At 49.9% G+C, this 144,179-nt stretch overlaps 2 protein-coding genes and 1 pseudogene across 2 annotated transcripts; 1 reads left to right on the plus strand and 2 right to left on the minus strand.

The window, feature by feature from the left end:
* Positions 1–12,374: 12,374 nt before the first annotated feature.
* On the minus strand, positions 12,375–17,960 carry LOC149335518 (uncharacterized). The gene is made up of 3 exons (XM_089553952.1): positions 17,867–17,960; positions 16,923–17,213; positions 12,375–12,961 (listed from the first exon to the last, which is right to left on the minus strand). Exons 1-3 carry the CDS (start codon positions 17,958–17,960, stop codon positions 12,375–12,377), a joined length of 972 nt encoding a protein of 323 aa, XP_089410078.1.
* Positions 17,961–19,042: 1,082 nt separating this feature from the next.
* LOC149335519 (calcium-activated chloride channel regulator 1-like) lies at positions 19,043–81,424 on the minus strand. Its single transcript, XM_089553953.1, has 10 exons — positions 81,275–81,424; positions 73,724–74,021; positions 71,615–71,721; positions 62,067–62,240; positions 57,523–57,650; positions 38,525–38,639; positions 36,114–36,332; positions 30,791–31,067; positions 29,984–30,157; positions 19,043–19,074 (listed from the first exon to the last, which is right to left on the minus strand). Exons 1-10 carry the CDS (start codon positions 81,419–81,421, stop codon positions 19,043–19,045), a joined length of 1,671 nt encoding a protein of 556 aa, XP_089410079.1. The 5' UTR covers positions 81,422–81,424.
* A 34,234-nt stretch (positions 81,425–115,658) lies between these two features.
* LOC149335520 (uncharacterized) lies at positions 115,659–116,608 on the plus strand (annotated as a pseudogene).
* The last annotated feature ends 27,571 nt before the right edge of the window (positions 116,609–144,179 follow it).

The raw sequence follows: 144,179 nt of genomic DNA on the forward strand, positions 1-144,179 counted from the left end.
GCGAGTTCTGGGTCCCTAGACGCGAATCAGCATTAATTAATTCAGTATGTGCACAGAAAGACTAATTTCTCTGTAAGACTTACGTAAGACCAATTTCGGAGTTCGGTTGTGTTCTGTTCGCCGGTTGTCCGAGATAGGTTGTGCATCGTTTTCTTCTGTACTTCTCGTGCTTGTGAACGCGTCCTTTCTGATGGTTTTCCACTCATCATGCACCAACTGACCCAACAAGCTACGGTTCTTCAATATTAAACCACTAGTTCGTTTGGAGAAGCGCGCTCGACGGCTTTGCCTGGGTTTTCCAAAACAGTGGCAAATTGTGTCCGCTTTCTGGAAGCTCGCTTACTCCACTTGAACTCTCGCTTCCAGCTTCTAACAGTGCGCACCTTCATACGGGGACTTGAGGATCTGCCTGGAGTGCCTCCTCCAACTTTTGTTTACTAACGCAGCTTTGTTTCTAGATAAACATTGGCCGCTCTATAAACTGCCTCAATTTGAGTTTACAGAGCACCTGTTGTCTAGAATTGCAGTGTCGCTTAGGTCCATGCAATGCTTTACGAAAGTGCAGGCTGCAGTAGCGTTTTGCTTCGACCATACGCTACCGCTATATGCAAAGCACTTATCTGCCCCCGTGCTAAACGGTCACCTCGAGGAATATCTGTTCCAGTATGCGAGCCATGCTGTTATTTTCTGAGATGCCTGTCAAGAAGGCGAGAAAGCAGCAGGAGGTGTTTATTCCCACACACTAGATTGGTGTTTTTCTATCCCGGTCCCTGATTACGACCAATTATCGGTGCTGAATTTCTCGCTGTTGGTTTGGCCCTTCAAATGTTCGCTGAAGTATTTCTCAAGTAGTCACTCTATCGGACTGCCTCTCAGTTTTGGTCGTGCTCGAATGTTCGGGAACGGGTCTCTTGAGCCAATCCCTAGTGTACTTTGTGCCACTTGATTTGCAAGAGGTGCGTTTTTAGTGGATCCCAGGGCACTGTGGCATCACTTCAAATTCTATTGCCCATTTCTTAGCGAAATCAGCCATCAATCAACCTGTTGCCCATGTCGTTCCGAACCTCACCTGCTGACCACGACCCGTTATGTATGTTACGAAATACACCAGTACCGGAGCCATGATGCCATCCTTGTTACAGCGCGATTCGAACGCTTAAATTTCCTATGGAACACGCGTTCTTGCGCATCAGGGCAATGTGAGTTTTCTATGACGCTGTTCCGGAGTAGGATTCCTCGCCTTAATCTATATTTATGGCGTTCTGGGTCCACGCCCTTGAATCTATATACGTCATGCGAGGACGTTGAAATGGTAGACCATTGCATCCTCTACTGCCGGCAGCTTGCGCGGCATTGAATTCATCATCATCATGATCAACAACCTGATTACGCCCACTGCAGGCAAAGGCCTCTCCTATGTCTCTCCAATTAACCCTGTCCTTCGGCAGTAGCGGCCACCGTATTCCCGCAAATTTCTTAATCTAATCCGCCCACCTAACCTTCTTCCGCCACCTCCTACACCTGCCCTCTCTTGTAAACCACTTCGTTACCCTTAAGGACCAGCGGGTATCTTGCCTTCGCATTGCATGTTCTGCCCAAACCCACCTCTTCCTCTCGATTTCGACTAGGATGTCGTTAAATCGGGTTTGTATCCTCACCTACTCTGCGCGCTTGCGATGTCTTCACGTTACACTTATGATTTTTCTTTCCATGGCTCGCTGGATTATCCCTAACTTAAGCTGAACCCTCTTTGCTAGCCTCCATTTTTCTGCCACATCCTCTCGCTCAATTAGGGCTGCCGTTTACTCTTCCCGTCCTCCTCGCCTTCGCCGATACCGTCAAAGGGCATGCCCGTATGCTGCTGTGTCACCTTCTTCACAACTATATTATTTCAACCGGTAGATTTTTGTGTTAACTTCTGGAAGTCTTTACCTTTCTCTAAAAATTATTTTATTTCTGACTATTGCTTTAAATTTTAGTTATTCAACCGGCACCGTTTCGTTTTCTCGATTTTCGTTCTGATGTCCTGAAGATCTTTCAAAATTCGTGATTTTCTTTTAACAGATTCTTCTGTTTATATTTATCATCCGACTGAGATAAACCACGATGAGCTCTTTCCTGTTTCGATCTGCACCAAACTCTAGCTAATACACCCCCCTCTCCCCCTTCGGGAATATGTGCCATATTTTTTACGCAACAACAACAATCTCTAACAACTTTGATGAAATCATGAAACGTCTGGATAATGAAGACAAAGAGATCGTGCACCTGCAGAAAAGAATGGCACAGGTAGAAAATACGCGCTGCGAAGAACAACTCTCCCAGCCGTACCCTGATTTCGACAAGCTGGAATTCTGAGGACGGAAAAAAGAGGATAGAAATTCATGGTGTTTCTTGAAGTCAGCTTGAGATTACCGCAGCGCAAGTTTACGATGCGGCTAAACAGAATAATGTCGCAGGTATTAGAGCGACACTGTCGCCTGCTACCGACTTCCTGCAAAAGGCAAATATATAAGCCGTTATTTACAAGCTCAAAGAAACCAATAGCTTCAAATCAAGAGATCTTCGGTAGAGAAAGGAAACATGTGTAAAGGTGTGAAAACCTTGCCAGAACAACAAAATCCATACTTCTGCAAACTAAAGATTGGGCTAGTAGAATAAAATTTCCTTCCACATCTCATGTATCAATTTTTCGTTTGTGGTAAAAATAAATTTAAATCTTCAAACTTCAAATTAACAGTGCTTTAGCGTTGGTTAAACCCAGTGAGAAGCTGTAGCTTCACGATGGTTTAGCCTGGTAAAGTGTTGGTATGCTGTTTGTGTAGCGTTGCTTTGGTATTTTCCAGGCTAAACCATCGTGAAGCTGCCGCTTCTCAATTAGTTTATCCAAAGCTAACACACCGTTAATTTTTTTTTGCGCTCTTTGGAGCGCCTGACGTCACGGCCTGGCACATAGACACCACATGTGGACTTCGTGCGTAGCCGCGCCGCTGTTTTAGACTCTGACATCATGGCCTGGCACGCGAAGACCACGTTTGCATTAACTGCCGGGCGCACCGGTGCTACTTCCTTTATGTACCCTCTTTGTCAAAAGTAACCGAGCAGCAGGTTTTTGCTTCTCGACCGTATAACGGGGCCTTTAAGGCAACCCTCAGGACCGAAGAGTGTCAGAACTTGAGGCCAAGGGCTCACCTTACTCTGTACAGATTCATAGCTTAAGAGCTGAAATAAGTGCTTCGCTACGCGGCTAAGAAACAAAGCACCTGTGCCCGCGGGTACTCGGTTTAGGAGGCCGTGACGGCATGGTCTGGCGCGGAAACACCGCATGTCGACTTATTCCTAGGCGCGCCGGCGCTCTTACCGTCATGCACTCGGTTAAAGATGGCCTCACGTCGCTTCGCATCCCGTAAATTCCGCGTTTAGGCTCTTCGGCGAGCCCAAAGGCTATCACGTGACAAAATTGTTGGTTCACCTTGACTTGACCTGTAATATAATTGGCGTCCCCGGCTAAACTTTTGTTTCTTTTTCAAATGACCTTGACCCTTGACCTGTCGAATTGCTTGACGATTGGTCTTTCTACTGACCATCCACCGGTTCTCCAAACATATAAACTGATGGTTTGACCCTGGCTGAGCGTTGAAGTCATCGGCAACTCTGGGCGATCTTGTCCCGAGTCTTCTTGTAGTGAAGCTACTGCTTCAAAAATACCCTGTTGGTTGGGCGCTCTAGAGGCAAGGTGCCTGTTCGCGGAAGGGAAGGTTACACGGCTCAAATAATTCCATATCAATGTGACGTTGCGGACTTGTAATGACATGCATGTATAGTTTGGGACCACTGCACGAAAAGACACAACAGTGTGATGGCTCCGAACACATATCCTCTCGCATGCGAAATTCGTAAAACTGTGCGCTTTCAAACAGAAAGCCCGTCAGTACTGAAGCGTTTTCATCTAAATGTTAGATCAGTCCGAAATCAACGCAATTAATTCTCTCGATTGTCAAGCAGCCTTGGTTTTCTTTGATGCAGTTATGATTTCGGAAGTCTGACAGCGATAACTATGGATGGCCCTCGTTTTCAATATTTTCTTTAAATCGGACAAACTCTCGTGGAGGTGTGGCATTCATGCATACTGGTGCACGTTTTTCGTGCGAAATGTTTACCGAATTGTGTTATATGCAGGATGGTGTTCAACTTCTTTAAGTTACATCAAGAAACGCTTTAATGTCTCTTGTTTACAGGCCACCGTCTGGTAATGTGAGCTCTTTTTTTTGAACCAATGTAATTGTTTAAAGTTTTGCAATCATGTATTCGCTGATGGGGAGTTGAATATAGATATGTTCAAGGATAAGCAGTGCAGTTTTTATTTTATACTGTGATGTTTTTGTGTTACAAATATGATTTGCAATGCAACGCATGCAACCACTGCCTCTCAAAACTGCACTAATCTCTTCTTAACTAACATTGACCCTTCACTCATTCACTCAGGAGTTGCTTGTTGCGACATCAGTGATCATATTGGTGTTTATTTGGCATGCAGTATGTTCCAGAGCGTCACCATCGTGAGTATGTTATATTGTAATATTTAACAGAAGGTTTTCTAAAAAGATTTCTTTCAAATGTTCTAGATGTTGACTGGTCAGAAATGTGTAGGGAAAGATGTGTGCAGAGCGCTTATGACTTATTTCCTGGCAAGTTCATCCATATATATAACATGCGCTTTGCTCCAAATTAAAGAAGGTATCAGACACCAAAAGCAAGCCGTAGATATCGCTTGAATTTTGCTTGCATATTGAAGGAAAGCTCAAATTAGATAAGCTATTTATTTGCACCAGAAATGTTCTCGCTTTTCAGAGCTCCAAGGGTTATAGGAATAAACTGAATTCCGACATGCGACAGGTGAAGGAGAGGTATTATGAAGCATACTTTGAAACTTCATCGAATCGCCCTTATAATCTCTGGCGTGTGCTTCGTTCACTCGACTCTGGCGTCTCGCAGTTTAGAAGCCCCAGCGAGATAACTAACAGTGGCATATAATATTCTGGAAATCGTTTCGCAAAAGAATTTAAAGAGCTTATACCTACTCATCGAATTACTCGGGCCATTCATCTCACCCAGAAATTGATAGATGCCCGTCGTCCTTGTTCCTATAACCAGTTTCCATGCATGAAATTTTGTAGACGCTTAGACACCTGAAGAACAGTATCTCGTGGGATACGGATATTATACATAGACGTCCAGTTAAGCACGTCAGCTGCATTACTTCCAACCATTAGAGCGCACATATATCTTATAATGTATGGAAGCAGCCACTTTCCCTTTGAAAATGCTTGTTGCTAGTATTGCAGTCATATATACAAGAAAGGAACACCTCCGTAAGGAAGTACAACAGACGGCGACACACGTGCAAAACACCTCGTATCCGCTGCTGGTCGATCGGCACCTTTTCCAAATGTGGGAAGTGAGGCGTGCCGTGAAACGGCGCTGGAAATGCTAGGGTTTGAACCATAAACTTCACCTACTGATCTCTGCAATGTCTCTAAGAGCGACTGCCTAAGCCGCGCAGTTGACCAAGTCCAACAGGTGAAGCATGTGCAAATGTTTGCGCGGAACGTTCTGGACCAAGCGCATTTGGAACCATCTCAGGACACTGCTGGGCCCCACCGCCAGTAAAACGCACTTACAAGGAAACACACATCGTCTTATTCACATCCAGACGCTTGTGGGTACACAAATCTCATACAACCTTAAACAGCGATACGTACCAGCTCCCGTTTTTCTAGATCCTAGCAACCGCGCCCGAGGCCCCGGGCTTCAAACGCGGCAGACGCGGACATAACGCCCGTGCTATGTCGACAGGCCCTTTCTCACCTACGGGGAGACACGGCGCCGGGGGCCGAACAGATTGGTTTGAAGATGCTTTGACACCTGGATGATATGCTTTCAAACCTGGATGATGTACCGCTCGTTGAGCTGACAGGCCTTTTCAATGAAGACTGGGGGACAGTTACGCTTCCCGCTGCTTGGAAACACGCGCAAGTTGATTTAATCCCAAAGCTGGGCAAAGCACCGAAACTCATTAACCTCACGCCCACCTCGAATAGGAGCTGCGTGGGTAAATTCCTTGAAAACGTTTTGCTCCACAGCCTGCAAACGCACATCGAATCTGCGGGGTTCTTTACCACGACCCAATATGGCTTTGGCCGAACCGTCCGTGCAGGACATCTTGCTGGAGTTGAAAGAAACTTTTCGCCAAACGCGCGAATTCATGTGCAATACACCAGACACATTGGCATTAAATGTGCACAAGGCCTTCGACAACGCCTGGCACGAGCACATCCTCCGCAGAGTAGCCGCAACCAGATATGGCATGCTAATCTGCAAATACATCATTACTTTTAGTACACACCACACGGCACAATTTAGCGTCGCAGCGGTGTTGAGCCCAACGTTTTACCTCCCAAACCAAGGCACTCTAAAAGAAGCTGTAATTTATCCTTTGCTTTTTAATGTTGCCATGGTGCCACTCGCGAGTATACTGGCCGAGATTCCAGACGTGCATGAGTAACTCTCCGCGGACATCACCCTCTGGATCACAAGAGGGTCGATCGGGGCGGCACAGGACACCCTTGAAATTGCAGGGGAGATGGGTATGGCAGTGCACGTTAAAGACCCCCAGGTGGTTGAAATTATTCCGGAGACCTCCACTACGGCACCTCTTTATCTTTTTCTTCTTTCACTCCTACCTTCCTCCCTTCCCTTACGGGTGGGTTAAGGTGTCCGCCGAGATAAGTGAGACAGATACTGCGCCATTTCCTTTCCTCAAAAACCAATTTACCAATTTATTAGGTCACCCCACCAAGTAGAACTACCGTATTTTCCGGTGTACAAGACGCACCCTTGTATAAGACGCACCCGCCATATATGCTGGCTGTCATTGAAAAAATTGGTATATAAGACGCACCCGTGTATAAGACGCACCCCAATTTACCCATTTATGCCAGTGAGGCTTAATTAAACATGCTTATTCGACCAGCTCAAAATGCACCGTACGTGTGAGAAGTTCTTAAGCAACGCTAAGTGATCGAAAAAGGCAGCACTCACGCCATACCTGCCCACGTTTTAGCACAAAAGAAAAAAAGCGAAAGAACTCTCTTTATGTCCATAACAATTTATTTTTTCATAAAACCTACAAAGTCTTCATCTGCGGATGGGCTATCGAAAAGACAATGCGGCTGAAGCATTCTCTTTGCACTACGTACTTGCAAAGGGTGACTAAAAAAAAATCGGCTTCTCTTGGCTTGTCTTGACAATGGCCAGAAGCGCGACTGTCACCGTCTTTTGGCATTTCACATTACCTTTGCTTGGGGCCTCCGAAACGGCCGCGTGTTTAAGATCCCGGAAGTGGTCAACCCCGCTGTTTCATGATAAAGTTCACCTAAAAAAGTTCCGCACGGCGGTCCCCTTATTGAAGTTGTAGTGAATTACAATTAACGCGCCTGAACTATTATGAATGCGCCTCAGGTTGCCTCGATGGCAGACGAAGAAGTTGACGACGAAGTGTGCCGGCGCGCGCGGCTCCAGCTCTCTGGCTGTGTAGACTGACTGTGATTTTGCTGCCGTCAGCTCAGCTGTTTGGTGAACTGTATAGCTGAGGTCACTAGTACGCGAACCCCCTTTCAAAGTATTAACCATGTTACAACCGCATTATTGGTAGTAATATTTTTTCGGTGAAGAAAGCTTGAACATGAACCTGAGTAATTTCTGAACTCGCAAAAAAACAGTAAAATTTGCATATAAGACGCACCCTTGTATAGGACGCACCAGCAAGATTTTTGAAAAAAACCCGCGTCTTATACACCGGAAAATACGGTGCTTGTGATCCAGTAGCAACCACGTGGTCCCCGTATAGAAGTCGCCATCAGCTGCCAACCCGTTCCTACGGTACAGCTGCTACGCGTACTCAGATTACACTTGTAAGAAAAGGCGGACGCCGTATATATCTAACACCTCCTGGAAAAGCAGATAGCATAAACAGCCAACCTCATCAGCGTGTGGCAAATCGCAATTGCCGGCTTGGGGAGCGGGACACGCTGCTCATGGTGAACGCATTTGTTGTCGGCCTCTTCGCATATACCTCCTTCCCTACCACAGCCTGCCACTAAAGTAGTCAGAAGAAGCCAACATGATCCTACGGAGGCCAGTAAGGACGGCATTGCGCATACCCTGGTTCGCCTCCAATGGAAATGTTTTCCAACTCACAGTCCACACAAACTTTTAGAGGCCCATCAGTCGAAGCATCACAAGCGTCTGCGCGCCCCACCCGACCGCCCCAGACTCCTACGACAGCTCGGATAACACATCCCGTGGAGACTCCGGACGTTGCAACGAGACCCATTCCCACTCTTACAACTGGACAACTGCGACTCCAACCCTTGCCACGCAACATGAATCCGGATCTGCACCCGGGCAGTAGACGAGCCCCGCCCAACACCTCACTCGCCATATGGGAATCGCCAGGATGTTCCGTACGCGGACTGCGGCGTTCCAACCAGACAAGCCCCGAAGCACTCACTAACCAGTGACTTCACCTTACACAAAATGCAACGGGACCCCAACACACCCGACCATCAAGTGTGTGGCTCCATAACCACACTTTTCCACACGTACTGGAACTGCCAAGGATCCAACACGTGGCGCACAGCCTCGTTACATACCCACGTGGGAGGCCTGTGCTGCCCACCTCGGGAAAACGGCCTCTTATTTGGCGCAACCTCCTGCAGCACCTGTTCACTGTCTTGGGCGAGGAACCTTAACTCCCGCTCCCACAAGAACACGGATTCGGAGGTAAGGGTCATAAAAAATATTTTTTTCTCTCTATCGATAGTAGGATTGCCGCCGGTTGCTTCAGCCTCTTCAGACTGACGACACACGCTACCGTTTCGGCTTAGTGCACTCGGGACCCAGGGTAAATAGAATGCGTCGTCCTAGCCCTACCTGTCGACCATGCTGCCCTAAACACCGACAATCTGCACCGATTCACGAACCGCATGCAGGCGCTTTTTCCGTGGCAACATCCCTCGGAAGCGCGCACGGGTGCTTGAACACTCAAGGGTATGTTCGGTAATGTGCGCGTTCATGGGCACGCACAAGAAATCTCATTTTGAGCGCGGATAGAACCCTCTCTCGAACCCCGTGGCAGAGAAGGCTTACTAGAGAGTTTTACTTACTTACTCGAGGGCTTTAGAACAGGGTCCCTAAGGCTTGGGGGCCTCGAAGCAATTACAGGCTCCAACAATACGGACGCGCATGCGTCATTGACATTTAAAGTAGGCATTTTCTCTGCGCAGTTGTGCTAGGTTTCGCTTCCTTGACTGCTGCACCATTGCGACATATAAGTGCAATATTCTCAAATAAAGATAAACAAATGAAGTTGTTTTTGTTCCATAGTTACGGTTACTTTTCTGGAGCACAAAATTGCCATAAAATAACTGAAACAAACAGTAAAAACATCGGCCGCGTTGGGCGTTTTTTTACCGTATGCCAGGTGTAGAGCCATATCGGGCGTAAGACGCATTGGTAAAGATCACAAATGTAATTTTGTTCATTTTTTTGACATGCGCGAAAATAAAAATATTCTGACGATTACGTCACCTCCTAAAGCGAAATTAGAGCGCAGCTCATCAGCTGTTTAATCTTTTCGATAGACTGAGGCCAAGAATTAGAGCAAGACATATATGTACAACTACAGACGACTTATTTTTCACACATATTTCTTCTTCAATAAACGCTCCACAAAGAGTTCCTTATTTTTAAGAAGGAAGCTTTGTGGTCGGAGAAATGGGTATATGCTCAACTTGCTGCACCAATGCCTGGCTCTCAAAGACGAGGTCTATGCAAGTATTTCGCGAGGTTGTCACGATGGGCTTCCACCAGTTGTCTTGCTCATTGGTTGAGAAAAAAACTCACAGAGATTAAACTATTTATATCGGCAGGTGGTTCGCAGTGGCGAATGGCTGCGGCTACGCGTTTCAGCTCGGGCGATGCAGATATCGAGATCCGACCCTCCGGTTTCCGCCGCACAGGGGTGGAATTCGAGGAGGAGAGAAGAGAGCAATTAAGTTATTGGGAGGTCGCGGGAGGCAGCGCGTGGGCGCATAGGAACGTTGCGCGGCGAAGAGCGAGCAGCGACTGTCTGATGCCGCTGACACTGCTAGTGAGTCAAGTGAATATGGCTCTGACTTTCGGCTTGGGATACACGCACCGTGATCTGCTGGAGCCGGCGCTTCGGCAAGCGGAGAACAGCGCCCTATCTCGCGGCCGCCGCCACAGAGGAAGAAGGCAAGGGGGGGGGGGGGGGGGGGGGGGTTGCACGCAGTAGCAAACGGCGGACCTATGCGTTTCTGCTTGGGCCTGCGGAGGATAGCGCCAGGAGCGCGCGCGAATACCGCAGTGCGCTGCCTCGGCTGCGGGGCTGGTAACGCGCGACAGCGGCGACGCCGCGCAACGCAGGAACGGGCGCCAAGGAGCTGCGCTACAGAATTGCTCCATAAATTTGGAAACGGCGCGTTAACGGAATGCGAATTCTATGTGACCCCTTTCTGCACGAAACTAGTTGACATGCCGCGGTGACCCAGCGGATAGTGCGCTCGGCTAGGGAGTCTGATAACCCGGGTTCGAACCCGACCGCGGCGGCAGCGTTTCGATGAAGACGAAGTGCAAAAAGCTCCTGTGCGCTGTGTGATGTCAGTGCACGTCAAAGATCCCCACGTTGTCGAAATTATTCTGTAGATGCCAACAACGGGGCCTCCTTCAATCCCTACCTTAACCGTTCATCTCGGTGCGGGTCGGGTGTACACAGGGATATGCGAGACATTTACTGCGTCATTTATATTTCCTCAAAACTAAACCGAACCCCAAGAGCTTAGAGCCACCTGCTCTAAATCTAAAGGCTCCCGCGAGAGTGGGCGCCCTAATCCACCGCCAGACCACTTCAACACACGTGAGAGCGGAGTCTGGAGGCAGCGCCGGACGTCTCGCCGCTAATGGTGAACCGCATGCACCCAGCCTGATACCGCTGCTGGTGGTATCACCACCGGCGCTGCCCCCAGACCGCGCTCTCACGTGTGTTCAGGAAGTGGTGTGGCGGTAGATTAGGGCGCCCACTCTCGCGGGAGCCGTTAGATTTAGAGCAGGTGGCTCTAAGCTCTTGGGGTTTGGTTTCGTTTTGAGGAAATATAAATGACGCAGTAAATCTCTCGCATATCCCGGTGTACATCCGAACCGCACCGAGAGTAACGGTTAAGGTAGGGAATGAAAGAGACCCCGTAGTTCCGATCTACAGAATAATTTCGACAACGTGGGGATCTTTGACGTGCACTGACAACACACAGCGCACAGGCGCTTTTGCACTTCGTCTTCATCGAAACGCTGCCGCCGCGGTCGGGTTCGAACCCGGGTTATCAGACTCCCTATCCGAGCGCACTATCCACCACTGCTGCTGGTGGTGGTGGAAAACATTTATTTAGGCTATTTACACGAGAGAGTGGGGACTGGCTTTAAGGACCAGCCCCTTACGAAGCGCGAGGAAGGCTCTTTGGCTCTCTAACGTAGAGAAGCCGAGCAGGCAAGCTTCCCAGCTCACTCAGGCCGGTGGCGAGTAAGGGGGGTAAGCAGGGTTCAAGGGGCACGCCCACGCCATGTGGTGCACGTACGAGAACGCGTATCCACATGGTGGGCACTCCCCATTAAAGGTTTGGTTTATTGGTTTGGTTTACTGGGGTTTAACGTCCGAAAGCAACTCAGGCTATGAAAGACGCCGTAGTGAAAGGCTCCGGAAATTTCGAACGTGCACTGACATCGCACAGCACAAGGGCGTCTAGAATTTAGCCTCCATCGAAATTCACCCGCCGCGGCCAGGATCGAACTCGCGTCTTTCGGGTCAGCAGCCGAGCGTCGTAACCACTGGGTCACCGCGGCGAGGCACTCCCCATTAAAAGCCGAATTATAATATTGCAGCTCTGCCGGGCACAGTACAGTGTTGGTATATAAGCGACGGAGCCAACGCTCTTCTCTTTTGGTTAGCCCTTTCGCAGAGGGGTGAAAGCGGCTATGCAGCGTTTGATACAAGTGACTAACTCTTCCACCTTTCAGGCCCCAGCGGCCGACCTCTAACATTCCGTGGGCGTGCCTGAAGCCAGCGGCCGTGGGGCGCGTCCTGAACCCATCTCGCTCTTCCTGGTAGTCGCTCTGCTTGCTCCGGAGGTGATGAACAAGCGCAGACTGCTCAATACGGCGACGCGTGAGGTGGAGGCCAGAGGGCTCCTGGAGATTTAGGAGCCCTCCCACTGTGGAAGAACCGCGTTTTTTATTTTTCCTTAGTTTTGTGAAGTAGAGCTTGTCCCCTGTCCTTCCATGCGGTTTGTCTCCTCCTCCTCCTTGCGGTTCAGCATCATCGATACCGCGACCACGATGGCAATCACGATCAGCGCTGCTATGCAGGAAAGTGGAACCCAGAATAAGGGCGACGCAATGAAAGGCGACTCCTCACTGGATTCTTTTGGTGCATCCATAGCTTGTGTTGTCGTGACCTTTTTGTCCGGGGCCCTTGTCGTCGTGCTTTGCATCGTCGTGGCCTTTGTCGCTGGGGCTTTCGCGGTGGTAGCCACTGTTGGTTTAACAGCCGAAGGGGTGTAATACACGGAAACAACGTTCGAAACTGTGGACTTCAGCCCATCACTGTTCGCCACTCGGGCTGCCAGGTGAGCGTCACAGGTCCAGGCGCCATCTTGCCCAAGCGAGGAGAAGGAGCGCGGAAGTGAAAAAGTGAAGGCATGCCGGCTACCAGATGGTAGCGGGTCGAGGTTGCCTTCGACGACGTCGGCTTCCTTGATCTCAGCCTGGTTATCGAAGTCTTTGTCTAGGTCGTTGTATTTTTGTCCGACTCGAATATCCACGGAGGAAGCTGCGAAAAGCAACGTCTGTGAAGCTGAAACCGGACATCATCAAGTGTGACGCCATCATATTATGTGCAAGCATGGCGGGAAAAAAAACTAAGGAGGGAGCATGTCGTCATGCGGCCAGCGTTCGCAAGCCGAGTGTTTATGAAATCCGTTTTCTCCCTCAGTATCTCGCTTTTCTAGTCAGTCCTTTATGTTTTGATTTCGGTATTTTTCAGTGCGCGTGCAAGCGCGACCCGCGGCGCGGGCGTCTACAGCAAGGAGGTTGGTCTACAGTCAGTTTGCCGCGCTAATTCGCACATGCGCGTGCGCAGCGGGGCTAGACTTAAACGCACCCTATCACGTGGCGTGATCACGCTGGGACGAACTCTTTTTTTCACTATCTTTACTTGTTAAGACTAGGGTTCCAGGTTGTCACCGGACGCTCCCTTCTCAGTTTTTTTTTCCTCCAAGTGTGCCACAGACTGAGATATGTGCTTTGCTTTCGTTTCCCGCGCCATATTTTCACAGACGTCATGTGACCGTTCTGGCTGTGTATATTTCACGACGTAACTTTAAAAAGACTCATTCTTCGTCATGATGCCACGAGCGTCTGGCTGTCCTCTGACATCAATTAGTCGTGACGGGTTAAAACATGAACTAGCGTTTTCTAAATAGCCTAACGTCCATTACATACTAATGACGATGAAATACTGTGCTTGATAACATGCCGAACAATGAAATATTAGCATTGTCACCTTTGTGAAGTGGTCAAGTCATTCGTAGAATTGTCGCATGTCGAAACAACTCTATCTCAGACGCACGACATGGTCCTCAATTGCACAGTCGTTTAAGCTGGCCCTTTTTCCAAAGATACATCCCTTCTGACGAAGCGCAAATATTTACGAAGTTATATTTCTCTCCGCTGTGCTAGCGGTTTCCCGCACCATGTCTCTCTTAGTCTAAAGGTTTGTTCCAATTCAAGTCACTGAATTTGCAACACGTATATACAAATAAAAATTTCAATTCCCGGGCACCTTTCCGTTATCCCTGGATATTCGTTGTGCCTTTTACGGAAGATAGGATTCGTATAAAAACTGCCTGCGAAATTAAGTACAAATGATGAAACGTTCCAGGTTACTGCGGTGACCCGGATTGGAATAATGTGAAAGCACTGACGCCTCCTCGGCACTCCACGCGCAATTGATCACCGCGTCACGCAGCAAACGATCACGACAGGCGCGCGCCAACAGGGAGAGAACGACTGCTGGTGGTGGTGGTAGCGGGTACTATGAATTATTCATGGGTGGGGATACTGGTCCCGACGTATGTAGGCCTGTCAGTGGCATCACTCTTGGGGACCAGGGGAAACGGGAGGGGAAGGAGGGGGAAAAGGAGGGGGGAAGAGAACGGCCGGCGTAGGAGCGGCTTGCCGAAGCGGAAGGGGCCTTATAATCATTTCAAGTTGCTTTTTGTTGCGCCGTCGCTCTACGCCTCTGACGTCACAGTGACAGCGAGAAGCTACGGCGGGCGCTCGCCTCTGCAGCCCCGGTGACGTCACAGCGAAACTTACTATGACAACATGACTTGACGCCATGGGTTGCCATAGTAACCGCACCTATAATTCACCACCACCACACATTACTTGCCATAATTGCAAGACGGTAATGAAGCCACCACTTTTTCACCCATAATTCCCCTTAATTCACCCTAATTCGTCCTTAATTCCCCTTTGTCCATCACTTGTTTCATTTCTGTCCTTAATTCATAAACTAACTCATTAAGACCGCGATTTTCCCAACTTTACATTGTGCGCACCCGTTTTGGAATTTCAAATTTGGCGCTAGGTGTTGGCTCCGCCTGCAGGTCCGGTCACCTGCTCCCACACTTCTGGTGTTTTCAAATTTGGCGCCACACTCTGCTCTAGCTCTGCCCACATTGTGGGCATATTTGGCTGTAATGCGCACAATTTAACCAGCACCTATATATAGCGTTCATTGATTACGAGAACGCATTGGACTCAGTAGAAACCTCAGCAGTCATGCAGGCATTGCGGAATCAGGGTGTGGAAGAGTGTTATGTGAAAATGTTGGAACATATTTATAACGACTGCGCAGCTACTGTAGCTCTCCATAAAGTCAGCAATAAAATTCCAATAAGGAAAGCTGTCAGAAAGGGAGACATGACCTCGCCTATGCTATTCACTGCCTGTTTACGGGGGGTAATCCGAGGCTTGAAATGGAAACAGTAAAGGAGAAGAGTTAATGTAGAATACCTAAGTAATTGGTGATTCGCTGATGACATTGCCTTGCTAAGTCACTCAGGACATGAGCTGCAAAACATGATCAATAAATTACACAGGCAGAGCCGAACAGTGGGGCTAAAAATTAGCATGCAGAAAACCAAAGTAATATTCAACAGTCTAGCAAGAGAACAGCAGTTCGCACTTGATGGCGCGGTGCTGGAAGTAGTAAGAGCATATGTCCATTTTGGGGCAGGTAGTGACAGCTGATCCGGATCCTGAGTGGGAAAAAACTAGAAGAATAAGAATGGGGTGGAGCGCATATGGCAGGTTCTCTGTGATCATTAATAGCTGTTTACCAATATCCCTCAATAGAAAAGTATACAAAAGCTGTATATTACCGGTACTCACCTATGGGGCAGAAACGTGGAAGCTAACAAAGAGGGTTCAGCTTAAGTTAAGGACAACGCAGTGAGCTATGGATAGAAAAATAATAGTTGTAACGTTAAGAGATCGGAAGCGGGCTGAGTGGGTGAGAGAACAATCGCGTGTTAACGATATTCTAGTTGAAATCAAGAGGAAGAAGTGGGCTTGGGCAGGGCATGTAATGCGAAGGCCAGATAACTGCTGGTCCTTAAGGGTAACGGAGTGGGTTCCAAGAGAAGGCAAGCGTAGCAGGGGCGGCAGAAAGTTGGGTGGGCGGATGAGATTAAGAAATCTGCGAGAATACGGTGGCCGCAACTGGCGAAGGACAGGGTTAATTGGAGAGATATAGGAGAGGCCTTTGCCTTGCAGTGGGCGCACTCAAACGGATGGTGATGAGGATGATGAATTAACTACTCAGCCGATTTTGAAAATTCTTTCATTACGTAGCATCCTCACATTCTCTTTTGATTGCAACCACTCGTTTCACTTTGTCTCTTTAAAGTACCCCCCCAACTACTGCCAAGTTTTGATGACACGCTTTAGTGGCACGACCCAGCGAATAAAGCCTAGTAATGTTTTCGCAATAATATACCCCTGCAGTAATACTATGCAGCTGTCGGGGCCAGTTGGTATCTTCGTTATGATGTCTAAAAAACAAGCCGCAGTACATCACCAGCCAGTTCTGACATCCTGTCACTGCAGACGTATGCGCATCTTTGGTGAGGCTGCTGGCCAACACAATGGGAACTTGTCCTCTTTGTTGAACTACTCGCGAATATTTTTATTCACTGTGATATTCGATTTACAGTGAGTATGGGGATATGAGACGTTTACCTGACGAGCCCGAAAGACAACCGTCCATTCTATTAGCTTCTTTAAATGTTCCTATTCTTCTCCACAGCGCTACGGGATTATAGTACCGTGGAGATTGCGGATACAAACACTGCGCACAAGGCGGTGTATATTTTCCCCTCAGTGATGTAAAACGAAGTGTTTTATTCATCTAAAAGGTTAAAATAGTATTTAGGGAACGTACTTTGCGGTGGATATCAAAATAATGGAGCACGCGTGAGAACAAGCCCGGTTTTTGTGGAGTATTCATGAATGTATACGGCAACATAGCGCGAGCAGTGTCAGAACAATAGCAAAAAATCTTTAAAATACTCCCCTCCCTCCCTGATCTGCTGTCATGCCTTCGATGAGACTGTCCCATGATTCGATGCCATTTTGCCCAGTTTTCTATCCAGGAATATGGCACATAATAAGTGAATTAAGTGCCTGTGAGCTCCGCAGCACACGTCTCTGCTTAAAGTGCTTACCCTTTCCAAACGTCAGGTGAGCTCCTGGCCACGTCCAAGTTACCCTCACCAGGAGAGTGTTGCTCTTTCCCGGCCACACGTGTTCCACGGCCAGGTCCCTGATGGAATCTGGAGGCACTTGCGCTTCCACAATATCTGTCGTGACATCGAAGGAACCACCGGACACCACCCTCTGGAAATCTTCCACTGTCTCACCGTCTGGGCCGTTGGTATCTTTGGTATCGGTGTCGTCGAAAACGTCGAACCAATCCATCGGCCACGCGTCCCGGTAGTGGCTTTCGTTGTATTCATCTGTGTGGGCCACAACCGGCAAAGGTACATAAGGAGAACGGGGACAAGAATTCAGGCCACCAGTGTAGTTTTAAAGCTCAGGAAAAAAATATATACGGACGGTTACGATAGTCCTAACTGCTAAATTTGAGTTTCAGCTCTGTAGGTATTTTGGTTTCCGATATATTCAGGCAAAGAATTTCATGTCTCTTTATTTTCCACACACACACTACCTTCACGTACCACTCCTCTAAAAGTCTTTGAATGTAATGAAGGTGACTTTGCGGTCAGATAAATGGATGAAGATCAGTCTGCTCGAGCAATGAGATTCATAAGAAGACGGTTTACATGTCACTGCATGTTAAACTATCCCAGCTGGTATAAATTTCTGGAGCCCTTCACTACGGCGTTGATCATAGCCTGAGTCACTTTCGGACTTTAAACCCCAGTGAACCATAAACTAGGAATACAAAGCTGTGTTGTGGTGCCTGACGCGGACAGTTTTTCGCGTGCAGCACATTTCCCAGCACCTCCGGTCAACGCAGTAAAGTGCGGTGCCACGGCCATGTTGCAGCGCGTGGGTGTGCACAGCGCTAAAGCCACTCCTCTACGCACCGCCGCAGACACCCCCCCCCCTCCCCCCTAACATCTCCCTCAACCACCCTACTCCACACGTGTAGTAGCCATGGGCGACGGATGCCCATGAGGGGTGCGCACCACATTGGCGCTACCTGTGGGCGAGCGGCGGCAGTTTCCTTCGCTCGGCATGGCTGGTCTCATAGAGTGTGATTATCAGCTAGAGGGAAAGCTGGCGGCGCTGCACCTGCGCCACCATGAACGCTCAAAGCATCATGAGCCGGTGAGCTACTTGGTGCGGGATAGTCAGATTTTTTCCGGAACACGGAGTGGCACTACTAATTTGTTTTAAAACGCAGTTGTCCGTGTGAGAGAAGAGCGAGAAGAGCCGTCAAATGGTGCGCTCCGCGCGTCGACGACTTTGGCGCGAACGTAGTCTGGAATCGCCATAGTAGCGAAAACGCAACAGCACAAACGTCAATGAAAGGTTTCTCTGTTTCGAAATGCCATTAAAAAACACCTTACAGTGTTTAAGCAGCAAGATTTTTTTAAACATATTTGTTTGTTTTTTAAGTCCGCTTGTTAAGCACCGAATATTCGTTTTTGTAGTGTTCAATATTTAGCCAATAGGAGAGCTAGCCATTTCTTATTCTGGCAGACTTTGCATTTACATGCTTAACTGCTCGTTTGTTGCAATTTAAAAAAAAGGATGTAAAATGTTAGGGCATTCTAGATTATCGAACAGCGTTTATTTTTGCATTACTTTTTGGTCAGAAGTTGTGGTTCTGCAGTCGGCAGCTCACCGGCCTATGATGCTTTGAACGCCCATGGTGGCTGAAGTGGACTTGAGGGATCTCCATGCAGACTCCCATAGAGGGGCGCCAGCTTTCCCTTTAGGTAATAGTAAGAAACTCTATGGCTGGAAGAAGAGGAAGCGTGCTAGACCTCGCCTCGCTCCCCTTGAGCTCGGTTACTCCTTCGACGGCGTATCCCAAGAACGGGTGCTTAAGAGCTGCGCTCTGAAAAGTGTTGTAAATATAAGGAGTGAAAACCAGGCTGCCGGAACAGAGTCCTTTATACGACATATTATCGCAAAAAACCTGAGCATTGCGTGGAGTACCGCGTCTACCCCGCACCGCTATCCCCGGTGATAACGTGCTCACGCAGATGGCTCCGACAAGCTATAGGTGCAGGCCAGCACAATGCGCACCTGCTCTCTTGGGACGATCTGCGCATGGCCAATGCCGGTGCGTGGTCGAGGTATGCGGACTTCGCTACACGTATCTAATGCCGCTCTCAAAGACTCCTGAAAGAGCACCACTGGCACAGAAATGCCATATTGCACTACGTTTTTGTTCGAGTTTACAGGCCCGCATAGAAGTTGCTCGATTAAAAAAATCTTGTTTTTCGGTGGCAGTGGCAAGAGATGGACGCACCCTTGCACGGCTTGCACGTTCTTTCGCTGTTTTTCCCGGTTGGTGCATTCTTTTTTGTTGTTTTAGTTTCCGTGTATTGCCACTGCTGCTGCCAAACCTGTCGTAACGTGGTTTGTGTACGAAATGCACACGAAATGTATGACATGCGTACAAATTCGTTTTCGGTGCCTGCAACAGAACCATTCACACTCCTCAGGACCTAATCATATTGTAAGACAGGCCTTCGGCTCCCGAACCTTGGGCGGCTGGCGTGAGGAAGAAATGGACGAAGACAGCGGCGCCGGTGCTCGTGCGTGTGCGCTGATCGCTGCCTCTGGACCGAACCGAGACGCACCGCAAGCCGTTCGCGACGCAGCGCCTTCGAAGACGTCCTACACTACACTTGGTGGAGGTGCTGTCTGCTCTCACCATCTAGATACGCCACGATGCCCAGGCTTCCAGGCTCTAACATAGTGCCCGACCCCCCGGCCCAACCTGTCCAGCCTGCTGGCTCTGCTGTCATTTGTTCTGGTGCCGTCCGTCAGCGCGACCCCACGATCTTCAGCGGCACGGATGACACCGATGTGGAGGATTGGTTGGCCTCCTGTGAACGCGTAAGCGCGTATAACAAGTGGAACGACAGCGTCAAGCTTACCAACGTTATATTTTATTTAAGCGACGTTGCCTGTCTATGGTTCCGCAACCACGAAGCGGACATCTCCAGCTGGGCGGCTCTTAAAACCAGCCTCACGGAGGTCTTCGGCCGTCCCGCTGTGCGTAAGCTTCGTGCCGAGCAACGCTTGCGCAGTCGGGCACAACAAAGCGGTGAAAACTTTACCAGCTACATCGAAGATGTAGTCGATCTCTGCAAACGCATCAACGCTTCCATGAGCGAGGCCGACAAGATCCGAAATATTCTGAAAGGCATTGATGATGACGCCTTTCAGATGCTCGTCGCGAAGAATCCCCAGTCTGTCTCCGACGTGATAAGCCACTGCCAAAGCTTCTATGAGCTGCGCAAAGAGCGCCTTTCCACCCGCCGAGCCGGCTTTCAAGAGGCAAATATTTCCAGCTTGGCTTTTCCCCGGGACGGTGCTCTGGACCACCAGTCGCTCCTCCAGCGCATTCAGCAGTTCGTCCGTGAGTAAGTCGCGCGCCAGCTGTACTTGTCGACCAGCCCACCTACACTTGCGCCGCCGCTCACTCCCAACATCCAGCGTGTCATACAGGAGCTGGTCGCCGAAGTACTGCCCTCTCTTCCTCCACCTCCTCAGCAGCCACTGCTCACGGCTCCTTTAACGTACGCGGATGCTGTGGCGCGACCGCGGCCTTCGCCTGCTGCTCCTGTCCACGGGCCTCCCCATCACCTGTTAGAACCCCAGCGACCTGCACCAACCACTTATCGTCCGGTTGCCCGCCCAAGAGCGCAGCCGCAGCCTCTCAACCCCTGGCGTACGCAAGACAATCGCCCTGTTTGCTACGCCTGCGGAGTCGCTGGCCACGTGGCTCTGTTGTGCCGCAGTCGCGACTATCGTCCATATATTTATAGGCGTGAGCCGACTTACGATCTACCCCCGACCTCCTCGCTGGTGTCACATGAGCCTCCTCGCGATCCGTCTTCTAGCTCCCGTCTCCGCTCTCACCGCTCGCCGTTTCTTGGCCGACGTTCCCGCTCTCCGATGCTCCGCCGCCCACCCGCCCCGCAAGCGGAAAACTAACGGCCGCAGTTCCGGAGGCAAGAACTGCGCCGCCAGCGACTCGCTCAAGCTCTGTATCCGTGCCAGCCAACATTATCACCGTTTTCGTTGAGGGAGTCGCCGTCGAAGCACTTGTTGAAACGGGCGCAGCCGTTTCTGATCTTAGCCACACACTCTGTCGCAGACTCAAAAAAGTGACGACGCCTCTTACCGCCGTTTCTCTCCGAACCGCCAGCGCTCGGGACATTCGACCATTAGCCGCCTGCACCGCCCGCTTGCTTATCGAGAACGTCCCCTTACACAATAGAGTTCATCGTCCTCGTCCGCTCATCTCACGACGTCATCCTTGGTTGGGACTTCCTTTCCACTCATCACGCTGTTATTGACTGCGCCCGTGCTCAGCTTGAGTTATCGCACTTCAGTGACGCTCCCTTGGACGTACTCGACGCTGCCGCTACTGTGATCGTCTCACAGGACACTGACGTTCCGCCCTTTTCTTCAGTGCTCGTGCCTCTTTCTTGTGCTGCTCTCCCCGACGCAACTGTCACATATACGCCCTCTTTACGATGCGCTGACCAGAAATCTGTTTTGCTGCCTCATGCCGTGCTGACTATTATTCGTGGCTCCAGCGCTATTTGTGTCTCTGATGCCCGTTTCACATGATGCGATTCTTGCCACAGCGCACTGCGATTTCCGCCGCACTGCGACAGAAGGGCACGCCGCTCCCGTCGCAGAGTGGCTGCGGCAGGCTTTCCAACCAGTTGGTCGCACGCCGCACAGTAGCAGCGATCGTTGCGAACGAAGTGGCCGTCAGCCAATAGAATTCAGAGGTGTGAAATCACAGGAAACGACGTAGCGGAAGCCGTCGAAACTGCACCAGAGGTATTTTCACTTTAGCGCTGCCGGGTCGGTTGATTTCTTAACATGTCACGTGCATTATTTAACGAGCTGCTCATCGTAGTTGCGTGCAAAAGCAAAAACTTAAGAATACCTTCTTTGCATAAAGTACTTGATATTTTAATAAAAATACATTATTTCAATAAAAAAAGTAAAACTTAAGCGTGTTCTACGTTTATTATTGGTAAATTATGCCGGTGCCGCTCGTGCCGCACCAACAGAAATCGCAGGCGCCGCAAGCATGTGAAAGGGCTGTCGCGACTAGCTGCGCTGCGACACTGCGACTGGCCCGAAGTTTTTCGCGCGCGCCGCATCATGTGAAACGGCCATAACCCGTTCTCCTGCATTACCACATTGCTCCGTGGCCAATCGCTTGGTAGTGCTGCCGTGCTAGATCCCTCCTCAGCATACCCCCTCGTCGATAGCTCGGCCGACCTTCACGTCAGCGCCATTACGCTTGTTTCCATCGCCAATCCGTCTCTTCTCAATGTTTTTCACCGTTCCGTCGACGCCGCCCTGGCGCCTACTCAACGGGCCGAACTTGTCGCCGTCCTGCACCATAGCGCAGCTTCGTTTGACTACCAGCGAACTTCATTGGGCCGCGCAACCACCATTATCCACTGTATTGATACTGGCACACATGCCCCTTAGCGCCAACGTCCGTACCGTGTGTCAACCGCTGAGCGCCGCATCACTGACGAACAGGTTACCGACATGCTCAGGCGCCACGTGATACAGCCGTCGCAAAGCCCGTGGGCATCGCTGGTGGTCCTTGTCAAGAAAAAAGACGGTTCCATCCGGTTCTGCGTTGACTACCGTCGAATGAACAATATTACACGCAAGGACGTTTACCCTCTTCCTCGTATCGACGACGCCCTCGACTGCCTGCAGGGCGCTGAGTTCTTCTCTTCATTGGACTTGCGCTCTGGTTACTGGCAGGTGCCGATGACAGAGGCCGATCGCCCAAAAATTGCATTCGTCACACCCGACGGGCTATATGAATTTAATGTAATGCCCTTCGGCCTCTGCAATGCCCCCGCCACATTCGAGCGCATGATGGACAACCTACTCCGCGGGCTTAAGTGGCACATATGCCTTTGTTACTTAGATGACGTTGTCATAATTTCGCCTGATTTTTTGTCTCACCTTCAGCGCCTTGAGACTGTTCTTCGCTGCCTGGCCGACGCTGGCCTCCAACTCAATTTAAAAAAGTGCCGCTTCGGAGCTCGGCAGCTCACCATTCTCGGACATGTCGTGTCCAAGGATGGCGTTCTCCCGGGCCCGGCAAAGTTGCGAGCTGTAGCAGAATTTCCGAAACCGACTTCTGTAAAAGACCTCCGCACCTTCGTGGGCCTCTGCTCCTATTTCCGCCGCTTTGTCCGCAACCTCGACCCTATCATCGACCCTCTGACCAAGCTCCTTTCCGGCCACGACCTTTCGGCCTGGTCGCCAGCCTGTGATGAAGCCTTTACGACACTCCGTCGCCTCTTGACCACTCCGCCAGTTCCGCGTCATTACGACCCTCGTTCTCCGACGCAACTCCACACCGATGCCAGAGGCGTCGGCCTCGGTGCAGTCCTCGCGCAGCGCAAGCCTGGCTTTGACAAATATGTTGTCGCTTACGCCAGCCGGACACTCACAAAAGCTGAAGCGAACTATTCTGTCATTGAGAAGGAGTGTTTAGCCATCCTGTGGGCGATAGTCAAATTCCGCCCTTACTTGTACGGGTGCCCTTTTGACGTTGTCACCGATAACCACGCCCTCTGCTGGTTGTCGTCTTTGAAAGATCCTTCTGGTCGGCTGGCGCGCTGGGCTCTGCGGCTTCAAAAGTACGACATCCGCGTGGTCTATCGTTCCGGCCGTAAACATGCGGATGGTGATGCCCTCTCACGTTCCCCTCTGCCGTCTGAGGCAGCGTCTTCTATCTGCGCCCTGTATTCTTTGACGTTTGAGCCCGTTGATATGGCTTCCGAGCAACGCAAAGAGCCATGGATCGCTTGCCTCTTGGATTTCTTATCTGGCCAATCGCCTCGACCTCCTTCCCGTGCTCTGCGTCGTCAGTCCCACCATTTCGCTATCAGAGACGAGCTTCTTTACCGTCGGAACTACCTTCCGGATGGTCGCAAGTGGCTGCTTGTCATTCCGACCCATCTGCGCTCCTTCATTTGCTCTTCCTACCACGATGATCCCCAGTCTGCACATGCCGGGTTCTTGAAGACCTTCACCCGCCTACGACATCGGTACTACTGGCGTGGGATGTACCGTTATGTGCGCAAGTTCGTTCAGTCGTGTCCCGCATGCCAGCGCCGAAAAAACCCACCTCGCCAACCCGCCGCTCCTTTGCAACCGCTTCCTTGCCCAGCGCAGCCCTTCGAGCGTGTTGGCATCGACCTCTACGGCCCTCTTCCCAGCACATCAGCCGGTAACCGCTGGATCATCGTCGCCATCGATCATCTTACCCGGTACGCCGAAACGTCGCCTTTGCCATCTGGTACAGCCCACGACATTGCATCCTTGATCCTCCATCACATCGTTCTTCGCCATGGTGTTCCCAAAGAGTTGCTCAGTGATAGAGGTCCGGCCTTTCTATCTGAAGTTGTAGAAGCTCTCCTGCAGGAATGCAACATCGTCCATCGCACCACCTCCGCCAACCATCCGCAGACAAATGGTACGGTTGAGCGTTTTAACCGCACCCTTGGTGACATGCCGGCCATGTATGTAGCTTCCGATCGCTGCAACTGGGACCGCGTTCTATCTTTCGTCACCTATGCTTATAACTCCGCTACTCAAGCACACCACCGATTCTCTCCATACTTTCTCCTCTACGGCCGTGAGCCTTCTTGCACAATGGACACCATTCTCCCTTACCGCCCTGATGCTTCTGAATTTACGACTCTTTCTCAAGCCGCCACTTATGCCGAAGAATGCCGCCAGCTTGCCCGGTCTTTCACTTCACACTCCCAGCAGCAGCAGAAAAGCACCCGTGGTCCCTCTGCACTTCTTCCCACTTATCTTCCTGACTCTTTGGTCTGGCTCTGGGTTCCTTTCTCAAGTCCCGGCCTCTCCTCCAAACTTCTCAGCAAGAACCAGAGACCCTACCGCATTCTTAAGCAGACATCCCCCGTCAATTACCTCATCGAATCCCTTACACCATCTACTGATCATCGTCGCCCAGGCCGTGAAATTGTCCACACCGACCGCCTCAAACCATACTACGACACCGCCGTCGTCACATCTCCCTAGGCCGCCAGGATGGCGCCTTTTCGCCCGGGGGCAACTGTAAGACAGGCCTTCGGCTCCCGACCCTTGGGCGGCTGGCGTAAGGAAGAAGAGGACGACGACAGCGGCGCCGGTGCCCGTGCGTGTGCGCTGATCGCTGCCGCTGCAACTGATCGCTGCCTCTGGACTGAACCGAGACGTACCGCTAGCCGTTCGCGACGCAGGCCTTCGAAGACGTCTTACACTACAATATGTAAAGAATGTGGCTACCCATATGCTGTAAAAGGCTCTTCATGGATTCGTCAGTAGGGCAAACCATTCAGTTTTCGTTCTCGCCGGCATTCCACCGTCCAACGCGCAAAACAGAATCATCTCCCAGCGGAAATGTGCCCCCCACGGCCGAGCCTCCTGATTCTGATATCACCGCTGCTTTTTTTGAGCTCAATCAAAAACAACAGTTTAATGCCACTGGAAGAAAGAGTTGATAAGCTGAGTAGTTCGTTCAGACAAAGTCTGACAACTTTGCTGGAATCACGAAATGTATGGATAATGAAGACAAAGAAATCATGCACCTGCGGAAAAGAACTGCACGGGTAGAAATACGCGCTGCGAAGAACAACCCTCTCAGCCGAACCTTGATTTGGAGGAGCTGGAATTGAGAAGCACGAAAAAAGAACTTAAAAATTCATGGTGTTTCTGAAAGTTAGCTTGAGAATTTCCGAGCCAAAGTGAACGAAGTGGCTAAAAAAATTAATGTTGGAGATATTAGAGCGACATTGAGGCTTGCGACCGTCTTCCTGCAAAAGAGAAGAACATCAGCGCTTTCAGCGACAAGGTGAAAGAAACCAATAGCTTCGCCGCGGTGGCTCAGTCGTTATGGTGCTCGGCTGCTCTCCCGAATGATTCGGGTTCGATCCCGGCCTTGTCGATTGAATTTCGATGGAGGCGAAATACTAGAGGCCTGTGTGCTGCGCGAAGCCAGTGCACACTAATCAACCACAGTTGGTCGATATTTCCGGAGCCCTTCACTACGGCGTCTCACATAGCCTGAGTCACATTGGGACGTTATAAACCCAAAAACGAAAGCCAAACCAATCAAAACAAGAGTTCTTGGGCAGAGAAGGGCAAACGTCTGTACTTGTGTGAAAACATTACCAGAAGAACGAAATCCTTAGTTCTGCAAACTAAAGATTGAGCTTGGAAAAACAAAATTAGCGGTGCTCTAGCTTTGTTTAAGCTGAGTGAGAAACGGTGGCGTCACGTTGGTTTAGCCTTGTACAGTCTTGTTATGCGGTTCGTTAAGCGTTTCTTAGGTATTTTCCTGTCTAATCCAGCGTGGAGCTACCACTTCTCAATCTTAACCAAAGCTAAAGCAAAGTTAATTTTTCATGCTCTCCTGAACGCGTGATCTTAAGGCCTAGCACGTGAACACCACATGTGTGACTTAGTGCGTAGGCGCGCCGCTGCTGCGGACCCCGACGTCACGGCCTAGCACGTGCTCACTATGTGTGCACTTCGTGGCTGGCGCGCCGGTGCTGCTTCCGTTATGTATTCGGTTTAGGAGGCCATGACGTGACGGCCTAGCACGTGTGCACGGACTTATTCCTAGGCACGCCGCTGCTCCTACCGTGATGTACTCAGTTAAAGATGGCGGGACGCCACGCCGTATCAAGTAAATGTCGCGTTTAGACTGTTCTGCGAGCCCATGTTGGATCATGGGATCTAATTTTGGTTGACCTTGACGTCCCCGGCTCGACCTTGACTTGACCGTGAAATCACCATGACAGCCCTGCCTTGACCCTCACTTGACCTTGACATGTCCAATTGCTCGACCATTGATATGATCATTGACCATCCACCCGTTCTACAAACATTTAAACTGAACGATTGACCTTGGCTGAGCATTGAAGGTCATCAGCAACGCACGACAGTCTCATCTCGAGACCTCTAGAAGTGAAGCTACCGCTTTAAAAATATCAGGTTTATTTGGTGCTCTGGTGGCAAGGTGCCTGTTCGCGGAAGGGAAGGTGACACTGCCCAAATCATTCGATATTAAAGTGACTTTGTGGACCTTTAATGCTAAGCATGTATCGTTTGCGAGGATACATCCTTACCACGATACATGAGAAGGTGATTTGCGGTAGATGGTAATCTCCAACTTCATGTAGGATGTGTTTCTGGAAACGCAAGTTAATGGCGCGTTCATGAATGCGATGGAAGCTGCGCCGGATCGGGTATTTACCTCGTTGGTATTGCGTAACGGTGGTGGCACAACAACCTCTGCCCGCATTCTAATACCAGAGGCCCGTGTACTGTGCGATGTCAGTGCACGTTAAAGAACCCCAGGTGGTCGAAATTTCCGGAGCCCTCCACTACGGCGTCTCTCATAGCCTTAGTCGCTTTGGGACGTTAAACCCCATAAACCAACCAACCAACCATATAGCGTCTTCACATCTGTTTTTTATCTTTACTTTTGTTTGGAACAGACCACTGCGAGGCGGTTACACCGACTTTCGAGCCATCGGGGACACTACATTCTCTCTGCATTCGATTCCAACCGGAATATCCGTTCGCCACTGTCGCATATAGCGCGTACTACTCGGCCTGCTTGGCGTTGCATACAGTCCGCTCAACAGTTGGTGTAATCGGCTATTTGAGGTGCGTTCGAGGACTGGCAACCCATGTTAGACTAAACCAGCGCATTAGCGCAGTGTGAGATATCTGCACCTTTTTATTCTAACTAAAATGACCGGAGCATTTATTTTGGCCAGGCCGATTTTCACATGAGAACAAATAAGATGAAACTTTCATGCACAAGCTGGGGCATATGACCATGCGACGGAAGCTTCAGATGCGTAGGCAAGTAGGCAGGAATTTAACAGAATAATTATTGTAGGAGTGCGGTGTTTTACCACCAGTGGGACACACGGTTTAAATTGGCGAAGCCGTAGAGGATCGCAACCTAACATTTTATACCACGTGGGGGTTTCTGACGTGCCCTCACACCGCAGAGTATCCAATTTTTTTGGAATTCTGCCTCCATTCAAATGCTGCCTGCGGCCGAGTCCCGATTTGGTCATCTCGAGATAAGTAGCCCAACGCAGAAACCTCGTAGCCTCCGCCTTGAGTCCAACCATATGAAGGAATCTAACTCAAATTACCTGTTACTAAAGTTGTACCTTCAAAAGCAAAGAACGAAAATCTCAACAGTGGCATTAGACGCCCACCTGGCAGTTGGCGAAATGTCAGTAGCAGTACTCCGCCTAGCTTTTACATATGTATGAGTGCGTTACGTCTTAGCGACACACGCGCCCAATATAGCCGCGCACTCGAGCGCACACACCTATTCGGCTGTGAAATGCGACTGGCGGCATATATGCCACAGAAAGGCTGCACTATCGTAAGTGTTGGAGGGAATCAAGCGCTGTCATTGAACTGATTTCTATTTATGGAATTCATTTAGAAGGTAAAGGAAGCGGAACAAGCTTCTACACCGGTCGCCGCTGGAGACCCCCGTTATTCTCCAGGCTGTTAAGAACGGCGTCAGCAGGAAGCAGCCATGTTTCTCCTTTATGGTTCCGAGAAACCCCTGTCCACTCGACGACGTTTGCCTCAAGGCGTGTCGGATTGACCGTGAAGCGAGGGTAAGGCACTTTGTTACGTCTCCGTGCAGTACCCAAAAGAACAACTGAACACAAAAGCGCCCAATTCTCCGGGGTCGGAACACGTGCGGGGAGACGTCAGGCCGGTGGACGTTACCTCATTTCGGTGGCTCTTCTGCGTACCGAGCACCGCGGCGGGCTGGCGGGGGACTTCCGCAACTTACGTGAACGCCCCGAAGGACAAAGGACTACTTCGGAAGCCTCTTCCCGACCTCGCATTGCCCCCCTTTCGCGACGGATTTCTCCTGACGGACACTTCGCGGCAGCTCGAGGAACCCATCGGCGGGTCAGAGAACGTAGCATTCCGCAGTCTTCTTTACCTCGAAGGGATTCTCCTCTCCCACGCTCAACACCTGACGGGGCGTGTCCACAAGACCGGGGCTGCGTGTTTGTGCTCACGAGTGAAAGTTTCTGGCCACTCCCACCCTGACGACGGCGTGATCAACCTAGAGAAGTTAGGGAAGAAGCACGCTATAAAAGTCGGTGTCGAATGCGGTCGAGGACCAAATTTCGTATCCGGACCCTTGTAAAAATGTGAATATATTCAGTCTTCTTTCGCCCCCTTCTAACTCCTTCGCTCAGCGGCGCTCCTGTACTGATTGTGGGAACGGGCGTCATGTGGACCGTGGTTCTGCCTAGCCGCAACCCCTAAACCTGGCCCACAACAAGGCCTAATGATGAAGACATGGCCTTGATAACGTGACCAACTTATTCCATATCTACTCTGGTTCGTTGGTTTATGGGGTTTAACGTCCCAAAGCGACTTAGGGTATGAGAGACGCCGTAGTGGAGGGCTCCGGAAATTTCGACCACCTGGGGTTCTTTAACGTGCACTGACATCGCACAGTACACGAGCCTCTAGAATTTCTCCTCCAAAGAAATTCAACCGCCGCGGCCGGGTCGAACCCGCGTCTTTCGGGTCAGCAGCCGAGCACCATAACCACTGAGCCACCGCGGCGGCCATATCTACTCTATTCAGATCGTTCTCGCCATTTATGATTAGCTCAAGCAGCGACACTCTACTGCTATTAAAATCGCCAGCCTTTCGTAGAGGCTTGGGAATAAAGATCCGATATATTCGAAAAAAAAAGTCGGCGTTACATTACGCCACCTTTGGTGTCTTAATTTCCAACGCACCTCTACATTTGAGTGTCAGCAATGTCGGCATTCGCTCAATGTTGCATTGTGCTCGAATAACGGTACATCTCCTGTTCCTGGGGGGCAGCCCGCGTGATTACACCTAGGACAGGAGTTGACTCGTTAGTACGAGTGGAGGCTATGCGAGCGTCAGAGCGGGCAGATGTGCCTAGTACATGGCAACTCACCCGACTCGGGATCAATGACTTTTATTTTGGGACGGGAGTCCGAGTACTTCGACCGGTACGGCACACGAGTCGTATTCTGGTTTGTGACCTCTGCCTTGACTGTGTATCGTCCTCTGCCTATGAACTGGCAGAAGTAGCCGCTGTAGACTCCGTCATATTCGTTAATGTCGGGGACTGGGAAGAAGTAAGAAAAGGCACGTGATGACCGAAAGCCAGCGAGTGGAAGGAAGAAGGATGTTATGAAAGCGAGAGAGTGCAATGCAAGAAGGATGGAAAGAAAGCGACAATCTGGAAGAAATAAAGAGAGAGAAAGAGCAAGAAGATGAGAAAGAGAAAGAGGGACAAGGACAGACAGAAAAGAAAGGCAGGAAGACGGGAACACAGGAACCTCCAACGTAACAGACATCACAATGCATTTCTGATAGATCACGATATTCAGTGACTGGTGACGAGAAATGATCCGAATCACGTGCCTCCGGCTTTCAGGAATCAATTATTAGACATTTAACGAAAACCACTGAGATATAAAAAAATTCCATAGTCTCGCATTCTCTCTTTATCGCACTTTTTGATCTTTCATTAACATTATAACCCCTTCAAGCCTTGATATAGGGTAGTTTAAGGTGTTTGGTAATCCCTTCGACTTTCTTGTGTGGCTCAACACAAACAAGGGAGACAAAAACACGCAGGACAAGGTCCGAACACAGCCCTTGTTTTATGAGGCAAGTCCAGCTTTTTAGCCAATGTTACAGTTACACTGTGGAGTAGGGTCTAATGTTTCTTACCATACCTAGCAATTGCTCTTACATAGTCCGTCGTCATGAAGTCGGATCTTTATCGCGTGCGGATCGTTGTTCGGGCGCTTTACTGTGGCGACGACCACGGCGTCTATAACCGCCTTCTTGCCCTTGGTGACCTTCACATAGACGACCGCATCGTCGAACCTGTTCACCTCTTGTACCGCCATCTCGCAGTGGACTCGTAACGGCTCGTCGTCGTAGTTCCTTGGTTCCGTCTCGACCCCGACGTTGACCTTCACTGGGGCCGGGGAGGGACTTGTCACGTGCAGTGTCCAGGTTCCAACCTTGTAGGCGAAAAAAAAGTGTGAGTAAGCCTTTGTAATGCTGGTTGCTTTGTCATGCTTTGTAATGCTGGGGAGATTTTTTTCTTAGAGGGCGCTTTTACGTCGGACATTTCATCCGGGGACCTTTTCTAAGCGGAGTTTATGTGCATGCGTTCCATATGAAGTGCACATCTCGACAGAGTTGACGAAGAAAACTCCACATTATCGTTACGTATGAACACCCTTCAAAGAAATCTAGGCGTAGAAATTGGAGAAAAAATGGCGGACACTGTCATTGGAAACTCCTATGGCGGAAATTCCCGCGCGAGTCCCGTGGATGCTGCCTGCACTTGCGTGGGCAGTGAACGCAGAGTAGGCCAAGCAGGCTTGGACAGGGACAGGAATTCACAGGTGGCAGCTAGGAAGTCTGGAGGATATGGAGAGGAAAGGAACAAGGCAAAAATCAAGCAAGAGGTCGCAGCGAGAGCCAAAAGATGGACCGAAAGGAAGTGCCTGAGTGACAGCAGGAGGCAGAAACCTGAAATTAGGAGCGAGGGAGGGAGAGCACCCAGGTGCATACAGCTGGTGGCTCAAACATGAGGACGTGCGCAGGACATACACGGCGTTTTACCTAAGACTTGACACAATTTTAAAATTAGGCTTTTTGAGCTTAAAGAGTGATTTGTTCACCGTAGCATTGCCGGCGGTATAGTAGTTTAGTATACAGCAAACACCTGGTTTAACTAATGTTTAATAGTTCTCTGTAAATATTATTGTTAGGCTGATTAATTTTGACAGACGCGTAGTGCACCCCAAGTAATATGCATACGTGTTTTTAGAATTTCGAAAAAGCGGTTACCATTGGCGCTGTGGCTGAACAAATTTTGGCTGCATCGGGTCAAAAAAGATGCGGTTTTGAGAAGCTTGCAGGCAAAGCGACCTCTGCACTTGAGGAAACTGGTGGAAAGAGCCAAAATTTGATGAGCCGCAGAACAGAGATTAGCTGCGTTTTCTATTTTGTTAAAAGTCGTATGGATATTACTTACCGTGGGGTACACGGATTTATAAAGTAAGAAGTCTAACAATATTAGTTAAAAGGTTCACTACTGAATATTTGTTAGCTAGCTATCTGACAAGCACGTTTTAGATGACAAAGGTATGCGAAAAAAAACGCTCTCCTAACTCAAAACGCCTATTTATAAACCTTGCGTAAAGTCTTAGTTGAAACACCCTGTATATACCTTACAACCATCATCTGTGCGTGCGTGTACGTGCGTGTGTGTGTGTGTATGTGTGCGTGCGGGCGTGTTAAACGGCCTGAACATTAATAAAGCCCCCTTAACCAGTAACCGAATTAGACTCCTATAACTGTAAAAATTACCCAGCGCACTGATTTAACTAGTATACTTACCTATCCAGTTCATTCGATTTCCAAATTTAATTGCACATTCATGCCACTTCACTTTCATTCTTAAACTAAAACGCCATGTATCTTAAACCATCCAACAAATGACAATGAGCACAATACCCAACACTGTGATTCAGCTTAGTTAAGCCCGGAAATTGCGAAAGCAACTTCATCCGTTTCTTCAGCCCGCATCCGCCGTGTCTACCGCCGCTCTGCGCCGACGGTTGGTTGGTTGCGACTGAGAGAAGGATGAAAACGAAAGTGCACGGGCTTGCCGACTGGCTCCAGCCGAGCCACCACCGCTGCCACATGCAGATAGAAGAGAGTTGAAAGATATGATTAAAGTTAAACACCACTCATTAAACTTCACCCTGCACTTGTAGATTTACCCGCATCAAGCGATGTTGACCTGCGTGCTCGCCAGGCTGCTGCATACGCACGTTGTTTAGCTAGCCGTTCTTCCCGTTAGTCGTCTGTTTCTTCGGCGCGCCGCCGTCGCTTGGCCGCAGCAGGTCGTTCCAGCCTCGCCTTGCACACCTCATCCGACATAGCGCACTGAGAGGAGCGTAGCTGCAGCCCCCCCCCCCCCCCCCCGTTTTATCCCGCTCTAGCGAGCACCCTCTCTAGGCACCGGCGCAGCTAGCATGTAATGATGTACAGGCGCGGCCATAAGTAAACGGAGCACGCTATTGCGTTCGAAGCGAAATCACGCTTTACCCCCTGGAAATGAAGAAGCGTTGTTTGTCTACAAGAAAGCCCACCAACCTCCTCTACCAGCATGCGCGTACCACTGCTGGAAATTTAAATTAGGGGAGGCGTGAAAAATATTCGAAGACAGTTGCGTGCTCCGTTTACTTTCGTCCGCGCCTGTACCTCCACGGTGGATGGCGCGGGCTGGTGCACCGACTCTCGGTCTGTCGTGACGTCACATGGTCACGTGACGCGCCGGTGTGTAAGGAGGCGCCACGAACATCGATAGCAGAAAAGTGCAAGCAGTATTGCTTTCGCAATAAAATACGCTCCTTTTCAAAACACACAGAACACTAGACAATTACCACATTTTCCAACAGAAACCACGTCCAAACTCTTAGACCACCGTGGGATAAACCTTGTATATAATAACCATAGCTTCAAACCTTTCGCAAAACTACAAGGAGCCATGTAGACAGTCAGTGACGCAACAAAGCTTACAGCCACACAATTCCTGGCCAAAACATAGCATTCATAGCACCAATTGTTACACCTGCTGGGCGGGGGGGGGGGGTCTTATTGTTTTTTATTAAATTTACCTTTTCAAATCAACCTCCAGTCATATATCTCCAATGACGCAAGAGCAAAGATACTCAGCTACAATATTCCCTCCATTTTCTTGAAATTCTTCGACATCCGCCCACAAGTAGCCAACCTACCGAAGCCCGGCCTTCTCATCATGCTTATTGCATCTCCTAATTTACATTAGCTAAGCCACCCCAGCAAAAAAAGTCATTATTTGCGTTCATTTGTGGGAATCCTGGCTTTCCGCCGTCGCCTTTGCGCGGCTGTGCCGGCCGCCCGCGTTGTTTCTCCTCTTTCCCTTGCTCCCGCCTCAGGCGGTGGAGAGGCGGCTTTGTGACTAATCACTGTCATTTAGCCACAGCTCCGCCCCGGCTCCCCAAGGGCCTTTGCCATTGGCGCCTTTTGGCGGGAATTCGGGACCCCGCTTTGGGCGGCCGCGCGCCGCGCGACCGTCCGAGCGGGGCCCGGAGAGAGAGATCCCTCCGAGACAGCAAACGGTGCGTACGTTACTGTTTGTCCCTGCCGGCCTTTGCCGCTCGGACCAGTGCTTACTCGAGCTCGCCCGCACGTGTCCTCTGACCTGCAGCGGCTCGAGCCTGTCCAGCGGGGTCCAGCGACCTCAGACAGGCGTACCTTGCGTTGATTGCCCACTCTCTCTCGCAACCGGCCCAACGGTCGACACGAGAGAGAGATCACAGCACTGCCGCGGGGACATTCTCCTGCAGCGGCGTGCTAGCGGCGCATATTGCTCGAGTCGCTTCGTGCGCGCAGCGGAGCCTTGCTCCTCGCGCGCCCCCGGGACGGGGTGACGATTGAGTGTGTGTGTACTGCTGAAGGACGACGTGAATAAACGTCTCCTTTGTGAACTTGGAGGCCTATTTCTTTGCGGCGAATCGCTCTCCTCCCAGCGGAGGTTGAGTGCGCTGCAGCGGTGTCCCAGTGTGTGTGTGGTGACGGCTGATCGGGGCCCTTGGCTCGCGCGAAGCTCGAACCCGCGGTGGGTGGTGGCCTGTGCCCACGTAGAAACCCACACATTACACACACCATAGTATTACACCGTAGTCACACCATAGTATTTGGATTAGTCGGTAGAGCACCGTACGCGACATGCGGAGGAAATGCGGTGCCAATCCCACCGGCAACATGTGGTTGTCTTTCTTCTGCTTTATTGTGCATCTAAAAATATTGATTTTGCTCCCAAAAATAAACCAATACGTAACAAGAAAAAGAAATGGCCGTAGCTTAACTCAGTTACGCCTAGATGTGCGTAGCGAGAGGTACGGTTAATCTTATCGTTTAGCTTGGTTATCTCCAAGGTTACAACTTTATCGTTTAGCTTGGAACGTCTCAATGTTTAGGTTTTGTTGTTACCTATCGTTAAGTTATGGTTACATTAAATACTAGACATTTGTAAAGTGTAACGCATTTATTTTCAAAGTCTTTATCTTGTTGTATTTCAATTTCCACAAAAACGGCCCGATGGTTGGTGAAGTAGCAAGCAGCCGTCTCAACGGCTCCTACGCTGTACTTTGAGGCCAAGGTTTGTCTCTGGTAAACCAGGGCGATCGTGGTTCCCCAAAGTGTACTCTGCATGTTGGGGTCACTGGCCAGAACCAGGTTGAGCTTATCTTTAAATGGAACGTTAATCGAGTCCGGCGTCCTGTTAAAGTCTCGTGCCACGACACGCAGTTCCACGGCAATTCGACGTTTGGGGATGAAGGTTGCCAATACTTCAGTGGTTTTCCGGATAGAGTTGCTTGGTGACACGTACATTGCTTCAACGGCCAGACCACTTTCTACCAGCCGGACGGCACACGATTCACCGTTGGGAACTGCTACTGCGGGCAACGGATTGGCGGCGATTCCTTTCTTAAGGTAGGCGCAGACTCCGGCGTTCTTTATCTGAATCCACTCGCCTGGCCGCGTCGAACTTACGACGCTTCTCGAGGCGTGCGGCTCGTTCATCCTCCGTCTCCTCGGCTCGCTGCTTGCTCTTGGTTTCGTACCGACGACGAAGCCTGGCTTCTTTCAGTCTCTCCGAGTCTCCATATATGCCGACGAATCCTACCAAGCCGCCCTTTCTATGTATGCGATGCAACGCTGGCTCCTGCTCTGCTGTTGCCACGCGGTTTCACCACGTTGGTTTCACCGGCTCCTACTCTGACGTCATGCAAGTAGGCGCGGCGGACGCCATCTGGCGAGCGGCGCTCCCAGCTCCGGCGGTTGCTAGGCGGCGGCTCAGCTCGCGATGTGGCCACTGTATACCGATGTGGCACCGATGTGGCACGTATACGCAGCACTGATGGGCAACTTGCTCCAAATAAGGGCGCATTATACCAAATGTCAAACTGGTCAAGAGCGTACAGATTTAAGCGGCCACTTACCATTGCCAAACTCGATATGGCGATGGCTACTTCGTCTCTGTTCGCCGTTTCATGGCAACCTTGGCACGGCTTCCCGCTGGGGTCAATGAGGCTGGCGTGGATACGCATGTTGCCAGGGCTTCTTCGCTTAACGTACACCACCGTCGAGTTTCCGACAGCGGCGTCCACTTGGAACTTCCTCTCAAGCGAACTCGTGAACTCTTCGTCGGCATCCACCAACTATTGGGGGAAGAGATCGTCGCAAAGAATTAACTGAAAGCAGTCAGTCTCGGAAGTGGAAGTAGACGTCACGCATTAATGAAGAAAAAAGGAGGAAGGAAAAAAAGGCGCAGCGAAGGTTGGCGTGTATTCTGTACAGGTGGACACGAGAAAACCATCTGTTAGAAGCCGACGGCAAATTTATTCGCGGCGCCCATCGATAGAACCAAGAACTTTTAAACGCTCGGCTTCATCTTTATCAGCAGCCTAGATCTTTCCTACTTTGTAACCAGCCAATTTGTTAAAGGTCTTAGACGTGTATATCTGCAAAAGACATATGTTAAATAACAAGGAACAGGCGTCTCCTAAAGAGTGAGGGCGGTACAGGCCTTTACGAAGAAACTCGATTTCTCAAGCGTTTACAAATGTAGAATTTGTGTGAAAGATAAATTTGATGTAGGAGAACAAAAAAAAAGAATTCGTCTTTACATAAAGTAGTTTACCATATTCCTTGGTCCATTAAATGAAAAGACAAAACTAATGAAGCTGAATAAGATGGTAAAGTACGATCATAATACTTTACGATGAAAGCTGAATAAGATGATAAGCTTCCGAGCGAAAAAAAAGATGCCCAGGCTTAGCTTGGTTAAGCCAAGAATGCGTTGCATATTGCGCGCTCTTTTTGCGCGAGGTATTGCTTGGCGGCACTCGATTTTCTCAGCAGCTTTTCCTCCGTGACGTATGGATGGATGGATGGATGGATAGGAGCGCCACCTTTGAAACGGGGCGGTGGCATCCGCCACCATGCTCAGCCGTCCTTTTTTTCTTTTTTCCCCTTTCTTTCCTTTTCTTGTTTTCTTTTTTCTTTTTTTCCTTTTTTTATGTGGTTTGGTGACGTCACGTAACCACGTGACGTGATGTCACCAAACCACGTGACGTCACATCACATGGTTTGGTGGCTGCCCGGCCGCGCCCAAAGTCTGAACTGAGTGATTGCAATATGCTACGCATAAAAATTAAAGAGGCACTTTGCCCGTCTAAAGGGCGTAGGAGCGAAAGCGTTTTCCGCACCACTTTGACTGCCTCTTTGGCACTTGTGTCGTCACCACTGCATGACGTCACACATAATTACTGACTAATTACTAAGTAATCACAAATTACTAAACAATTGTTAATGTTGATTACTGACTAAGTACGAATTAACTGTTAATTAATGACGCGTGAACTTCGCCTTTGGGGACGGAACGCGACAGCGTGCTGTAGCGCTGCCAGGTTGTCCACCGAACGCCATGACCCGTTAGGCGCGATGCTTTGCCGTTTGAACGCAACGGTTTTTGAGGAAAGTAAATGGCGCAGTAATTCTCTGTCATGTGGGTGGACACCTGAACCGCACCGTACAGGAAGGGGTGAAGTGGAGTGAAAGAATAAAGAGAAAGAAGAGTGAAAAATGAAGAAAAGGAAAACTGTATTTTGGGAAAGGAAATTAAGCAGTAACTCCCTCACATGTCTCGGTGGACACCCGTCAGGAGCATGACACCTCTGCTGACAAGCGTCTGCTGTCAGCCTTCTGTCAACAATGATGAGGCACTAAAGGCTTTCTTCTTAAAAGGGGAAATATTCCAGTTGTTGTCATGCGCCCTTCGTCTAGTCTAGTTCCTGGCGCCAAAAGTACAAAGAAACTTCAGCGCGTCAGTCTACGACCGTCCTGGCTGCAGCGCTACGGCCCTTGGAGGCGTACAGCTGCTTTGCTACAGTAACTAGATGACCCTAATTATAGTATAGAGAGCGCTGCCACTGCTACCGCACGACGTCAGTGCCAGTGCCCACGCATCGATAGCGCAGGGTGACCGCGCATGCGTACTGGAGACTGACAGTACGGGGCAGGGGTGGCGCCCTCTGCGGTTCGTTGCTCGCTGTCAGAATAAGCTAAAGACATTGGCAAACGTCGGGCAGCATGCGGAATTCCGCTGCCGGTGTCAGCAGCCGAACTTTGACAACGACGTCAGAAGTCGAGCTGACGTTAAGTGACGCGTTCAAGAGCTCCTCCATATAATCGCCATCCTGTCCCAGCAGCCGGATTGAAAGCGAGTGAACGGACAGCTATTAGAGAGTTTTTTACACACGCACAAATAAGCTTTGCGCGCGTATTATCCTTACAGGGCGCCATGTATCTCTTCAAACACAAGGAAATGACCGCCAAAGTCAGTGGTCACCTTCATGCTTTTTGAAACGTCCAGCGCCAGCGCAACGGGCTCGGTGAGGTTGTCGTCCGGCTGTACTTCATCGAAGGTCACCTTGATTCGCTTGGACATGTCCGGCCTTGGGAGGCTGGAACAGAAAAGAATTCTCATTCATTCTTTCGTTCCTCAGCGTGCTCAGTAGTGCGTTCAAAAATTTGTGACAATTGCAAAGAATTGTAAGAGCCACAACAATCCGGCAAGCATCTTTAAGAAATAGTTTGTCATGTCCATGGAACTCTGATCCTGTTTGGCACGTTCGCATTGCAGCCTTTTTTTAAATTTCCTCTGATATCATTGACAAGTCTAAAGGTACAAGCAATATGCTGGAAAACAGGCCGCGCTAAATAACGAAACTTGTTTTCACATCGGCCCCGAATTCCTAAAATACCTAAACGTTCCCACGCGCCTCTCGATTGCTTAGTTGGGATACAATAGCTGACTGCTTGATCATAAAGTTGTGTCTTTTAATGTGAAGCGTTTTAATCCTTTTGCTACCTCTCTCAGATTTCGCGTTGTATCCAGACTCGTTATGACACTCGGAACGTCGCGCGCACCGCACATGCGCACATGTGGCCGGTCAAATGCTCAGCTTGCAAGAGCTGGCTCGACGAGCGAGTTTCCATTGGGCAGCGCTGCTATACCAAAATTGAATAAAACGTCGAGTCACAAGAGATGCGCTCTCGCTGGCTACCATGAACCACAGAAGAGGAGCACCTTTACAAAAAAATTCAGGGGACACTTTGTTAACCTAAAGTGCGTTGAGGCGAAAGCCTTAAGCGTGGTGTCGCTGCTTGTGTCACTGATGTGTGGTTAAGATTTTAAGCTTCGCCTCTAATTACAATCTAGGCCACGGAGGGGAGCCTTGAGGACATTGAGGACCGCATTCAGCAGGCCGCTTCCATAGTCGATGCGTAGGCTACTGACTGGGCTCCAATGTGCTCCTGCAAAATAAGAGCGTCTGCATGCCAGAGGGTTTGTTACTAAAAAGATTCATTGTATTAGTGTTCTGTTTGTATAATTTTAATAATGCAGTAATCTTCGTTCTTTGCCGCGCTGCCATTCTTTTGATTCTTTTGCTTACTTATGTGTCATGCAAAGTGTCTTATTTGTGCTTTTGATTGATTCTTTTGCTTACTTATTTCATCCAGTGTGTCTTATTTGTGCTTTTGTTGTTTGTTTCATATTTGTGGTTTTTTTTTATTCTGTTCAATTGCCTGTGCCCCCCCCCCCCTATGTAATACCCTCTCGAGGGCCTTTAGGGGTATTCTGTATAAATAAATAAATAAATAAAGTATAAATAACCCAAAGGATAGGACAGCAATCCATATCTCCCCCTCATGAGGTCCTGTTAGACAGATGGAGGAGCTCCGGATTCTGGGCCTGTTCATTCCTCGCAGACTTGTACCTGATTCCACAATTGCTGAAACTCAACAGAGTAGGCGAACAGGTAGGGCGCATGATCCGCCGCGTTTCCAACAAGCGGGGCGATCTGCGGGGCAAGGACACGCTTCGGCTCGTCTATGCCTTCGTGACAAGCCTGATACTCTACGCCATGCCGTACCTTCGCACTGCTAAGAAAGACTACGCACGAGTAGACACGATCATCCGCAGGGCAACTAAGTGAGCTCTGGATCTCCCGGTGGCTACATCTGATGCCAAACTCAAGGCACTGTGGGTGCTAAACTCCTACCAGTAGCTGCGGGAGGCTCACCTCGTAGACCAATACACACGGCTCATGCAGATGGCCCCCGGGTGCCGCCTGCTTAACCGCTGACACATCCAACACGATTGCACTCCAGAGGAGGCGGAGCGTATCCCAGGACAGTGGAGCCACATGCTCTGCGTCTGCCCGCTCCTCCGTAACAAGGACACCGACATGCACGAAAACAGACGACAAGCGCGGGCTCGGGCTCTTAGCGACAACACGGCTCCCGAGGAGCGCTTAACCTCTAAATTGCGATCTACGTGCGAGACCGCCATGGACCAGATCTTGAACAAGGTCAAATCCGCCGTACCCGCTGTGGTCTCAAAACACATCTCGGACAACCCGCGCCTCTTCCGTCGGACGGGGCCCATTAGGAACACTGTCTCGTCCTTCAAAATTCAACCGTCTAGTTATTTATTCGGACAATGAGGACAGCTGCCCCGCTCCTTCCGTCATCAACCCCTTGATGGCGCAACTAGGTGGCTCTGGGGCAGCCAGTCCCTCCTCCCCACCCCTCAAGATTTTAAATCATGAAGAGACACCTTAATCAAAGGAGTTCCGCCATCTCCAATTCGGCCATGTAAACTTAAATAATACATTGGAACTGTAGAGGCTTTAAAGACCGCGCTAAGCGGGCCAATTTCCGCTTCTAACTTGAAACTTTAGAGTCCCTACCAGCCGCGGTTCTACTCCAGGAGGGAGGCCTGGGCGCCACCCTTTCAAATTACACGACGTTCCAACAGGATCCCTCGTCTTGACTTCTTGTTCACAAAGCCTGCACAGCCAAGTTAGTGGATCTCGACCTCCAGCTAGAGTATTTCTATGTAATGGTGACTATCCTGCCACTGCGCCGCAGGGACCCGTCGTTGCATATACTAAACCTGTGCTGCTCTCCCAAACTCAAGCGAGAGACTTGCGGAGCTCTTTAGCCGCGCGCTAAGAAAGCGGGTCGTGATGCGCTTCTGATTGTGGGCGACTTTAACGCTCCAGTCAGCTGTGGGGGTATCGCAAGGAGGGGTCGCGCGCGACTTAAGCTGGTAGAACTTGCGTCTACGTTGGGCCTCACCCTCCACATGGACCCCGTCCACTCAACACGCCTAGGAAACTCCGTGACACGGGATACGCGTCCGGACTTAACCTTCACTCGCAACACACGACACGCAGACTAGCTCAACACTGAGGAGACCCTCGGTAGCGACCACTGCATCCTCTAAGCCAATCGCAGCCTCGTCCGCCGTTGGCAACGCCAGAAACACAATAGAAAGCTTAAAGCTAGAATTGGCGAGCTTAGCCAGAAAGCGGCAGAGTACGCGGCCCAACTCGCCGACTCCAACTGGATGGATAGATGCAACATGGCTGCGCGACAAATGTCCAGCCGCAACACGTGGCGTCTCTTTCGAGCCCTAATCGACCCAACTTAAACACGAACCGAAACACAAAAACATTTGCAGCGAGCCATGCGCGCTTTCCCTGGCCTCACAACTCAACTGGCACAGAAACTTCGGGACCGGTATTTGTGCACAGCCCAAGACCGCCGTGGATCTGGGTACTCTTACGCAGGCAAAGAGAACACGGAGCTGAATCAACCTTTCCATCGGGCCACTGCGCCAGGAAGCGATAAGGTCAACGGCAAGCTTTTGACGAACCTGCCCGACTCGGCATATTGGTCCCTCCTCGACTACATCAATGCAATTTGGCGCGGGGACACCACCCTGCCAATCGAGTGGAAAACGGCTCTTGTCACTTTTATTCCTAAAGCAAGCGAACTAGTTGACACAGATAACCCTCGCCCCATCTCTCTCACCTTTTGTGTGGGCAAACTAATGAAGATGATGGTGCAGGATCGGTTATCTGCATTTCTTGAACAGAAACATTTCTTTGCGAGCATCATGTTCGCATTCCGCCCACACAGATCCGCTCAAGATATTCGCCTGCAACTCCATAGGGAAGTCCTTGACTCACGCGGACTACGAACATGATATCCTCCTGCAACTCAATAGGGAAGTCCTTAACCCCCCTCGAATGATCCCATAATGACCGGGTAGTACCCGCCTTGGATCTTAAAGGGGCATTTGACAATGTAACACACGAGATCATACTAACCTAAGCCATACCCACTGTGGCCTCAACGCATTCCAATACATATGCGAATTTCTAATCGGTCGTCAATCCTACATCGAAATCCAAGCTAGAGAGCATGGTACTTACCTACACGGCATGCAGGGAACCCACAAGGCACGGTACCTTCCCCGCTGCTCTTCAATCTGGCTATGATGTACCTACCGGCCCAGCTGGGTGGTGTCGCCGGCGTACAGCACGCCCTGTACGCCGATGACATCACCCTATCGGCCACGCAGGGCAGCACCGGGGACATTGAAACCAGCCTGAAAAGAGCGGCGACGATAGTAGACGGCTACGCCCGCCGCTGCGGTCTTCAATGTTCCCCCCAAAAATCGTAATTTTTCCACCTCCGCCCCTCACAAAAGTGCACAACTAAAAAATCTTTGTCCTGAGAGTGGTCCCATACGCGAAACTGACGAGATACGGGTACTCGGACTCTACATCGACAAACACAGACGACCAGACACTGCATTATCCAAACTCCGTAAGATGGAGGACCAGGTGGGCCGCGTGGTCCGCCGGGGTTCCAACAATCGTGGGGGTTACGAAGTAAGGATGCCTTTCGGCTGGCAAACGCCTTCGTAACCAGTAAGATTATCTATTCCACTCCTTATCTCCACCTACGAAAACAACAGGATGATGCGCTTGAAGATCATCCTTCTCAAAACTTTTAAGCGTGCCCTTGACCTCCCCATCACTACCTCAAACAGCCTGCTTATGGACCGTAGGGTGGTGAATACTTTCCGGGAGCTCCTGGAGGCTTACCTTACAAACGAGTACACGCGCTTGTCGCTAACAGAGTCGGGTCACCGCCTTCTTGCTCGTTTCCCTATCCAACACACCCCTCCCATGGAAGACAGGTTTCGCATCCCAGAACTGTGGAGACGTGCTCTTCACGTGCGGCCTCTTCTAGCCAACATGTCACACGAAGACCATAATGGTCGGCGCCTGGCACAAGCGAAACCCTAGCCCGACATTATGGCGACAAGACAAGTGTAATCGACGATGATGCCTCCGGTCCTCACCACGGGGGATGGTACACGATGGCGGTAGCTCACAACAGCAACACAGTTAACGGCCTCACCTTCAGAGCCTGCAGTGCAACAGAAGCCGAAGAGGTCGCGATTGCTCTCGCGGCCTGACATTCCAATTCAAGATACATAATCGCCGACTCGCGAGGAGCTTGTCGGAACGTCGAACGAGGCTATATTCCCTTCCTATCCTATTCAATCTACCAGAATTGCATACGGCATACAGACCCCCCACACCGTTACCGTATGGGCCCCTGCTCGTCAGGGGTTGGCAGGAAACGAGGCAGCTGACGACGCCGCCCGCGCGCTCTGCCACCGGGCTGTTTTCTCCCCACACGATCAGGAACCCGATCCTAATCCGATCTATACCTTCAAAGATGTTACAAGCTACTTTCAAGACAGTCATCGCCTTTAGCCTAGCCGTAAGGTGGGGGACCAGGTTTGCCGCATGGTCGGCCGGGTTTCCAACAAACGCGGGAGGTTACAAAGTAAGGATGTCTTGCGGCTGGCAATCCAGTAAATTGCTGTGCCCGGCAGCACTAAAACAGTTTGACCTGTCCTTTAACGGCAGCTGCCTGCACTGCAGAGCGGTGTCTTCTGACACCTATCACATGGTGTGGGCCTGCCCCTCCAACCCGGGTATTCCCCCATCCCCAACACAACCCGGGGGGACTGGGAGGCGACCTTGCTCGGCTGCCACGAATTAGAGGCCCAATACGCCTTAGTCGGGCGCGCCCGGGTGGCGGCCACCGCCACTGGGGTTCCATACTAGGGACCTCCACCCAGTGCTTTTAAGGATCAGTGCCTGAGGGACTGATCCAAACATACCTCCTGTGCCGTCTTAATAAATGTTTTCACCACCACCACCACCACCACCACCACCCGGTGTTTACTGTGTAGACGTAGCAGGGCCATCGCCCACGGGATTTTACACGCCTGCTGTCGTTCACCAGGAAATGCACGTTGATGGACTCTCCTTTCGAGCCCCCACCGAATCCGCGCACCGAATCCGCCCACCGAATCCGCCCTACAGCGGCAGGTAGAGGAGCTCAGGCGCCAAAATCAAATTCTCGCCTGTAAAATTCTAGAATTTGAAGCTAAGCAGGCTGGGCAGTCCGAGCCCATGCAGAACGCTGAGCCCGAGGATAGCGATGACGGATGCTCTGTATCATCTTGCCTAACTAGCGTCTCGCGGCAAACCGCGGACACGGTGGTCGATTCGGCCGCCGCGGACGCTAGCCGCTTCGAGGCCCTTGGAGCAGTTGGAGGAGCGGGTGGCAGCGCTCCCGAACGAAATTATGATTGCGGTCCGCGAGTCCTTTCAGGACATGTTCCGGTCGGCATTTGCTGCAATGCTTCCCCACAGTGCGGCCCAGGTGATGACTCTGTCCTTAAGGCGGTGCAGCCCTGGGTTAGCTCCCAAATAAAAAATACTCTCTCCTGTGACTTCCTGCAGCTAAAACGTAAATATAGCTCTTCGACAGGCAGCGGAAGAAAGCGGTTCCAGCCCGTTAGCCGCGGCGTTGATGCAGCCCCTGCCTGGGGCTGCGCCGGCCCCCGAACCGAGTGCCTACCCAGCACCGGAAAATAAAAATATCAATATGGCTGGCAAACCTTCTCAGAAAGCTAAAAAATTGGCTGAGGCTTAACTTGGTTAACCCTGGTCAGATGCGAAGCATATTGATGGCTAGGCTTGGTAATACATGGCTTTCCTTGGTTGAATACTTGGTCATTTTAATACAACCACTAGAAGCCTTCGTCGTGGGGGAAGACAACGGCATGGCTACAGCGGAACGCCGACTAACCCCGAGACGCGCGTTGGGTGGGCGCCTGGATTGCCACGGAAGCCGCGTCCGCCTGCCCGGTGGAGCGAGCGTTTCACCTACACCGAGGGTGAACGCGCGTTCGAAATGCGCGGGAATGCCGCTCGAGGACGTTCCGGTGTCTGTGCGATGGCATCGTTCTCCCTCTCCCAGCGCGTGACGGCGATCTGTCGTGACGTCATGTGTCACGTGGTATGTCACGTGGTGTGCCGTCACTGAACCACGTGGTCTGCACGGCGTGCAACCACAGCGACGGCGCGAGGTGGACCCTCATCTTCCTCTGTCGTGACGTCATGTGTCACGTGGTGTGACGTCACTGTACCATGTGGTGTGCACGGCGTGTAACCACGGCGAAGGGCTGTAGTGTACCTCCGTCTTCCTCTGTCGTGACGTAATGTGTCACGTGGGATGTCACGTGGTGTGACGTCACTGTACCACGTGGTGTGCACGGCGTGTAACCACGGCGAAGGGCTGCAGTGTACCTCAGTCTTCCTCTGTCGTGACGTCATGTGTCACGTGGTATGTCACGTGGTGTGACGTCACTGTACCACGTGGTGTGCACGGCGCATAACCACGGCGAAGGGCTGTAGTGTACCTCCGTCTTCCTCTGTCGTGACGTCATGTGTCACGTGGTATGTCACGTGGTGTGACGTCACTGTACCACGTGGTGTGCACGGCGCATAACCAGACGAAGGGCTGTAGTGTACCTCCGTCTTCCTCTGTCGTGACGTCATGTGTCACGTGGTATGTCACGTGGTGTGACGTCACTGTACCACGTGGCGTGCACGGCGCGTAACCACGGCGAAGGGCTGGAGTGTACCTCTAGTAATATGCTTCGCATAAAAATTAGCCCAATTCGAAATCATTCAATAGAACTGCAGGGGTTTCAGAGCCTGCAAAAAAGGTCACATCTCCAGCTCTACCTGCAGTGCCTCGGTGACATGCCGGCGCTTCTTGCTTTGCAAAAGCCCGGCAATGATGCTAAACTCTCTGGGTAGAGCTCGTTTCAGGGGGGCCCCTCGACCTGCATCCTGGTGCATAAAGCATACACCGCGATGCAGGTCGATCTTGATCTGTAGACTGAGCAGGAATACACAATGGTGAGGGTTCTGCTTCTCAGGCGCCGCGACCATCAATACATTTACTTAATGTGTATTGCCCCCCGCATAAGCCGCGTGTTACTTTCAGCGAAATTTTCTATCGCGCGGCCGCATCAGCACCCGCCGCAGAGGTATGAAGGAGGATGACCTCTGTCGGCTCACGCAAGCTTTCCTCATTAGCAGGATAGTCTACTCCTACCCCTACTATCACCTCCGCCGGAAGGACGAGGAAGCTGTCAACAGCATTATACGTTCAGCGTACAAAGCGGCACTGGGGCTACCTCAGTACGCCAGCACACAGCACCTCCTCCAACTCGGCATCTACAACACGCTCACAGAACTCATAGAGGCACACAAGACCGCCCAAATCCACCGCCTCTCACGCACTAAACACGGGCGGCTCATACTTGACCGTCTCAACATCAACCCCATAGGCGACGTCCACCCCACGACGCCCATTCCGATAGGGGTGTATAGCCGCCTAGTTATAAAACCAATCCCCAAAAACATGCTACCTGGCCGCCATGATACGCGCCGTCAGCTGAAAGCCCAAGCACTAGATGCCACATACCTTGCCGATGAACACGCAATATACGTAGATGCTGCACGCCAAAGTGCAAACACATACGTGGCTTGTGCAACCACGCCACAATCTACTATCGTCACCGCCGCCACAGTAGTAGCTCACTCTCCGACAGCGGCAGAAGAAACCGCCATCGCGCTGGCCGTCGCTGACCCACGTACGCGCACAGTCCTCAGTGACTCCAAAAGAGCGATACAAAATTACTCGGCAGGTTTTATCTGCCACCCCGCTGCACGCATCCTTCGCGGCTGCACTCCCGACCATAAGATCAATCTGGTCTGGGTACCCGCCCACGCGGGAAACTCTGGAAACGAAGGGGTCGACCGACTAGCCCGAGGACTAACCAACCGGGCGGCCGGCCCCACGGACCCAGACACTCTTGCCGAGGCTCCCCAGACCTTTGCCGAAATTACCAACCTCTACAGAGAGATGAGACGCCAGTTCCCGCCTCCACACCCCGACTTGAATCGAGCGCAAGCCACCTTGCTCCGCAGGTTGCAGACACACTCCATCCTTAGCCATTCTAGACTTTCACTCATCACAGACGGGGAATACGACCCCGTCTGCCAAAATTGTTACCAGGGAGAAATCGCCACCCAGGCTCACATCCTCTGGGGTTGCGCGGGAAATCCGCCCCCTCGAACCTTACTGCCAGCTCCCTCCGAAGACGGATGGAACCAACTCCTCAGAAGGCCAGAGAAGAGCATCCAACTGGCACTCATTTCGTGGGCCCAGGAAGTCACCCCCACCTGGGGGCCACACCAAGCCCACCTGCCCTAAATCCCGCCAATGTATGGCAATAAAGTTGTTTCTCTCTCTCTCTCTCTCTCTCTATCGCGCTCTCAAATTGGCTGACAATGAACCCCTGGTGATCATTGGGGATGTCAACGCACCCAGTCTACACTGGGGCTATCACTTCGAGAAAGCCAGTGGACGTAAGCTGGCGGAGCTCATCTCCACCCTTCGTCTTACTGTTCACACGGATCCGTCTTGCCCCACACGTTTGGGCAACCCAGTCACCCCTGACACGTGTCCTGACTTATCTCTGGTTGGGAACACTACAAACGACACATGGGAGAACCTGGGGGATACTCTGGGCAGCGACCACAGCCTTCTCCGCATCACGCTTTTGGAGAAGGCAGCCCCTAAAAAATGGGGACAGGCTAAAATAAGCAATTGGCAGCAATTTCGAACTCAGGACATCCCTCCCGCTCTATTCTCCGACGGCTATGATGAGTTGGGGAGGAGGAATAACCGCAAACTTGACAGGACTGAAGATCGAGAAGAGGACAGGACGACTTCAGTCCTGTCAAGTTTGCGGTTATTCCTCCTCCCCAACATGTCTGACCAACTGGCCCAAAGCTTCCCCTTGTTGAACGCTATGATGAGTGGGCAACGCAGGTCACCAACATACAGAAACAACATACGCAAACACTTCACACTACCGACGAGATCCCCGCAGTGGACAATCACCTCCTGCATCTGTGGGAGGCGCGCCGGAGCTTAACAAAACGATGGAAGAAACACAAGACGAATCGCAAGCTTAGAGCTCGCATTGCACAACTTACGGAGCAGACTGCGGCATATGCCGCCCAGCTCACAGACACCAACTGGATAGAACGCTGCAACTCGGCAGCGCGTCATGATGAGCTCGAAGGGGTCTTGGCGTCTCTTACGCAGCCTCATCGACCCTTCTCAAACGAAAGGAGAGACGCAAAAACAGCTCCGGCGGGCTCTGCACGGGTACCAAGGTACGACGGCGCAACTTGCGGACACTTTGTGCGACAGGTATCTCTGCCGCACAAATGACCCGGTTGGGCCCGAGTACACGTACTCCGGCAAGCCAAATCAGGATTTAGACGCCCCTTTTGAGTTGCATGACCTTAAGGCGGCCCTGGCTGAAATGCGCCGAGGTGGGGCACAGGGTCGGGATCGCATAACAGTGAAACTGTGGGCGAACCTCTCCGACTCTGCATACCTCCATTTGCTACAATACATAAATCAGAACAGAATGTAAAGTGAACAATCGCGTAGCAGAATGCAGCACTCAGGCTTTCGCCTTTCACCACTTTAGCCGCTAAAGTTCCTCGTAATTTTATTACTGCCTCTAGGGCACTGGTGACGTCACCACTGGATGACATCACACATAATTTGACTAATTGATCACTAAGTAATGGCAAATAACTGACAGGTGACTAAATAAATAATTAATGACGCTTAAGCTTCGCATTTAGGAGTGGGATGGAAAAAGCGTGTTGTAGCGCTGCTTGGGAGTCCAAGGAACGCCAACACCTGTTCAGCGCGATGCCTTGCCCTTTGAACGCAACGGTTTTTTGGAAAGGAAATGGCACAGTAATTCTATGTCATCTCGGTGGGCACCTGACCCGCACCGTACAGGAAGGGAGGAAGTGGGAGCGAAAGAAGAAAGAGGTGCTGTAATGAAGAAAATGAAAATTGTAAGGGAGGAAAGGAAATTACGCAGTAACTGTCTCACATATCTCGATGGACGCCCGTCATGCATTTGATGACGTCACCTTTTGGCAGCTGCGCTCGTTGCTGAGTCACCCACCCCAGGCCCTGGATGTAACGCCGAGCGGACGGGAGACTGAGCTATTAAAGGCTATCGCCTTAAAAATCGACGCGCAGGCGTCAAGTGCCGCCGATACTTAGCGAAGCAGGTCGATGCGAATCAACAGCGCCCACAGCAGGTTCAGAGAGTTGCCGGCACCGGTGCGCGGCGAAGGCTGAGTATGGTTTGGTTTGGTTTATGGGGTTTAACGTCCCAAAGCGACTAAGGCTATGAGAGACGCCGTAGTGGAGGGCTCCGGAAATTTCGACCACCTGGGGTTCTTGTAGGGCGCTAAGAGCAGATGCGGGAAGACCCTCGATTATGGCGCACCCGCGAAACCACCGATGAACACGGGGAAGGGCTTTTTTTTTTTGCCATTCCTTTTCTTTCATCTAGCTGTTATATTTTTCATGTTTTAATTGTTATTTTTTAATTTCGCTTGTTCTATTTGTTTGTTTATTTTACCTGCCTTTTGTCATTTACTTCATCCTCTTTTCTATGTCCCCTTTTTTATGTACCCCTTTTGCTTTCTTAAGCCCAGTATCTCCTGTTTGTTCTTTTTTTTCCTCTCCTCGCTTTCTTTTCCTGTCTCTTCTTCCTTCTTACAGATCCCGCACCTTCCCTCCTCCTGGCCGCCTGCGAGCCTGTGAGAAGAAACTAGGCACGCTGGACCCATCCCTGTTTCATGTTCATTTCGTCCTTCGTAATCCTTCAGGGGCGTCTTGCCTTAAAAATCACTTTTCCCCCGACCATCATTTGTGCCTTTTTTTTCCTCTCTTGTAATTGGTTTTTCTTAAAGTTTCCCTTAGGCGTTGGCCCCTTTTCTTTTATGTTTAATTGGATCGCCTGCGATAACCTCTGGTTGGGTGCGGGCTTCCTCTCCATTTTTTTTTGTTTCTTTTATTTCATTTCTTGAGAGCTTACAATAAAAGGAGAAGGGCTCGAAGAAGGAGTATCTGTCCTCGCTTCGGCGAGCGCGGCTTCGGCCGCTTATCTGATTTTTTCAGCAGCGTCCGCTCTGGCGGACGCAGTTGTTGCTGCGACGCGCGTCTTTTCTTTCCTTTTTCTCTTTCCTCTGATCTCTTAACTATCCTCTATCTGCACGTGGCAGGGGTGGTGGCTTGGTTCGAGCCAGTAGCAGGCCCGTGCAATTTCCTTTTCATCCTTCTCTCATGGTGTCTTCGGCTGACATGCACGGTCTCCGTGCCGGTGCGCAGGACGTGACGTCAAATACTACACGAGTGGCACGTCTCCTTGCACATCAGCCGAACGTGCGAAACACTCGCAGAGTGCCGTTGCTTTTTCTACCGCCTGTTAACCGAAGCCTCCGAGACTCTCGATGATCTCCGAGGCTATTCCTACGAGCGGCCGACGCCAACGAGCGCAGTCAAGTTTGTACAATTAGCAACAGCCTCTTCAGAACAGTGCAGTACTGCGCTTGTAACAGGCGTTGATAGAATCAGCGGGAAAAGCGGGACCCACGAGCCTGCTCGTGAGATACTGCGATTAATTATGGGGGCGCAGGTTTGTAAGAAGCCACACCAAGGCGCTATGCTTACCGGTTGCGATGCATACGCCTTTAGAGCTTCAGCTAGAGTAACTTCCGAAAATATCAGCAAGTGAGTCTCAATCCACTAAGCGCCCCACATTGTCGCTTTATTGATATCCTTTAACCTGCGCATACGTTGGCAAAAAGTACGATGTTATAAAGTGCACGCATGCCGGATGAACAGCATATGCCGTTCGCTGCAAGAGGTAAGGCAGAACTTGCAAGACTAAAAATATTGACAAACCTTTAAAATTTCCTCATAACGGAAGGCACATGGCTCGCCGGCCGGTGGCTGCGTGATTGCAGCGCGAATAAATGCATTGCAGCTGCTATGATTTTAACATTTCTTTAAAATGTGCCCACTTGTAACGTTTCGTCCGTTTTTCCTCTTCGTCGATGCGGCGTCAACCAACGAGCGTGAACAGCGTCGTCTGCTAGCGCGCGCTGCACGACGGGATTGCGCCACGCTCCACCGTCGGTCTCCACGGTGGCACGGTGGCGCGCACGCGTGTCGTGCTCGTCCCACCCGAATGTACGGCACTGCACGAGTGGCATCCAGCCGAACGTGAGGCACCGCACGAGTGCGTAGAAAACTCCACGAGTGCCGTCAGCCGAAGACACCATCAGTCACAACAACAACAACAGAGAGGCATGGGTTGGGCGCCGGCGTGTGGTGGTGGTTTCAACTAGCAATAGTCGCCCTGCAGTTTGCACTTCACTGGGTACGACACCGCCAGAACAATCACTACTGCGTGGTAGATGCCTGTTTTGTGCGGCACATTATGCAAATCGAGTCCGGAGTTAAAAGTCGCGGGTGCGCAATACTGTCGTTTATGTCGGCCCTCACGTGCGTTCCAGAACGGCGGCAAGAGGCACACTAATTATACCGCGTTCGCAGTGAGCTGTGTCATAAGGTCATTACGAAAGCTCTCACGCTTCATAGAAAAGCAGCGTAGTGGTTTGTGCAAAATTTTAATGTTGCTTCGCCTTCTGCCTCCAACCAGCGTGCCCACCAGAAGTCAAGGACAGTTTCGACCTTCTCTAGCGAAATGAAAGAGAACACCGAGTTTGTGTGAACCTTGGCCCTGAAGGTGACCTTGGCCAAACCTAGCATAACAGCCCATGCCGAAATAAGAAAAAATAATGGCGCGACAGGGTTTCGAACCAACGGAGACGCGAACTGAACAGCTTCGCCAGCAACTGCACTAGAGCACTGTGCTATACCCGCAGCAGATCGCGCTTCGTGTTTAACTGCAACACACAATCGCGCCGTGCATTGCACATCGTCTTCTTGGTCAACTTCCATCTGCGGTGCGAGCAGATAAGATCAGCTTATCCCCAATCAGAGCTTAACCTGAATCTAATATCGTCGTCAGACTTGCGGACGACCCTGCAAAGCAAAGCCATGAGCCAAGCAGGCTAAACACAAACTTTCGCACTTCTACTCTACTACTGCTCCTGTACTACTCTGCTACTCTGCTACTCCCCTACTCTGCTACTCCCCTACTCTGCTACTCCCCTACTCTGCTACTCCCCTACTCAACTACTCCCCTACTCTGCTACTCCCCTACTCTGCTACTCCCCTACTCTGCTACTCCCCTACTCTGCTACTCCCCTACTCAACTACTCCCCTACTCAACTACTCTACCACTCTACCACTCTACTACTCTAGTAGACACTTCTGCTCTACTACCACCGGCCATATTCACAAGTAAACTGCGGTTTGTCGACATACGTCTTATGGTTGTGGATACCACTTGGCTAAGCTACACCGTGATTCACTTATTCACTTCAAATAGACCTCAAAACGGTGGTAATTGAATTCATTGCGGCGCAGACGTCATAGACGGGAAATTTTTCAAGGAATTTTCGTAGCGATATAAAATCGCTTTTCGCAAAGAGACATATATCAAAGTGGCAGAAAAGAGGCATTAGAATCCAATTTTACTAAACATAAACCTGGATAAGGGTACTAAATTTCTTTTAGTGCCCTTTCAAGGTTCCTAATGAGAGTGTTAAATTTTTCCTGTGATGTCGCTGGCTTCACCTAAATATCCCCAGACGAGAACCCCTGGTATAGGCACAAAATTAATAGCGCAAGTCGATTGTTTGTTTGAGTTAGTTACACACTAGGAGTGCAATTTATCAATCTTGTCTCCCGTGGAGACTTTTGTTCTACACCTTCGTTTCGTGAATCAGCATGCTACTTGCTCATTCTCAACACGAGGTGAACTTGCGCTGTTTCGGTCAAGAGTCCTTGTATGTCTTCCCTCAATTCTTTCTCTTCCGAATCACCATGAAGGACAGAGAGAGTGCTTTAGAAATAACCGTACTTTACCTACAAGGTATTTACGATGCTTTGTCTCTCTGCTAGTTGTTTCTTTCTGCACACCGCAGCATGTGCGTATTTCGGGACCGCAAACTACTCAGTCCCGCAGACAAAAAATACTCCAGTCATTGCGTCGAAGAAAGTTAGAAACTAAAGAACATTCTTGGATAATAAAACTAATAACCGGCAACGTCAGCTCAATCGGTCCCTGAGGAAGGCATGCGGCAGAGAGAGCGTTCTGAGTGGCAGACTCTGATGAAGAAAGTGGACGATCTTGAAAATCGATCTCGACGGTGCAATCTGCTCTTTTATGGAATTAAGGACGAGGATGAACGCGAGTCACAACCAATTTCTGAAAAACTTGTCCTAGATTTGTGTAGATCTACTCTGGGAATAGACCCCAGAATCGAAAGAGCCCATCGCCTCGGACGGTTCCGTTCAGAAGGAACTCGCCCAATAATTGTTAATTTTAGTTCATTCAAAGAGAAAGAGGCTGTTCTGTCAAATGCGAAGAAATTGAAAGGAAGTTCTACTAGCATTTCAGAGGACTTCTCTGAACCAGTACGAAACAAGAGGAAAATGCTATGGGACTACGCCAAACCTCGCAAGGGACCGAATGGCAAAGCACATCTGAAATACGATGTCCTTTACTTGAATAATGTCAAGTACATTTACGACGAATCTCAGGGGCAGGTAGTTCGAGCCTCTTGACAAGTTAAGCCGGATCACTCTGTTTTGTCGATTCTAGTACTAAACTGCAGAAGTATTAAGAATAAAGTGGACAAGCTACATGGTCTAATTGACATGGCGAGACCTTCCGTTGTGATCGGATGTGAATCATGGCTGGATGGGGATGTTAGCGATAGCGAAGTTTTTCCGAGTAACTATATCAGCTATCGAAAAGATCGAGACAGGCACGGAGGAGGCGTATTTATACTGGTGGACGTCTTAGTTAGTTCTCGTAAGATGGAAATTGATGTTGGGACATTTGAGGCAGTATGGGCTCAAATTAGACTTTTAAATGGCAAATTACTATCAGTTTGCTCGTTTTACAGGCCACCTGGAAATCAGCTTGAACCCATCAGCGACCTAAGTGGTATGATTGAAACGGTTAAAACTGACTGTTTAGTTGTTGGAGGTGACTTTAACATTCCTGAATTAGACTGGAGCTCAGGATGTCTTCCGTCTAGAGCAAATTCCGCAGTAGGCAAAGAATTGTTAAATCTGTGCAATTCATTCAGCTTATCCCAATTAGTGCTGCAGCCAACCCGTGGCAACAATGTTTTGGATTTATTATTCACTAACCAACCATCGGCAGCTTGTTCTACCCTTGTAGTGCCCGGTATCAGTGATCACAGTTGTGTTTTAGTGGAAATGAACTTTCAGTATGTTAAACTTGAAGACTGTGGCTATCGGCGCATTTACAGTTACCGAAAGGCAAATTTCCCCGAGATAGCCTGGGCACTTGAATCCTATGTCGATGTGTACGAAACATTGTCTGATTCACTCAGCGTTGATGAGCTGTGGCGCACACTGACAGCCAAACTTTTTGATTTGCGTGAGCAGCATGTGCCGTCATGGGTGATGACGAAACGTCGCAGCAAAAGCAAGCCATGGTTCACAAAAGCGCTGCGCAGAGTCGTTGAAAAGAGGCAACAACTATATGCGCGCTTCAAAAGAAATCCGTCGGAAGATAACATGGATCAGTTAAAAAAGATTACAAAGGATATGAATGCTTCGGTCAAAGAGGCTAAATTTACCTACTTTAGTCTTTCGACATGCGTATCCAGGATCGCCCTAAAGAATTTTGGCAGTACATAAAAAAAAACAGAAAGGATGAATTGTCTATCCCGCCACTCGATCACAACGGAAGTATCGTTCATGATAATCTGGAGAAAGCCAAGTGCTTTAACACGTTTTTCAGCTCAGTTTTTTCTGCTGAGGACAGCAACAGCCCTGCCGATTTTCGCCTTGCCTTGAACTGTACGGAACCCATGGAGAACATTGAATTTGATCAGCGAGGAATTGTGTCGCTCTTAGAACGCTTAAAAGATAACAGTGCCACCGGTCCGGACGGCTTACCCACGATCCTGCTCTCTTCTTGTGCTTTTGCGTTGTCAAGGTACCTTCAAATTCTTTTCACAAAGTCATTACAGGAAGGCTCCTTGCCTGATGAATGGAAGCTTGCTAATGTTGTACCTATACATAAATCGGGACCTAGGAATGTTGTTTCAAATTATCGACCAGTGTCCTTGACCAGTGTATTATGCAAAGTTTTCGAGCATGTGTTTTATACTAGTATTATGAATCATCTTAGTATACATTCATTATTAAATACTAATCAACATGGCTTTCGCAGTGGTTACTCGTGTGTCACCCAGCTTACCGAATTTGTACATGACCTGTCAAGTGCTTTAGATAAGGGATATTCTGTTGACTGTATTTTTCTAGATTTTAGGAAGGCCTTTGACGTTGTATCACATGCCTTATTAATACAAAAATTATACTGGTACAACATAAATGAGAACGTTATTAGGTGGATAAAGGAATATTTGAGCGTTAGGCGTCAATGTGTTGTTGTCAACGGGAAACAATCGCATGAGGTGGCTGTAACATCAGGGGTGCCTCAGGGATCCGTCTTGGGCCCATTACTGTTCATAATTTACATGAATGACATCTTTTCAGGTATTTCTTCATACATGCGTCTTTTTGCGGACGATTGTGTATTGTATAGAATTATTAACGATCAAAGTGACTGCGATGCATTACAACAGGATTTGTGTAAAGTGGCCCAGTGGTGTGAGAACTGGGGAATGCATATTAACTTACAAAAATCTGTACATATGTGTTTCACTAAAAAGAAGGTTCCCCATATTTTCACTTATAACATAAATAATAGCAGACTGCTTTCAGTGTTGGAATTTAAATATCTTGGTGTATATTTAACAAGTTCAATGTCTTGGCATCGTCACGTGCATTTCGTTACTGCCAAAGCCTGTCGTGTTTTAGGTTTCCTGCGACGTAACGCTAAACTTTTCCCTTTAAAGACTAAAGAACTGCTGTATAATACAAACGTTAGAAGCATACTTGAGTATGCTTGCACAGTCTGGGATCCGAAAACCTTGCTTGACGTTCAAAAGCTAGAAAGAGTTCAGAATTTGGCTGTTCGTTTTGTTTTCAATAACTATGGGCGATATTTTAGTGTAACGAGCGCGAAAAAATCTTTGGGTTGGGACTCACTTCAAAAACGTAGGAAAGTACTGCGTTTAAAATTATTTCATAATATATTTCATTCTAGAACCGGAATAGACAGAACCAAATATATAGCCAACCCTGATTACGTGTCTTTACGTAGAGATCATTCACTTAAAGTTAAAGAATACAGGTGCCGGACTGACGTTTTTAAAATGTCTTTTTTCCCCAAAACGGTTTCGGAATGGAACAAGCTGCCTGAGGAAGTAGTGTCCATATTATCAAATGATTCATTTTCTTCCATGCTGTGACATTTTTTTTTGTGTATAATAATTCCGTGTTCTTTCTATCTCATTGTTATCTTTTTTTTTGTAACCACCTGCACGCGGTGGCATTTGTGTACTTTTTCTTCTACCCCCCCACTGTAATGCCAGCCAATGGCGCTGTGGGTATGATGATAAACAAATAAATAAAATAAATATAGTGGAAGATTTTATGTGGAAACTCTTTTTTTGTCCTTTAGTTGATGTTGTTACTTAAGCATAACTGATTTTTTAACATAATTGAAACGTAGTTGAATTTTTTATAGCTCTGCAACATGTGTTTGATTAAGTTTTCATACAAGGATCAGTTAGCTTGTTAAAAAATTTTTTAACCCAACAAACAATATATTCATGATGAAAAGTTCTCCTTTTTTCTGGGACTAACAGTACTCAAAGGAAACGATGCATGATCATTAATACCGAGGTTTGTACAAATGTCACGACATTTATATGTTTTGAAAGTAGCCTGGTCAGCTTCTAGAATAGCTGTACAAAAGAGAACAAGGCTTGTGCAGATACATCACGACTTTTTCAGAATCACTAAGGGAATCTTGGAAGCAGTTGTGAATATTATTACTGGTATTCTGGTGGTTAACTACTGCTACAATCCCCAGTGACCGGCAGCGTCTAGGACCCCCCAACTCACTTCCTGAAGTCCTCGTGTTTGCTGATGACGTCCCAAGAGGACCGTTGATTGCAGAGGTAGTTCTGCTTGTTCGGGGCGAACGGGAAGTGGCGTCGGGGCCCGTCCTTGCTGTCACAGAAATGGCTGACCTGTAACGGGGGAGAGTGGGTCGACGCACATCAGCGTCCGGGGCGATGTTCGAGAGAAGAAGACGACGAGGAGGTAAAAACGTTATGATCCGGAGGTCTGAGGTAGTGGAAGCGAAGCTCATGTCTCTCAGATGGGAGCGATAATCACTGAGAGAGAGTGAAATCAGTACAGAAAAGTAGGCAGGTTATGAAGGAGGGTGCTCTCATTGGCTAACCTGCATTGTCAGATAGAGAGAGAACGGCATGTAAAAGCGCAAGAAGAAAAATGAATGTGGGGTGAGCAGCCATGGCGTTAGGAAAGGATGTGCGTGCAGCAAAGTCACAATTTTTCAGGCTATTTTCAATCCCTCAAAAATAGAAACAGTCCTGTCTATCACTGGCTCGCAATGGATACAAAAATTAAAAGGGACACCCAATCCATTATGCGTTGGCAATCAGATAGCATAAGCAGCTCTTAGTTCATTTACCGAAAGTAGCGCCATTTTCGTTCTCCTGCCGTCACTTCGCGTCTGGTAACATCGATATTTTATGCATAGCATATTGCAATCACTCAGTTCAGCCCTTGGGCGCGGCCGTGCAGCCACGAAACCACGTGACGTGACGTCACGACAGCCGGATGAAAAACCGTAGGTAAAGATGATGGCGATTCTTGGTGAGAATTGTAAACACAGTAAAAAAAAGAAAGAAAGGAAAAGAAAAAGAAAAAGAGAAAAAAAAACGCCTGAGCATGGTGGTGGTTGCCACCGCCCTGTTTCAAAGGGGGCGCTCCCATCCATCCATCCATCCATCCATCCATCCATCCATCCATCCATCCATCCATCCATCCATCCATCCATCCATCCATCCATCCATCCATCCATCCATCCATCCATCCATCCATCCATCCATCCATCCATCCATCCATCCATCCATCCATCCATCCATCCATCCATCCATCCATCCATCCATCCATCCATCCATCCATCCATCCATCCATCCATCCATCCATCCATCCATCCATCCATCCATCCATCCATCCATCCATCCATCCATCCATCCATCCATCCATCCATCCATCCATCCATCCATCCATCCATCCATCCATCCATCCATCCATCCATCCATCCATCCATCCATCCATCCATCCATCCATCCATCCATCCATCCATCCATCCATCCATCCATCCATCCATCCATCCATCCATCCATCCATCCATCCATCCATCCATCCATCCATCCATCCATCCATCCATCCATCCATCCATCCATCCATCCATCCATCCATCCATCCATCCATCCATCCATCCATCCATCCATCCATCCATCCATCCATCCATCCATCCATCCATCCATCCATCCATCCATCCATCCATCCATCCATCCATCCATCCATCCATCCATCCATCCATCCATCCATCCATCCATCCATCCATCCATCCATCCATCCATCCATCCATCCATCCATCCATCCATCCATCCATCCATCCATCCATCCATCCATCCATCCATCCATCCATCCATCCATCCATCCATCCATCCATCCATCCATCCATCCATCCATCCATCCATCCATCCATCCATCCATCCATCCATCCATCCATCCATCCATCCATCCATCCATCCATCCATCCATCCATCCATCCATCCATCCATCCATCCATCCATCCATCCATCCATCCATCCATCCATCCATCCATCCATCCATCCATCCATCCATCCATCCATCCATCCATCCATCCATCCATCCATCCATCCATCCATCCATCCATCCATCCATCCATCCATCCATCCATCCATCCATCCATCCATCCATCCATCCATCCATCCATCCATCCATCCATCCATCCATCCATCCATCCATCCATCCATCCATCCATCCATCCATCCATCCATCCATCCATCCATCCATCCATCCATCCATCCATCCATCCATCCATCCATCCATCCATCCATCCATCCATCCATCCATCCATCCATCCATCCATCCATCCATCCATCCATCCATCCATCCATCCATCCATCCATCCATCCATCCATCCATCCATCCATCCATCCATCCATCCATCCATCCATCCATCCATCCATCCATCCATCCATCCATCCATCCATCCATCCATCCATCCATCCATCCATCCATCCATCCATCCATCCATCCATCCATCCATCCATCCATCCATCCATCCATCCATCCATCCATCCATCCATCCATCCATCCATCCATCCATCCATCCATCCATCCATCCATCCATCCATCCATCCATCCATCCATCCATCCATCCATCCATCCATCCATCCATCCATCCATCCATCCATCCATCCATCCATCCATCCATCCATCCATCCATCCATCCATCCATCCATCCATCCATCCATCCATCCATCCATCCATCCATCCATCCATCCATCCATCCATCCATCCATCCATCCATCCATCCATCCATCCATCCATCCATCCATCCATCCATCCATCCATCCATCCATCCATCCATCCATCCATCCATCCATCCATCCATCCATCCATCCATCCATCCATCCATCCATCCATCCATCCATCCATCCATCCATCCATCCATCCATCCATCCATCCATCCATCCATCCATCCATCCATCCATCCATCCATCCATCCATCCATCCATCCATCCATCCATCCATCCATCCATCCATCCATCCATCCATCCATCCATCCATCCATCCATCCATCCATCCATCCATCCATCCATCCATCCATCCATCCATCCATCCATCCATCCATCCATCCATCCATCCATCCATCCATCCATCCATCCATCCATCCATCCATCCATCCATCCATCCATCCATCCATCCATCCATCCATCCATCCATCCATCCATCCATCCATCCATCCATCCATCCATCCATCCATCCATCCATCCATCCATCCATCCATCCATCCATCCATCCATCCATCCATCCATCCATCCATCCATCCATCCATCCATCCATCCATCCATCCATCCATCCATCCATCCATCCATCCATCCATCCATCCATCCATCCATCCATCCATCCATCCATCCATCCATCCATCCATCCATCCATCCATCCATCCATCCATCCATCCATCCATCCATCCATCCATCCATCCATCCATCCATCCATCCATCCATCCATCCATCCATCCATCCATCCATCCATCCATCCATCCATCCATCCATCCATCCATCCATCCATCCATCCATCCATCCATCCATCCATCCATCCATCCATCCATCCATCCATCCATCCATCCATCCATCCATCCATCCATCCATCCATCCATCCATCCATCCATCCATCCATCCATCCATCCATCCATCCATCCATCCATCCATCCATCCATCCATCCATCCATCCATCCATCCATCCATCCATCCATCCATCCATCCATCCATCCATCCATCCATCCATCCATCCATCCATCCATCCATCCATCCATCCATCCATCCATCCATCCATCCATCCATCCATCCATCCATCCATCCATCCATCCATCCATCCATCCATCCATCCATCCATCCATCCATCCATCCATCCATCCATCCATCCATCCATCCATCCATCCATCCATCCATCCATCCATCCATCCATCCATCCATCCATCCATCCATCCATCCATCCATCCATCCATCCATCCATCCATCCATCCATCCATCCATCCATCCATCCATCCATCCATCCATCCATCCATCCATCCATCCATCCATCCATCCATCCATCCATCCATCCATCCATCCATCCATCCATCCGTCCATCCGTCCATCCGTCCATCCGTCCATCCGTCCATCCGTCCGTCCGTCCGTCCGTCCGTCCGTCCGTCCGTCCGTCCGTCCGTCCGTCCGTCCGTCCATCCATCCATCCATCCATCCATCCATCCATCCATCCATCCATACGTCACGGAGGAAAAGCTGCTGAGAAAATCGATTGCCGCCAAGCAATACCTCGCGCAAAAAGAGCCCGCAATATGCAACGCATTCTTGGCTTAACCAAGTTAAGCCTGGGCATTTTTTTTTTGTCCTCATCTGCAGCGCTTTTTTTTTTATGGTGAAATATCTTCATTGCAGCTAGTGGGAATGATGCAGTGTGGTGAAGCCTCTGCAGTACAGAAAATAGGCGAATTTTATGACTGATGATAGATTTGGACCCCACGGGCTTAATCAATAATATATGAATTCGGGCGACATTTCTGCCAACTACCTTAAATGTAGCTTATCTGACACAAACTGCAGCTCCATCTCAATAGGCTGCAAGGAAGAGGGAAGACTATTGCCTGGTACTACCCTTATCTGATGTCATCATGATCACCTGGTAGGCCGCTTAGCCGCCGCCCCCTTGCTTGCTCTACACCAGACACTAACCAGCTTTTGCAAACTCTAGGCCCCTTCAAACAGAGCGGGTGATGCCGCACTCCGCCACCAGTGTAAGCGACCACTTCTTACATTGGCTACGTAGGGCATGAACATGATGGACGACTCCACGGGGTCAGATTTCGGCTGGCGGATGGTCAACACGCAGTCGTCCAGAAAGCGGCACTTTTCGTCGATCGGGCACCTTTCTCCTTCTGCCGTTGTCGGGATGAAGACGATTCTGTCCGAGCAGGCATTCAGCCGTGCCTGACGAAACAATTCGCACGCGCATTTACGAAGTGGTGAGCGGATCTGATAGGTGAACAAGGCAATGCAAATAAAAAATTGTTCTGCATTTTTTCCTCTCCTCATTTTTAGCCATCGCTAAATAATGAAGAGCTCAGCAGTTACTTATTTGGCTAAAAGGGGTTCGTGCCCAAAGAGAGAGCAAAGCTGATTTGACTGTTTGATGTGTTTATCTGTCTTAAATGCTAATTAACCCAAACCGCTGATATGTTTTGTTTGCTATTTAAGCCATATAGCTTTTACTGGGTTGACTGACTTCCAAAAACGACTGATCTCGTTCGTGACTGCGACAAAACATTCGTGAACTGTATTCTGGTCGTTCTCATGGACCGAACAGATTGTATACGCCAAGTGCTGCTGCTGGTGATAAAGCTAGGAGGGATTAGAAATTATTTTTTTTATATCTAAACAATACAGTTATATTGCAGAGGAAAGGTTTGAACGCCCTTTTTCAAGGCAGTATGCGCTGTTTCATGTAACAAGGATTTTCCCTAGGGCCCGCCTCTTCGTAAAAACTAGCAGGAAACTGGCGAAATGCATTTTTCATTCACCAATGCTGCGAAAAGAAACTAGAAGCATTTAAACTAAGTCATTCGTTGGCGCTATTGACGCACAAATACTAGCTCCTTGCGTGGCAGCCTGGAGCGATGACGTGCCGGAGCTCTTGGATGTCCTGCTAGGCTCTTCGTCCGCTTATAAAGGACTGGTGTTTTTGTATATTGCCGCGAATCTTTGTAGCGTTTCTTTGTTGTGTTCATTTGTTCATGCTTCAAGGCTGCCCGCACGCCGCTTTATCGCTTCGTTTGTGACGCAAGACGCGCCTAGAATTATCTCGACTGATCGCATCCGGACGGAGCCGATTCTAGTTTGCGCCAGAATGTTCTAGTACCTTCTAAAGTTTTGTGTCGAAGGTTCGCTATCAGCTTTAAAAAGAGCACGGCCGACAGCGGCGGTCATTCTGTTCGACGACCGGCGAGCACGCTTGTTGCTACGCCGCTACGCTTGTTGCTACGCTTGTTGCTACGTCCAAACTCTTTCCGCGAATGCCGCATCATACTCATTCCGAAAGCGGGCGGTGACCCCTCCGACCCGCAAGCATGGCGGCCCATAAGCCTCTTAAACACAGACTACAAAATAGTCGCATCTTTACTAAACGGAAGAATGCGGTCGATCCTGCCTCACCTAATCCACCGTGCTCAAACCAGCAGCGTGCCTGACCGCTCTGTTTTCTGCATTAGCACTCACTAGAGACCTGTTCACATTTCCCAGCAGGACGGGCTTCACCGGTTGTTTTGTTTCACTCGATCAGGCGAAAGCATTCGATCGGGTGGAACACTCGTATTTGTTCGGAGTCCTCGAAGCCTTCGGATTCCCGCCGCAAATTGTCAGCAGGCTGCGCCTACTTTACGCAGACCTGAACGCTCATCTCTCCGTAAACGGCCACCAGAGTGCTCCCTTCTCAGTCACCCGGGGCATAAGGCAAGGATGCCCTCTCTCCCCAACATTCTTCGTGTTATGCCTGGATCCACTCATCCGGCGCATTAACGACAATCCATCCATACGCGGCTTCCCTCTGCCTGGCCAGGGCCAAATCAAAGTTTCGGCCTACGCCGACGACGTGTCGCTTTTCCTCAAGGACGAGGATAGCTACGCCGCTTTTTCGGGGCTGTTTCTCGAGTACAGCGAGATATCAGGGGCCCTACTGAACAGGGGAAAAAGCAAGGCACTAAGGTTTGGCACCTTCACACCGAACCTTGCGGGCGAGGTGGAGTGGGTGCAGGGAGTGAAAGTCCTGGGAGTAGTATTCCTCGCCAGCGGAGAAGTAGCCCGCGAAACCTGGACTAACCTCCGCACGAACGCTGAGAAACGCCTCTCGGTGGCGTCAACGTTCCGCTTTTCAATGGCAGAGCGCTGCTATTTAGTTAAGTCCACAATCCTAGCCGCATGTTTTTTTGTCGCCCGCGTCGCAAACCCACCGCGGACGTTTGCTCGCAGGCTAACCTCGGCCTGTGGCTCTTTCGTTTGGGCGGGCAAAACCGAACTTGTGTCACGAATGTTCATGCGCCTTCCATCGTACATGCGTGGGTTTGGTATACCTTGTATCCGCACTATGTGCAATGTGCTCGCCTTGCGAGGAGTACGAGATCTTGTACGCAGCCCAGACTATCCCGGGAGAACACTCCTCACATACTTTCTGGGTACAGCGCGTAACGTGTTTTTTACACAACGCGTGGTTGGCCCTACAGCCGAGCGGCCGCCGGTATTTTTCGTTAACGTGCGTCGCACACTGGCGTCGTCTGCCAGCGTGCCCGATCTGGATGTTGATGAAACCCCGCCCTCCAGGATGTGTGAAGCACTAACGGTAGCTGAGCTGACACGCGAACAACTCCAGAAAACGAGACGGGCACGCTGGCGCCAACTGACCTCAGCTGCGCTTCCTGCAGATGTCAGGGACTTCGGCTGGCTGCGAGGCTGGCGGGTCCTGCCCACAAGAGACGGCCTTGCGGCGTGGGGCGTGGCGCCCTCCGCCCGATGCCCGCAGTGCGGTCTCTTAGAAACATTGCGGCACGCAATGGTCGACTGTGTAGTGGCGCGCACCTTTTGGGTACTAGTGTCACGAATGTTCGTAACCCGCCTCGAAGCGCGCACTAGTTCACGCGAACTGTTTACAAATATGCTCTTGTGCGTCGGCATGTTCGTTTTGTGGCGGCAGCGTGGAGCGGCTTCCTTAAATGGGCGTCCGCAAAGAGCAATGTTTCCAATGTTGCAGCGCCTCCGCACGCGTCTCTTTGAGCAAGCATGCGTGGACGCACTGACAATGAGCGAGGCTGAGTTCTTGCGCAAATGGTCGACATACTTTATCGTCCTGCGCGGCGGTCGAGTGTCGGCTTTCATACTGCCATACTGACGTGCTCAGTGCTGCGTCACTGCGCATGTGCTTGAAAGATCAGACTTCAGTTCAGCAGTTTTTCATTGTATTTTTGTTCACATTAGAAAAAAATAAACTTCTCTTTCTACGCCGCCGCCGAGTGATTCAGTTCTTTGCGGGCGCAAGTCAGCCCGAATAAAGATTTTCGTTTCGAAGACATTCCCGCTGTGTACCTGTTCGCCGGACTGCAGTCACCACTACGTGACATCTGGTGGAGGTGCTGGCCTGCTATGCCCCTCAAGATGGAACCTGGTGCACAGCCAACGCCCGTCGTGCTTCACCAGCCCCGTGAGCCACCGACTTTTCGTGGAGAACCACACGAAGATGGGGACGACTGGCTGGACATGTACAACCGTGTAGCAGCGCTGAACGCCTGGGACGACAGCGCTAAGGTTCGTAACGTTTCTTTTGCATTGGACGGCTCCGCCAGAACGTGGTTTGAAAACCACGAATCTTCCCTCACGACCTGGGCGACCTTCAAGAAGCAACTACTGGCTACCTTCATTAGCGTCGTACTCAAGGAAAGAGCGGAGATCCTGCTGCAGTCGCGATTTCAACGCCCAAACGAGGCCGTGACTGCGTATGTGGAAGATATGAAACGCCTTTTCAAGCGCGCCAACCCTGACATGAACGAAGAACAGAAACTCTCCTTCCTAATGCCAGGCTTGAAAGAGCAACTCTTCGCTGGACTGATCCGGGATCCTCCAACAACCGTCGCGGAGTTTGTAGCTGAAGCTTCAACAACAAAAAGACCCTTGACGCCCGTACCCGTCAATACAACAGACCACTTGAAGTGCTGTCGGCAAGCACCCCAGAAGATACCCCTTCAAGTGGAGATAACCTTCGTGATCTAATACGCGAAATTGTTTGCGAAGAACTTCGCCGACTGCTGCCATCCCCAACACAGCCGACGCAGGAGACTCAAGTGGCGTCGCTCACGGACATCATCCGTGAAGAAGTGCATCATGCACTTGGCTCCCCGTCACCAACGACACCGAAGGAAGCTACAGCCATGACCTACGCTGCAGCACTGCGCAGACCCCCGCCTCGACGAGACCCCCCAACCCCTTTTCGACGCGCACCGGCTCTAGAAGAACGACGGCCCCAAACTCCCGCGCGCCCATATTACGAGCGACGCAACAGCTTTAGGAAATGCGATGAGTGGCGGACTCCCGACAACCGCCCACTGTGTTTCCATTGTGGCCATGCCGGACACATACTTCGCCACTGCCCGTACACACGAATCGGCCTGCGAGATTTCGCCATCGACGCCCCACGACCGCTCCCCGGCCAGCGACCACAGAAAACCGACGACTACCTGCACAGAGGGGAGTAAGTGTCGTCAAGCCGTTTTTCCCGCTCGCCGTCACCGTCCACTGCACGTTTTGCATCACCGGGCCGCAGCTACGCCGCGGCTGTCCGAGGAAGGTCCCCTAGCCCCCGTAGAGGAAACTAAACAAAGCAACCTGTGGAGGTCAGGTTGCTTGCCGAGAAAACGACGAAGATCCTCCAGCGACCACGCCGTATGAAGACGCCGCACCTACTATGCCGACGACGCATACAACAACCTCGACCACGACGCGAACCGCCTTCAAAACTACGCCGTCATCAAGAAAAGCTCCGACCACACGCCCCACCCACGATTCACATACCCGACGAAGCCGTAACCCGACGCCGAGGACGGCGTGCAACTCCAGAGCCAGGACATCCGATTTAGAAGTGGTTATCGATGGCCGGAAAGTCACCGCTCTAGTCGACACAGGAGCCGATTATTCGGTGATGAGCGGACCATTCGCTGCGCAGCTGGGGAGAGTAACGACCGCTTGGGACGGCCCACAAATTCGCACCGCAGGCGGCCACCTCATTACGCCATCAGGACGATGCACAGCGCGAGTGACTCTCAAGCGACATACCTATCCCGCGATCCTATAGCAAAACGGGCGAGTTGGTGGTACATATTGAATGCCAACAGCGCAAACGACGCAGACAAAGTAGAAGAACTATCCCGCGACAGTGCTACGGCAGTGTTCCCGCGAAGTGATCTTGGGCATAGAATTCCTTAATGAGCATCAGGCGATCATCGACCTGCGATCCAAGATGATCACACTTTCCACGGACGAGGCCATCCCATCGATGAGAACTCCGGAACATCACGTTGCGCCTAGTGTCCTGAAGGAACAAGTGATTGTCCCACCCCGCTCAAGCGTTATCATCACCGTAGGCGCGACGGAAGCGAATAACACTGAAGCCATTATCGAGGGGAACATGCAGTTGCTTCTCGACCGAGGAATCAGCATCGCAAGAGGCATCGCACATTTCCGCAAAGGACAAGCCGAAGTACTGCTGACTAACTTCAGCCAAGAATACCGGCACGTTAACAGAGGAACGACGATTGCATTCCTCGACGAAATATCCGACGTACAAGACTTCTTCGCGCTCTCCAACCCATCCGTACAAGATTCGCCTGACCAAGAGAACTCGCCCACTTTCGACATAAACCCAACCCTGCCCCGGAACAGACAAGACCAGATCCGCACTCTCCTTCGAAGCTACAGCGAGTGCTTCTCGTCACCGCCGAAGGTCCGACAAACGCCGATTGCCAAGCATCGCATTATAACCGACCAGCACGCCCGACCTCTCCGCCAGAGCCCCTACCGGGTGTCGCCGCAAGAACGACAAGCCATCCGGAACCAAGTGGAAGAAATGCTGCGCGACGACGTTATTCAGCCTTAAAAGAGCCCCTGGGCGGCACCTGTTGTTTCAGTGAGAAAGAAAGACGGTGCACTTCGATTCTGCGTTGATTACCGGCGCTTGAACAACATCACAAAGAAGGACGTCAACCCCCTCCCTCGCATAGACGACACACTGGACCGGCTCTGCAACGCCAGATATTTCTCATCGATGGACCTCAAGAGCGGCTACTGGGAAATTGAGGTCGATGAAAGAGATCGCGAGAAGACCGCATTCATCACTCCAGATGGCCTCTTCGAGTTCAAGGTGATGCCGTTTGGTCTCTGTTCCGCACCAGCGAAATTTCAACGAGTAACGGATACAGTGCTGGCGGACCTGAAGTGGCAGATTTGTCTGGTATATTTAGATGACGTCGTTGTCTTCGCATCGAGGTTTGAGGAGCACCTGAAAAGGCTTCGAACAGTACTAGACGCAATCAAATCGTCCGGGCTAACCTTGAAAGCAGAGAAGTGCCACTTTGCCTATGAAGAGTTGCTGTTTCTAGGCCACATTGTTAGCAAGGAGGGAGTACGCCCAGACCCACAGAAAACAGCTGCTATCGCAATGTTTCTGCCACCGGCCGAGAAGATAGCTGTGCGCAGATTCCTCGGACTGTGCGCGTATTACCGACGTTTCGTCAAAACATTTTCGCGCATCGCCGAGCGACTGACCCACCTGACAAAGACAGATGCGCCATTTAAATGGGAAGCGCCGCAAATAGAAGCCTTCAAGTAACTTCAGCGTCGTCTACAGACCCCACCGATCCTCGCGCACTTTGATGAAAACGCCGAGACTGAAAACGCCGAGTGTGGGCCTAGGCTCTATCCTCGTTCAGAAAATTGAGGGAGTGGAGAAGGTGATCGCGTACGCTAGCCGTTCCCTGTCCAAAGCCGAAGCTAATTATTCGACAACTGAGAAGGAGTGCCTCGCCATCATCTGGGCTACGTCGAAATTCCGCCCCTACCTGTACGGACGACCGTGCAAGGTGGTCAGCGACCACCACGCACTGTCCTGGCTCGCCAGTTTGAAGGACCCCTCCGGCCGCCTCGCTCGATGGAGCCTGCGGGTCCAGGAGTTTGATGTAACCGTCGTTTACAAGTCCGGACGCACGCACTCTGACGCCGACTGCCTGTCACGAGCCCCTGTAGATGCACCGCCGCCGGACGACGATGAGGAAGCCTTTCTGGGACCCATCAGCTCCAGCTCTTTTGTACAACAGCAACGCGCGGACCCCGACATAAAATGCCTAATTGAATACTTGGAAGGCAAGGTTTCTTCACCCCTGCCTCGTTCAAGCGAGGATTGTCCTCGTTCTGTTTACAGAACGATGTCCTCGTGAAGAACTTTGCAGCGAACAAGACAGCCTACCTCCTTGTTGTACCTGCAAGTCTGCGCGGAGAAGTTCTTTAGGCCTCACACGACGAGCCGACAGCTGGACATCTCGGGTTTTCTCGCACCCTCCGCCGCATTCAAGACAGGTATTACTGGCCCGACTGTCTGCCGATGTCGCACATTATGTGAAAACCTGCCGAGATTGTCAGCGACGAAAGACCCCTCCAACCCGATCACCAGGATTTCTGAACCCCGTTGAACACCCCTCAAGGCTCTTTCAGCAGATTGGCATGGACTTGCTTGACCCGTTCCCGAAATCAACATCTGGAAATAAGTGGATCATTATAGCGACCGACTACCTGACCCGCTACGCCGAGGCAAAAGCCCTGCCGAACGGAACAGCAGCAGAAGTCGCAAAATTTTTCGTGGACAACATTCTTCTGCGACACGGAGCCCCAGATGTGCTCATCACTGACAGAGGAACAGCATTCACGGCGGAACTGACGCAAGCCATCGTCCATTACAGCCAAACCAGCCACCGGAAAACAACCCCCCGCAGACCAACGGAGTGACCGAGCGCCTAAACAAAACCATCGCCGATATGCTCGCCATGTATGTCGATGCCGAACACAAAACCTGGGACGTCATCTTGCCTTACGTAGTCTTCGCCTACAACACCGCAGTACAGGAGACCATCCAGATGACGCCTTTTAGGCATGTCCATGGCAGAGAGGCCACAACCACGCTGGACGCCATGCTGCCCAGCGTTACCGAAGAAGATAACGTCGACGTCGCCGCCTACCTACAACGCGCAGAAGAAGCCCGAAGACTTGCCCGATTAAGGATCCAAGACCAGCAGCGGACCGACGCCACACGCTACAACCTACGAAGACGCAACGCGGAATACAAGCCAGGAGACCGCGTCTGGGTTTGGACGCCCATTCGCCGCCGAGGATTGAGCGAAAAGCTTTTGCGACGCTATTTCGGCCCGTACAAGGTTCTTCGTCGGCTAAATGAATTGGACTATGAAGTCGTCCCTGATCAAATGACTGCTTCCCAGCGACGCCGCGTACAACCCGAAGTAGTCCATGTCGTACGCCTAAAGCCCTATCATGCACGCTAAAGGACGCCGTGTTTCCACATTAGTGTTTATTTTTGCACAATCCGTTTGTGAAGCCGCATTATTTTCTAAATCATCGAGTCGATGCTTCTTTGAGAGGGGAGAAATGCCGGGAATCTTTGTAGTGTTTCTTAGTTGTGTTTATTTGTTCATGCTTCAAGGCTGTCGGCACGCCGCTTTATCGCTTCGTTTGTGACGCAAGACGCGCCTAGAATTATCTCGATTGATCGCATCCGGACGGAGCCGATTCTAGTTTGCGCCAGAATGTTCTAGTAACTTCTAAAGTTTTATGTCGAAGGTTCGCTATCAGCTTTAAAGAGACCACGGCCGACAGCGGCGGTCATTCTGTTCGACGACCGCCGAGCACGCTTGCTGCTACGCCGCCGCCGAGTGATTCAGTTCTTTACGGGCGCAAGTCAGCCCGAATAAAGAGTTTCGTTTCGAAGACATAACCGCTGTGTTCCTGTTCGCCGGACTGCAGTCACCACTACGTGACAATATGTTATAGAAACACTACTCAGCTCTATTGTCCTTGTTACCGAGCACGCCTGTGTCCATATTTGCTCTTTATTTATGCCCTTTAATTTTGTCTCTGCCTCGCGATCCAGAACATGGAACGGCGGTTATGATTGCCGATGAGATCGGCACGCCCACATCAACTATCGCATAAAGCGTGCAACGTAGAGTCGCCTTACGACCGGTTACATGCAGCTGATGTTATCAAGGTTTAGACCTTCGCTAGAAAAAGTTCAGGTTGAGTCTCAAGTTCACTATAGTTGTTTTACGCACGAACATTTTTAATGAAAGTATGTCTCGTTGGGTTTGTATTATTCAAGGTGTCTCTGGCGCCAATCAAATACAGAAAACAAGATCCTACCTTTAGGGATTTTCTCGGTCCTCCATAAAAGAGAACATGAACATATGCTCGGGATTTGTGCCCTTTGTTAAAATTCTAAGCGACGCAAGGAAGAAAATTCGAGATCTTCTGTCCGCAAGGTGCTCTGAATTTTAGCCCCATTTTAAGAATTAAATGACCCAGTTGGTCACGGAGCGTTGGTAATTCAATTTCAAACCTTGGTTGACGACAGAGCCTCCTATGTAAAGTTGCCTTTCTAGCTACGCTCAATATCTACTGCAATCAGCTTTTTTCTTTAAATGTCTGCCGGTAACCGTGAACCCCTCCAATCGTTGTTTACCCCATGCAATATTCCCCGTGTGGCTTACCGTTCCCTTGTAGCAGTAAGTGAGGGGGTGTCTGCTGTCGTTGCGGCTTCCGTACTCGTCGAACACGCCGTACCTGAAGTGGGCCCACTCGTGCACGAACACGTATGCTGCGAATGTGTGAGTGTCTTCCTTAATCATACTTCTAAGTATAAAATGCTGTTTGGAACTTGGCACCAGAGCGGAGGAAAAAACAGACCCGAACCTAAGCTAACACTGGAGAAACTTCTAGTGCACCCCCTACGCCTGGTGCCTACCTGCTGCTCTGCCTGAGGAGCTGCTCACGTGTCAACGTAGCTCCCTCGTGTTCTCGTGGTGGTAAAAGCCGGCGGCGGCGCGAATGAAGTTCTGCCTTGCAGCCCGAGAGGCGCACACGCAGACCTGATGGAACTTGATGAACAAGGCAAGTGCCGTGAGCGAGCAGACAATACTGCTCATGCCCGCGAGAGTTGATTTATTACGTTATGGGCGCGCTGCCTACACGGGCATCCGTGGCGCCCTCCATTACCACGACCAGCAATCATCTCCGGTTACGCAGGTCACCACATAAGCAATAATTTTTAGCTAAATTTTACTCCACCGCTAATTTTCGCTTCGTGAAAAAAATTCTCGCTTCCTTGCCAGATTCTGCGACGGAAAAGCGAAGTCATCTGAATGGCTGCAAGTCGGTGATGCACACACTGACAGCACACATGCTCTAGGATTATTCCAAAATATTTTACCTTGGTTCACTGCGCGCACTGCAGGACCCTTGTGCTGTACATCTACTTTACGATGTGCCTCAGTTTGAGTGACGCGTCGCAATCTCATCCTCTCGGCCGCTTCAATCTTCCTTTCGCCTCTTTGAGTCGCCGTGGTGGCTCACTGGTTATGGCGCTAAGCGGCTGACCCGAAGGAGGACGGGGTCGATCCCGGCCGCAGTGGTCGCATTTCGATGTAGGAGAAATTCTAGACGCCCGTTCAGTGCGCGATGTGAGCGCAGGATAAAAAACTCCTGGTGGTCCAAATTTGAGGAGCCTTTTACTACGGCGTACCTTACAGCCGGAGTCGCATTAGGGCGTTAAACACCCGTAAACCATGCACCATAGAGCTAATATACCAACTCACCATGCCATGCACCATAAACCTTTCGTCACTTTGCTGCGCGCATCGATTCTCTGGTTTCTGCTACACTGTATTGTCACGTTGTATTGACGGTAGTCCAGTGGTCACGAAAACATCAACAAGACTTGGAAACGAAGCTCTTTATTTGGCCTGACTTGCACCCGCAAAAGAACTGAATCACTCGGCGGCGGCGTAAGCAACAAACGTGCTCGTCAGTCGTCGAACTACGAATGCCCGCTGCTCGTGGCATCGTTCAATTTAAAGCCGGCCAGGAAACTTCGAGATAACAGGTCGAGATCGTCTAGAGTAATCTGGAAACACGTAGATGCAGCTCGGCATGGCTGTGATCAATCGAGATTAGTCGGGTCGCTTCTCGCGTCACGAACACAAATGATAACACCACTTTCCTGCGGCCTTGCGCGAACGAACGGACACTACAATGACACGTTGCAGTATGCTCAGCAGAGCACAGACGGATAATTTCGGGGCGTTTTCGAGCGAATTCCTCGTAACAGTGCTACACTCATTTCTGCGGCATAACGACTGCATCCCGACTGTGGCTTCCTACCCTGTCCTGACTGCACACATACACGAGCGTGGTACTAGGAACGCGCCGGCGACCAGCCACCCGTCAGCAGAGGGACTAGAAGGACTCCGGGTTAGTTATTGCTTTGGGGGATAGTGTTCGGCGCGCGCAAACTGGCACTGCACTTTCTCTATCCCCTTTACAGAGAGGCTCCCCTATCTATCCTAAATGCCTCTTCAACACATCCGCAGCAGCTTAATGTGCTCTCAGGGTTTCTTTTTGCTCTTCTGACTCTGCCCCCCTTCTCCCTACCACCGTGGCAGCATCGTTTACACCGTTGGATCTTCACTCCTCTCCCCTTCACAAGACTAGGATGTTGCTACGCGAACATACGCTCCTCCGCTCGTCTTCCTAGGCAACAACAGCCATCGTCGTAAAAGAAGTAAAAGCGCAAATATTGTGTCGAAAACTATTTCAAATACCTGGGTTAAGCCATCTCTTGGCCGTAGAGTTGTTGATTGTGGCCAGGAATCCAGGAGTGAGCTGGATGAAGTCTCCCGGGCGGCCGCACGGCTTCACCTGATGTGTGAATGGCTTGTCGTCGTTCTCCTCCGTGGGCATGTCGACGCGCACGTCGCTCCTGTAGAAGGCAGTTGACGAAAGTGACCGGGTGCCATTTCTCTTCTGCCATGTCTTCGGAACCTCGATGGTGACGTGTTTGAAGTACACACGCCCACTGGTGGCCTTGTGCAGGAACTCGGTTGAAAAGCGGAACAGCCCCTGCGTATTTTCATCATGCTCACAGCATGTACTCATTGCAACGCAATTTATTAAATCTCAAAACTGTCCGTGGTTGCTAATCAGTCACGACCCTATACTCCGTTTCATACATAGCAGTCAACGCAGCGAAGGCTGCGGCGCCGGTTCGCGGCCCTCGTCCGCTTCGTAATGTAGTGCGTCGAAAGTGAAAAGAGTAAAATGTTGGTCGATATTGTAGTATAATATTAAAAGTGTTTTATTTTGCAAAAAGATTGCTTTTTCTTTTATGTCCTTCAAAACAGAGTGCCTTAGTTTTCTGGTTTTTTCCCGGCTCCTCCTGTATCAGGTTTTCGCAGCTAGGCCGACCGGTGATGACGTCTGCTTTCGCCTTTCGGCTTGTGAGTCTGCGAAAATGGCACCGCTATCTCCTACTCGCTTGTTACCTTCGCTCACTGCGGCTTCAAAAACAACTCCTGCTCGCCTATTCTTCAAGCTGAAGTCTCCGAAAATTTCGAAAGACTGCAAGCAGGTGATTGTCAACTTTTACCCTAGCGTAAGGAAGCGCTTCCCGGAGAAGGCTGTGCGTGAAGTTCTCGAAACTGTGGGCGAGATAACCGGGGTGAGCCCTCGGATAGTTGCGAGGTTCAAGAAAGAAGGTCTCTCTACTGGAATAAGATCACCGCAAAAACGACCTAGCAAGGTGACAATATCTCCGTCTCCGTCTTGTCGCGCTTTCAAACCCATCGTGGCAATATCTAGCTCTCGAAGTGTTAAATATGACAGCGTTGCACTCAACGCCATCCGACTCAAGTTACATCGTATGTATGCCGTACACTACACTGCCTTTTCCCTTCGAAACAAGTAATCAGCGCTGTGTTTTTCAAAGTAGGTATTAGAGTTTGACAGTTTCGAGTTTTTACCTAATGAAGCTTTTAATAAAAATAAAAATACATCAATAAATAAAAAGCAGCCAAGCCGGGAGTCGAACTTTGGCCCCTTATAAAATGGACAGGCGCGCGCTTCGTACAACTCAGCCACGTCGCGAGGCGGACGGATACATTTCGCTTGTTTTTTGCCGCGGACTACTTGCGTACCTTTGGCCGCGTTGACTCCTATGTATTAAACGAAGTATAGAGTCTTTCCCTTTATAGTGGCGTGGCATGCACCTTACCTCTACATATTTCTTATCCTTATTTTGCTCCTTTTTTATCTATCTGTCGCTTTTATTTATTTATTTATTTCTACATACTATCAGTCCAGCTGGACTAAGATAGGAGTGGGTACAACGTCAAAATTTATAAACACAGGCCAGTACGATAAACCAGCCAGTACAGTCAAACACAGTTAACAAAATACAGTCAATGTAATGTACAAATTATGTGTACTCCTGCGTTAAATATTTGCACATGAGGGTAGCAAATTGCTCTCGGGATTGGGCATTCACAGCGTGGTTAGGAAGGCTGTTCCAATCGGACGATGTGGCAGGAAAAAAAAGAGTATTTAAAACAGTCTTTAAAAACTTTTTCTACCTGGACGTGTTTAATATGTTTATTACGAGCCCTCTTACGAGTTGCTCTTAAGTTGCCTGGATTGGCATGCACATTACTTCGAACAATATTCTTGAGTGGCGCGACAACATACTGGGCAGATTGTCTTCGGGAGGATGAAAACAGGTGGACTGAGCACAAGTTGACAGGGTCGCCCATCTGCTCGCGTCATATAGATGAACGGACGCTTGCTGTTCTCGTGAACGGGATCCGCAATGCTATCGCATTATTATTATATTTAAAAAATAAAAAGAAATGCATGGCGGCAGGCTGCAAAAAATTGCCTGTGTACTTATCTCAGGTTAATCCTGGATATCTGGAAGCGAAAAGTTGCGGTGATCCTTATAATTTAGGTTATGGTTATACTTTATGATAACCTCTGTATTGGTAGTATCACGCTCTTCTCCTTCCATGTTGAATGTGCACGCCTATTCTTTGGCAAGCGGTTATATAGCCGGCCTCCGCGATAAACACGCGCTTGCGGCGAACGTCAAACGATGACGCATAGCGCGGCACCGTGCCCCTGTTCTATGGCCAAGCGCGCCTTATATGCCCCTCCTTTCAAGTGCGCACGGCTGCGGCGAGAGGTCAAACGGTAGCGAGGAGGAGAAGCGGCGGCGCACATGCGCAGTAGCCTGCGCCCTGCGTGACATCACTCGTGCTCCAGCATACGCCGGCTCACGCGAACCGCGGTTTTGACTAGCGTAGTGAAGCTTTTCGCTTAAAAACAGCATGCCAAATGACTGAAACGTGCCCAAAGAAATCGTTATTAATTAAAAGACTAGCGCATAAAACTAGGACAAAGACAGAGAAGGAGACAGGACGAGCGCTCGTCCTGTCTCCTTCTCTGTCTTTGTCCTAGTTTTATGCGCTAGTCTTTTAATTAACTATGACACGCCAACTAGCCCAGCTTTCCGCCTTGATTCCAAAAAAATCATTTGAACAATGCAGCGCTTAGTGTATAAAAAAGCGCGCTTGAAATTCTACACGGGTTTCGCCATAGAACGCATGTCTAAGACAGAGAGAGATAGAGAAAAGTGGTAGAGGAAGGGCAGGGATATTAACCAGAAAGGTGTTACCGTTGCCTACATTGCACAGAAGGAAAGGGATGAAGACGGCGTGAAAGGACAACAGGAAGTAGAGAAAAGAGTCCGTAGCAAGCACATGAAGCAGTGATAAGCGCGATCAAAATCAGAAGCCTCCACAGCCGTAGCCTGCTCTTCGACCATGACGGCTGGTGAGCGCTGTGACCTGAGCAGGGCACATCAACCGTCTTTCTTCGCTTAAGACGCAGCGCAGATGTTCCTTCGTACAGAAAGGCTGCTTGCCGTTGCGGTTGGTAATGCAGATGACAAAGAGATGTATCCGCACTCCTCGGAACGATGAGGCTGGAGGTGCCATGGACTGGACTAACATATCAAGCACTTGAAGGCATTTTTTGCAGGTGGTGTGCCAAAGCTGGAAAGCAGCACACGGATGGCCTTCACGAAAGTGTTCAGCTTTGCAATTACTTGCTCGTGCACAACTTGCACGGGTACCTTGGCTAGTGTCCAACCAATAGAAGGCTTAGCACACTGGGTGAGCTGTGCCTGGGCCTCTTCGATTATCCGCCTCTGGCTGCCGGCGGGCTGCCAACCGGCAGCCAGACTCGCTAGGACGATTTTGTGCTGGCAGCGCTCGGTCAACTACCAGACGACGGAGAGGTGGTATGGTAGCGGGAAGATCGCGCCGGCATTTTTATATGGACTAGAAGGACCGCGGTTCTTCATGCGATGTTATGCGGGATGCAGATGCTCGATAGTTTCGACTAGGGCATGGTGCATATCGTCTTTGTCGCCTGCAATGACACCTTTTGCGGTAGTTATTGGTGTTTATTGATTGATATGTTTTGCGTGCGGATGCGCTATCGTAGATCGATCGACCACCTCGCAAGCACAAATGCTCGCTTCATATTACGATCGCATACTTTTGATTCACATAATAATTCGCCTTTTAATTTCGTGCGCCCGGCTGATATTGCGATGGTGTTTGAGGCCTTTCACGAGAGGAGCCGCAGACTCCAGGACCGAGTACGCGCTCAGAGGCGCGCATACAGACATGTGCTAAACGTGTTTTGCGAGGTGTTATATTTGAACCCGGTATGGTCTTCAATGCGTTCGGCGCAGTGCAAGGGGGATATGCTTTGAGAAACGCTTGACTGAAACATGTCTTTCACTAAAAGCACTCACGAGCACATTGCTCGGGGCATCTCTGCGGGCATATATGTGTCCACACGGTTACTTATGGCAGCCGAACGAGGCAAGCGCCGATCCTGTCGTCGCGAACTGTTGTACAGCTTGATCTTCGCTTCATCTACATATGCTTAAAATATCTGAGAGGTACTTTAGGCATGCATCTCCTCGCGTTTGGCTCATTAAATAGATAAAAAGAATCTGCCAGCGCTGATTATGCAAGCACACGCCGTACGTGAGGCGCCGACACGCAGGGCTTGATTGCGGCGCCTTTCATTCCAGGGCCAGTTCTCTGTGGTAAAGCTTTGGCATTACCGATACGATACGCAGCCAGATTTGTACAGTAAGCCTGCTTGTTCTAGATTAAGTTCAACAAGCTGATATGCACTTTTGTCGAGATTATGCGCGCATTCCTTGCCTGCAGCAAAAGCCGGCGGCCGACAGACTGCAGTTGAACGGAACGCATCCCAATTCTTTTCTGATTACAGCTTACAGGAAACAGTTCTCGGGCATAGAAATCGCAGCGACCACAGCAGAATCATGCAGGGTCGATCGTCTGCGGTCATACCAGTCATACATACTGCGTAGTGAACAAACGCGCGATAATCCCAGAGTACGGCGGGTCGTTTGATAAGCAACACACGAGCAGTTTTCCCTCCGATGAGGTGTCGAGTGAAACATGTTTGATTGCGATTGCTCATCGCATGCTTTTGGGTATTGCTCGAAGCTTACACACAACACTGTGCACCGAAGGTACACTCTCGCATTGTCGTCGTCGATGTATACTGGTGCGAGCACGATCAGCTGTTTGTACGGCAGTCTGCGGCGGCCCTAAATAACTTCAGTTCGTTGTTTTCAATCCCAAGCAGCCTATTTCTGCCGTGCGCGTGCGCACCAATGAGAGAGAGCCGAACGCAAAGCTACGGGGCTACGAAGAGCATCTCCCGTCCGTGATCCGCGTCTTGCTTGGCGCCGTGATTGCCGGCTGGCTGGTTCCAGTGGCCGCCAGCCCATGTGATCATGATGCGTTTTCCTGTCAGAGGTCAACTTTCTGGTAGCCAGCGGGCTGCTGGAGCGGGGTAAATCGAAGGGGCCCACTGTTCCATTACAGAGGGTGTGCACCACTTCGGGAGCGATTGCCAAGTGACTTCTCGGTTCCGCCCTTGGGCAGGAGTTGGGCCTTGTGCTTCATAGCGACTGGCTCCGGATTTTGGGGGGCGCAATACCTGCTTGGACACTGCGGGTCTGTGGAGCTTGAGCAGAGATGGCCAAGGCCCGTCTACGACCACCGGCCTTCCATTGCCAGTTATCCTCATCAACATGGCTTCAGGAAATCATTTTCATGCGAAACCCAGCTGGCAGAGTTCACCCAAGACATCCTTAAGGCCATAGACGATAACCTCCAAATAGATGCAATCTTCTTAGACTTCTCGAAGGCATTTGATCGCGTACCTCACAACCATCTGCTTGCGAAACTTTCGTTCCTCGGAATTCCTGCTAATCTGATATGCTGGCTCGAACATTTTCTAAAAGGACGCTCGCAGTTCACATCCGCCAATAACATCCAGTCACCCTTAACAGATGTAACATCTGGTGTCCCTCAAGGGGCCGGGTTATCACCATTACTCTTCTTAATATACATCAACGACCTGCCCTCAAATAGTCAATGCAAATTGCGACTCTTTGCGGACGATTGTGTCATCTATAATGCAATAAGTAGCCCAACCGATAACCTCACTTTGCAACAGGACCTTGACGTCATTGCATCATGGTGTGAAAAGTGGCAGATGCCTTTAAATCTTACTAAGTGCAAATCGTTGTCGTTTACTCACAAACACACCTTGACGAATCACACTTACAGCATTTCATCAGCCCCTATAACCGTTGCAAAATCTTACAAATATCTAGGTGTCCATCTCACATCAACACTTTCTTGGGTCACCCACATTAGAACCATTTGCTCCGACACTTCACGCACACTTGGCTACCTGAGAAGGAATCTGAAATCTGCTTCCCCTAACATAAAACAACTCGCGTATGAAACATTTGTGCGGCCAAAATTAGAGTATGCATCATCCATCTGGCACCCATGGCAATCGTATCTCACCATCGAATTGGAATACATCCAAAATCGCGCAGCTCGGTTCATCACTTCATGTTACTCAAGAGAAGCCAGTGTCATCACCCTCAAGCAGTCCCTCCGTCTCTCAACACTGGAATCACGCCGCGTCGTTTCCCGACTATGCTTACTTCATACATTTTATCATAACACAAGATCACGGCACGCTCTATTAACCGCCCCACTACGAACGTCCTCCCGGCTTAGTCACGGTAACCCGATAGCACGCATCAGTGGCCACACGTCAGCTTACAACAACTCATTTTTCCCCAACGCAATAGCACTATGGAATTCACTGCCTAACGACATCGCTGCAAGCACTGATCACAAAACATTCCGCGAGAAAATAAAAATTCACCTCACATAAATCTTGATCACTTCTGCGCTCTTTGCAGCGAGTATTGCTTGACATATCTTTATTAAATGATGTATCACCTGCTGGGAAACCCTGATATGACTGCAACCCCTTTTATGTTTGTTTGTATGTTTGTTCTTTTTATTGTTATGCATGTTCCCATCATCGCCGTTGTAAACCAATATGCCCCCCCTTATGTAATGCCTTCGGACCTTTAAGGGATCAATAAATGAAATGAAATGAAATGAAATATGGGTCCCGTTGTTTATAGTGGCATGCTGAGGGCAAGGACAAGTTGCAGAAAACATGGACCATCCTTCCCAACGGCCACAGCACTCCTAGAAGACCTCACATGACGGGGACAACGTAGTCGCACCTTAGCAGCGGCACTTTTTTGTGTGGAATAGTCTCGTCTGATTCGTTCTATCTCCCGTTCCTTTTTCAATCAAGGAGAATCTTTTGAGGCACTTTCATGAGCACCGCGGCAATTGGCAAACTTTTGAGGCCGCCGCGGTGGCTCAGTGGTTATGGTGCTCGGCTGCTGACCCGAAAGACGCGGGTTCGATCCTGGCCGCGGCGGTTGAATTTCTTTGGAGGAGAAATTCTAGAGGCCCGTGTACTGTGCGATGTCAGTGCACGTTAAAGAACCCCAGGCGGTCGAAATTTCCGGAGCCCTCCACTACGGCGTCACTCATAGCCTTAGTCGCTTCGGGACGTTAAACCCCATAAACCAAACCAATTGGCAAACTTTAGTACTCTTTCTGGCAAGGATCACCGCTGTGTGGATGAGAACAGCATGGGGACATGACAGAGAAATTTCACATACTACTCTCGTGTCCCATTTTCATGCATTTCCGGCACTGCAGATCCTTCAGAACGAAAGGCTTAAGCACGTGCCGGAAGTGCCTTGATTAACGTGGTACTTATTCTATTCGGTTTTTAAACCCATGCCAAAAACAATGCGCCGTGAAAAAAACGCTCCGACGTGCCACGGGGTGAAAGAGGGAGCAAAAGCTGCTTACCTTGATGTTGTCAATGATGGACTCGTCCGGAGGAACATTGTCGCTTATGGATACCCACAGTTCCTTGTAGCCCCCATCTCCCTGGTCGATGTCGACTGACGCCGCCGTGGTGAGCAAAAGCAGCAGAACGTGCGTAAAACCGAACATCCCGCCCACTTGGACGCCGCCCTCAGTACACCTGGGAAGTATTAAAAAGAAATATTTAAAGGCATAACAACCAAAGCTGTCCGGTTGCAACTGTGTAGCAGTGAATTGAGAATGGAGCGAGCCAGAGAGTGTCCTGAAATCTGGTTTTTATTCTAGACAGGTGTGAAAATGATGTTTTTTGTTTGGGCTCAGTACCAGCACTGGTGCTCTGTAGGGAAGAATCGAAGGTATCTTTATTCTCGTGGTGCTCATCATTTCCTAGACAGCACTTGCTACAAAGCTAGGCATGAAACCCTTCAGTCACGAAAATGTGTAGGCCCCTAGCGGTGCGTATTCTTTACACTCTCATAATTCATGCATTTATCGATAACTGAGGATTACCTTCGTAAAATTGCTCTCTTTTGTACGAACTAAGCGTGACTAAATGGGCCGCAAAATTTTCTTACCGATGCCCTACTTTGCAGAAGAGTATTAAGGCAAGTCCCTTTCGCAGGAGAAGCCGTCGCATGAAGAGAGTTTAAATTACCGGCTCCCGCAGTCTTCATTGAAGGCTGTCTAATAGTAGAATGTGTTTTAGCAAATTTTGGCACAGTTAAGAAAAACGTTTTTCCTTAAATTTCAGCCACGAGGCTTTTCGTAGGCAAATATACAGGTTTCAGTACACAACGCAAACTTTCTGTAATGATCACCTGTGGACACTGTTTTCGATGCCTTGGTGGTTGCGGATTGCTCAGCATCCAAAAGGTGGAGTTAGGGTACTCTGTTTCTGCAGGATTCCATGATCATTGACTTCCAAGACTGATTGGCTTTGTTAATGTACACTGTACTAAAAATTGGCAGAGGCTGAGCTTGGCTAAGCCCGGAAGGTTGCGAAAGTAAATCACGAGCAACTTTAACGACTAAAGTAGTGAAATGCGAAAGCCTGAGTGCTGTACGGAACGCCGGACTTAGATTTAAGTGCTATTGAGGTGTCGACTAAACCACAGAGTTGGTAGGGCGCCTTTCCTTTCCTCCAAATCAATGCAGTCCACAACGCTATGTCAGAGCGCATCAATGAACGCCGGAATTAAAATTCCTATTGAGGTGTCCACTAAACCACAGAGTTGGCAAGGCGCATTTCCTTTCCTCCAAATCAACGCAGTCTACAACGCTGTCTATTTCAGAGCGCATCAATGAACGCCGGAATTAGCTTAAAGTGTTATTGAGGTGTCCACTAAACCACTGAGTTGGTAAGACGCCTTTGCTTTCCTCGAAATGAACGCAGTCCCCTCTCTGACTGCCTGGGATCTGCGGCGCTCCGTGGCTAACGCTGGGACCGCGCCGACGAACCGACTTGGTAACTGAGATTTCACCTCGGTATGAAGTCACAGACGCGTGGCTACCGCCGTGACCACCGCCGGGACCGCCGCCGAGACCGCGCTGAAGGCTCAAAACCTAGCGTTGTATTGCTTTCGCAATAAAATAAAAGAAGACCGTTAATGTGGGTACCTAACGTTACCACCCTGAAGTGTTTTGACGTGATAGTGTCTGTAAGTGCATTCGTTGCGAAACACAACACACGACATGAGAAAAAAAAAAGAAGGGAAGATCCTACAATTCCCGTTGCCTTCTTTGGAACTTGTTATTCGTACTGTGAACGTAAAGTTCGAACTTGCTCTCAAAACAACAAAATGAGTGTCACCAACAAAGATTATTGGTCATTTCAGTTGTGAAACTTTCGTATAGGGGGGAGGTGAAAACACTTAATTTTAGGGGGGGTGATTTTTTGGACCGGTCCTCGTGTGAGGGGTCTTCAGTCACAATGAGGCCGTGTATTTAAATCTGGCGATCGACTGTCCTAAAATTTGTAAGTCGCGTTTTGAAGCCAATCCGCACCTTTACAAAGTGGCGGCACCTGAAAACACCTGAAAGTGGTGACACCTGAAACCAATATCAGTAAAACTGGTACAGGTACAAAAATGCATAAATATATTAATGGGCACTTAAATTACAACCTCAACGAAGCTACTCGTGTCAGCGGATTTAGAGCATTGACGACGAAGTACCGCAGTTTCCATTTATATTCCCTATAGCTGGCTCATCAGCTTGCTAAACTCTGCTAAAATTGCTGAAATTCCCTCTCACGATCGATATATTCACTAATCGACACAGGATTTATATAATTAAAGGAAGACGTCTTATGAAAGTAATCCAAGGTATAATTTCGTGAAAATTTAGTCTCAATGGTCGTTGAGCAGAAGCTTCCAAATTTAATCTATGGCGACTAAATTATACTAATAGCTGATATCAAATTTGGTTAACAGATTCTTGTTAATATTTTCGGGCATGAAAGAGACTCTGTAGGCTTTACTTTAAGCGCAGATAAGTAAAGCTTGGTGAGTTTCAAAGACGGCACTCATTGCCATATAGGGTGTTTAAGCACTTGTACAGAAAGATTGTTGACTGAGTTTGGTGACAGAGGATAGCAAACTACTACGTAAATATATAAGAAACCGTTACATTGTGTAAACAGGATTATAAATGCCGCTTCGAAGTGGTAGTGGATGACTACTAGAATAATTGAAAAAAATATGCGGACTCTCGGCCTCCATTAAAAATCGATAAATGCATGTTTCCAGAAAATGGTTGTAGCGCCGAAACAGACAACACACAGAAAGCTAGACGCGCCTGTCCCGTCTAGCTTTCTGTGTGTTAAGTCTGTTTCGGCGCTTCAACCATTTTCTGGAAACATGCACCAACTAGCCCTACAACAAGTACTACTCGATAAATGCAACTCAAAAAGGAATTGTGCAATGATAATTCGAGAGAAAGCGTTCAGTTGTTTGAAGAGAGATTAGTTTGTCTTACACCATAGCCACACGGCCGCTTTGAAGGCCTATTGCGTTGCGAGTCTTCGAAATCAATCGCTGCCGAACTCAAAGGAGCTGAACAACTGCTACACGGCAAACTCGATTGCCGTCAAAACTTTTATCTTCTCACAACCAAGGTGTTACGACGCAACCGTCAAAGCCAATAATTTTGCACGCTTCTAAGCAAGCAGCTTGCAGGCATGCAAGAAAGTCCATTGCAAAGGTTAAAAACCGTAAGGTTATTTGTTACAGTTGAATTATTCACACTTGAAATTGATATTGTTTTTCCTTACAAGCTGTCGATTAGCATTGATGCGCTGTTAAGGAAGCCGGTGTGGTTTAAATTTGTCTCGTTTGTAGCAATCGCATTATGCTTGCCCAAGTGGTTTTTATATTTATTTATTTATATATTTCCGATACCCTCATGGCCCACAGGGCATTATTGAGGGGAGTGGTACATAGATATAAAATGAAACTTACAAAAAAGGGGGGTAACGCATACATAGACATGCGTACAAAAATGATACGCATGATGGAAAAAAGAAAACTAGCTGCAAGAAAATACAGGATTCGAAAAAGCGAAACAACACAATAATTAGGAATACCAACACCGAAACGAACAAATTCACAAAAACAGTCGAAAAACGTTGCAAGTAAACACAAAGATATGAACAAGAACATCACCATTCGTAGAAATATTGAACGGGTACGATGGCAGAAGGCTATCAATAAAACAAAGTGCATACGAAAAAAAAGGAACAGAGCTAAATACACAATATTCAAAACGAAGTGAACCAATTGAGGCTATGGTAAGCAATATTGTAATGACAACAGTGTCCTAAACTCATCAACGTCCTTTGCAGCTACAATATGTGGTGGTAGGTGGTTCCACTCCGACGATGTTTTTGGAATAAAGGAATTTATGCAGGATGTTGTCCGGCAACGAGGAACGCCAACTTTCCGTGAGTGATCGATGCGGGATGAAACATATGTTGGTGTTGTGATCAATTCATCTTTAAGAGTAGAGTTCATGCTGTAAATTTTTAAAAACAGACACAGACGGGATACTTTTCTGCGCAGAGCAAGAGGGGTTAACGATAAACTAATTTTATTTCTGTGACACTGGAAGCACGATCATAGTTGCGCACAATAAAACGCGCTGCTCTATTCTGCACAGCTTCTAGGGCGTCGGTAAGTGTGTTAGTGAAGGGGTCCCATACAGAGCTAGCGTATTCTAATTTTGAGCGCACAAGTGACTTATACAGAAGAAGCTTGACAGGGGTTGGTGCTAAGTAAAAATTGCGCTTAAGGTATCCAAGCATGCGGTTAGCGGAAGCCATGATAGAGCTTACGTGTGCTTTCCAAGTTAGATCTGATGTTAGAATGACGCCGAGACATTTATAAGATTCCACGGGTGTTAGCAAGGAAGAAGAAATAGTGTAGGCAACGGGACTGGAATTTTCGCCACGGGAAAAGCGCATTACTTTGCATTTAGTCGTATTAATTCAACGTTATTCAGTAATTCAATTCAACGTTATTCATATTTTTTATTTGGCGGTAAACGACACAATCGTCCGCAAAGAGTCCTACTGGAGATGTTTCATTGTTAAGCAGGTCATTAATATATACAAGGAACAGCAAAGGACCTTTAACAAAACCTTGTGGGACGCTGGAGGTCACAGGAATGGATGAGGAGTTAAAGCCATTAGCGTGTATAGATACTGCAATCGGTTAGACAAAAAACACTCAATCCAACTTAGTACGTTATGGTCAATGTTAGGTTTACTTAGTTTGTAAAGAAGTAAGTTGTGCGACACTGTGTCAAATGCTTTGCGAAAGTCTAAATAAATACAGTCAGCCTCGTTGCCATGATCAAGTATGAAGTTAATATTGCTTGTAAGACTTATTAATTGTGTTTCGCAAGAGAAGTATTTTCTAAAACCATGTTCTGCGCATGTTTTACAAAAAAAAAGGAGTATATTTTGATGTTGCAAAATTTTCAAAGATGATACTGCAGTGATTTCATTTCTCAGTGCCTTGCACCAAAGAGCAATACGCAGCATTCAGGGCAACACAACTCAGTTGGCGCACAAGCTCCGAGACCAGTACTTGTGCACCACCGAGGACCGCCGCGGGCCGGCGTACTATTAGGCAAGCTTTGAGAACGTTGAGCTGGATCAACCATTCCAGCTCCATGACCTCAGGGCGGTCATGAAATTGAAATGTGACACCGCTACCCCTCGGGAAAAAATTAATCAAATTGTTAGCCAACCTCCCTGACCCGACTTACTCGTCTTTATTGAATTACATTAACCCAATCTGGCTTGGGCAAGTGCCACTCCCCATCGACTGGAAGACTGCCCTGGACACTTTCATCCCAAAAGCTGGCAAGGACTTCAACACGTTCGACCTCCGCCCAATCTCTCTGGCTTCCTGTGTGGGCAAACTCATGAATACGAAGGTACGCGACAGGTTTTCAGAGTTAATGGAATCCAAACACCTTTTTGCCGACACTATGTTCAGCTTTCGGCCACACAGATCTGCACAGGATGTCCTGCTACAACTCACTCGGGCTGTCCTTGACCCCGTCGAATGCCCTCACAATGACAAGGTCGTACTCGCCTTGGATTTGAAGGGAGCATCCGACAACGTTACCCACGAGATCATTCTCATCCACCTCTCTCGAACTAACAGCGGCATAAACGCCTTTCAATACATTCGGCAATCTTTGACCGGCAGACAATCTCACATTCGAATCCAGGATAAGGGACATGGCCCTTTTCTTTTAGGAACCAAGGGTACACCACAGGGCGCTGTGCTCTCTCCCCTGTTATTCAATCTGGCTATGATGCACTTACACGCCCAGCTGGGCGCTGTCGACGATGTGCAGCATGCGCTGTATGCCGATGACATCACCCAGCGATCCACGCAGGGTTCGCTCGGAGACACTGAGGCCAACCTGCAGGAGGCGGCGACCATAGTGTTTGAAGTGGCAGATGTTTTTGAACCCAATAAAATGTCAGTTTATTTCTTTCACGCGCAAGCATCAGCCTTTTTTGGCTGAATACAAACTTGATTCTACCCGACTTTCTAGAGTTACTCACTAAAAATACCTCGGCGTTTACTTTTCGTCTAATCTCACCTGGAATGAGCACGTCGAGCACGTTTCTGCTAAAGCTTATGGCATGCTAAATTTTCTAAGAAGAAATTTTAAAATGGGCCCACTAAAAGTTAAAGGGCTTCTTCTATATTTCACCTATATTCGGTCAATATTGGAGTATGCTTGTGTTGTTTGGCACCCCTTTACTTTCAATTTAACAGACATACTTGAGCATATTCAGAACTTTGCTGCTCGGTTTGTCTCAAGTAATTATGATTTTAACAGTAGTGTTACTGACATTAAACTAACGCTGGGATGGGAGCTGTTACGGAAACGCCGTACCAACTCCCGGTTAGAAATGCTGTATAAAATCTTTCACCGCAAAATAAAAATAAAGAAAATTATTTGCTTCCACCGCATTTCAGGTCAAACAGACTTGACCATGGATGGAAGATTAGAGAAATTAAATGCAAAACTAACACTTATCAAAACGCATTTTTCCCATCTACCATTCATGACTGGAATCGCCTGCCCCATGAAATTGTTGAGTGCCGTTCCGAACCTATGTTCCGCGCGTTGCTGTCGGATGTATGAGTGCGCAGTTGGCTTTCTTTTTTTTCCTTTCTTTTTTGCGTCATGTCTTTTTGTTGTTTCATATTTCATTCATTTTGTACTTGCTGTGTCATGCCTTTGTTGTATTGCTTTTTTTTCCTTCCGCTTATTTTTCTGGCCTATTCTTCTGTTATGTATCCTTATCCCCCCTGCAATAATGCCTACGGGCGCTGCAGGTGTTTCCAATAAACAAATAAAACAGTTATGCTCGCCGCTGCGGCCGTCTGTGCTCGGCCCAAAAGTCTGAATTTGTTCACATACACCCCTCACCAAAGTGTGGAGCCAAAATCTCATTGTCTCTTCAGACAGGTCCAGTCCCTGAAAATACCGATCTCCGGGTACTGGGGCTCTTTGTACATAAAGAAGACGGTCCAAAACAAGATTGGCCAAACTCCGTCAGCTGGAGGACCAGGTGGGCCGCTTGGTGCACCGGGTTTCTAACAAGCGCGGGGGGTTACGATGTAAGGACGCCTTGCGGCTGGCGCATGCATTTGTAACCAGTCGAATTCTATATTCGACTCCATACCTCCACCTGCGGAAGCAAGACAAGGAATCACACGAAGTCATCCTCCGCAAAATTATTAAGCGGGCAATGGAACTCCCCGCGAACACCTCCAACAAGCGCCTCCTGGGGATGGGCATGGGCTGGGCATTTCGGGAACTCCGGGCAGCCCACTTGACCAACCATTACACGCATCTCACGAAGACATTGTCGGGTCGCCGCCTCTTTGCCCGACTACACATCCAAAACACCACGTTCATGGAAAAGCGCGTACGTATTCCATCCCAGTGTAGGTGCGCCCTACACGTGCGCCCTCTTCCCGCGAACATTAACCGGGAGGACCATAATGGCCAACAGAAGCCCTCACCCGCCACTATGAATCGAAGCCCGGCGTATTCTGCGTGGATTCCTCCGGCCCCCACCATGGGGGATGGTACACGGCCGCAGTCGTCCACAAATCCAAAGCAATGAACGGCCTTACTTGCTGACCCCATGACATAACACACGCGGAGGAGGTCGCCATTGCGTTGGCTGCATCTGATCCCACTTCGAAAAAATTATTTCCGAATCACTAGGGGCCTGTCAGAACGACGAGCAGGGCTGGGTACCGTACCTAGCTTGCCGAATTCTCCAAAACAGTGTCTACACCGGGGACCCCCCTCACCGATGTCTCGTTTGGGCTCCTGCTCACACGGGCCTAGAGGGAAAGCAACTGACGTCGCCGTCCACGCGCTCTCTCACCGGGCAGTCCCCTCCGGCCGCGACGTTCAGGAACTCGAATTCACTCCAGTTTACTCCTTCAAAGACATTGTTTTACTTTATCAATCTGGCTATGGTCTTTATCCCCACCCGTGCAAGGGTCTCTACAATGCGGAGTAGCGGGTTCTGCTTCGCCTGTGTACTAATACTTTGCTGTGGCCGATAGCTCTCAAACACTTCGACCCTTCTTTCTCGGGCAGCTGTCCGCACTGTGCGGAGAAGTCTTCGGACATCTACATGTTGTGGGCCTGCCCCTCCAACCTTGCTATTCCCCCTCACCCGAACCCGACCCGGGAGGCGACCCTGCCCGACTGCTCTGACCTGCAGGCTCAAGGGGCCTTGGCCAGAAGCCGGATTCGGCCTGTGTTGCAAACCCATCATTGGTCCCAACGGGGATCACATGGGCTTACTACATTGGACTTACAGGGCACCTTAATTCATAGCCCAATTTGTGATACATGGGAATCTAAACGTGTTGAGGCGGAAAGACTTGAAACACAGTTCCACTGTAACACTCTCAGCAACCCTATCTTACCGACAGTGCCGCCGCGGACACGGCCCCTTAAGAAATACTGTCTTTAGGTATAGAGATAGGGTGATTCTATTTGACTGCATCAGAAACAGACCAGCAACACCTAATCGGTACCCACTGCGTTTTCAAGTTCGCGTCTCAGCCTCCAAGTCAGCGCACTCAATAGCTACTTCTGCCTCACTGTGATTTTTACTTCTTGTTGGAGGAGTGGACAGTGGCTCTGAGTGCGCTTGATATAATGGATTGGCAGCCGTGTGCGCAGAGGATTGGGGAGATGTAAGTGCGGCACAAAGAGGAGCAGTTGAGGCTGGACACAAACTGGACGTCTGAGATGCCACCCACACGAGATGAACGCGGATAGATTCTGTGCTATGTGATTCGTGGGACTCGCCATTGTTTTCCACTGCTGCAACTATCGCTTGCGGAAAGGTGGAATAAAAAACAGTTGCATGCCGCGCTGCCAAACTTGCGTAGCCAGACGATCTATTCTTTACAGCTGAAAATGCCTCTCGTCTTTAGCTCCCGCGCTTGCTAATTAACTACAGCACTTGAACGTCTTCAGCCCGCGCTGATTACTCAGAGTGGCTCGCTGAGTGATCGCCAGCATGGAAACTGCACTACTCCTATCCTGACCTGGCCTATCCATATCCTGCCAGCAGAACTTGCGGATATAAGCCGAAATTCACGCTTTCAGCCACCCTGTAAAGCAAGAACGCAGGGAAAAAAAGCAGAAAATCAAGAGATAGCGCAGAATCACCTGGTACTTCGCAGCAGCACACGGGGCGCGGAGATCGCAGAGCAGATCGAGTCGATACGCGCTGGAACCCCAGCGAGACTGGCAATAGTTGAGCTCACTTCTTCAGCTTCCCTCCACCTGGCGGCCACGGCAGACTGGCAAGAGCGCGTTCTATTTCGGATTTGAGCGTCGTAGAAGACGACGATGAGCGGGCAGTGCCATTCACCTGCACCGGCTGAACTTGCGTAGTCTTTATAAGAGATAGGTAGCGGCGTTCGGCGTCGGTTTACGGCTGCTGTTCCTTCTCTTCCGAGATTTCTTACCCTTTGGACGATTTCGAGGAGGTAACCCTCACTGAGCTCTCCAACACTGTCTTGCCTTCCAACCGTGGCTCCTGACCCTCATGGTGTCACTTCTATGATTGAAATTTTGTTCCAGGAATCTCCCGCCTTCTTACTGGTGCTTATATATTTTTTTTTCTCTGTTAAAGGGTTATAGATTCCAAATGAGTGGCGTCTAGCAAATGTTATCTCTTTGCATCAAGTACTTTGAGACAGTTATGTGTTACTATCATAAACCAATTTCTTTAACTTGGAATCTCGTAGTATTATTTGTAATTTTGTTGCACGGTCGAATACTGTCCGTAATTTCACAGAATGGGTTGTTGAACCCTTGCCACGTAGGTTTTAGGCCAGGATGCTCTGTATGGTGGGCCCATAACGACATGGAGAGCCGCATACAATTAGCTCGTCGCCGAAACGAATACGCAGCGCTTGTGACTCTAGGTGTGCCTAAGGCTTATGATAGCGTTGAGCACTGGGCGCTTTTACAAAGATTGGAGGACTTTGGAGATACGTTGCGGCATGGATTTCGGAATTTCTGGATAACAGAGAATTTTACTGCTTCCCGAACGGTGTTTCCTCAAACATATTTTGACTGGCGAGAGGAGTGCCCCAAGTTGCGGTCTTCTCCCCTGTACTTGTCAACATCGTATTATCGACTAATTGTTAGGACACGTACGAAATGTGAGCTAGGTAGAATTCTTCAGTAAGTGACACAAATATAGGCCGCAACAAGCAACGGGACTGCGGAAATGGCCTTTGTCTCCACGTCGAGCGTAGGGGCCAAATCTAACCTACGCTTGTTGTCAGTGCACATCGTAACAAGAAACAACAGTGGCGCAAGCGTTTATACCTTCCTCTTTCGTATTAGTCCGAAAGTGCTAATCAGGACGTTTACAGCGCAGCAAGATCGTCTCTAGTGTGTATTGTGCGTGTATGGGCCTCTACCGCGGCGCGCCCCTGGAAAGAAACGATATCAATATCCTGGACTGGGAGTCGAACCCGAAGTGGCGCGAACAGATCAGCTTCAAAGGCAGCTGCGCCAGACCGCTAGGCTATCGCCACAGCCGGACATGCCTTGTGTTAAACTACACCAAACTCTCACGCTGTTGTTGTTTTTGTTGTTTTTCTCTAAATAATGGCGTGTACCCACTGCGGGGGATTGGCCAAGAGACAGGCGGCAACTGATAGGTACTCAGAATGTTAAACAAGAAAATAATGATGGAGAAAAAAAAATGATAATGATAATAATAGTAATTAGGAAATAAATGAAAGAAATTCAGATGTGTAATTGAAATAAGGTAAAGAAATACTGTGAGATCGGTGACTGAAATAGAGAACGGGAGCTAAATATTCCTTGTTTCGGAAAGCTTTCGTTGCAGAGAAATATTGATCATGAGAAAGAGCAGAGCTTAAGACGGCAGCCGTTTAGTGTCTGTAAGGAAGTTTTGCATGGCGGAGAGCACATTTCAGTTACTGTGCCCAAGGGAGGAAGCCCCAAGAGACAGAGCAACCCCAGCTGACAGACAGACCTAGCTGTCGTAACGGATGCTCTAGCAGGCGGCTCCGTAAAGAGGAGAAACGGCGGCAGGCCAACAAGATATGTTCTATCGTTTCGTGTTCTCCGCGGAACGGGCACAATGAGGAGACCGCCATACCAGATCTATAAAGGTAGAGTTTTAAGTGTGGCACGCGGGGGATTGGCCAAGACAAAGGCGGCAGCTGACGCGTGCTCAGAACGTTAAATAATGGAACAAAATCAAAGAAAAAATTATAAAGGTAACAATAAATTTAAAAACACTAATAATAATAATAAGTAAACATAACGAACTCAGATTTGTTGATTGATGAATGAGATTGATGAAGAGGGAACGGGGCTAAGCACGCCATGTTTAGGAAGGTTTAAAAATCAGAAATAATAATAAATTTTGGACATCAGAAAGAGCTTAGGATGGCAGCCGTTTCGTGTTTGAAAGGAAAGTGTAAATGGCGGAAAGCACATTGCAGTTTCTTTGCCCAAGAAAAGAAGCACCAAACGACAGAGCAACCTCAGTTGACAGACAGACCGAGCTGTCGTAAGGTGTGCTCTAGCAGCCGCCTCCGCAAAGAGGAGAAGCGGTGGCAGATCAACAAGAAGTGATCTATCGTTTCGGGTCCAGCGGAGAGCAGGCACAGTGGTCAGACCGCCAGACCACATCTATGGAAGCAAACGTTTAAATGAGGCACGCGACAAGGAAGACGCGTGAAAGAAACCTCAAGCTTGCGTTGTCGCCCTACTTTACTGCACCACGGGTAGAGGAGATGCTGGTAGTCGGGAGAGGAGGTCGGAGCTGAGGCTGCAAATTGTGTCAAGAGCAGATACCTGCGAAACCTCGCCGCAGTAATATAAGAGCTGGGCGGAAGGAGAGATACTACTGTTTTTTGAAAAGATGCCTTCGCCATGGTATCAGCAACCTCAGTCAAATAGATTCCTCTGTGCCCAGGCACCCAGACCAACCGTGATGAACACTCGTGGGGTGGAACCAAACATTTGAGGAAGTGGAGTGTCTGAGGCCCTAAACACGCGGTGAGAGATGACCACAAGGATAATGAACCCGTCATAGTTATGACAGAAGTCAAAGAGCTGTTAACTTGCGCAAGGCCAGGACTACTGCTAGAAATTCGGCCAAATAAATGAGGGCGTAATCGGGAAGGCGCATTGAGAATGACCAGTCAATGGAGAGGGAGGAAATACTAAAACCGGCCTTTTCTTCAAAATGTGAGGTGTCTGTCGCAATGAGCAAATAAGAGTTAAAGCGCATCAAGAAATCCTCGAACAAACCGCTGAGCAAATGGAAAGGCATTAATTTGGCATGTTTTGGAAAAATGTCATCAGAAGCAATCTGAATAGATGAAGAATTGGCGCACTCCAGAAGGATGTCCGAAATTCGGAAGTTTAAGGGGTCAAGGAAGGATGGCATAAAATAAATCTGTGGACTACGGAAACGAGAAAAGGGTCCGTTGAAAAATGGCCTAGGCTCACAAAAGAAGATCAACGTTGAGACATGAAGTGACAAATCGCACATTTTTACAAAAACTTGGACTGTTAAGAGCCAAAATACTGAAAGCAGTGATGGAAGATGCGGTTCAAGGTACAAAACGTAATTGGCGACATATTTCGGAAGGCCCAGACAGAGGCGCAACGCCTCCCGCTCCAAGCGAAGGGGCAAAACTTATACGCAGGCGCACCAAAGAATAAGATGCAGCCAAACTCTAACACTGGACGGACACACATTCTATAAATCATCACAAGCGAGTGGCTTCTGATGTCGGAACCGACGTTGTTCAGCATGCGTAGCATGCTGACCGCTCAGATCTTAAGCAGTGACTTGCTCTACATGGGCCTGCCAGGAAAGTGAAGGATCATAAGTTGCTCCGAGAATTGTGACGGTCTCCTCTTGAGCCATTACATGGTGCCGATAAAAAAATAGAGATATTGACTGGACAAGAGAGCAGAAAAACCAATAAAGCACATTTTTTTACCTTAAGAGACAGATTAATGCCCCCTAACCCTAGGTCAAGGACATTGAGGTAAGGCTGTAAGGACTGGTACAAAGTAAACGTCATTTTCAGAAGCAAAAAAGACCGGGCCATCACCATACACATAGGAGGTAAACACGTAAATGCAGGGAATACTGCTCAGTAAGATGATGAAAAGTACAGGGGAGAGGACTTCACCTTGGGGCCCTCCTCTCGCTTGTCGAAATCTGCTTGAGGAAACATCGTTCTGGAAGCAGTAAAATTCTTTGTTATCCAGAAATTGAAAAACTCATGCGCAAAGTATCTCATAAGTGCTATATACCTATAATCTGTGCAAGAGCAACCAGGGCTCCACGCTATCATAAGATTTAGACACATCTAGAGTAACAAGCGCTGCGTATTGGTTTCGGCGACGAGCTAACTGTATGCTGCTTTTCATGTAGTTATGGGCACACCATATAGAGCATCCCGGCCTAAAATCTACCTGGCAAGGGTTGAACAGCCCATACCGAGCAGACTCAGCACTTTGCACCACATGCACCTTTGACCCAGTTACCCCCACGTACTCAGATATACTCGATCATTACAGGGGTCAGCGGAAACGCTACCCAGCCCCACAGAAAAGGCTCACCAAGGAGGAGGCGGTAGACTGGCGCAGACTACAAACAGGTACCTACCCACACCTGCACAAACTACACAAGATTTTCCCTACACAATATGCAGACGAATGTCCGTGGTGTCAGGGTAAACCTACACTAGAGCATGTCACATGGACCTGCCTTAAGGCAGACTTAGAGCCAATAATAAACAACCCGAGTGTGATGCAGTGGGAGCACTTGCTGGCCAGCGAAGACGAGGAAGCGCAACGATTTCTTGTGCGCCGAGCCACGATGGCAGCAGTCAAGTGCGGCATCCTGGACCAAGGATCGACCACGGCGCCGAGTGATCCGTAAGGGTCAAGAACACTTGAAATTTATTAACAATAAAGTTTTTTCCATCCATCTATCCTTCTTAGAAATTGCGGACATTATTCGACCATACAACACCCTTTCGAATAACTTTGCGTGATTCGAAGTAAAGGAAATTGGCCTTATGTTGTCTAACATATTATCGTCTCCCTACTTTTTATGGAAAGTGGTAACCTTCGCTAGACACCACTCATTTGAAATCCATGGCCCTTTAAAACAGTACTTCGTAAGCGCGAGTAAGTCAGCGGGAGATTCCTCGAGCAATATTTTAGTCATAGAAGAAGTGACACCATCAGGGCCAGGGGCCGTGGGAGAAAGGCGCGACAGTGTTCTAGAGCTCAGTGATAGTGACTTCCTCAAAATCGTTCAGCCTGGCAAGAAATCTCGAAGGAGAAGGAAGAAGAGCCGTAAACCGACGCTCAAGGCCTCAGCCTATCTCGACTTGGCTAGTGCAGCCTGTGATGATCGTGATGATGATGTCCTGAGGCTTAATGGCACATACCCACGGCGGGGGATTGCGCAGGGTGCATAGAGGGTGCAAACGCACTCATCTACAGGGAATGGAGGATTTTGGTAATTTTGGGACGCCGAGCTAGAATTTGTATAAAACAAAAATTAGGGAGAAGGAAAAGTGAATTCACATTTTAGCAGAGGAATCTACCAGATGAAAATATATAATCGTGAATATAATCGCACACTGGCTTCAGGGCATATTCCTTGGCGCTTGCCCCGAAGGATAGGAGAATCGGAATAGATAGAGGAAGCCCGAGCCGAGCGAGGGGGATCTCCAAGTAAATTCTACGGAGAGCAGCGAGCCGCCGGCAGGAGAGGAAAAAATGTTCTATAGACTCAATTTAGCCACAAGACTCACAAAGGTTAGATATCGAAAGCCCCGATCGGCATAAATAAAGATTTAGCCGCGGTATCCTGCAGCGCAAAAGGGTCATGGACACCTCACATTGCCTCGAACTACACATCCGCACACTCCAAGGAAATGCCAGGTGTTGAAAATCCGCTGCAGCGAGAGGAGGCTCATGGCTCAAGGTGTGGAAACGCTGGAATCGCTGAAAGCGTGCTAGAGTCAAGTATACAGTATTTGGGACGAAAGGAGCAATAGGTCCATCAAGGGCAGACTTTGCTAAAAAATCAGTCCTCTCATTAGAAACAATGCCACAGTGCCAGAGGACCGAGTGAAACCGTACTTGTGTAACATGTCGAGGAATAAAAAATTGAAGGGAACGGCTCATAGGAGTATCCCTCGAGGTATCGAGCGCTGTCAAAACGGAAAGGTTGTCTAAGAGTATATTGTAACGTGCTTCCATAGAACCTCGACGGAAGAAGCAGAAGATGAAGGACGGGCAGAGAGAAAGGAAGAGAAAGAGCTGAAGGACGCTGGTAGGCTTCCTGCTTCCATCCTGCTCCGACCGATCCCCTCTGTGAATAACCCCCCGTGCGTGCTAAGCACGTAACAGCTTGGTGAGAGGTGCGGGGTATCGACCACGGAGCATTCCATCTACCGAAGGAGCCGTAGACTCGCAGGCTTCCCACCACTGCCATCGGACATGCCTGGAGACGACAATGCCGAGCAACCCGGGACATCCACAGCGAACAACTGGCCACATTACCGAGAGCCCCGCACATTTTTTGGAAAACCTGAAGAGGACGTTGACGAGTGGCTGAAACACTACGAGCGGGTGAGCAAATACAATCGCTGGAACGCTGCTACCAAACTGGCTAACGTGGTGTTTTTCCTTGCCGCCACTGCCCTTGACTGGTTCGACAATCATGAGGATACACTGAGTTCATGGGCAACCTTTACGACCGAAATCAAGAAAAATTTTGGGGATGAATCGGCAACAAAGAAGCGTGCTGAACAGACATTGCTTCACCGCGCGCAAGTACCCGGAGAAACTTGCACGGCATACATCGAAGCCATCTTAAAGTTATGCAAGCTAGTTAACTCCAGTATGCTTGAAGAAGACAAAGTCGGCCGGGAAACTAGGAGGCGCGGCCAATGGAGGTGAGGCCGCCGGCGAGTCGATGACGTCCAATATACCTCTGCCCGTGTTTATGTTGAAGAACAAGCTGGAAGTGTTTATTGATGGTGTGAAAACAATGGCTCTTGTGGACACTGGTGCTACCGTATCCGTTATGAGTTTGAGTTTTAAGAACCGTTTAGGTAGGAAAGTTATGTTTAGTGGTGACCGTGCAGCGTTATTTCGTGGTGTCGGTGGTGAACCTTTGGTTCCACTTGGTGTGTGTGCTTCGGATGTTGTTATTGGTGGTCTAACGTTTAGAACAGAATTCGCAGTGCTACCACGGTCAACGCATGATGTGATTCTTGGAATTGATTTTCTGCAAGAGTGTGGTGCAACTTTACACTGTCGTACGGGAGAAATTGCTTTGAATTCTTCACTACTTTCAGCTCTTGTGGATAACTCGACACCGGATTTTGGAGCATTTGCGGTGGAAGAAGACACTATTGTACCAGCTTTCTCCGCAGCATTCGTGCGGGTTTCCTCTATTCACAATCAGTGCGAATCTTTTGAAGCTGTGGTAGAGCCTACGACACTCGCCTGCTCTAAGAAGAGTATCGTCGTGCCTCGTTGCGTCGTTCCCGTGGTGAGAGGCCGTACTGAGCTGTGGACAGTGAACCACTCTGAAGACCCAGCTGTGTTGCCCCGGGGCCTCAAACTCGCCCGTTTCGAGGAAGGTGTGTCAGGTTCCGTCGCGACGTTAACCAACTCTGTCAGTGAGCAGCACGTGAAAAGAGATATGGAGACCCAAGTTAAGGCTATGATTAATCAGGCTCTTCCCACAACCGAGCGTCGCACTCTAATGGAACTACTTCTGAAGCACGTGTTCGTGTTCGACTTTGCCAAAGACGATTCTACACCACCGCCTACCAGTCGTATTCATCACACGATCAACACCGGCTCCGCACCTCCTATACGCCAGAAGCCCTATCGAGTCTCAGCCACTGAACGTAAGTTAATAGATGACCAAGTTCAAGAGATGCTAAAGCGAGGCGTAATTCGAGAGTCTTCAAGTCCTTGGGCAGCTCCAGTTATCCTTGTTAAGAAAAAAGATGGCACATGGAGGTTCTGTGTTGACTACCGTCGCTTAAATACGGCCACGAAGAAGGACGTCTACCCGCTTCCACGTATAGATGACGCAATTGATTGTCTGCACTCCGCTTCATACTTTTCTTCTATTGATTTGAGATCCGGCTACTGGCAAATCCCCATGCACGCTGCAGATCGGGAAAAAACGGCATTCATAACACCAGACGGACTTTACGAGTTTAACGTTATGCCTTTCGGATTATGTAACGCACCTGCAACATTCGAGCGGTTCATGGATACAATCCTGCGTGGCCTTAAGTGGCAAATTTGTTTATGTTATTTGGACGACGTTGTAATTTTTGGCAAAACGTTTAGTGAGCACAACAGCCGCCTGGATATTGTGCTTGATTGCATGGTACGAGCTGGCCTTATCCTCAATTCCAAGAAATGTCATTTTGGGAACCGTGAAACAATTGTTCTTGGTCATTTAGTTGATAAAGAAGGTGTTCGACCAGATCCAAAGAAAATTGAAGCTGTCAAAAGTTTTACGGTGCCTCAATCAGTGAAAGAGCTGCAGAGTTTTTTAGGACTCTGCTCGTACTTTCGACGCTTTATAGCTAGGTTTGCGGACATCGCTTACCCACTGACGTGTTTGCTGCATAAAGATGCACCGTTCAATTGGACCAGCGAATGTGACGCAGCTTTCCGACATCTGAAATTTCTTTTGACCTCGGGCCCCATCCTACGCCACTTCTGCCCATCTGCACCAATTGAAGTGCACACTGATGCAAGTGGTATCGGTATCGGCGCTGTACTTATACAACGCCATGGTCACGATCAGCACGTGGTAGCATATGCCAGCCGGTCATTGAGTAAGAGCGAAAGAAATTACACGGTTACTGAGCAAGAATGTCTCGCCGTTGTTTTCGCTGTACAGCGCTTCCGCTCCTATCTGTACGGGAATGCTTTCACCGTCGTGACCGACCACCACTCGCTTTGCTGGCTAGTGAGTCTTCGTGACCCCTGTGGCCGGCTTGCTCGATGGGCTTTGCGCCTACAAGAATTTAATTTCACTGTGGTGCATAAAAGCGGCCGTAAACACTCAGATGCCGATTGTCTTTCCCGTTTGCCGCTTCAAACGACTGATGACGACGCAGACAACTTTGATGAATACTTGGCGTCACTTTCACAAGCCTTCCCCGATCTTCAAGTTTTCCGAACTGAGCAACGCAAAGACCAAACATTAACCTCTTTGTTTGATGCCGCTCAAGATTCTGTAAAGAATACTTTTTGCATTCGCGACGGTTTGCTTTATAAGAAGAATTTCGCTTCTGGAGGAGCACGCATGCTTCTTGTCGTACCCGAAAACCTACGCATCACAGTTCTTGAAATGATGCACGATGACGCCACGTCTGGGCACTTGGGAGTGACACGCACACTCCACCGCACACAGCAACGATTTTACTGGCCTAACATGCGTTCAACCATCCAGCACTATGTAGCCAGCTGTGTGCAATGCCAGCGCTTTAAGCTGCCGACTTCAAGTCCACCTGGCAAACTGCGGCCAATCACACCTCCAACAGCCCCGTTTGAGCAAGTTGGCATTGACCTCCTTGGACCTTTCCCACGGTCCTCGAAAGGAAATCGATGGATTCTTGTGTGCGTAGACCACTTAACCCGTTATTGTGAGACAGCCGCGATACCAGCTGCTACTGCGTCTGAAGTATCTAACTTCTTACTTCGTTTCGTCATTCTTCGGCACGGCCCTCCTGCAGTTCTCATTAGCGACCGTGGACGCCAATTTACAGCGGACGTTGTTGAAGAACTTCTCCGCCTCAGCAGCTGCAGTTTTCGCCACTCCACGCCATATCATCCCCAAACGAACGGTGTGGTAGAACGCACTAATCGGACGCTCACCACCATGCTTGCTATGTACGTCGCTGCAGATCATAAAGACTGGGATGGCGTCCTCCCGTTCGTTACTCATGCATACAACACAGCGCAACATGAGACAACTGGCTACAGCCCCTTTTACCTGCTCTATGCTCGCTCGCCTCGCTGTGGCCTTGACACCATTCTACCATTTTTCATCCACGACGAACCTTCTCTTGCGACCACACTCTGCAGAGCTGAAGAAGCTCGCCAGCTTGCCCGCGTTCGAATTTTATCTTCGCAAGAGCGTTCCAAGAACCGCTACGACGTCCAACACCAAGAAGTTTCTTATGTTCCTGGTGACATTGTGTGGTTGTGGACCCCTCTACGCAAGCGTGGTCTGTGTCAGAAACTGCTATCCCACTACACTGGACCGTTTGTTGTGTTGGAGTGCATTAGTGACGTTAATTACGTTATATCGCGACTAACTGCTAGTGGTCGACGGTCACGCCAGTCTCAGGTGGTGCATGTAGCCCGCCTCAAGCGATTCCATCCCAGGCGGTCTGTTTAACTCGCCCGACGGGCTTCGTCTGCGAGGAGGGAAATGTAACGTGCTTCCATAGAACCTCGACGGAAGAAGCAGAAGATGAAGGACGGGCAGAGAGAAAGGAAGAGAAAGAGCTGAAGGACGCTGGTAGGCTTCCTGCTTCCATCCTGCTCCGACCGATCCCCTCTGTGAATAACCCCCCGTGCGTGCTAAGCACGTAACAATATTAACCCGAGTGATACTGCAGGGATACCTTATTAAAGCCAACTCTATGGCCAGAAACTCAGCCACAAAAATAGGGGTATAGTCAGGGGCCCGAAATGAGTAGCTGTGCCGGTGAACGACACTGCCCGCTCATCGTCGTATTCTACGCAGCTCAAATCCCAAACAGAGCGCACTCCTGCCAGTCTCCCGTGTCCGCCACGTGGAGGGACATTATCATCATCATCATCAACAACATCATCTCGAGAGCGCGGCGACTCGATCTGCTCTGCGATCTCGGCGCCCCGTGTGTTGCGGCTAAGTACCAGGTGGTTCTGCGGTATCTCTTGATTTTCTGCTTTGTTTCCTGCGTTCTAGCTTTCCAAGGTGGCTGAAAGCGTGAATTTGGGCTGATATCCGCAAGTTCTGCTGGCCAGGGGAGCTCCCCCGGTCAGCCTGTCTCTCACCTGATGAGTTGCTACTTGACTGCTTCTTGCACGGTGGAGTAAGCAACATCTCGGTTGTTTTTGTCCGCGAAGATGGCAGCTTTATCGCACTATATTACCATGACGCGGTGCAGGCTACTCTCAAATGAACCACCCCGCAGTACATGAGGACAACTGACGGCCGGCAGTTCCGCAATGGCGGCATTGTTTGCATAGCACCAGACCAGGCATGTGTGGTAGGCTTACTCATGTGCACCTCCTTCGCCAATCACCCGGTGAGCGCGTTTATGCCTCCTCGTCTGGCGCGTTCAAAACGGCGGGACCGCGCCGTACACCCACATCTGAGGGCATCTGAGGCGCTAGAGAAACTTACTTTGAATCGCCATTCACCCATGTCGTTGCTAAGCCGACAGGACGAAGATACGCACCGAGAATTAGATATAGGTATACGTTGGCGAGGCCTACGTTCCCAGTTGAAGGCAAACTGTGTCCATTGATCTTCTCGCTGATCAGTTCACATCTCGGCCGCTGCAGTAACTTAATTGCTGTAGCTGTAGCCATACTGCCAATACTTATAAATCGAGACCTCTTTGCTGTAAGTGCGCAGAGAGCCACAGACCTGCTGGTGTTTCTTCAGGATAGAAGTGCAGTTTCCATGCAGGCGATCACTCAGCGAGCCACTCTGAGTAATCAGCTCGGGCTGAAGATGTTCAACGTTCTACGAAGATGTTCAAGTGCTGTAGTTAACTAGTAAGTGTGGGAGCTAAAGACGAGAGGCAATTGCAGCTGTAAAAAATGGATCGTCTGGCTACGCAAGTTTGGCAGCGCGGCATGCAACTGTTTTTGATTCCACCTTTCCGCAAGCGATAGTTGCGGCAGTGGAAAACAATGGCGAGTCCCATGAATCGCATAGCATAAAATCGATCCGCGTTCATCTCGTATGGACGGCATCTCAGACGTACAATTTGTTGCCAGCCTCAACTGCTCTTCTTTGTGCCGCACTTACATTAGCTTTGTCTGCATCTCCCCAATACTCTGCGCACACGGCTACTAATCCATTATATCAAGTGCACTCAGAGCCACTGTCCCCTCCTCCAACAAGAAGCCAAATCACAGTGAAGCAGTAGTAGCTGTTGAGTGCGCTGACTTGGAGCCTGAGGTGCGAACTTGAAAACGCAGTGGGTACCGATTAGGTGCTGCTGGTCTCTTTCTGACGAAGTCAAATAGAATCACCCTAACACTACAGCTAAAGACAGTATTTCTTAAGGGGCCGTGTCCGCGGCGGCGCTGTCGGTAAGATAGGGTCGCTGACAGTGTTACAGTGCAACTTCGTTTCAAGTCTTTCCGGTTCAACACGTTTATATTCCCATGTATCGCAAACTGGGCCATGAAGCGAGGTGCCCTGTAGGTCCAATGTAGTAAGCTCATGTGATCCCTGTTGGGACCAATGAATGGCTTGGAACACAGGCCGAATCCGGCTTCCTATGGGCAGCCGTGATAAGCCTCAATACGTCTCCCTTCGGGCCGATGCACCTGGCCCTTGTTCGCCTGTCCACATTAGGCCTGCATTTATTGATGTCAGTGACCCATGGAGCACCCTCATCGGTCCTATTTTTCTTAGATGTTGCCAAGTCCTGAGGTCGAACACTAGATTTTCTTCTCACTTAGCCGCTACAAAATTGCTATGTGACCGATGTGGTTTCTAAAGGGGCTAGCCCACATGGTCGTCGTAGGGTCCAATGTAGATTCTTTAGTGGAAGACCCACCCCAAATGACCCCATAGTACCCTGAAGCCAAAATATTATGCACTAATTCTTCTCAATAGCAGCCTTACCTAAGTAACCCACGGAAATTTTCTCTGCAAACACGGGGGTTGAGAAGGAGTGAGCTGTGATGGTTGCCCCGTACTGAGCCCATGCTGCTCTCTGGTGGTGGAGGAAAACATATATGGATACACTTGAAGAGGTTATGCATGTGCAGACCCAGAGGGGGCGAGCCCTTACAAGTATAGGTTGACGTGCGTAGTTCAGGACCGCAGTGGCGTCGGCCGCACCCCGAGCTAGTGCGGCCAGGGCCCCTTGGGCCTGCAGGTCAGAGCAGTCGAGCACGGTCGCCTCCCGGGTTGGGTTCGGGTGAGGGGGAATAGCAAGGTTGGAGGGGCAGGCCCACAACATGTGGAAGATGTCCGAAGACTTCTCCGCGCAGTGCACTCCGCCGCGGTGGCTCAGTGGTTACGGCACTCGGCTGCTGACCCGGAAGACGCGGGTTCGATCCCGGCCGCGGCGGCTGAATTTCGATGAAGGCGAAATTCTTCAGGCCCGTGTAATGTGCGATGTCAGTGCACGGTAAATAACCCCCGGTGGTCGAAATTTCCGGAGCCCTTCACTACGGCGTCTCTCATAGCCTGAGTTGCTTCGGAACGTTAAACCCCAATAAATCAATAAACCAATTCTCCGCGCAGTGCGGACAGCTGCCCAAGAAAGAAAGGTCGAAGTGTTTAAGAGCTACCGGGCACAGCAAAGTATTAGTATACAGGCGAAGCAGAACCCGCTCCTCCGCCTTTGAGAGACCATTACACGGGCGGGGATAGAGACCGTGGCCAGATTGATAAAGTAAAACAATGCCTTTGAAGGACTAAGCTGGAGTGAATTCGAGTTCCTGATCGTCGCGGCTGGAGAGGGGAATGTCCGGTGAGAGAGCGGGCGGACGGCAACGTCAGCTGAATTTCCCTCAAGGCCCATGAGAGCATGATCTTAAACGATACGCCGGTGAGCGGGGTCCGCGGTGTAGACACTGTTTTGGAGAGTTCGGTAAGCTAAGTACGGTACGCAGCCCTCCTCGTCGTTCTGACAGGCCACTCACGATTCGGAAATAATTGTCTTTGAAGTTGGATCAGATGCAGCGAACGCAATGGCGACCTCCTCCGTGTGTGTTTTCATGGGCTCGGAAAGTAAGGCTGTTCTTTGTTTTGGATTGATGGACGACTGTGGCCCAGTACCATCCCCCATGGGGGGGGGGAGGCATCCATGTACAAAACGCCGGGTTTCGATCCATAGTGGTGGACCAAGGCTTCTGCCGGCCATTATGGTCCTCACGGTTAACGTCCGTGGGAAGAGGGCGCACGTGTAGGGCGCACCTACGCTGGGATGGAATACGTACGCGCTTTTCTATGACAGTGGTGTGTTGGATGTGTAGTCAGGCAAGGAGCCGGTGACCCGACGGTGTCTACGACAGATGTGTGTAATGGTTGGTCAAGTGGGCTGCCCGGAGCTCCGAAATGCCCAGCAAAAGTCCAGCCCCAGGAGGCGCTTGTTGGAGGTGTTCGCGGGAGTTCCAGAGCCCGCTTAATAATTTTGCGGAGGATGACTTTGGGTGAATCCTCATCTTGCTGCCGCAGGTGGAGTTATGGAGTCGAATGTAGAACTCGTCTTGTTCCGAATGTATGTGCCAGCCGCAAGTCGTCCTTACATCGTAACCCCTCGCGCTTCTTAGAAACGCGGCGCACAAAGCGGCCCACCTGGTCCTCCAGCTGACGGAGTTTGGCCAATCTTGTTTCGGACCGCCTTCTTTATGTACAAAGAGCCCCAGTACCCGGAGATCGGTATTTTCAGGGACTGTACCTGCCTCAAGGGACAATGAGATTTTGGTTGTGCACTTTGGTGAGGGGCGTAAGTGAACAAATTCAGACTTTTGGGTCGAGCACTGACGGCCGCAGCGGCGAGCATAACGGTTCACTATGGTCGCCGCCTCCTCCAGATTGGCCTCAGTGTCTCCGAGCGAACCCTGCGTGGTTCGCTGGGTGATGTCATCGGCATACAGCGCATGCTGCACACCGGCGACTGCGCTCAGCTGGGCCTATAAGTGCATCATAGCCAGATTGAATAACAGGGCAGAGAGCACCGCGCCCTGTGGTGTACCCTTGGTTCCTAAATGAAAAGGGCCTTGTTCCTCATTCTGGATTCGAATCTGATGTCTGTCGGTCAAAAATTTCCGAATCTATTGGAAGGCGTTTATGCCGCAGTTAGTTTGAGAAAGGTGGACGAGAATGATCTCGTGGGTAACGTTGTCAGATGCTCCCTTCAAATCCAAGGCGAGTACGACCTTGTCATTGTGAGGGCATTCGACGCGGTCGACGACAGCCCGATTGAGTAGTAGCAGGACATCCTGTGCAGATCTGTGTGAGCGAAAGCAGAACACAGTGTCTGCGAAAAGGTGTTTGGATTCCATGAACTCTGACAACCTGTAGCGTACGTTCGTCTCCTTGAGTTTGGCCGCAGAGAAAGCCAGAGATGGGGCGGAGGTAGCCCGTGTTGATGGCCTTGCCAGCTTTAGGGATGAAAGTAACCAGGGCGCTCTTTCAGTCGATGGGGAGTGGCACTTGCCCAAGCCATATTGAGTTAATGTAATTCAATAAAGACAGGTGAGCCGGGTCAGGGAGGTTGGCTAACAATTTGATTAATTTTTTCCCTAGGCGGAGCCGTGCCACGTTTCAATTTTGCCAGCGCCGCCCTCAGGTCATGGAGCTGAAACGGTTGATACAGCTCAACGCTCTCAGAGCCTGCATAATAGTAATAGTACGCCGGCTTGCGGGGGTCCTGGGTGGTGGACAGTACTGGTCTCAGAGGTTTTGCGCCAACTGAGTTGTGTTGCCCTGACAGCTGTGTATTCCTCTTTGGAGGAAGGCACCGGAAAATGAAATCACCGTAGTATCATCTTTCAAAATTTTGAAACATCAAAATATACTCCTTTTTTTGTAAAACATAAGACAGGGCAGTAAACAATACACTTGGACAAGCATAATGCGATTGCTACCAACGAGACAAATTTAAACCACACTAGCTTCCTCAACAGCGCATCAGTGGTAATCGACAGCTTGTCAGGAAAAACAATATCAAATTCAAGAGTGAATAATTCTACTGTAACAGATAACCTTTTGGTTTTTAACCTTTGCAATGGACTTTCTTGCATGCCTGCAAGCTACTTGCTTAGAAGCGTGCAAAATTATTGGTGTTGAGGTTTGCGCCACAACACCTTGGTTGTGAGAAGATTAAAAGTTTTGACGGCAATCGAGTTTGCCGTGTAGCAGTTGTTCAGCTGCTTTGAGTTCGGCAGCGATTGATTTCGAAGACTCGCAACTCAATAGGCCTTCAAACCGGCCCTGTGGCTATGTTGTAAGACAAACTAATCTCTCTTCAAACAACTGAACGCTTTCTCTCGAATTATAATTGGACAATTCCTTCTTGACTTGCATTTATCGATTTTTTATGGAGGCCGAGAGTCCGCATATTTTTTTTAATAATTCAGCAAATTTAGCAGAATTTAGCAGGCTGATGACGCAGCTATAGCAAATATAAATGGAAACTGCGGTACTTCGTCGTCAATGCTCTAAATCCGCTGACACGAATAGCTTCTTTGAGGTTTGAATTTCAGTGCCCATTAATATATTTATGCATTTTTCTACCTGTACTAGTTTTACTGATATTGGTTTCAGGTGACACCACTTTAAGGTGTTTTCAGGTGCCGCCACTTTACAAAGGTGCGCATTGGTTTCAAAACGCGACTTACAAATTTTGGGAGAGTCTACCGCCAGATTTAAATACACGGCCTCATTGTGACTGAACATCCCTCACACGAGGACCGGTCCAAAAAATCACCCTTCCTAAAATTAACTGTTTTCACCTCCCCCCCATACGAAAATTTCACAACTGAAATGACCAATAATCTTGGTTGATGCCACTCATTTTGGTGTTTTCAGAGCAAGTTCGAATTTTACGTTCACAGTTCGAATAACAAGTTCTAAAGAAGGCAACGGGAATTGTAGGATCTTTCCTCCTTTTTTGTTATCATATCGTGTATTGTGTTTCGCAACCAATGTACTTACAGGCACTATCAGGTCAAAACACTACATGGTTGTAACGTTAGGTACCCACATTAACGGTCTTGTTTCATTTTATTGCGAATGCAATACTACGCTAGATTTTCAGCCTTCAGCGTGGTCCCGGTGGCGGTCCCGGCGATGGTCCCGGCGGTAGTCACGCGTCTGTGACGTCATACCGAGGTGAAATCTCAGTTACCAAGTCGGTTCGTCGGCGCGGTCCCAGCTTTAGCCACGGAGCGCCGCAGATCCCAGGCAGTCAGAGGGGGGAGTGCGTTCATTTCGAGGAAAGCAAAGGCGTCTTACCAACTCAGTGGTTTAGTGGACACCTCAATAGCACTTTAATCTAATTCCGGCGTTCATTGATGCGCTCTGAAGTAGACAGCGTTGTAGACTGCGTTGATTTGGAGGAAAGGAAAGGCGCCCTACCAACTCAGTGGTTTAGTGGACACCTCAATAGCACTTCAAGCTAATTCTGGCGTTCCGTGCAGCACTCAGGCTTTCACCTTTCACTACTTTAGTCGCTAAAGTTGCTCGTCATTTACTTTCGCAACCTTCCGGGCTTAGCCAAGCTAAGCCTCTGCTAATTTTTAGTACAGTGTACGTTAAAAACGCCAATCAGTCTTGGAAGTCAATGGTCATGGAATCCTGCCGAAACTACCCTAACTCCACCTTTTGGATGCTGAGCCCTCAGCAATCACCAAGACATCGAAAACAGTGTCCACAGGTGATCATTAAAGAAAGTTTGCGTTGTCTACTGAAACCTGTATATTTGTCTGCGAAAAGACTAGTGGCTGAAATTTAAAAAAAAAACGTCTTCCTGAACTCTTCAAAAATTTGCTCAAACACATTCTACTGTTAGACAGCCTTTAATGAAGACTGCGGGAGCCGGTAATTTAAAGTCTGTTCATGCGACGGCTTCTTCTGTGAAAGGGACTTGTCTTAATACTCTTCTGCAAAGTAAGGCACCGGTAAGGAAATTTTGCGGCCCAATCAGTCACACTTAGTTCCTACAGAAAAGAGAATTCTACGAAGGTAATCCTCAGTTATCAATAAATGCGTGAATTATGAGAGTGGAAAGAATACGCACCGCTAGGGGCCTACACATTTCCGTGACTGAAGGGTTTCATGCCTAGCTTTGTGGCAAGTGTTGTCAAGGAAACGATGAGCACCACGAGAATAAAGACACCTTCGATTCTTCCCTACAGAGCACCAGTGCTGGTACTCAGCCAAAAAAAACATCATTTTCACACCTGTCTAGAATAAAAACCAGATTTCAGGACACTCTCTGGCTCTCTCCATTCTCAAATCATTGCTACAGAGTTGCAACACGACAGCTGTGGTTGTTACGCTCTTAAATATTTCTGTTTAATACTTCCCAGGTGCACTGAGGGCGACGCGAAAGTGGGCGGGATGTTCGTTTTTACGCACGTTCTGCTGCTTTTGTTAACCACGGCGGCGTCAGTCGACATCGACAACGCAGATGGAGGCTACAAGGAATTGTGGGTGTCCATTAGCGACAACGTTCCTCCGGACGAGTCCATCATTGACAACATCAAGGTAAGAAGCTTTTCCTCCCCCTTTCCCCCCGCGGCACGCCGGAGTGTTTTTTACATGGTAAATTGTTTTTAGCATGGGTTTAAAAACCGATTAGAATAAGTACCATGATAATCAAGGCACTTCCTGCACGTGTTTAAGCCTTTCGTTCCGAAGGATCGCCAGTGCCGAAAATGCATGAAAATTGGACACGAGAGTAGTATGTGAAATTTCTCCATCATGTGCCCATGCTGCTCTCATCCACACAGCGGTGATGCTTGCCAGAAAGAGTAGTAAAGTTTGCCAATTGCCGGGGCGCTCATGAAGTGTCCTCAAAAGATTGTCGTTGCTTAAAAAAGGAACGGGAGATACGTGAACTAATGAGACGAGACGATTCAACACACAGAGGTACCGCTGCTAAGGCACGGTGACGTTGTCACCCTCGTCTGAGTTCTTCTAGGAGTGCTGTGGCTGTTGCGAAGGATGGTCCATGATTTCTGCATCTTGTCCTCGCCCTCAGAACCACTATAAAGAACGGGACCCATATGTCTGGCAATGGAAGGGCGGTGGTCGTAGACGGGCCTTGGCCATCTCTGCTCAAGCTCCACAGACCCGCAGTGACCAAGCAGGTATTGCGCCCCCAAAAATCCGGACCCAAGCGCTATCAAGCACAAGGACCAACTCCTCCCCAACGGCGGAACCGGCAAGTCACTTGGCTATCGCTCCCGAAGTAGTGCACACCCTCTGTAATGGAACTGTGGGCCTCTTCGATTTACCTCACTCCGGCAGCCCGCTGGCTGCCAGAAAGTTGACCTCTGACAGGAAAACGCATCATGGTCACATGGGCTGCCGGCCACTGGAACCAGCCAGCCGGCAATCACGACGCGAAGCAGACGCAGATCACGGAGGGCAGATGCTCTTCGTAGCCCCGTAGCTTTGCGTTCGGCTGTCTCTCATTGCTGCGCACGCGCACGGCAGAAATAGGCTGCTTGGGATTGAAAACAACGAACTGAAGTTATTGAGGACCGCCGCAGACTGCAGAACAAACAGCTGATCGTGCTCGCACCAGTATACATCGGCGACGACAATGCGAGCGTGTACCTTCGGAGCACAGTGTGGTGTGTAAGCTTCGAGCAATACTCAAAAGCATGCGATGAGCAATCGCAATCAAACCTGTTTCACTCGACACTACATCGGAGGGAGAACTGCTCGTGCGTTGCTTATCAAACGACCCGCCGTACCCTCGGATTGTCGCGGGTTTGTTTACTACGCAGTATTTATTACTGGTATGACCGCAGACGATCGACCTTGCATGATTCTGCTGTGGTCGCTGCGATTTCTATGCTCGACAACTGTTTCCTGTAAGCTGTAATCAGAAAAGAATTGGGATGCGTTCTGTTCAACTGCAGTCTTTCGGCCGCCGGCTTTTGCTGCGGGCAAGGAAGGCGTACATAATCTCGACAAAAGTGCATATCAGCTTGTTGAACTCAATCTAGAACAAGCAGGTGTACTGTACAAATCTGGCTTCGTATCGTATCGGTAGTGCCACAGCTTTACCACACAGAACTGGCACTGGAATGAAAGGCGCCACAGTCAAGCCCTGCGTGTCGGCGCCTCACGTACGGCGTGTGCTTGCATAATCAGCGCTGGCAGATTCTTTTTATCTATTTAATGAGCTAAACGCAAGGAGATGCATGCCTAAAGTACCTCTCAGATATTTTAAGCATATATAGATGAAGCGAAGATAAAGCTGTACAACAGTTGGCGACGACAGGATCGGCGCTCGCCTCGGTCGGCTGCCATAAGTAACTGTGTGGACACATATATGCCAGCAGAGATGCCCCGAGCAATGCACTCGTGAGTGCTTTTAGTGAAAGACATGTTTCAGTCAAGCGTTTCTCAAAGCATATCCTCCTCTGCACTGCGCCGAACGCAGTGAAGACCATACCGCGCACAAATATAACACCTCGCAAAACGCGTTTAGCACATGTCTGTATGCGCGCCTCTGAGCGCGAACTCGGTCCTGAAATCTGCGGCTCCTCTCGTGAAAGGCCTCAAACACCATCGCAATATCAGCCGGACGCACGAAATTAAAAGGCGAATTATTATGTGAATCAAAAGTATGCGATCGTAATATGAAGCGAGCATTTGTGCTTGCGAGGTGGTCGATCGATGTACGATCGCGCATCCACACGCAAAACATATCAATCAATAAACACCAATAACTACCGCAAAAGGTGCCATTGCACGCGACACAGACGATATGCACCATGACCTAGTCGAAACTATTGAGCATCTGCATCCCGCAAAACATCGCATGAAGAACCGTGGTCCTTCTGGTCCATACAAAAATGGCGGCGCGAGCTTCCCGCTACCATACCACCTCTCCGTCGTCTGGTAGTTGACTGAGCGCTGCCAGCACAAAACCGTCCTGGCGAGTCTGGCTGCCGGCTGGCAGCCCGCGGGCAGCCAGAGGCGGATAATCCAAGAGGCCCAGTCACAGCTCACCCAGTGTGCTACGCCTTCTATTGGTCGGACACTAGCCGAGGTACCCGTGCAAGTTGTACACGAGCAAGTAATTGCAAAGCTGAAGACTTTCGTGAACGCCATGCGTGTGCTACTTTCCAGCTTTGGCACACTACCTGCACAAAATGCCTTCAAGTGCTTGATGATGTTAGTCCAGTCCATGGCACCTCCAGCCTTATCATTCCGAGGAGTGCCGATACATCTCTTTGTCATCTGCATTATCAACCGCAACGGCAAGCAGCCTTTCTGCGCGGAGGAACATCTGCGTTGCGTCTTAAGGGACGAAGGACGGTTGATGTGCCCTGCTCAGCTCACAGCGCTCGCCAGCCGTCATGGTCGGTGCGCAGGCTACAGCTGTGGAGGCTTCTGATTTTAAGCTCCCTTATCACTGCTTCATGTGCTTGCTACGGATTCTTTTCTCTGCTTCCTGTTGTCCTTTCACGCTGCCTTCATCCCTTTCCTTCTGTGCAGGGTAGCCAACCGTAACACCATTCTGGTAAATATCCCTGCCCTTCCTCTACCACTTTTCTCTATCTCTCTCTGTCTTAGAGATGCGTTCTATGGCGAATCCCGTGTAGAATTTCAAGCGCGCTTTTTTATACACTAAGCGCTCCATTATTCAAATGATTTGTTTGGGCACGTGTCAGTGATTTGGTATGCTGTTTTTAAGCGAAAAGCTTCACTACGCTAGTCAAAACCGCGGTTCGCGTAAGCCGGCGTATGCTGCAGCACGAGTGACGTCACGCAAGGAGCAGGCTACTGCGCATGTGGGCCGCCGCTTCTCCTCCTCGCCACCGTTTGCCCTCTCGCCGCAGCCGTGCGCACTTGAACGGAGGGGTATATAAGGCGGGCTTGCCCATAGAACAGCAGGCGCATGCTACCGCGCTATGCGTCATCGTTTGACGTTCGCCGCAAGCGCGTGTTTATCGCGGAGGCCGGCTATATAACCGCTTGGCAGAGAATAGGCGTGCGCATTCAACATGGAAGGAAAAGAGCGTGATACTACCGACACAGAAGTTATCATAAAGCATAACCATAAGCTAAATGATAAGGATCAACGCAACTTTTCGCTTCGAGATATCCAGGATGAACCTTAGATAAGCACCCAGCCAATTTTTTCAGCCTGCCGCAATGAATTTTTTTTCTTTTTTAAAAATAATTATAATGCGATAGCATTGGTGGTCCCGTTCACGAGAACAGCAAGCGTCAGTTCATCTATATGACGCGAGCAGATGGGTAACCATGCCAACTTGTGCTCAGTCCACCTGTTTTCATCTTCCCGAGGACAATCTGCCCAGAATGTTGTCGCGCCACTCAAGAATATTGTTCGAAGTAATGTGCATGCCAAGCCAGGCAACTTAAGAGCAACAAAAGCGACAGATAGATAAAAGAGGAGCAAAATAAGGTTAAGAAAAATGTAGAGGTAAGGTGCATGCCACGCCACTATAAAGGGAAAGACTCTATACTCCGTTTCATACATAGTATTCAACGCTGCCAAAGGTACGCAAGTAGTCCGCGGCCAAAAACAAGCGAAATGTATCCGTCCGAAATGTATTGATCATTAATGGCCAGCTCTCGAACCCTGTGCCAATCCGCTCTTCTGTGAAGCAAGGCTGTCCGATGTCTCCTCTGCTTTTTGCTCTTTACCTGGAACCGCTTTGTTTGAGTGTTTTGCGTAACAGTAAAATCCATGGGTTCCCTACTTTGGGTAATGAAGTCAAATTGCTGGCATATGCTGACGACTTGGCATTTTTCTGCATTTGCAAGCCCAGCATTGATGATGTGTTGTCCACAATAGATCAATTCGGCATCGTTTCTGGTGCTCAAATGAATCGCTCCAAAAGTTCTGGCCTATGGTTTGGTTCATGGGGCACAACTCCACCTCTGTACGCTGGCATAGAATGGTCTTGTGTGCCTCCTAAATATCTTGGCGTTCCACTTCATGCCTACAAATCCAGTGTCCATTACTGGCGAGAGCGAGTTCCGGCTGTTGAGCGTTATGCTCAGACGTTTGTACCGCATCGCCTCTCAATTTTTGGTCGAGCCCAGGCTTGCAACAACTTTCTGGCAACAAGGATTTATTACGTACTCCAGGTGCTTCACTGCGCCAGACATTACATACAGCGTTTCCATCGTATATTTGCGACGTTTATTTTGTCCTCCAAATTTGAGCCCATGCGGCGTGATAACCTTTTCATGCCTGTTTGTGCAGGAGGCCTGGGCCTAGAACACCTGTATGTGAGACAGTTGGTTGCCCGTTTCTTCTTTTTTCGTGCTTGTCCCCTTCCGATTATTAGAGCATTCTTGCAGGTTAACTTCATGACTCTACTTCCGAACTTAGTAGTTTCTTCCAATTTTACTGAACGACCCCGTTTACTAGGCTTTACGCAGGAAGTTTATGCCTCCGTGCGTTTTTTGACAGTTCGGTTTTCAAATGAGTACTTACATTCTGTTTCGCGCAAAAATCTGTACAGGGATTTGATATCCATGCTCTTCCCGCCCCCACTGTATCGTTCCGTCTACGTTGGGCTCATGGGTCATGATGTTTTAAAGCGAGTGCGTAAAATGCCAATTTGTCCTTGCACCAAAACATTTTTCTATAAATTACACACTGAAACTCTACCTGTCAAGACGTGGCTCGATAGGAAAAACATTTTTGTGTCTTCTGTAAACTGTCGCTTGAGCAATGTGCCTGAAACAATTAAACATTGTTTTATAGACTGCAAAGACGCGATTTTGTTTTGGGATGTGTTGCAAAGGACGCTACAGAAAGATTTTCTCCTAAATTCCTACAGTGTGCGCTACCTTGTTGTTTCCCAACCTGACTCGAATCCTTATGATATGATTCTTCTGATTGGACTTCATAGTCTTTGGAAAACGCGCATGCAAGATTGCAACGTTGAACCTGTTGTTTCGCCCAGAATTCACTTTAGCCGAATTTTGCTGCAGGTAACGGACATTTACAAAAAATTGGACTTTGTACCGGATTGGTTTCCTCTCCTGATGCGCTGTATATCCTTACCGGCCTTTTAGTTATAATATGTTACTATTATGCTTCTGCCACGTAGCGCCTACCTAGGTGATCTGTAAATAGTTGTTTTTGTGTGTGTATATACACACACACATATGTATATATATGCTTTGTATAGAAAACCATGTAAATAAATGGCATGAAAGAAAAAATCCGTCTGCCTCGCGACGTGGCTGAGTGGTACCAAGAGCGCGCCTGTCCATTTTATAAGGGGCCAAGGTTCGACTCCCGGCTTGGCTGTTTTTTATTTATTTATTTATTTATTTATTTTTATTTTTATTAACAGCTTCGTTAGGTAAAAACTCGAAACTGTCAAACTCTAATACTCTAATACCTACTATGAAAAACACAGCGCTGTTTACTTGTTTCGAAGGGAAAAGGCAGTGTAGTGTACGGCATACATACGATGTAACTTGAGTCGGATGGCGTTGAGTGCAAAGCTGTCATATTTAACACTGCGAGATCTAGATATTGCCACCTTGCTAGGTCGTTTTTGCGGTGATCTTATTCCCGTAGAGAGACCTTCTTTCTTGAACCCCGCAACTGTCCGAGGGCTCACCCCGATCATCTGGCCCACAGTTTTGAGAACTTCAGGCATAGTCTTCTCCGGGAAGGAGTCTTGGATTCCTATCAGGGAAAATCTGGTGTTTTTGAATGTTCCAGACGTATCGACTGAATCATGGGCTGAATCTGAGAAAAAGGTACGGGAAATTATTGAAGACGAAATGTCTGTAACCTTAGCTGAAATGGACATTGAGCGCGCCCATAGAATTGGTACGGCTGGACCAGAGAAAACGCGACCAATACTGGTAACATTTTCGCCTCATAAAATCAGAGAAAGAGTTTTCGGTGCAAAGACCAAATTGAAAGATTCAGACGTCTCGATTAGCGAAGATTTTTCTCAGGCCACCAGGCACGCGCGGAAGAAACTTGTTCAATTCGCAAAGCAAACTGAGCCCGAAGAATCATTTAGCCTCCGCTACAACAAGCTTATTCTTAAGAAAAGATGTTACGTGTACTGCCCTATAACTGATAGTGTCCGGGAAAACAATTCAACACGTGTTGTAACCAACTCAAGCCCTTCAAGCCCTTCTTCTCCAAGATAACTAGATAAAGATGAGCATCGACCTGCGCAAACACTTCGAAACATTTCTATCCTTTTCACTAATATACGCAGTGTTTTTTGTCATCGTGACAGCTTATCTTGCACTGCCGATACCATGGTGGCTGATATTATCGTACTAACAGAGACTTGGCTCAATGAATCCGTGCGCAATAGCGAAATATTTTCCTCACAAAAGCGTTACCATATATTTCGTTGTGACCGCCCTTCTGGCCGCGGCGCGGCGGCACTTTAATCGCTGTATCTGAGGATATAGAATGCTTTGAAGTTAACCTTGATACTACTCTGGAGTTCCTTTGTGTCCAGATCAAAATTAACAACAAAGCTCTCCTCTTTTGTGGATGTTACCGTCCACCATCTACTACCGTTGGCTTTTGTAATGACCTCCATGACATTCTTAACACAATTCAAACAAGGTTTCCTAATCGGCCTATTCTTCTTTTTGGTGACTTTAACTTTGCTGCCATTAACTGGTCAGACACTCATTTAGGCAACGATGGATCATCATAATCAACAAGTTCTTCAGCACTTTGCTCCACCTTTTCATTAACACAGGTAGTCACACAACCTACAAGGATGACATCTACAAGCTCAAGCATATTAGACCTTTTGCTAACTAGTTCTCCAGACCTTGTTTCCGGCGTAAGCTACTCTCCAGGTTTAAGCGATCATTGCCTACTCCTTATCGAATTAAGCTTGCCGTCTAACAAATCGCGAAATAAAACTAAAACAATTTACTACTATGCTAAGGCAAATTTTACGTCAATTAATGATGGTCTAAGCTATTTTTGGATGACTTTTTCATAGTCTTACCAAAGGTCTGTTAATGAAAATTGGTGCTTATTTAAGAACAAACTTCATGAGCTAACTGAATTGCATGTTCCTCGAAGAATCATCACTACTAATGGCAGGTCACCATGGTTCACCCGGTCATTAAAACGCCTTGGTAACAAAAAAGACGGTTATATTCCAAGGCAAAGTCATCGGGAAAACCTGAACATTGGACAGCACTCAGAGGTGTGGTTGAGGAGTACAAAAATGCGTTAAAAATAGCCAAGGAGCGATATTTTAACGTTACTCTGCCATCACTTTTACTAACTGATCCAAAAAGTTCTGGAACGTTGTGAACGGTTCAGACCAGCCATCAGTATCTCTTCTCGATGCACAATCAAATCCCATCCCTATTAGCGACAGTGGTAAGGTACTTAATGAAACTTATGCTAAGGCATTTTATCTCTCCTCAAGCACATCACTACCGCATTATAATGGTCACATCACATTCCCAATGGATCCCATTCATTTTGATTTTGAAGGCATCATAAAAATCATAGACCACATGAAACTATCCTCTTCTTGCGGTCCAGATAATATCACCAGTAAAATTCTGAAAAACACTAAAGTATATTCTGCCATAATACTGTCAAAATTATTTCAGCAATCCCTACAGGACGGTGAACTCCCAGATGACTGGAAATTGGGTAAGGTGGTTCCACTCCACAAATCAGGTGACAAACACCTTTCACTCAACTATCGACCAATATCATTAACCAGCATTTCATTTCATTTCATTTCATTTATTTCATGTACTGAAAGGACATGAGGGGGCGAGAGAAAAAAGCTGCCTTACGGGCAGCTTGACAAGCTCGCACCCCCTATTACATATGGACAAGGGCAGACACAGTACATGCGCGAAACATCAGGAATTACATATTTTGTAAAGCCATTAGAGTAATTAGATAACAATTATTACCAAAACACATGACAACTCTATAAATACTGTAATAACATGCAAATTTGACAAACCAGAGAGTGGCAATTTTCCATTGCCGTGTAAAAAAAAATGTCGACATAATACACACCACTTTCACACACACATATACATATTAGCTGCATTCATCATAATTCATATACCATAAATAAAATCAACTGTACAAGACGTCAAGGTTTCTAATATGTTCATGCATTGTATGGCCTTTATTAAGATTATTTAACAGTCTTGGAATTACATTACCCAACATTTGCATTCCTTGCAAGATAGTGGAGCATGTCATCCTGTCTCATCTAGCTACTTTCTTGAGTCATCTTCGTTCTTCAACTGTGCACAACATCGTTTTAGAAAATACTTCTCTTGCGAAACACAATTAATAAGTCTTACGAGCAATATTAACTTCGTACTTGATCATGGCAATGAGGCTGACTGTATTTATTTAGACTTTCGCAAAGCATTTGACACAGTGTCGCACAACTTACTTCTTTACAAACTAAGTAAACATAATATTGACCATAATGTACTAAGGTGGATTGAGTGCTTTTTGTCTAACCGATTGCAGTATGTACAGGCTAATGGCTTTAACTCGTCATCCATTCCTGTGACCTCCGGCGTCCCACAAGGTTCTGTCATAGGTCATTAAGCGTAGAAAGTTGGGCTAGTTGGTTGGTAGTACTATTGTGATACATTCCAGCGGCTAAAAAGACAGGGACGAAGGTAGACGAGACAGGACCGGCGTTCGTCCTGTCTCGTCTACCTTCCTAGAAGCTGTGCAGAATAGAACGCCCTAGAAGCTGTGCAGAATAGAGCAGCGCGTTTTATTGTGCGCAACTATGATCGTGCTTCCAGTGTCACAGAAATAAAAAATAGTTTATCGTCAACCCCTCTTGCTCTGCGCAGAAAAGTGTCCCGTCTGTGTTTTTTTAAATTTACAGCATGAACTCTACTCTTAAAGATGCATTGATCACAACACCAACATATGTTTCATCCCGCACCGATCACTCACGGAAAGTTGGCGTTCCTCGTTGCCGGACAACATCCTGCATAAATTCCTTTATTCCAAAAACATCGTCGGAGTGGAACCGCCTACCACCACATATTGTGGCTGCAAAGGACGTTAATGAGTTTAGGGCACTGTTGTCATTACAATATGGTTTACCATAGCTTCAGTTGGTTCGCTTCGTTTTGTATATTGTGTATTTAGCCCTGTTCCTTTTTTTTTCGCGTGCACTTTGTTTTGTTAATAGCCTTCTGCCATTGTACCTGTTCAATGTTTCTACGAAGGGTGATGTTCTAGTTCATATCTTTGTGTTTACATGAAACGTTTTTTGACTGTTTTTGTGAATTTATTCGTTTTGGTGTTGGTATTCCTAATTATTGTATTGTTTCGCTTTTTTGAATCATGTATTTTCTTGCAGCTAGTTTTCTTTTTGTAATCATGCGTATCATTTTTTGTAGGCATGTCTATGTATGCGTTAATCGCCTTTTTGTAACAGTTTCATTTTATATCTATGTACCACTCCCCTCAACAATGCCCTGTGGGCCATGAGGGTATCAGAAATAAATAAATAAATAAGGTGTATGGTATTACGGCAACAGCGTTTGCTTACAAGTCTAATCCGAGCATGTGGTGGAGCTGAACCATGGGAACGGGTTGGCCGCTATCGGCGACTTCTATGGCAGGATCATGTGGTCGCACCCTGATCACAAGTAGTTCTAATTTCGGGGGTGACCAGGCCATGTCCATCTCCCCTGCGATTTGAAGGGTGTCCTGTGCAGTGCCGATCGACCCTATTGTGATACAGAGGGCGATGTCGTCCGTGTACAGTTCGTGATGAAGGTCGGGAAATTCGGCCAGAATTTGAGCGAGTGTCACTATTGAAACTTTAAAAAGCCAAGGATAAATTACAGCTCCCAGTGCAGTGCCTAGAAATGAAATAGACTTCATACTATGCGCTCACCCTGGCATCGTAGAGGATGTGGAGGTTCTCGGTAAGGTCCGTTGTAGCGACCACAGAATGGTAAGGTATCGTATTAGCTTACATTTGAAGAGGGAACGGAGGAATGTAGTGAACAATGAGGCAAGTGGGGATAGTTGGTATTTCATTTTTGGAGCTGTAATAGAAATACGCTGAGTACAAAAACAAAACGATACAAGACTGGACAAAGGGCCACTGAAGCGGAGGCCGATTAATAAGTTAGCGGTAAGAATTTCATATGCAGGGAATCGAGTTAGGCATATGTAAAAACCAGATGTATGCGTTAAGAGTCAAAGAGGGCAATGTCATTAGCAGTATGGGTAAGAAAGTTCAAATAACCGAAGAGCTTTACACAAATCTATACAGTTGCCAATGCAATCAGAACGTTAATGATGAGCGGCTGAGATTAAGATGTTTGCGGGGATACGGTGGCCGCAAGTGGCAAGGGACAGGGTTAATTGGAGAAACATGCTGGGCGCAGTCATGCTGAAGGCGATGATGCGGAGTGCCTTGGTTCGGAAGAGAGAACGTTGGGTTGGACACCACTGCGACGCTGAATTGTGGCGGGTGGTGTGCAATACAAGCCTTCACGTATTTGCATTTTAGCGTGCCATATCCGGTGGCGGCCAGTGTGCGCAAGATGTGCTCGTGCCTGGCGTTGTCTAAGGCCTTATGTACATTTAATGCCAATGTGGCTCGGGTGTTGCCCGTAAGTTTGCGCGTTTGGCGAAGTTTCTTTCAACGGTAGCAAGATGTCCTGTCCCGAAAGGTTCGGTCGAAAGCCATATCGGGTCGGGGCAATGAACCCCGCAGGTTCCAGTGGCGTTTGCAGGCCGGGGATCACGACGCTTTCGAACAATGTGACCACGCCAATGTAGCGTAGCTCGTAAGCGAGATGGACGTGATGTTCAAGAGTTTCAGAGATTTGCCCGGCTTTGGGATCAAATTGATGTGCGCGTGTTTCCAAGCAGCGGGAAGCGCACCTCCTCTCGGTTTTCACTGAACAGGCCGGTAAGCTCTGCGAGGGACATATCATCCAGGCTTGGAAGCATCTTCAATGTAATGCGATCGGCCCCCGGTGCCATGCTTCCCTATATGTGAGAAAGATCCTGTCGGTCTTGCGCAGGCGTAATCACCGCGTCTATGTCCGCGTTCAGAGCAGGGGTTTTCAGGGACGGTTTGCTCGCATCTAGAAAATGGGAGCCGGTACGTATCGTTGCTTTAGGTGGGATGAGGTGTGTGTACCCTCAAGCCTCTCGATGTGAATGAGACGATGTGTGTTTGCTTGTGAGCGCGTCTTACTGGCGGTGAGGTCCAGCAGTGTCCTAAGATGGTTCCAGATGCGCTTTTCCCCAACGTTCCACGCAATCAGTTGCACATGGTTGACCTGTTGGGCTCTGTCAGCCGCTTTTAGTTTATTTGCAGAGATGAACAGGTGAAGTTTATCGTTTAAACCCTGGCGTTTATAGCGGCGCGGATGACGGCACGCCTCGCGTTCCACGTGTGGAAAATGTGCCGATCTACCAGCGGCGCATCGGAAGTGTTTTGCATGTGTGTCTTCGGCTCGTGTATCTCCTGAAGGAGATGTTCCGCCCATGCGTCAGTCGTCGTCGGATCCGATCCCGTAGCCGCCATCGCCTCCCGGTACGTGTTCCATTCACTTATGGCCTGTCGTTTGAGCGAGAATATTTTTGTATCGTGTGTGAGCCCGTCTGGTTGACGTAATGGTCACTAACTAGCGCGTCCGGCAATACTTCGTGCAATTTTTGTGCAATGCCATGATCACAACCTGGCTGACGGCCATGAGATCTGGTGCGATGTCTGGTGTCATACCTGTGCCGTTTCGGGTGTGCACGGCGGGGGCCGTCACAAGAGATAGTGCGTGCTGTGCGAACGTGTTGTGGATCATGTTTCCTTTAGGGGTGTTGGATGGGTAGATGTCAAGCTCTGTGTGCCCCGGGCCGCCTTGGTGGCGCACGTGCAAGGATACTCGGCTGCTGACATGAAAGACGCGGGTCGATGCCGGCCGCGGCGGTCGAATTGTGATGGAGGCGTAATTCTGAAGGCCCGCGTGCTGTGCGATGTCAGTTCACGTTAGAGAACCCCAGGTGGTGGAAATTTCCAGAGCCCATTACTACTGCGTCCCTCGTAGCCTAAGTCGCTTTGGGACTTAAGACCTCATAAAATCATAAACCTCTGCTTCCCGCGTTGAAATCCCTTACAATCACACGCGAGTGTGTGAGGCTCGCGCGACGAGATGTGGTATATGTTTGCTCTTGTCTTTGGGTGGACGGTATACTTTTGCTAGCAATGAACTGGATTGCGTCGCTGCGTTTGGGAGAAGTACTTCCGCAATCTTGTGTTCGGCGGCCGTGGTCAAGGTGGTTGTGAGATCGGCAAAGGTAAGGGTGTTACGGACTAGGATGGCCGTGCAAGGTGAGGTCGCTGCAAGTTTATAGCCAGGCAGAGCCCTATACCTGTTTCCTGGAGTGCGAAGACGTCCCGGGTGATGGAGTGTTCAGAATATATGTCGCAAGGGAGCTCTACTTTTTACCGTTTCATCTGCAGTTCCACTGTCAGATCGTGAAATTGCGCAGCTGTTCTTTCCATGATCAGCTTGTGCGCCACTACGAAGCTACTACTCGGCGCACAAGGACAACACGTGAGTGCCTACGGCGCCCAAGACAAACCAGTTGTCACTGGTCTCATGTTTTAAACCGTAGTACAACCCCCCTCCCCCCCACCCTCGTTTTCCTAATGCTTTCAAGATGACTTATACGTAGGGCGACGTTTCCCCCGATATATTGTAGTTCCCCCCGGCTCCCCCATCCAATCGCTTGCCGCGCGCAACTGCACTGAACTCTTCGCAGGAATTTCGGTTCTACAGTTTCGGTGCCATTTGAAACACTCGAGAGGCTTTGAATGCCCATGGTCGCCGTCTTAATGTAGTTCCCCGGGAAGAACGTGCCAGAAGACGAGACAATAAAAATAAGCAGTCACCATGGACGATGGACTCTGATTTTACAGTCCAGATATCCGAAGGAAACAAACGCCACTATGCGAAAAAGGTGCCTCGCCTCTCAAAAAGTTTCGTATTTGCCCAAAGATTGGATTGGATTGGAGAAAACTTTATTTGTGCCTGCAGCTGGACGCTCGCGCGCCCCGACGAGGGCCTACGTCGTCTACGAGGCTGCCGTTACTCGGCGCGGGTCTCCGCTCGCCGTTGCCGGCTCGCTGGGTCCCTGCCTTTCGAGCGCTCCCAGGACCTGCTGGACGGCCCACAGCTGTTAGTCATGGTCGTTGCTCTTCGCGGCTGCCTCCAGCCGCGGCGGGATTGTTCCTGATCTTGCTTCCTTGGGATTTCTGATGCAGTCCCACAAGATGTGCGTGTGATCTGCCGGCTCCCTCCGGCAGACTCTACACGTACCGGTCGAGTAGGTCTCGGGGTACATGCGATGCATCAGTCCCAGGCTCGGTAGCGATCCGGTCTTGAGCTGTCTCAGTAGTACCGCCTCCGCTCGACTCAGCCTCGGGTGCGAGGGTGGGAGAGTCCTGCGAGCCAGGCGGTAGGCCTTCGTGATTTCGCTGTAGTCGGTCATGCGGTCCTTGGCTTCGAGCCACGTCGGACGGTGTGTTGCCGGGGCGCAGTTGGTTAGCGCTCGCGCCGCTGCGTGTGCCGTCTCATTGTGGTTCGCACTGCGTTCCGACGCGTCGCCCGCGTGCGCCGGAAACCACTTGATTCTTACTCTTCTGTCTTGCAGTTTAGTCGCTCGTAGTACGTGCTTTTGGCGAATTTTCGCACCGCCTGTCTCGAGTCACTCAGCACCGTGTAGCAGTCTGCGTCGGCGATGGCCAGGGCGATGACCACCTCGTCCGCTTGTTCCGCTCCGGCGCTTCTCACGCTCGCTGCCGTCCTCGTGGCGCCGGTCGACGCCTCTATGACTACCGCTGCGAAGGCGTTCCGTTGGTATTCGGCCGCGTCCACGTACTGCGCGTGCTCGTCGCTGGCGTGCAGGTCGATGAGAGCCTTGGCCCTCGCCGCTCTTCTTCCCTTGTTATACTCGGGGTTCATGTTGTTGGGTATGGGGTCGATTCTGGTCTGGCGTCGGACCTCTTCGGGGACGGGGAGCTTCGTCTCCGCCTCGTTCGAGTGCCCTATTCCCAGGTCGTCCAGTATCTTCCTCCCGGCTTCGGTCATGGACAGCCGCTCCAGTTGAGAGATCCGTTGCGCTTCGGCTATTTCTTCGAGCGTGTTGTGCATCCCGTGTTGTAAAAGGCGGGTCGGTCTCGTGGACTCGAACAGGCCCAGCGCCGCCTTGTACGATCTCCTGATGATTACATTAATTTTGTTGCGTTCGTGTTGCAGCCATCTGTGGTAGGCTGCAACGTACGCGACGTGGCTGATGATGAAGGATTGGACGAGCCTGATTAGGCTCTCCTCTCTCATGCCAGCCTTCTGGGAAGTGACTCTTTTGAGGAGTCGCATAGCGTTGGCCGCTTTTGCCGTGAGACGGGCGATGGTTTCGCCGTTTATTCCATGCTTTTCGTTTACCATGCCTGGGATCCTGATTTTGCTGACCTCGGGGATCACGTTGCCGGATTTGGTTACGATTCTGATTTTTTCGCATTCGCGTTGTCTGGTCTTGCATCTGCCATTGTTGGTAGGTGAGAGTATGAGGAGCTCCGATTCGCTCGGCGAACATCTCAAGCCCGTGCCTTTCAGATGGTCTTCTATCGCGTCGACGGCGGCTTGCAGAGCGCCCTCGATGTGGGCGTCGCTGCTGCCGGTCACCCACAGTGTGATATCGTCCGCGTAGATGGTGTGCCTAACGTCTTCGATGTCCGCGATCTTCTCGGCCACTCCGATCATGACCAGGTTGAACAGCATCGGCGAAATGACCGATCCCTGCGGTGTTCCGGTGCTCCCAAGCTTCTTCTCTAGCGTTTGTAGGTCGCCTGCTCGTAGCTCGGCGGTCCTGTTCGTGAGGAAGTCCTTGATGTAGTTGTAGGATCTTTCGCCCATGTTGAGCTTAGAGACTTGGGACAGAATCGCCGAGTGTTTCACGTTATCATCGGCGCTCTTTAGGTCGAGACCCAGGATTGCCTTGTTGTCGCGGGCGCTGCCGCCATTGTCTATGATTTGATATTTGAGCTGCAGCATCGCGTCCTGCGTGCTGAGGTGCTGTCTGAAGCCGATCACCGTGGCCGGATACAGCCCTTCTCGTTCCAGGTAGTCTTGCCACCTGTTGAGCAGGACGTGCTCCAGCACCTTGCCCACGCAGGACGTGAGCGAGATGGGCCGAAGGTTGTTCGTGTCCGGTGGCTTCCCCGGCTTGGGTATCAGGATAGTCTTGGCTGTCTTCCACTGCTTTGGTAGCGTGGCCGCTCTCCAGCACTTGTTGAAGTATTTTGCGAGGTTCTCAATCGAGCCGTCGTCGAGGTTCTTGAGCGCCTTGTTCGTGACGAGGCCCGGGCCAGCTGCCGACCGGCTGTTGAGGGCGAGCAGGGCCGCGCGGACCTCCTCGACGTCGATGTCACGATCGAGCTTCGCGTTGGGTAGGCTGCCGTACGGCGCGTGTTGTTCGGTGGGTGTAGTGGGCAGGTATTTGTCATTGATGCGCCTGGTGACTTCATCGGCGTCGTGTACCGAGACCACCCGATGTATGAGCTTGGCGAGTCTGTCCCTTTGGTGCGACTTGGTCTTGGTTTCGTCGAGCAGGTGCCGCAGCAGGTTCCACGTCTTCCCGCTATGCATCTGCCCGTCTGCCGCGTTGCAGATCTCGATCCACTGTTGCGTGCATAGAGCGCGGCAGTGCTCCTCGATCGCTCGGTTGACCTCCGCCACCTTCTTTCTGAGTCTGCGGTTGAGCCGTTGGTTCTTCCGGCGACTGAGTATTGACTGCTTGGCTTCGATGAGATGCGCTAGCCGGCTGTCTACTTTATCAATCGCAGCGTCCGTTTCAATTTCTTTGGTCGCGTCGCGTACGCTCTTGGTGATTTCGGCCGTCCACGTCTCTATGTCTTCGATCTCACCGTCAGCGTCTGTCTTCTGGCTTCTGGCGTCTCGGAAGGCATCCCAGTCTACCCATCTGTGTTTTGATGCTGGTGTCGTTGTGTTCCGTTATGCTGATTTCCACGATGGTGTGGTCGCTGCCGAGGTCGGTTCCCGTGTTTCGCCAGGTGATCGCGCCCCGGACGTGGTTCTTGACGAACGTGGGGTCCGGAGTGGTGTCCCGGGACACAGAGTTACCGATTCTCGTCGGATGCGCCGGGTCCGTGATGAGGGTGAAGTCGAGTTCCATGGCGTCTTGGTACAGGTCGCGGCCCTTTGCTGTGTACTTGTTGTAGCCCCAGGCTGGGTTCATCGCGTTGAAGTCGCCGGAGACGATTAGCGTGTTGCGGCCTGCCGCGGTGCTGGTTCTGTGTAGTATTGTTTTGAATCTCTGTTTTCTCTGCCAAAGAAATAGTGAATGTAGAGCTTCCAGAGACGTTGAAGTGACCACTAAACCAAGGTGAAAGAAATCCACGAGTCGATAAAGGTTCTTTGGTGGATATTCGCATGCGGACTCAAAAAGCACATCCCTTTTGGAGAACACAGCCGCCTTTTGTAAGCTGAAGGTCTCTACGCAAAAAAGGTAGGAACATGGTGTCCAAAAGACAAGCTGCTAATTCGTTATATCCCCATGTTCCGAACAGGCGTAGGAAGTTATTCAGTGGCAGGTACGCATCAAAAACAGGAGCAGATTCTGGTGTCTTAAGATCTTTTCTACTGGAGCACCATAGAAGTATATAGCTATGGACACTTTGTTCTTTTCGAATAGTGTTATCCGGAACAAAAAGTTCAGGAGCTTCGACTATCCCTCGGATATGGCGTCTTCTGAATCGTTGGGCCGGTGCACTGATGTGCACGGCTGATACACTGGTAAATTGGCAGAGAGCAGCGGTGAACTCCTCCGTGAGTGTCTTCTCATCTGGTTCTGTCCAGATGAATCAAAGGATTTCTTGTAAGCTTTCAGCCTGAGGTCCCAATAGCTCACGCATATTGAGGTTCTGCCTCGAGTGCAAAGGGGCGAGGATAAGCTTTTTCTTATATATATATAACAGACGTTGCATCTTTTTTGCTGAATGAAGCAGTTTTCGGTCATTGTCGAAAACAAAGGGAAAAAAAATACCGACGATTACGTTACTTCCTAATGCGAAATTTGAGCGCAGCAAATAAGCTGTTTCACCTTTTCGATAGATTGAGGCAAAGAAATCGAGCAACACATGTATGCGCTATCACAGAATTTTTTTTTTATTTTTCACACGTATTCGCAATTTCGGCTCGGGCGGTGCACATATACAGATCCGCCGCCACCGATCTGGCTCTCTGATTGCCACCGCACAGGGGTTGCATTGGAGGAGGAGCGAAGAAAGGAATTAAGTTCGAGCCGGCGCTTTGACAACCGGAGACTCGCAGGAAGAGGGGGGAGGGGGGCGGCGTGTACACCCAGCGGCAAACGATGGGGGCAGAAGCGCGCGCAGCAAGCGGACAACACGATAAAGGGAGGAGGGAAGAGATAGCAGCGACTGACTGATGCCGCTGACGCCGATAGCGCTGGGGGGATGAAAGGGGGGCGGAGCTGGTTACGAGGCCGACGCCGACGACGACGCGAAACCCAGGAACGGACGCCAAAGAGCTGCGCTCTAAAATCGCAATCTAGGTCATAGTACGAGGCCTTCAAAAATTTGAGCACAGGGTAGTAGCAGGCCAGGGCCATGTTACCACCGGCCGACCTCTCCACCTTTCCCTCATTAAAATTCCTTTCTCTCTCTCTCTGATCAGATTGGCCAGGTCATTAAGACGTGCCACGAGCTCTCCCAAATACGGTGGCGTGTAGATGAGGCTAGTTCGCGCAGGAGACGCCTTCGAGGCCTGCAATACGCTCAGCATTGTTTCATTTCATTTCATTTTTATTTCCTTAATTAAAGACCGACTGTTGGGGGTCGTATCCGCCCTAGACTGGTGGATACGACGTAGTGTACCGTGGCAACAAGTAGGGACTAAAGCGTCAAAAATGTTCGTTAAGAATACCGTCCAGCAAGCATCACGTGGCGAGAATATGCTCTCTTTTCAATAATGAATATGTTCGTATCTATAATTGAGGCTTTGTAGCTCAGTGAACCGTCTAGAGCCTCGTACGTTTCAAGAGTTAAGATACTATCGATATTTCGCAAGGAAAACTACTCAACCTACGAACTGCGATAAAAACGTTACTAGAGTTTTTTGCGCGCTTCTGGGCAACAACTCGGACAATGGGCTACTGCACCCGCTTGGGCGTCGAGAATTGTCACGCTGTTCTCTTATAAATCGGCATGGACAACATCCCCTGCGCGTCATGCTGAAACCTCCGAACTGGAGAGAGCATTTCTACCTAGTAGCAGGTTTTCGCAGAGTACAAAACCAATCTGTACAGCTAAAGTCATAATTCATTTATTATTTATGGGATGCAACGTGGCAACATCATCATCAGCCAGACTACGCCCACTGCAGGGCAAAGGCCTCTCTCTTCAATTGATCCTACCATGTGCCAGCTGCGGCCGCACTATCCCCGCAAACTTCTTAATCTCATCCGGCCACCTAACTCTCCGCGGTGACCTGCTACGCTTGCTTTCTCTTGGAATGCACTCCGTTACCCTCGAGGACCAGTGGTTATCCTACCATCGCATGACATGCCCTGCTCAAGCCCCTTTCTTCCTCTTGGTTTCAATGGGGCAACAATGCAAAAACAGAAATAGGGCGGGACACCATGCTATCATCTATAGCTATAGGCTATAATTATACAGCCTGCATGGCTAACTAACTTCGGCATCATGTAACTGACTCGCTTTGCATTGTTGCCTCTCGTAATTGGTCGAATATGTGAGGGAATCTAATCTTCACCCATCTGAAGTGACTTCTAGAGGAGCTAACAGTTCAACTACATGACTTAACGGGAAGGAGAGGGTGGGAGGCGGGATCGTAGGTAATATTTTTTTTATTTTTTGGCTCTGAGCAATGCAATTTCGGCAGACTTTTTGGGAAGTCCACTGGATGTCTGAACGAAACAAGTCGCTAAAATAATTACTCTTGGCATTTCGAATTTTATACATCATTGCTATAACACATTGCAACAGATATGGCTATCGTAGTTCAGTTGCTTTTTTTTTTCATTTTTATTGATAGAAGAGAACCAGGACTTGGGGAAGTCAAAATCATAGCTTGAAGCGAAGACAGATTAGCTTGCGAACTCGCAGAAGCGTTTTTTATCACAGAGAGAGGCGACACGTCCTTCAGCACTACTTCTATCTCCCTGCAGGGAAGTGAGCATAGACTGCTACAAAATGCGCGATAATGAGTAGTTTTCGTCTGTGGGATGTTTTCTGGTGTCTTGTTTTTTGGCCATACCGGAAATTTGCACGCGTTCGCCTTCTTTTGCATATATACAGGGTGTCCCAGATAACTTGGACCAAGATTTTTAAAAATCCTAAGCGTTCTTCCGAACTGAAATTGAGTGGACATTATTAGGGTATATCTAAAGTTACAGTGCCATATTTTTGCTCGACCTACTTGAATAATTAGTCGAGATAAATTAATCAACTTTTTAAGTATAGCTTGAAACGTTCAGGCGTCAATAGGAAAGTTGAGGAGCTCCACAAATAATGTCTAACCCAGGCACTTCCAACCAGATGGACTTAGCGTGGTCGTTTTTATTCAGGAAAAGCGAAAGCCCGTGGAGTTTAAAAAATACAACGTGAAAGCGCGCTTCGTGCGTCCGAATGCGCCACAATTACAGCGCCCTCGTCCGTACTTTGTAACAACATTGCCCGCTCCGTGCTTTCTCTTCGCTTACGAGAAAGTGTTTCAACTTTTGAACTTTTGCTTGGCTCTGTCGCGTGGTATTTTTTAAACTCCGCGGGAAGAAGAGGTGGTCGAAGTGATCAGGTCTGCTACGAAAAATACGGCAGCAGGAGCAGACAAAATCCGTAACTCGCTGATCAGAAACCTAGGAGATGGAGCCATTGATCAGCTTACTGCCTACTTCAACAAACTCTGGCAGGAAGGAACGGTGCCCGCCGAGTGGAAACATGCGGTCGTGGTTATGATCCCGAAGCCTGGCAAGAAACTACAAGTGGAAAACCTCAGACCGATCTCCCTTACGTCTTGTCTAGGCAAGATGTACGAAAAAGTAATAACGAAGAGAATCCAGTCGCACCTGGAGAGGAACCAACTCTACCCCGATAGCATGTACGGGTTTCGAGCTCACCTGTCCACGCAAGACGTACTCCTCCAGCTAAAGGAGGAAGTACTGGAGAAGATGCCAAGAAGCGGGGAGAACGTTGTCATGGCCCTCGACATCAAAGGGGCCTTTGACAACGTGAGCCACGCCGCCATCATGGAAGGCATAAACGACACGAATTGCGGGAAGAGGGTCCACGACTACATCAGGGCCTTCCTAAGTGACCGGACAGCAACCGTAGGGCTAGGCGAGTTACGAAGCGACGTCTTCACCACGCCCTGCAAGGGAACACCCCAAGGCTCTGTCATATCGCCTGTACTCTTCAACATGGCGATGCTAGGACTAGCGAGAAGGCTCAAATCGATCCCGGGTATTCAACACGCGATGTACGCCGACGACATTACCGTATGGACCACCCAAGGGTCGCTAGGAGAGAAACAAGATCGGTTACAAGAAGCTGCCACCTGCATAGAAGACTACGTAAGGGAGAGAGGCCTGAGGTGCTCGACCGAAAAGTCGGAGATCATCAGAATAGGGAGACACCCCACCCAAGCTTCACTGGATGTCGTCCTCGAAGGACAGCTGATCCAGGAAAAGAACCTGGTCCGCATCCTGGGTATGTGGCTGCAAAGTAGCCGCAAATGCAGTCACACCATCACCCTGCTCAAGAGGGCCGCGGAACAAGTGGGAAGAATGATCAGCCGAGTATCTCAGAGAAGATACGGAATGAAGGAAGAAGACACTCTAAAACTCGTAAACAGCTTGATCGTCAGCAGGGTCATGTACTCGCTGCCTTACCACGCTACAACGAAAGCGGAGAGGGAGCAGGCCGACTGTGTCCTCAGGAAGGCCTACAAGATCGCTTTGCACCTACCCAGGAACGCATCAAACGAAAAACTGCTCCAGCTCGGAGTCAGCAACACCTTCGACGAGCTCGCAGAGGCTCAAACCCTTAGCAGAGAGGACTCTGTCGCGTGGAGGCAGCTACAGACGGGCACCTACCCGAACCTACACGTACTCAACAAAATATATCCAACACAATACAATGACAAATGCCCTTGGTGCCAAGAACCCCCCACGCTGTACCACATAACGTGGCCATGCCAGAGGATAAGCGTGGTACCAGTGATAACAAACCCGAGTGCGGAGCAATGGGAGGGAGTGCTCTCCAGCGATCGCCGGGTCGACCAAGAAGGTCTGATTCGGCGAGCAAAACTGGCAGCAGCATCCAGCGGAGCCCTGGACTAAGGGCAACCGACCTTTGAGCAAGATGGACGAAGCCATCTCAAAACCGCCGAACACAATCCGAATCTAGAGATAATAAAGTTTTCATTCACTCACTGAACGTTTAAAGCTATATTTAAAAATTTAATCATTTTATCCCGACTAATTATTCAAGTAGGTAGAGCAAAAAAAATGGTACTGTAAATTTAGATAAACCCTAATTTCATTTACGCATTTACAGTTCTGAAGAACACTTAGGTTTTTTTTTTAAATCTTGGTCTAAGTAAGCTGGGACACAATGTGTATGCAACATGTCGCCTTCAATAAACATAGCTGGAGTCATCGCCCGTCCTGTGCTCCAACTGCGCTCCACCAACTACACCAACAAGATGTGTTAAACGTGCTTGCTGTTGTTCACTAGTGAACACCTTGACAGGCCCAGCGCGCAGGGCCCGTTTTCGCACATTTCCCCTGCTTTAGCGATCTCCCCTTAGTTTGCAGAGCCGGTTGTGCAAACACACCCTACGAACGAGATTTTTGAAGGGAAGCAATATATCTATATGGTGCCGGGTGCAGAGAACTGCCCGCTACAATGCAAAGTGAATTACACTTGAAATCACAGCGCGTGCTGTAATGATGTGCGGAAAAAAAAATTGCGCCTCTCCCGTAACCGAGAGTAGAGTAAGCATGAAATGTTTACGGGCCTAACACAGGCTCCATTGCTCGGCTTAAGCAGCTGTGACGGTGGCGGCATTGGAATCCAGGAGATGGATGCAGAAGCGCACGTGGACACGACGAGACGCAGGCCTGACAACAATGTATATGCAGCGCGTTCGAATACTCCGCGAGCGTGTATACATCTGCCTGCCAGAGGGGGAAAGGGCATGAAGGCCCTGCGGCCGGTCTTTTACATGCGTGCGTGAGTGTAGGACCGCAGCGCCATCCTTGGGGAGCGCGCGAAACCTTCTCGCTCTGGAGCTCCCCTCTTTCTCTAAGCGGCCTTCTCTCAAAGCCCCTGACAGATCACGTATGACAACGAAGTGTATTGTGGCATGTATGTGCTTTTTGCACGCGTTATTAGAAATCGGAAATTATAATTCAGTGCATTATCAAATGCACAGCTCGACTGATATCTTGATAAACATTGAGAAGAAACTGGCAGCAGTTATTTTTTGTGACTCGTTTGGAGAGCAACCGGCGCTTGTATGCCGGTCCCGTAGGAGGGCTTAGAGAGTCTCGTTGAATCTCGTGACAAAAGGCGGCTTCGGCCACGAGGAGTATCTGTTCTCACTTCGGCGAGCGCGGCTTCGGCCGCTTCTTTTTGAGCAGCGTCCGCTCCGGCGGACGCAGTTGTTGCTGCGACGCGCGTCTTTTCTTTTCTTTCCTTTTTCTCTTTCCTCTTTTAACTCTCCTCTATCTGCACGTGGCAGCGGTGGTGGCTTGGCTAGAGCCAGTAGCAGGCCCGTGCAATTTCCTCTTCATCCTTCTCTCAGTCACAACAACAACACAACAACAATCTCGTGACGTCTCGTACGGTGCCCGGATGTTCTCGTTTGGAACCGTTGCGTAGTTCCTGCCGGTCTGGCGAGGAGCGAGGCCCTACCCGAAGCGGAGCGGACCCCTGGACCCCGCCCCCAGCAGCAGGCGCCGACCCCCTGGAGGATCGCCGTCCCGGCGCCGCGCTGCCCGCCGGCTGCCCAGGAGCCCCTTCCTGGACTGGTCCTGCTGTTCCAGCCCCCCCCCCCCCCCCTGCTGCCACCATGCCAGCTTCCGGTACTGCTGGTCCGGAGTTCCGGGCGCCTCCACCCAAGTCGCACTGCTTCACGTTCACGATGAACGCGGACGCCACGGCCGACGACATTGTCGACGGCATTGAAAGCATCGTCGGCCCGAAAGGGCTCGAAAGCCTCCAACATCAAGGAGGGTTCAAGTTTTGTATCGCCGTGGTGGTGGTGGTGAAAACTTTTATATTGTAAAAAAGAGTTTGGGAGCCACAGAGTGGCCCCGCTACATGGTCGGCGTCCCTAGTCCGGGACACCGCACGACGAGGCCCCGTCTCTCGCCCGTTTCACCAGAGCCCTTTGGGACTCAAGCGAGGAGCAGTTGAGGAGGGCAGTCTCCCATGCCTCTCTGGAAGGGGTAGGGGAAGGGGGGAGGTGGGGATTTTGAGTACATGCCCACACCATGTGGAAGATATCACAGGTCTCCCCACAGTGTGGGCATCGCCCATCCGTGTTAGGATCGTAATGTTTTATTGCAGGACAGAGTAGAGTACCTGTCTGCAGGCGCCTTAAAGTTCGCTCCTCCGTCTTACTCAGCCCTTTTGCAGGGGCCGGGAAAAGGCGGTGGTTGTCGCTATAATGTGTTAATATTTCCCTGAATCGCAGCAGCGGCTGGTTAGTCTCCGAGCCAGAAGAGCTGGGATGAGGAGCCCGGTGAGTAAGCGCTCGGGCAGCCGCGTCAGCGGCCTCATTACCTCGTAAGCCCTGGTGGCCAGGAGCCCAAATGATTCGTTTGGGTGTTGGATCAGTGGCAGTCCGTCGTAGAATACAAGCAGCTAAGGGGGAGATCTCCCCTGCCAAGTAATGTTCACATGCTTTTCGGTAGTCCGTGATGATTATTCTCGAATTGGCGTGGGCGGCAGCAAGCGCTATCGCTACTTCCTCGGCCCGCATTGAATTCGGGGCTCGAAAGGAGAGTCCATCAACGTGCATTTCCTGGTGAACGACAGCGGCCGAGTAAAATCCCGTGGGCGATGGCCCTGCTACGTCTACATAATATACACCGGGTCGGGAGCCGTGTTGTCTCTCAAGAGCCCGAGCCCGCGCTTGTCGTCTGTTTTCATGCATGTCGGTGTCCATGTTACGGGGGAGCGGGGAGACCCAGAGCATATGGCGCCATAGTACTGGGATACGCTCCGCCTCCTCTGGAGTGCAGTCGTGTTGGATGTGTAAGCGGTTTAGCAGGCGGCGCCCAGGAGCCGTCTGCGTGAGCCGCGTGTATTGGTTCACGAGGTGGGCCTCCCGCAGCTCCTGGTAGGAGTTTAGCACCCCCAATGCCTTGAGTTTGGCATTAGAGGTAGCCACCGGGAGATCCAGGGCTCGCTTAGTTGCCTTGCGGATGATGGCGTCTATTCGCGCCTCGTCTTGCTTAGTAGTGCGGAGATATGGCACGGCGTAGAGGATCCGGCTAGTCACGAAGGCATAGACGATGTATCGCCGTGACCTCGGCTGCGGCGGCACAAAAGCACCTCGCGGAGGGATCGTTCCCAGTGGACGGGACCTCTGTCTCAGTCTCTTGCGTGGGCCGCTCCGTGGTCCACGTAACTGCATTCCGGGTGCCGCTGCTCGTCGGGGACGCGGCGCTGGCCTCGGCACTGAGCCCATACGGCAAGGTGCTCGAGATCTCTCATCCGACGCTGAAGGGGCGACGCCACGTGAGCAACGGCCAGCGCCTCGTCAGGATGGAGATGAAGCAGGCGGTACCTAACTTCATGTCCATGCAGGGTCACCGCGTCATGTTCGACTACAGGGGCGTCCGAAAGGTCTAGCTGCTCACGCTGTGGCCAGGACGCCGCGGTGCGCCCGCTGCGACGAGTTCGGGCACGAAACGGCCGGATGCGAGGCGGCGTGCCGACGCTGCTCCGGAGCCCACGCCACGGCCGACTGGCTGCGGCCGCGCTCTTACGCGGCGGCGGCCGCTTCAGGGGGCCCTCAGAAGAAGCCGGCATCGTCAGCAGCGCAACCGCCGCAGGACTCGGTTCCTGCACCCGCGACTGCGCCCCCTGCGGAGACCGCGCCTCGCCAGGACGACGACACGCCCGCCACTCACGTGTCGGAAACCTCGGCCCGCCCAGAGCCTGCAGCCTCATCGCAGGAGCAGCCTGAGAACACCGCGGACACGGCGCCGACGGACTCGTTCACGTTCCCGTACATCGGCGACCTCCCGCCGATCTCCCTGACGAGCTCGTCAGACTCGTCCTCCTCTGGCGAGGACGACTCTTCCACCACAGCGGATGAGAGCGACGGAGCGCCCTCACGTGGCGCGACGCTCCGCCTCACCGGGGGCGTCCCCTGCGAACAGCCCGGAGCGACCGACCTGCCGAGCGCCGCCGGCCCGCCTAGAGGTCCACGGCGCCGACCACCCCCAGAGGCCACGGAGGGGAAGGGCCAGGACTCCACCGACCGCAACCCGTGCACGACACCTTTTGACCATGCCTCACAGGGTGCGGTGAGAGATGCCACCGACTCTCTACCCTCCGCAGAACCCATGGACTTGAGTAGGGTCTCGGGGAAGCACGCATTGTCGCAGTCCGCGGACTCGGACGGCTCAGCCGATCCGTCCGTCCCCAAAAAGCTGGCGCGCGCGAGCGACTCCGCCAATGGCGGGGCCCCATAAACTTGTCGGCGGAATGTCGGCGCCCTGCTTTTTCATCATGGCGACGGTGCATCTCCTCTCCCTGAACGTTCAGGGATTTTCGGTCGCTGGATAAGCAGAGGGAGGTGATGCACTTCGCTGGCGCGCAGGGCGTCGACATTCTCTTCCTTCAGGAGTGCAACTTCCGCACCGCGCTTGATGTTACCAGCTTGAAACATCGCTTCCTCGTGCCAGCATTCTTTTCACTCACCGACGCAATGTCATGCGGTGTCGGTGTCGTATTTATCAATAGTTCTCTCCGTTCAGGCGCACATTGCACATACGGCGTCGACGGTCGCACTTTGGCCGTCGATTTTTCCCTTAACGGCAGTCGGGTGAGGGCATTGGTTGTGTACGCGCCGGCGCAACGAGGCGATTCTTCGTCGTTTTTCGAGTCGCTCGATTACTTTATGCTAGACTCCTACCCCACTTTCATAGTGGGCGGATTTAATTGTGTGTTGGACCCCTCACGTGATGTACGTGGCCCAGGTCAGGGTCGGCCTTACGCCGGTGCGCGCTCCCTGCGTGACCTTTGCGCGCATTTCCGACTTACCGACGCATGGGTCTCGTCGCATGGCGATAACTTCGGGGCCACATGGGAGAGAGGGAGGTCGGCCAGTCGGCTCGGCAAGTTTTTTGCTCCCGCCCGTCCTCGCGCGTCATGTAGTTTCGTGCGAGGTACTCGCGTTTCCCGCGGGCACTCCGCGCATCACCGACCATCGACCGCTGTCAGTAGTGCTGGATTTCGGCGGGTGCGCCCCACGAGTAGACTTGTGGCGAATGGACGCCAGCCTACTGACAGATTGGTCGAGTCTCGCATCGTTGCAGCGTGCGCTGGGTGCTCCGGGCGCGCGCGCTAACTCATCAGTGCCGTGGGACGAGAGAAAGGGCGAGTGGCGCGCGCCCCTTATCGCGGAAGGCCGCCAGCGAAGAGCACGCATCACCCGCGAACTTAACGAGACGCTGGCTCGCATCCGCATAGTCAAGAGAGGCGCGCCGCTTACATTCGCTATGCGAGACTATTATAATTTATTGAAGGCTCGCTACGAGACGCTGCTGCGGCAATCGTCGCGCGCTGCCAGCCGAGCCCTCGTTCAGGGGAGGCCCGTAGCCGATCCATCGGTTTTGCGGCAAGTACGCGCAGGCGCCCTCGATGAGGATGCGCCCGCATTCATTGCGGAGATCGCGCTGCCCAACGGGGCCACGAGCAGCAGCGCCACGGAGATACGCGAAGTCCTCACACATCACGTGTCCCAGCTTTTCGCATCCAGTGTTGAACGGGCAGGCGACCCCGCGTTTCGCGACGCACTCCGCGATTTTTGCCAGGGTCTCCCCGCACTCGAGGACGAGCTCTCGCAGCAGCTTTGCGCGCCGGCGACGCCAGACGAGCTCCGCGCCACAGTAGCTAGAATGAATGCTGCCTCGGCCCCCGGACCTGACGGTATCCCCGTCAGTTTCTACACGAAGCTGTACGACGTTTTAGAGGGTCCTCTGCTCGATATGGTTAACAGCTTTCTGACGGACGGAGCTCGACCAGAGTCTTTCAGAGAGAGCCGAGTCACGCTCATTCTGAAGCCGGGCGGGTGCCCATCTGACCCGCAGGCGTGGCGTCCGATCACTCTGCTCAACGCAGACTACAAGATCGTGGCGTCACTGCTGGCGAACAGGTTGAGCGCGATTCTGCCCTCGGTGGTCAGCCCAGCGCAAACGTGTAGCGTGCCCGGCCGTTCGGTGTTTTCCGCTCTCGCACTTATTCGTGACTTGTTCACATTCACCTCGAGAGCAGGGATCCCGGGCTGCTTGGTCTCGCTTGACCAGTCCAAAGCTTTTGATCGTATCGAGAACCGGTACCTGCTGGGTGTGCTCGAGGCTTTTGGCTTTCCATCAGCCTTCGTAGCCAGAGTCGGGCTCCTCTACACGGGGCTTACGGCCCGCCTGACCGTCAACGGAGCGATCAGCGCTCCCTTTTGTGTTTTTTGTTCTTTTTCTTTTTCCTTTTCGTTGTTCTTTTTTGTTCTTTGTCTTGACCCATTGCTGCGCCGCATCGACGCGAGCCCGTCCGTGCGCGGTTTCCCGATGCCGGTCCACGGCCAGGTGAAGGCCTCGGCATACGCCGACGATGTGTCCCTGTTCTTGCGGGACGAGGACAGCTACGGAGCGTTTTTGCGGCTGTTTGAAGTGTACAGCGAGCTTTCCGGCGCCCTGCTGAACAGGGGCAAGAGTAGAGCGATACGCTTTGGCGCGTTCTCTTCACGCTGTAGTTCTCTTCAGACCTGTTGCGCGACGTGCAGTGGGTTTCGGCCGTGAAGGTTTTAGGGGTTTGTTTCCTCGCGACCGGTGAGCCAGCTCGCGAGACGTGGACCCGGCTTAGAGAGACCGCTGAGAAACGGTTGTCAGTGGCGGCGCGTTTCCGTCTCTCCCTCACGGAGCGCGCATTTATCATCCGCGCGTTGGTGTGCGCCCCACTGTGCTATGTCGCTCGTGTTGCCCACCCACCCCGCACCTTCGCGCGCCGTCTGGCCACTTTATGTGGCTCGTTCTTTTGGGCAGGCAAGACGGAGTCTGTAGCGCGCGCGCTCCTCCGGCTTCCTACTAACATGGGGGGATTCAGCATTCCCCACCTGCCCACATTCTGCAACGTGCTCGCTTTGCGGGCGACCAGCGACCTGGCTAACCAGGCCGACTAACCGGGCAGGGCGCTCCTGTCATACCTACTCGGTACGTCGCGCTCCCTTTTCTTTCCCGAGCAGAGTGTCGGCCCGACAGCCTTCCAGCAGCCTCGGTTTTTCCAGCGAGTCTGCCAGACGCTCAGGTCCCTCACCGCAGCGCTGCCAGAGGTGGAGCTTTTTTCAACTCCCGCCTCTCGGGTATGCGAGGTCCTGGCCGTAAAAGAAGCCCCACAGGAGAAATTGGCGCTAAGCAGAGAGGTGCGATGGCGGGACCTGACGTCGTCATCCCTTCCCGTAGACGTGCGAGACTTTGGCTGGCTGCGGGGCTGGCGGGCCCTGCCTACGGCAGATCGCCTGGCTGCTTGGGGCGTGGCCCCCTCCGACCGTTGTCCGCAGTGTGGCCTTGTTGAAACCTTGCCGCACGCCCTCTTTGAGTGTTCTGTCGCCAGGACATTTTGGGTTCTCATGTCTAGAATGTTTGGAGCGACCCTCGGCCCAAACTCCAGGTTTCGCGACCCTTTCGAACGCATGCTTCTTTGCGTCGGGGCATTCGTGCTGTGGCGCCAGAGAGGTGTGGCGGCTCTGCAGGGACGATCACGGAAAGCCATGTACCCTATGTTACAGCGGGTACGTGCACGCATGTTGGCCCAAGCGTGCATGGACCTCGTGTCGCTGGATTAGCACCAGTTCCTTCGGCGCTGGTCCACCCGCTTCATCGTCGCGGGCAGGGGCCGTGTGTCGATGCAGCTCCTGCCATATTAAGTGTGGCGCGCCTTTGTGGTTCGCGTGTTTCGTACACGATGTTCGCTCGTTATGTTCGCGCCCGTAGTTTGTGCGCGAGGTTTGTGTGCGTTGTCCGCGCGTTTGTGCGTGTTATGTTTGTGCGCGCTATGTTCGCGCCCGGCGTTTGTGCGCGAGGTGTGTGTGCGTTGTTCGCGCCTTATGTTTGCGCGCGAGTATTTGTGCGCGGTATTTCCATCCGGCGTGCTTCCCCCGCGCGTATGGACCCCTGACGACGCTCTCAGGGGTCCTGACGCCTGACGACGCTGTCCAAGAAGAGTAGATATCTTCGCATTAGAGGTCACCGCGCTCTAATTTGGCTGGAGTGGCGGATCTCCACGGCTGCGGACGCGCCTGCCTGAAGCAGACTTTCGGGGATACAAGATAATGTCGCCAGTTTGAGTGTACTTTTCGCTCGTTAAGCTAATCGAGCTCGAAGCGGTCGTGCGGGTGAGTTCGGGCCATGATGCGGTGTTGGTCATTTTGTTTGCGGTGTCCAACCGTTTTGATTTGGACAGCGAAGGAACGAGGTGTGCCAACCTTATTGCTTCCGTCTTGGATCCTTGTGGCGCTCTTTCTTCCCCTGTGCTCCCTTCCGGCCCCGAAACTTCCGACGCTACAGGTGCCTCTGTCTGAACGGCTGCATTGAAAGAGGCCATAACACGCATACCTGGCTGGTAAGCAGCATCAGTGGATAAAGGTACAGGTAACTCTGTCAAATGCCTGTCCTCGTCTGGTTTCGGAGTGGAAGTCTCCGACGGCAAGGGACCGACTTCACCAGTCGTAATGCTGGTTTCTTCATGCACAACTGCTGTCGTAGCGGAGGGCGGTTCACCAGCTGAAACTGGAATCAACGGCTTCGTGCTGGTCGCGGTGGTCTCAAGCACAAAATCCACAATGACCCCGTAGTCTGCGGCCTCTGAAGCACGGCCAACCGAGGAATTCCTTTTGGAGCGCGTCTTCCTGCGGCGTCGATACTTGTGGCCGTTGGCCTCCTCTCCTTCGTGTTCGCCAGAAACGGGCATGGCTTCAGCCGCCAGGTTCATTCGTGACGTGGTTTCTAATGGTTGCGTGACGGCTTTACTCAGCACGATGACACGGCTAACCTTGGAGCTACCATAAGCTTTGATGGTGATGCTGATGTCCCCAGGCTTAATGGCACATACCCACGGCGGGAGATTGGCCAGGGTGCATAGACGAGCGAGTTTTTAAAATTCTCTTCACCCTTCTTTTCTGCTACCAACGCCTTCCTAGCTCGCGTCATTCGTCCAATTTAAGTCGTGAGCGTTAAAACTGAATACATGAAGGGACAGTAAAAAAGCAGCTTTGGTGAAGTAGCAAAGGTCACTTCTAAGATATCCTAGGTGTAATGCAGAAGGAAGGAATGGGCACGAGCCGGAGATGGTAATACACTGAAATGGAACGGAGTGCCCTATAAGATTCGAAGCTTATCGTCATCAGCCCGTATACGCCCGTAAGACAAGTTCGAAAAAGTTATCTCAGCTTAAGCACTTTCTTTAAAGAACCCGGGTTGGTCGAAATTTCCGGAGCCCTTCCCTACGGCGTCCCTCATAGCCTCAGTCGCTTTGGGACGTTAAACCCGCATTAACCATAAACGATGAACTGCGAGTAGTCGTTGCTACGCTATGCTACATATCCTACATATGTCCTCTTCCCCCATCAACCATGTAAATTCCTTCATTAATTCTGCTAGGATACCATCACTTGATGTGCAGGCCGTCCCAAAGGAATTGACATAGAAATAGCGATGCCTTCTCCAACAATTCACTGCAGGCGGAGAGATTGAGTACAAAGCAGCCAGATTTTTTTGCCCTCTTACAGTGCAAAAAAGTGACAGAAAGAATTTACCAACCGCGAAGCTCATCATCCGCTGTCCTCATTGCCCTCCGTTAACGCGAGGACTGTGTCCTCTTGGGTGATGCAATTACACCTTGCGCGCTTTCAAGTGCCACCTTTCTCATTGGAATGACCTCTGATGGAGGCCCATTTCCAAAACTGCGTCCGCTGCAGCACGGTACAGCAGCGTCACTAGTGAAATGATTTGCAACCCTTCAATTATTCTTCCTAATGTCACTCATATGACTCAGCATTCCACCAAATTGCAGATTCCGCCTTATAGCAACGATTTTCTGACGTGGTTACCGGTTCACAGTGATGACAGCATTCATGTTGCGTGCATGTTAGATATGTGAGGACTGGTACGACGGCGAAGAACCGCAACGTCCCTGGCAGAAGTCCAAGAACCACTTTTATGTACCCATCGTTGTCAGGTTTGCAATAAGCGTCAAAAAACAGCGAACGTGAAATATGCAGTAACATTTGCTTCTTCTTCGCATTGCAGCTTGCGAAGACTCAGGCACGAGACGCGCACATATGCGACAGAAGAAGTAGGAGCCTCCACTGAGCAGCACCACCACCGACCGGCCTTTTGGAAAGGCCTTGCCAGGATGTCTTCGTCGCAGCCCGAGAGCAGCGGTGAGCGATGCTTTCCAGTCGTCGCCGCAGCTATGGTCGGACATTAGTCTACGAATAATGTATTTCACTGCGTTTCTCAGATATTTCTAGCCGTAAGAAGTGTTTGTACACATGCTCACTCTAACCCTAATACTTGTTCTACGAGTCTACGCTCCTTACGCTCCTTAGAGGCTACGCTCCTTTTTGTTTTCGGCGCATCGTTCATGTCTCAGGCGCGAATATTTCGTGAGAATAGCAATTTTTCCAATGGGAGCTTGCATTTCAGCTGCTATATTGACCGCAGAGTCTGAACCTGTCGTAGCCGCGGATCGTGTTAGTGTCCCGCGCGCATTAGCTACCAGAATTGTGAAATTTTGCCGCACACCCTTACGATGGGAAGTTAGAGTACTGGAACGGCATGAAACCGCATAAAGGCTTCTTGCATAGCCTCTTTAGCTATTTAAAGAGCGGATTTTTAACGTATAGGTACTCGGAAACTGCGATCGAAAGAACATTCTATACTGGTATGAAACAAAACGCAAAGCAAAGGCTACGCATGTGTATCGATGAAAGCGAAACGCAAAAGTCGCCCGTTCGCTAAGGGATGTTATAGCACGTTAAAGATCGCCAGAGGTCAAAATTATTCCGCAGCTCTCCACTACGGCACCTCTTTCTCCCTTTCTTCTTTCACTTAAACCCTCCTGCCTTTTCTTACGGTGCTGTTCGGAAGAGCACCGAGATGTGAGACAATAACTGCGCCATTTCCTTTCCTCAAACAGCAATTTTCAATTTTGTAATTTTTACACGAAGTACGCTTAGCTCTGCTGCATTACCGCCGACACATACTGCCACAATGGCTTCACTTCACTTCACTTCACTTTATTACCTTAAAGACCACAAGTTAGGGGGTACTACATAAGAGGTGGGTGCAGACAGAATCAAACTTCATGTACAAAGATGTTATTCGTTAAAGGGCCACTGACCAGGGTCCGGACATTTTTGAAAAACAAGCCCACTGCATAGATGAGGCATCGAAGATAACCTCTGCAAAATACTAGAGCCATGCGCGCCCCGAAAAGCTGCGAAAATTCAAATCAAAGCCCGTTCGTTCTTTCCTTCCTTCAAAAACGGGCCCGGCCCACTACTCTGCACCCCGCTGACGTCAGGGGGGTCTACTTTCGCTAAAGGCACTCCATTGGTGCATCGTTCTGACTGACGGGAGAAGGTTGGGCGTAGCCTTGGCGTCGCGTCGTCTGCACAACGCTTTCCGCAGCGCCTTCTGTTCTGGCTCATGCCTACAAACCCGCATGAAGGAACAAAAAAAAAAAACTGCGGAAGGAGCGTGCGGCGACAGCCTTGAACCCTAGCCATAAAAAGTAAAAAAACAGTAAAACTGAGGGAGTTAGCTCGCCCCCCCCCTCCCCCCCCCCCCCCCCCCCCCCCCGCCGTGATCCCGTCACGAGACGCTCTGCGTGCGCGCTCCCTTCTCAGTTTCTTTTCTTCTATGCGAGCCCCCCAAAACAAGGTTTTAATTAGTAGTGCAGCAGAGCCTTTCCCTCGCTCGCCCACTTTACCGCTCCGCACACATACCGCTTATCTTTCGTGCATCTTGCGTACGCCTTGACTCCAATGAATGACATATGCTTTGGAGCGGAGAAAAGACACAAACACACAGAACACAAACACGCATGGAGAAAAGCAAACGGGCGGTTGCCGGGTCCGCGCTTCGCCGTGTGTTTCGAACACAACCGACTTCCGCCCCTCCGCTCGTGAAACGGTGGGGAGGCCTAAAAGAAAATGAAAAGGTGGCTCGTTAACTGGGAATGACAAACAGATGTATGAAAGGATGCGCTCGCTAACAAGTCTAGGTGGTCGAGCCGATCGCGCCTCTCGATCGTTCAGTGTGCGGAGAAAATGCAAAAACCAAGAAAAGAATTCTATTGAAGGCGGGGCCATGACGTCGCCCTGTGACGCACTCCACAGACACCACGCCTCCGGCTTACACCGGAGAAGGAAGGGGTGATTTTGCCTTGCCGAGCCTACTCGACGAGGAGCGGGAGAGAAAAATTTCGAGGAGGGAGTGGAAGGAGAGGAGGCTCGCTGAAAGAGAGGTAGAGAGTGTCTGCTGAGCTGGGGTGGTCCGTGGCCCTTTAAATATGGCAGTTATACAATTCAAAAATGAGGATGGACAGGTGGTTGCAGCGACGTCGTGTGGAAGGCCGTTCCAGTCTTTGGCTGAGCGAGGAGAGAATGATGCAGCAAACGTTGTGGTATGAGTCTGTGGACGGGAAACTTGCAGGGGGCTCGACTCCTCTTTTAAAGATGATATGCTGATATCATATGAATAACATGAATGAATGAATCTAGTGGCTCGGTTCTGTAGCGATTCTAGTGATGTTAACAAATAAATTTGGTTAGGGCTCCAAATGGGGGATGCATATCCTAGTTTTGTTCGAACGAGGGACTTTTAGGCAAGAAGCTTAACGTTTGGCGGTGCATGGCGGAAATGACGTTTCCGGAAACCAAGGGTTTTGTTAGCTGATGATAGAATGTTAGTGACATGCGCATTCCAGGTAAGATCTTGGCTTAATGTTACACCCAACTATCTATAGGAGTTGGTTAGTTCTACTGCGACGCCAGAGATTACGTAAGGGAATAAAAGGGGTTTGCGTTTGCGGTGAAATGACACGTGTTTGCATTTATTGGGGTTAAGCTCCATGAGCCACTCTCTACGCCAGTCTTCTATACAGGTTAGGTCGTTTTGGAGTGCTAGCTGATCGGATGGGTTATTAATTGTGCGGTAGACGACGCAGTCATCGGCAAACATGCGGATGTTAGAACAAGCATGCATGGGTAAATCGTTGATATATATAAGAAAGAGAAGGGGAGAGAGCACTGAACCTTGAGGAACGCCTGATGTGACTTTGAGTGAGTTAGATGATTTGTTATTAATATAGACAAACTGGGAGCGACCTGCTAAACATTGTTTTAGCCATTGTAAAACATTAGGGTGTAAATTTAACAGGGAAATTTTTTAGTAGTAAGCGT

This window comes from Amblyomma mixtum, chromosome 7 (genome assembly GCF_055824585.1).
Source record: "Amblyomma mixtum isolate Tamu chromosome 7, ASM5582458v1, whole genome shotgun sequence".
NCBI lineage: Eukaryota > Metazoa > Arthropoda > Arachnida > Ixodida > Ixodidae > Amblyomma > Amblyomma mixtum.

Coding starts and splice junctions, on each gene's coding strand:
- LOC149335519 (XM_089553953.1), bottom strand. CDS start 81,421: ATGTTCGGTTTTACGCACGTTCTGCTGCTTTTGCTCACCACGGCGGCG. Junction 71,722..73,723: donor CAAGAGATGGCTTAACCCAG/GTATTTGAAATA, acceptor ACACATTCGCAG/CATACGTGTTCGTGCACGAG. Junction 36,333..38,524: donor ACGTTTCAAAAAGCATGAAG/GTGACCACTGAC, acceptor TTCCCCCAATAG/TTGGTGGATGCCGACGAAGA.
- LOC149335518 (XM_089553952.1), bottom strand. CDS start 17,960: ATGCCGAGCGAAGGAAACTGCCGCCGCTCGCCCACAGGTAGCGCCAAT. Junction 17,214..17,866: donor GTCGCCCATGGCTACTACAC/GTGTGGAGTAGG, acceptor TGGCCCACACAG/ATGAATACAACGAAAGCCAC. Junction 12,962..16,922: donor TCACCTGACGTTTGGAAAGG/GTAAGCACTTTA, acceptor TGCTTTTCGCAG/CTTCCTCCGTGGATATTCGA.